Source organism: Rutilus rutilus (genome assembly GCF_951802725.1).
Source record: "Rutilus rutilus genome assembly, chromosome: 9".
NCBI lineage: Eukaryota > Metazoa > Chordata > Actinopteri > Cypriniformes > Leuciscidae > Rutilus > Rutilus rutilus.
Genome location: NC_140223.1, coordinates 21,042,485 through 21,186,663, shown reverse-complemented (window position 1 = coordinate 21,186,663; position 144,179 = coordinate 21,042,485). Strand labels below are relative to the sequence as shown.

Genomic DNA, 144,179 nt, shown 5'->3' with positions numbered 1-144,179 from the left:
TGTTAGTTAACTGTAGTTACTAGATTGTTAATATTGTGTTACTCATTTGTTCCTGTGTAGTTATTCATTAACGAAGGATCCGTATTTTAAAGTGTTACCCTGTGGTACCATGATGTGTAGTAAATAGTGCGCGAAAACTGACGGCGATGTCCAGGGGCCTGTTTCAGAAAGGAGGTTAAGTGAAAACTCTGAGTATGTTAACCCTGAAATGAGGGAAACTCTGGGTTTTCTGTTTCAGAATGGTTGGTATGTTAAACCTGAGAAAGCAGGGTAAGTCAAGCCCGTTTCTGAAAGAGAGGGAACTAAGACTCAGAGTCAGTTACCATGGTAACTTACTCTGTGAACCTAACCTGGTCGGGAGCCGGTTTTCTTCGGTAGACCCAGAGTTTCTTTCGGTCTCCTCCCCTTTTTTAAAGAGGTGTTTAAACACCTCATTCATTCTTTCAGTACATTTTTATTAATAAAATTAATCTTTTTTTTATTAATAAAGTATTGTTATTTTTACTGCTGTTTTTTAATAAGATGAAGTCTATATAACTCCTTAACTGGCAACTAAAAATACAGTAGATTAGAGTTACATAATGTAGTTCTAAACAAATTCTACAGAATTCAACTGTGGCATTTACTGGAAATCACTGAACTGTGTTCATCTGTGCACCAGAAGTTGATGGACCCTTATCCTGCTGTTCTTCCACACTCTGGGGGCGGGAGATAAGAATACCCGTTTATACTTAGATTTAAACTTAGATTCTATAGGCTACTCCACATAAAAATGTGAAAAAATCTGAATGTGCAGATTGTTTGATGTGTAGACACATAATATTAGCATTACCTCTGTAAGGCCTACAGAGGTAATGTTAATATAATGTGTCTACACATCAAACAATCTGCACATTCAGATTTTTTCACATTTCCAATCATATCCTAATAGCCAGTATAAAAGGGTGGTACTTACACATGTCTGAGTTCGCAGATGCTGTCGCAGTGTCGCTTTATCATCTCCATCCTCCCCATCCACCACCAAGACGGGACTTTTCCTTCATCTCCCTAACATTTCTATGCTGGGTCCTCCCCTCCATCCTCCCCATCACCTCCAGACGGGCTCTCCCCTCTACCCTGAAGACGCCAGGATGTCCTCTCCTCCTTCCACCCCACCACCACCAGATGGCCCCCTTCCTTACTTCGCAGGGGGTGAGCTGCGCCCCTGCCTTCGTCTTCAGGCAGGATATGCAGATTCCGTACCCTCGGAATGCGAGTTACGGACGGGGCCTACGCCAAAGAATTTGATTGTTTGCTGAGCTCTTAAATAAATGTTCATTGTCACAGTATTAATTCTCCCGAGTCTTTTTGGTAGAACTGTTGTGACCAACAAAAAACCCAACCGAAAGTAAAATAAATAAATATCAAAAATAGCCTATATAAAAAATAACACATAGCCTATGTAAACCTCTTACATTTTATGAAGGCCCTTGGATCTTCGGGAGTGACTGGCTCTGATGAAGTCCCTCCAGGAATTCCCTCAGCCGAAAATGCTGCTGGACTGCTAGACACTGGATGCTATTTAGTTATTTAATATGTCAAATGTTTGTAAGGTCGTAGCCTACCCATGATATGCTCAAGCCTTACCTGACTGAATTATGTTTTTATATTTAATTTTCAGCTGCTGCCATGTTCTTTTAATACCTGCAGGATTGCACCTACATGAACATTAGCCTACAATTAGGTTGAATAACATACTGTTCTTCCAGTTTCACCTCTGATATTATTACAGTTGGGTTTAAGTTACTTGTATTACTAACTACAAATGACATCTTCAACAGTGTAGCCTAATTAGATTAATGTAATAATGACTATCTTTAGAAATGATTGGTCTACTACGTACTTATTACTAAATACTAAATCCCATTTCAACCTTAACCACTTAAACAATACAAGGAGAGACAAGAAACTGCACTTTTAATGCTTTCAAATAAACAATATACAATTGCATGAATTATTCTTGAATTGACCAAAGTGTGTAGAGGGAGAAGGTTACATAAAAAAAATATACCTTTTAAAAATGTATGTTAAATATACAGAATTGTTCTATAGTCTAATGCAATTACATCAGATTTTACTTTAAATTTCAGAAGAATTAAGAGTAATCCCTTGAATTAAATTACAGTATTTAGATTACTTGGTCATGAATTACACCCAACACTGTATAAAGGCAGTTTCTTGGAGGAGCTTGATGTGCTAACTTACTCTCATCCTTTCCCGAGGACGGTATTCCTCTCATAGTTCTTGGAGACTTCAACATCCACCTAGAAAAACCTCAGGCTGCTTATTTCCACACTCTGCTTGCCTCATTCGACCTCAAACGAGTATCTACTGCGGCTACTCACAAATCAGGTAATAAATTGGACCTTATTTACACACGCTACTGCTCCACTGACCATACACTGGTCACTCCACTGCACACCTCATATCACTTCCTCCTCACTCTAAACCTCAACCTGCCTCGGAACACGCACTCCTCCACAGGTCACCTTTCGGCAAAACCTACGCTCACTCTCACCCTCTCACTTATCCTCGGTTGCTGATCCGACGGTTGCTGCTCGCATCTCAGCCTGCCTGACAGTAGGGGTGGAACGGTACACAGAAGTAGAGCCCGACCGATATGGATTTTTGGGCGCCGATACCGATTAAAAAAAAAGCCAGATACCGATATATCGGCCGATATTATTTATGTGTATATTATAATACAGTAGCAATATTATTTATGTGTACAGTAAGTTTGGACACACTTTCCAATTGGTGTGTACAAACTTTTGATGGGTACTGTAGCCTATATAGAATACACAGTATAAACAGAATAAATATATAAACATTTTGCAATGATCACTCAAATGTGGTGATCAAACACTTGTGTGACAAAGATATGTAATGGAGGCAGGGTGAATGATAGAAGGAGAATTTGAGCTGTAACCAAACTAGTTTGCATTGCATTTTATATTATATTATATTCTAAATACTGTTGCATAATCTTCACTAACGACTTTGTCTTTTAATTTAGTCACGTTATTTAAAACATAACTTGTATCAATAAATATATCAAAAGTGTCACTGACAAAACCTTATCTTCTATTTTTAATCTTAATTTCTCTAATATCTACCAGTGGAGGAAGAACTCATGTAATTATAAACGTTTTCATTATGATATTATTCATTTTACTTTACTAAAAAGATCTATGTACAGTAGTTTTATACTATTTTAAATAAGTAGTAAGCAAAATGTAGTAAACGTGAAACTAGGCTACTCTTAATGCAAAATGGCCCTATATAAAGTGTTATAATTACATAAATTATTGGAATATTGCTTGATGTTGTAACGTAGCAGAATGAGCTTTAAAGGGGGGGTGAAATGCTATTTCATGCATACTGAGTTTTTTACACTGTTAAAGAGTTGGATTCCCATGCTAAACATGGACAAAGTTTCAAAAATTAAATTGTACGTGTAGCCTGTGGATTTGGGGTGCTCTCTTTTCCCTCTCTTCTCCCTCTTTCTCCGCCTCTCGCTCACTTTCACTCTTTCCCGTATTGCTACGTCACCTAATGTGGGTGGGAGAGGTCGGCAATTAAGCGCAGGCAGGTGTATAGGCACCTGGGGTCCTCATGCCGGTAGCCATTCATTGTAGCTAGCTACTGACGCGTGGGAGTGCAGCAGTGTTCCTGGGTGCTGTTTGTTGTGCAAGGTGTTACCGAGCGATTGCCAACGGCGCTACTGTTTTGTGTGTGTGCATGCGTTTCCAAAATACGTTGGGAATGCCTAGAGTGACAAGCGTAGAGAAGCGTCCAGTGACCCTGGTGAATGCGTGAAGCACGGAACACTGTCTACTCACCCAATCGCTAGCTTGCAAAAAGAGGCTACAGCAATCAGATTGTCGGCTGCTGTTCTCTTGAATGTGTTTGAATGTGTATGTATGTGCAGGTGCTGCTTCTTAGACACTTGTCCGTTTGGTTTATTGATTTATTGTATTTTTCTTTTTTTTCTTTTCTTTTACCACTAGCCGGCGGGCTGTAAGAGATGTGTGTTAGTGAACTGATGGTGGCCACCGGCTAGCGGTTTCTTCTCTTTGTTTGTCTCCCCTCCCCTTCCCTATTAATAGCCTAATGTGGATTGGGCTTATAGGAGCGATTAGCCTACCGGGCCCTAGTCTGGTTTCCTTAGAGTGTTTCACCCATTTGGAACTGATGTGTGCAGTGTAATGCTGTGAAGTGTGCATCTGTTGTAATAGCTCAACCAGCAACGTTGCTGTGGTGTGTAAGCTGAGTTTGTAGTGTTTGTTCTACTCTAAAGTGGTGTGCCTTAGCTCACGTGTGGTATCGAAACCTAGGCCTGTTTAAGCTTACATTCTGGTGGCTCACTCTACTATGGCTTATCCCTGTTAAATGATGAATTTGTGTGTTATTTATTGACTATCTAAAGCGACTCATTTTTTTACTAAGATAAAATAAACATTGTATCTTTTTACTTTGCTAAACCAAGCCTGTGCGTGCTTCTTTATAAAGGGGTCCCCTTGCCCTTACCAGTCTTGTCCAAGGGGTGGCGTAGTCAGCACTGCCATCGCCCCACTAGGGGGCAACATACGTTTGAAGGAGTATTTCTGTGCCAAAAATTGTCCTTCCGGTTTGTCACAAGTTTCGAAAGTTTTTTTCGAGTATGGGTCTGTGTGACGTCAGCTGGGGCGTAATTTCCTTATATGGGTCAAAGGCGCGGGCGCGCGCGTGCATCCGTAGACCAGAGAGAGAAGAGAGCCAAAGCAGTACGCCATCAAAGCGCTCTGCTCGGCTTTAGGGAAGTCAATGTCACCAAAGAAGTGTGTTTTTGGTTGCCAGGGCAAGACAACCCTGCACAGATTCCCAAAGAACCCAGCGTTAAGGGACCAGTGGATGGAGTTTGTTTTTTCAGAGCATCAACAGAGTTGTGCAAGTGTTCTTGTTTGTTCCCTGCATTTCGACGATGATTGTTTTATAAACAAAGCCCAGATCGACGGATTTGCAGATCGTCTAATGCTTAAGGATCGAGCAGTCACAATGATAAAGGTTTGCGGTCGTGCGTTGGAACCGGGCGGTGAGTAAAACTGCTTCAAATGTCTGAGTGTTGTTAGCTCGGCGCGTTAGCACAGCTTTAGCTTCGCCCACACGGCACACCTCCAGCCGCTCGTTTTTTTTCCGGAAAGACTCGGTACAGCCTATCTTTCTTTTATAAATATAATAAGACTTTTTGAAGATTTGAAGGATGCAATACTACTCTATAGGTACTCAAGATTAACATGAGATTGACTGAAAATTAGTGTTTCACCCCCCCTTTAACACTGTGTCTACACCGGACGCGGCCGTTATTTTTTTTGCCACTTTTGCAAGTTCTTTGTGACAGCTTTTAGGTGCTTTATTGGCAGCGCCATCCTTACATAAATCACTGCACGCTGCATTTTTTTAAATATTAATTTATCGGCCATTATAAATGCCGATACCGATAGTTAGGAAAATGCCTAATATCGGCCGATAGTATCGGCCCGCCGATATATCGGTCGGGCTCTACACATAAGTCACGGTTTGGTTCATACCTCGGTACAGACATCACGGTTCGGTATGAGTTCGGTACAATAGTTTTATATAATTAGTTTATTAATTAAATTAATAAAAAGACAAAGACCTTGAGATATGTTTGGTAATTGTACCTGAATGAATTTAAAATTAATTTGCTATATTTCAGATCAATATATTTGTTTTCCTTAATTTAATTAACACTAACTTTATTCTCATCTGAATTATAAATAATTGATTTCTGAATAAAATAATGCTACCATTAAAAACACATTTGATTTAAAAATAAACAGATTAGTCCTCTGTTTGAGGACAAGAAATTAAAACCAATGCAATATGATGAATGTCCAAAAGATGGCACTGACAGAAATATTTCAGTTTGATAAACATTGTTTGCTTTTAAAGCAGGGCTATGCAGTTTCGGGAATTTCTTCGCTGTATTCTCGCTTTTTGCTCGCAGGTTTCTCTATAGAGCTCCCACTACAGCTTCGGAATAGATATTTGACAACACTGTCGAAAAACTCGTTGGCGACTCTCAGATACCAGAGGCTAGTAGATCAACGACATCAAAGCAGATGGGACATTCTTTAAAACATCTTCTTCATTCGAGTTCGAACAACGTGATGGAGCGCAATAATGACAGAATTCTAGCAGATTTTTTTGCCGTAAAGCAATTTGTTACATCGCAAGACCTGATATCACGCGATACTTCCTGACGCTGCGGCCAGCGGCCAGCGGCCCGCCGGCTCAAAGTTGCAAGGGTGGTTTTTCCGCTCACAGGCAATAGGGGGGTGAGAGACGACCACCATTCAACCCGAAAAAAGTAATATAACCATTCCAATGACTCCGAAGCTGTTCGGTTAAAGGGATACTCCACTTTTTTCGGAAATAAGCTCATTTTACAACTCCCCCAGAGTTAAACAGTTGAGTTTTACCGTTTTAGAATCCATTCAGCCGAACTCCGGGTCTGACGGTACCACTTTTAGCATAGCTTAGCACAGATCATTGATTCTGATGAGTCCAGTAGCATTTCTTTCAAAATGACCAAAGAGTTTAAATATTTTTCCTATTTAAAACTTGACTCTTCTGTAGTTAAACCGTGTACTAAGATCGACGGAAAATGAAAAGTTGCGATTTTCTAAGCCTATATGTCTAGGAACTACTCTCATTCCAGCGTAATAATCAAGGAACTGTGTGGCTGTACCATGGGTGCAGCAGGCGTAATGATATGACGCAGCGCCTGAAAATAGTCCCCAGCTCGGTAACTTCTTCCAACGTGACCGGGACTAAGTTTGTCTAACCTATTAGACCTATTTTCAGGCGCTGCGTCATATCATTACGCCTGCTGCACTCATGGTACAGCCGCACAGTTCCTTGATTATTACGCCGGAATGAGAGTAGTTCCTAGTCATATAGGCTTAGAAAATCGCAACTTTTCATTTTCCGTCGATCTTAGTACACGGTTTAACTACAGAAGAGTCAAGTTTTAAATAGGAAAAATATTGAAACTCTTTGGTCATTTTGAAAGAAATGCTACTGGACTCATCAGAATCAATGATCTGTGCTAAGCTATGCTAAAAGTGGTACCGTCAGACCCGGAGTTCGGCTGAATGGATTCTAAAACGGTAAAACTCAACTGTTTAACTCTGGGGGAGATGTAAAATGAGCATATTTCCGAAAAAAGTGGAGTATCCCTTTAAGGTAAAAAAGTTACTTATTTCACCTTTAAACAGTGTGTGTGATTTTGGTTGGGTAACAGTTGTAGGTTTGTTTGTACAGTTTGAAAAGAGTTTACAGTTTGACAAATGCACAATGTTGTGTTTTATTGCGATTGTACACAAAAGTAAACACTTTGAAGTTTGAATGATGTCCTGTATGAACAAAATGACGGAGTATGTTTTTATGTTTCCACTGTTTGATCGCGCCCGTGAAGAGTGGTCTTTAACAAGCCGAAGAGAGTACATGTCACTTCTCTCCTCACAAAATTGCACTGGTTGCCAGTTGCCGCTCGCATCAAATTCAAGTCACTGACGTTTGCCTACAGAACAACCACTGGTTCTGCTCCCTTTTACTTAAACGCATTACTTCGGACTTATGTGCCATCCAGAAACTTGCGCTCTGCAAGCAAACGATATCTTGTGGTGCCATCTCAAAGAGGCACAAAATCTCTTTCTTGGACCTTTACCATGACTGTTCCCTGCTGGTGGAATGATCTGCCTAACTCAATCAGAGCTGCTGAGTCCATAGCCACTTTCAAGAAACGGCTGAAGACGCTTCTTTTTCGACAGCACTTGATCCAGTAATACTAACACTTTCTCTATTATTCTATTCTATTCTGTTCTATCATTTAAAAAAAAAAAAAAAAAAAATATTTGATAAAATTGAGAAGGGTCATAGCACTTGCATATTGTTGTCCTACTGTTAGTTTAACTGCTTCTATTGTTCTCATTTGTAAGTCGCTTTGGATAAAAGCGTCTGCTAAATGTAAATGTAATGTAAAAGTAAATGTCACATTAAAACGGTGCACCGTGTTAAATCCGTCTACACTGCTACCAACTGGGGAAGATGGGGAACCTCATGACTGCACGCAGGTAGTAGAAATAATGACAAAACCGCGGCTTGATTTATTAGACACACCATTACCAAATCCTGAACTGATTTATTATGTGGACGGATCGTGTCTCTGAAATCCACATACAAGATTGCTTTCAACTGCATATGCCATTTGCACAAAATTTTAGATAGTTGAGACCGGATGTTTACCACACAATCATTCGGCTCAGGCAGCAGAACTTGCAGCACACGCATGTGAATTGGCCAGAGGTCACTCAGTCACTATATATACTGACTCATGATATGCATTCTGTGTATGTCATGACCATGGAGCTGTTTGGAAAAATCGAGGTTTCCTCACTGCTAACGGAAAACCGGTGGCACTTTCAAAATTGATTGATAAATTACTTGAAAATTTGTTAATGCCAAAAGAAATAGCAATTTGAAAATGTGCTGCACATATATGAACTGGTGACGAAGTATCAAAAGGTAATAATTTAGCTGACTCTGTAGCAAAAACCACAGCGTTGACAGGATGCAGAGAGACTGACTTTATAGGTTTTACATCCCTTTCTACCAAGTACCACCGTCATTGAGTGAAATATCGTCATTGAGTGAGACTGGGTACTAACCGAGAATTGAAAATTTGGTCAGAGAGGGGTGAAAAAAATGTCGAAGGTGTCTGGAAAGATATCAAAACAAACAAACCATTTCTACCTAAACAACTGTATCCTAATTTTGCAAATTGGGCTCATGGGTTAGACCGTGGGTCGGCAACCCGCGGCTCTAGAGCCGCATGCGGCTCTTAAGCGCCGCCCTAGTGGCTTCCTGGAGCTTTTTCAAAAATATGAAAATGGAAAAAATATTTTTTGTTTTCATATAATTTCTGTAGGAGGAAAAACATGACAAACATTCTTAAGTTTCGCACGTACGATCACATCGGTGTGATTAGAACGGTCAGTGCATGACATGATCATCTGCTAAATTCAAATGTGCTCTCGCGCGTTGGCTGGCGCTGAGCCAGAGACAGGCGCGCTCAGAGCTGTCATATATCACAACTTCTCAGTGTTTTCAACCACATAATGTTTATTTTAGGTTTTAGACATAAGTACTAAAAAAACTATACATTTAGAGTTTGTAAAATACACACTGATGTTAAAGGAAGAGGCAATAATCCTTTCCATTATAATTAGACACGTTTTATTCATATCAGATACACATTGTGTAAGTACCTTTAAAGTTTACTCTATTCTTCTCCCAGTTCACCAGCCACTTACTTTTATGTATTTCGGGAGAAGTGGATGAACTCACGTGTTGTAAATCCAACAGATCCGATTCTCTGAACTGCGTCTGCGGCACAAACTAAGATGGCGGCGCCCATCGTGCATATAGCTCAACTAACGCGATCGTTATAAAGGTGTTTAAACAACAAAAGGTAGGGGGGCAGTAGAGAGACACTTAACCAGACAGTAAAGAACAAATTGTGTAAGGTTATGGCCGAAACTGAAATGACGTGGGTTCAAGCCCTGCCCATTGTTCTAATGGTCATAAGAGCCCGAAAAGGGGCAAGAACAACCCTCAGCCCACATGAAATTCTTACAGGTCGGCCCATGCGAGTAGGAATCAAACCTCCCCCCCAGGGGGGTTTGGCGGGGGTAGATGAGCAAATGAGAAAATATATACTGTCACTGACCAGAACTATTAAAACAATTCATTCACAGGTAAAAGCTGCCTTGCCAGTTCCAGGTACAGAACCGCAGCACTCTTACGAACCAGGACAGTGGGTCTGGATCAAGGACCACAGACGCAAGGCGTGGAACAACCCAAGGTGGCTGGGTTCATACGAGATCATTCTAACAACAAATACAGCAATCAAGGTTGCTGAGCATGACACCTGGGTTCACGCGTCGCATTGCAAGCCCCACCAATCCCCAGCAAGTGGAAAGTAGGGGAAAAAAGGGTGTGCTAGTAACGTACCTCCTCTACCAGCGAGGGAAAGACCTTGCTACGGCTCGCAAAGAGTCATCAAGGTGAAGATGGAGCGTTTCAGACAGTCCATATGAGATCATTCTAACAACAAATACAGCAATCAAGGTTGCTGAGCGTGACACCTGGGTTCACGTGTCGCATTGCAAGCCCCACCAACTAGGCTTGGGCGGTATTACGGTAATATGGTATACCGCGGGATATAAAAATAGCAACGGTATCAGTTTCAATACCGTCATACCGTCATAAAAAAAATTATGCATAAAAATGCGTATGCGCGGTTGTCATCACGTGACAGCGTTGAGGCGAAAGAGAGCGAGAGAGGCGGAAAGATGGCGAGTAGCGCACCGAGTGACCTGGTCTCGAAAAAAAACACATCTTCTGAAGTTTGGCAGTATTTCGGGTTTCGACTGAACGAGAAGGGAGAGGCGATAAATACGGACGAGGCAATTTGCAGATTGTGCAACAAAAAGGTCACTGCGAGAGATGGAAATACTTCAAACCTAAGGTCGCATATACGAAACCACCATCCATTCACTGCTGCGAGGATGGGCCCGAGTTCACTCAGTGCAACAGTTTCAACGCCTCCCGAACCCGATGCAGGACCAACTACATCTAGGTCCACCGCCAGTACGCAGCCGACGATAATGGCGGACTTCGGGAAAACAACAAAGTACAAAAGGGACAGTGTCCGTTGGAAAACCTGTACTGATGCAGTGACAAAATACTTGGCGAAGGAAATGGTCTCTTTTCACACAGTGGAAAAAAAGTCCTTTAAGGACATGGTAAAGGTCCTAGATGCCCAGTACGAGCTGCCTGGACGGAAACATTTCTCACAAACAGCCGTCCCACATTTATATTGTAAAGTTAGAGACAATGTTCAAGTGCTGCTGTCAGCGGCAGACAGTTATTCCTTAACAACTGACATGTGGTCGTCAGTTAACATGACACCATATATGTCCCTGACTGTCCACACCATTACACCTGACTGGAAACTTGAATCAAAATGCCTCCAAACTACTTATTTTACTGAGAGTCATACGGCGGACAATCTTGCTGCTGCGCTCAAAGCTGCACTTCAGGAATGGCAACTTGACGAGAAAAAACTTTCAGCCATAACCACTGACAACGCTGCCAACATTTCTGCTGCAATCAGGTCCCTGCATTGGCCGTGGCTTAACTGCTTCGGCCACAATCTAAACTTGGCTGTCACAAATGCATTGCATGACCAGAGGCAAAAAACCGAACGCGCCCTCGGACTATGCCGTAATATTGTCGGGGCCTTTTCACACAGCTGGCAACGTAAGCATGAACTCCACAAGAAGCAAGTGGACTTGGGACTCCCAGAACATAGTCTCATAACGGTAAGCTTTATGCTTTATGCTTTTTTTGGTATTCGTTTTATACGTGCATGCAGAGAGTCGGGGGCAGGGGCTCAAATGTAAAAAAAGGGGGGGCATATATGCTTTGCATCACAGAAATAAATTATATTTAAAAGTAGGCTTTATTAAAATAGATTTTTTTTTTAAATTGTAAAATTGTACGAGCAGATAGTGGGTTGACTCTTCTAGCCGTACGGAAAGAAGCTATAAGGTGGGTGCAGGAGGGTCAGTCCAACCGAGACCGTAGCTACCGTGCTCCAGGTGCAAGCAGTGAAGTCAAGTCAAGTCAAGTCAAGTCATCTTCATTTATATAGCGCTTTTAACAATGTAGATTGTCTCAAAGCAGCTTCACAGAGATAAATGTATAATATAACGTAAGATTGTTTTGGCTTTATAGCGGTTCTTTAATAAAGTTATTTTCCAGCTAAAGTTAGTTTTGATTGATTCGCTTCCGTCGCAACGATCATTTGTTTTTAAATTAGGGCCGCCAAGACGACACCATTCTCTCTACACAGACTTTAAACGCGAACCTGTGAGAAACGCTGATGGCGTTCAGATGCACATTAAGAACGAGTTCTATAGTTATGTGCGTTTGAATATATGTGTGCAGGTTTGGAATTCCCTACAAACCAAACCTAAACAAATTACTGGTGTTTCCTTATAGTTTTGATTCAGAATTTTATTTTATTTTATCAATTCGGGGTAGATACGCAAATTGAGTTTTCCCGACGACGCGTTATCTGTAGAGTGGGAAAGGGATCCTCCATAGGGAGAGACTAGTTGGCCCTTCAGCACTGCATTGACATCGGGTCCAGGCGAAGGTCCTTCATCAGATCTGGAAACGGCCTGGATCCGGCAGGCTGCGGGAAAACCTTGGGATAAACAAAGACACTAAAATTAGCGTAGATGCCATTCTTCTCATGATGTAACAAGTACATCAGGATTTATGGGAAGTGTTCCCGGTTCCAGCTGACCTAATCTATGCAGCCTAATATTGAATTATAGAAGTCTATAATGTATTATGTGAACGCTATGTCAAAGAGATGTGTCTTTAATCTAGATTTGAACTGACAGAGTGTGTCTGCTTCCCGGACAATGGTAGGAAGGCTGTTCCAAAGTTTTGGTGCTAAATAGGAAAAGGATCTACCGCCAGCAGTTGATTTAGATATTCTAGGTATTATCAACTGGCCGGAATTTTGAGATCGCAATAGACGTGAAGGAGTATAATGCGTTAAGAGCTCGCTCAAGTACCGCGGAGCTAAACCATTTAGTGCTTTGTAAGTAATCAGCAATATTTTAAAATTGATGCGATGTTTAATAGGGAGCCAGTGCAGTTTTGACAGAACCGGGCTAATATGGTCATACTTCCTGGTTCTGGTAAGAACTCGAGCTGCTGCGTTTTGGACCAGCTGTAGTTTGTTTATTAAGCGTGCAGGGCAACCACCCAGTAGAGCATTACAATAATCTAGCCTTGAGGTCATGAACGCATGGACTAATTGTTCCGCATTTGTCAATGAGAGCATATGACGTAATTTAGATATATTTTTAAGATGGAAAAATGCGGTTTTACAGATACTAGACACGTGACTTTCAAATGAAAGATTGGTATCAAAGAGCACACCCAGGTTCCTAACCGACGACGAAGACTTAACAGAGCAGCCATCAAGTGTTAGACAGTATTCTAGGTTATTACGTGAGGAAGTTTTTTGTCCAATAATTAGAATCTCTGTTTTTTCAGAATTTAGAAGTAGGAAATTACGAGTCATCCAGTTTTTTATATCAGCTATGCATTCTGTTAATTTAGTGAATTGGTAAGTTTCGTTAGGTTTTGAAGAAATATAGAGCTGAGTATCGTCGGCATAACAGTGGAAGCTAATTCCATGTTTCCTAATAATATCTCCTAATGGCAGCATGTACAGAGTGAACAGCAGCGGTCCTAGTACTGAGCCCTGTGGTACGCCATACTGAACTTGTGATTGATAAGACATCTCTTCATTTACTGCTACAAACTGATAACGGTCAGATAAGTATGATTTAAACCATGCTAGTGCAATTCCACTAATGCCAACATAGTTTTCTAGTCTATTTAAAAGAATGTCGTGGTCAATGGTGTCAAACGCAGCACTAAGATCGAGTAACACTAATAGAGAGACACAACCACGATCGGATGATAAGAGCAAATCATTTGTTACTCTAACGAGAGCAGTCTCAGTACTATGGTATGGTCTAAATCCGGACTGAAAATCCTCGCAGATATCATTTCTTTCTAGAAAGGAACATAGTTGTGAAGATACTGCCTTTTCTAGTATCTTTGACAGAAAGGGTAGATTCGAGATCGGCCTGTAATTGACTAATTCTGAAGGATCAAGTTGCATTTTTTTAACAAGCGGTTTAATCATAGCCAGCTTAAAGTTTTTTGGTACGTATCCTAGAGACAAAGAGGAATTAATGATATTAAGAAGAGGATCTATGACCTCTGGAAGCATCTCTTTCAGTAGCTTAGTCGGTATAGGGTCTAACATACATGTTGTAGATTTAGATGATTTAACGAGTTTAGTAAATTCTTCCTCTCCTATAGCAATGAATGAATCAAATTTTTCCTCAGGGAGACTACAATGCACTGCCTGATGCGATACTGTAGTAGACGGTTGCATAGTTATAATTTTATCCCTGATATTATCAATCTTATAAGTGAAGAAGTTCATAAAGTCATTACTGCTGTGCTGCTTGGAACCTTCTGTGTTTGAAGCTTTCTTTTTCGTTAGTTTAGCCACTGTTTCAAATAAATACCTAGGATTATGTTTATTTTCTTCTAATAGGTTTGAAAAATAAGCAGATCTAGCAGCTTTTAAAGCCTCTCTGTAAGCAATCGAGCTCTCTTTCCATGAAATGCGAAATACCTCTAATTTTGTTTTCTTCCAGTTGCGCTCCATTTTTCTGGCTGCTCTCTTAAGGGCCCGAGTGTGCTCGTTGTACCACGGCGTTGGATTATTTTCTTTAATCTTCTTTAAGCGCAAAGGAGCAACTGTGTCTAAAGTGCTGGAAAAGAGAGAGTTAAAAGTTTCTGTTGCAATATCAAGTTTTTCTAAGCTATCCGGGATGCTAAAATGATGAAACTGATCAGGAAGATTATTAATAAAGCAATCTTTAGTAGCAGAAGTGATAGGTCTAACATATTTGTAACACGGAGTCGGCTTTGCAGCCTTGGCTAAATGTAATTTACACGAGACTAGATAATGATCTGAGATGTCATCGCTCTGCTGCAGAATTTCAACGGCATCAACATCTATTCCATGTGATATTATTAGATCTAGAGTATGATTACGACGATGAGTAGGTCCTGACACGTGTTGTCTAACTCCAATTGAGTTTACAATGTCTTTAAATGCCAATCCCAATGCATCTTTTTCATTATCGATGTGTATATTAAAATCACCAACAATTAGTACTTTATCTGCAGCCAATACTAACTCTGATAGAAAGTCCGCAAATTCTTTGATAAAGTCTGTATGGTGCCCTGGTGGCCTGTATACAGTAGCCAGCACAAATCTCAAACGTGATTTATCATTTTTACTATATATTTTTACATTAAGCACTAACACTTCAAAAGAATTATATTCGAAACTTGATTTCTTAGTGGTTTTGAAAATATTACTATAAATTACAGCAACACCACCCCCTTTGCGTTTCAGACGGGGTTCATGTTTATAACAGTAATCTTGCGGGGTGGACTCATTTAAAGTAATGTAATCGTTTGGTTTTAGCCAGGTTTCTGTCAAACACAGCACATCTAGGTTATTATCTGAAATCATATCATTAACAATGAGTGCTTTTGAAGTAAGCGATCGAATATTCAGCAACCCAAGCTTTATCATTTGCTCATCTGTATTATAGCTGTTTTTTATTTGTTGAACATCAATTAAATTTTTAACCTTAGATAGGTTTAAACATTTTTTGGATTTCCAAAATCGGGGAACAGACACAGTCTCTATATGATGATAGCTAGGTGAAAGAGGCTCTATGTGATGGGATTTATCTGACCTGGGTGACGCGAGGCCGCTAGCAGACGGTTGGTTTAGCCAGTCTGTCTGCTTCCTGACCTGGTGCCCAATTTGTCATGTTTGAGCTCTAAGACTATGAGCCATATTACTAGATAGAAGAGCAGCACCATCCCAGGAGGGATGAATACCATCTCTTTTCAACAGGTCAGGTTTGCCCCAAAAACTTTTCCAATTGTCTATGAATTCTATATTATTACACGGACACCACTCAGACAGCCAGCGATTCAGTGAACACAATCTACTAACTATCTCATCACTCCTGCGAACAGGAAGGGGGCCAGAGCAAATTACAGTGCCTGACATCGTACTTGCAAGTTCACACACCTCTTTAATATTAATTTTGGTGATCTCCGACTGGCGGAGTCGAACATCATTAGTGCCGACATGAATAATGATCTTAGAGAATTTACGATTAGCATTAGCCAGCACTTTTAAATTTGCTTTGATGTCAGGCGCTCTGGCTCCCGGCAAACATGTGACTATGTTCGCTGGTGTCTCTATTTTCACGTTCCGTGTGATCGAATCACCAATTACTAGGGCACAATCAACAGAATTCTCAGTGGGTGTTTCACTGAGCGGGGCAAATCGATTTGTTGTGGTAATCGGAACGGAAGAGTGGTTTTTTGATCCGCGACTAGAGCGATCCCTCACTGTCACCCATTTGCCCGGCTGCTCAGGCACTACTTCAGCTGGAACCGAATCATGTAAAGAGTTCACTATGCTAGGCGCATCCAAAATAGTATCTAAAGCTCTAGCACTCTTACTATCCTCAATTAAAGTTTGGATGCGTGTCTCTAATTCTGAAATCTTCTCTGTCAGCCTAACTGTCTCCTTACATTTATCACATATAAATCCTACATTGCCAACAGAGAAGTCTATGCTAAACATGTGACATGAAGTGCAGGTGACAATAACAGGACAAGACATTACTCACCGTGTTTGTTGACTGATTATTACTTACCTGAGCTTTTATGAACTCAAAGGCGCGAGCGCGCGAGAGAAAAAATAAATAAATAAAACAGCTGAGCGCACGGGTGGCGCGTTAACAGGCTAGCAGTAGCGAATTAGCGTGTTGTGTTAGTAGTAACGGATGCTAGCGATGTCAATCTGAGATGTTGGGTAAGCTGTATTTAGTATAAACAACTACAAATTGTAGTAAATGATGGTTCAAAACAAAGAAATACGAGGCTAAGACGGAGCTTACAGCACCGAGGCAAACACACTCACAGCAGGCAGCGAGGCAGCTCAGGTGGTGTCGCAATGTGTTACAGCCCCCCAGTCATCGGAATTCATTGAATTAAAAGACTTGGTCCTTAAGCAACAAGCTCAGTTAGACATGCTCGTGAGGCAGTTAGGACACCATAGTGGTAGATCACAGCCCCCTCCACCACACCGGGGTGGGCGATACAAACGTGCCCCCAATGGTCAGCCCATTTGTCTACGGTGCGATCAGCCAGGCCATATAGCCCGCTATTGCCAGGCAGTTCCCCCCACCCACAATAGTAGGTTAGCTTCACGTTTGCCCCCTGATATCCCCCCTAACCAAGCACCGGGCCCAGACAACCTCCCTAGTCAATCGGGAAACTAGCAATTCCCAGTGTGCAGAGCCACACGCTGGGAAGGGACGTGTCTGGCTCAATTTATTCTCAATCATATGATAAGTTAGTTAAAACTTGCCCTGTATTGTCTGTTTCTATGGGAGACGTAACAGTTCCCTGCTTGATTGACACTGGGTCAATGGTGACCACCATCACCGAGAGTTTCTTTCGAGAGCATTTTCATCATCTACAAAGGAAGGATTGTAGATGGCTTGGGCTTAAGGCCGCTAATGGTTTAGACATCCCCTATATTGGTTACCTAGAGTTGGATGTGGGGGTACTGGGGCAATGCATTCAGGGGAGGGGAATTTTGATTGTTAAAGACCCAGAGAATAGCACTCTTAAAGACCGTAAGCTTGTAACACCCGGGATACTGGGAATGAATGTAATTGGGGAATGCTATCAGGTCCTTTTTAAACAACATGGGTCACAGCTCTTTCATTCCCTTCCTGTGAAATCGGCGGCACCGGCAGCCCGACGTGCGTTGAGACACTGCGAACAGATCCAGGCCATTGTAAATGCACAGAAGCCGTTCAAAGTGAAAGTCCATGGGAAAAGGGCAGTCTGTCTGGAGGCAGGAGCCCTAACTATGGTCCCGGTTACATGCCCCCAGCTTGAGTCCGTAGAGTTTTTGCTGGAGCCCTTGGACTTTGACGAGGAGCAGTTGCCCGAAGGCCTACTAGTGTCCCCTACCCTGGTGCCGGCTAGAAAGGGTTTTTTATATGCACCTGTAGTGAATGTGGGTAACACAAAGGTATGGTTGCCCCCACGCCGCCCTATTGGCACTGTACAAGTTGTGGCAGCAGCTGTAACAGGAACAGCTGCCTCTATATCAGTCGACCCTTCATGGGAACAGTGTCAAGCTTATGTCTCCACCCAGGAGGTAGTTGAGTGCTGCAGTGTCCCTGAGTTCACGGTGCCAGACTTTCCGGGGTTGACCCAGCAACAAGCTGCTGAGGCCAGGGCCCTCCTTGTCCAGTATAGCAACATCTTTTCCCAAGGGGAGGGAGACCTAGGATGCACGTCCTTAATCAGCCATGAGATTCCCCTGTTGGACAATGCTCCTGTTCGACAGCCATATCGTAGAATTCCACCCTCCCAGTATGAAACTGTAAAAGCGCACATCCGACAGCTCTTAGATAGTAAAGTCATCAGAGAAAGTAGCAGTCCATATTCTTCTCCTATAGTCTTGGTGACTAAGAAGGATGGGAGTTTGCGCCTTTGTGTAGATTACAGGCAGCTAAATGCAAAAACCCGCCGTGACGCATATCCCCTTCCCCGTATCGAAGAATCGTTGGATGCACTTTCAGGAGCAAAATGGTTCTCCACCTTGGACCTTGCAAGTGGATACAATCAGGTGCCAATGGTGGAGCAGGATAAATCTAAGACCGCCTTCTGTACGCCTTTTGGCCTATTTGAGTTTAACAGAATGGCATTTGGACTGTGTAATGCGCCTGGAACGTTCCAGCGTTTAATGGAGCGCATGTTTGGCGATTGCAGATACCAGTCCGTTCTACTGTACCTGGACGATGTGATCGTCTTTTCCGCCACCATCCAGCAGCATTTGGAAAGACTGGGAGAGGTGTTTTCCCGTCTGCAAAAACAGGGACTAAAAGTAAAACTGTCAAAATGCCGTTTCTTCCAGCACCAGGTTAGTTACTTGGGGCATGTGGTCTCCGCTGAGGGAGTTGCCACGGATCCCGCCAAGATAGAGGTGGTTAAGGAGTGGAGGCGCCCTGGACATCTGGCTGAATTACGATCTTTCCTCGGTTTCGCGAGCTATTATCGGCGTTTCGTGGAGGGATTTTCAAAGCTGGCAGCCCCGCTCCACCATCTGGTAGGAAGACTCAGTGGACCTCGAAGGAAGGGAAAGACCCCCCCCGTTCCTTTGGCCTCGGCCTGGGATGAAGGATGTGAGCAAGCATTTCTGTCTCTGAAGGAGCGACTCACCTCGGCTCCAGTGCTGGCTTATGCCGACTTTAAGAAGCCCTTCATCTTGGAGGTAGATGCCAGCCACGGAGGTCTTGGTGCAGTCCTCTCCCAAGAACATGGAGGGAAAGTACGCCCAGTCGCATTTGCCAGTCGGGGACTCAGAGCTGCTGAAAGAAATATGGAGAACTATAGCTCCATGAAGCTCGAACTACTTGCGGTAAAATGGGCAGTTACGGAAAAGTTCCGTGAATATTTGCTGGGGAACCATTTCACAATCCTTACTGACAATAACCCCCTGAGCCATTTGCACACGGCAAAGCTGGGAGCAACCGAGCAGCGGTGGGCTTCTCAACTGGCATCATTAAATTTTACCCTCAGATATCGTCCGGGCAAGAGCAATCAGAATGCCGACGCCCTTTCTCGGCAGTATCTGGAACGCTTCACCTTCGGGACAGAGGTCCCCGCGTTGGGCGCATTGACCAGCCTTGGTCCGACGCCGGCCATAGAGGGCCAATGCGAGGAGGTGGTGGCCTTACCGGGGCGTACACCTCAGGATCTCAGCTCGCTTCAGGATGCTGACCCAGTCATCGGGCCCGTGAGGAAGTACTATCAAGAAGGGCGACGGCCAGGTGCAATGGAGCGTGAAGCGTTACCCAAGTCCAGCAGGGCCCTGCTCCGGCACTGGGACCGCCTAGTCAACGAGGAAGGAGTTCTGTACCGCCAGATTCATGCACCAGGGGGGGGTCCAGAGACTCTCCAGCTGTTGCTGCCTCAGTGCCTGCAAGCCGAAGTCCTACGGAGTGTCCACGATGAGCAAGGGCACCAAGGCATGGAAAGAACACTCCAGCTACTCCGAAGCCGATGTTTTTGGCCCAGTATGACTAAAGATGTTGAACAGTGGTGCCAGCAGTGCCAGCGATGCGTTCTGGGGAAGGCCGTCCAGCCCAAAGTCCGTACGTATTGGAGCACGATGCAAGCTACTCGACCGAATGAAATCCTGGCTCTTGATTTTACTCTGTTAGAGCCGGCCAGTGATGGACGAGAGAATGTCTTGATTCTCACAGACATATTTACAAAGTACTCGCAGGCTGTCCCTACTAAAGACCAAAGAGCTCCTACTGTGGCCAGGGCCTTGGTGCAGCAATGGTTCCATAGGTTTGGTCCCCCAGCTCGTATACACTCTGACCGAGGGCGAAACTTTGAGAGCCTCCTGATCCAGCAACTGTGTCAGATGTATGGTATACAAAAGAGCCGCACCACTCCGTACCATCCTCAAGGGAATGCCCAGTGTGAGCGGTTTAACCGCACACTCCATGACTTGCTGCGCACACTACCTGAGACAGAGAAGCGTCGCTGGCCACATCATCTGCCTCAGCTCACCTTTGCCTATAATATTACCCCACACCAGACCACAGGGCATACACCATATTATCTGATGTTTGGCCACCACCCAAGATTGCCAGTTGATTTCTTGCTTGGTATCAGGGAGGCTGCTCCAGACACCAACACCCTAGAAGAATGGGTTGAAAAGCACCAGCAAAGTGTCAGGATGACTCATGAACATGTCAAGCAGAGATCAGAAGAACTGGCCCTCAGGCGGAACCAGAACCATAATGATCAGGTGAACGATGCCGGCTTCCAAGAAGGAGATTTGATCTATCTGCGGAACCACCCACATGGGAGAAATAAAATCCAGGACTACTGGAACTCTGTGGCCTATCGAGTTGTACGCTGCCCTTCTGGAGCAGGAGCGGTATACACTGTGATCCCTGTAGATGCGGGTGGACCTGTTCGACAGGTGCATCGTTCTGAGATGCGCGCCATCCCCATGGGATTGAGGCCCGGGCAGGTGGTGTTCCTGGTCCAGCTTGGGAAGAGGAGACCCTCAAAGATCCTCCTGCCTGGAACGATAGTGATGCCCGAGATGTGATCATTTGGTATGGGGCAGAACAAGAACCTCAAGCTGTACCTGCGCCAACCGGCACCTCAGCGTCTGAAGAAATTGACAGCGAGGATATGGCTGAGGTGCCTGAGGACAATATTGTGGCTGTGCGCCGTTCAGCGAGGTCTACAGCAGGGCAGCACTCCAATCTCTACCATCTACCCCGGCCGACTTGTGGCAGAAATGATGGTCCATCAGGAATAGAGGGTGAAGACTCCTGGGCATGAGGTGTCATCGTCGGGCCGCCGATTCATTTGGAGGGGGTGGATTGTAGCCTGTGGATTTGGGGTGCTCTCTTTTCCCTCTCTTCTCCCTCTTTCTCCGCCTCTCGCTCACTTTCACTCTTTCCCGTATTGCTACGTCACCTAATGTGGGTGGGAGAGGTCGGCAATTAAGCGCAGGCAGGTGTATAGGCACCTGGGGTCCTCATGCCGGTAGCCATTCATTGTAGCTAGCTACTGACGCGTGGGAGTGCAGCAGTGTTCCTGGGTGCTGTTTGTTGTGCAAGGTGTTACCGAGCGATTGCCAACGGCGCTACTGTTTTGTGTGTGTGCATGCGTTTCCAAAATACGTTGGGAATGCCTAGAGTGACAAGCGTAGAGAAGCGTCCAGTGACCCTGGTGAATGCGTGAAGCACGGAACACTGTCTACTCACCCAATCGCTAGCTTGCAAAAAGAGGCTACAGCAATCAGATTGTCGGCTGCTGTTCTCTTGAATGTGTTTGAATGTGTATGTATGTGCAGGTGCTGCTTCTTAGACACTTGTCCGTTTGGTTTATTGATTTATTGTATTTTTCTTTTTTTTCTTTTCTTTTACCACTAGCCGGCGGGCTGTAAGAGATGTGTGTTAGTGAACTGATGGTGGCCACCGGCTAGCGGTTTCTTCTCTTTGTTTGTCTCCCCTCCCCTTCCCTATTAATAGCCTAATGTGGATTGGGCTTATAGGAGCGATTAGCCTACCGGGCCCTAGTCTGGTTTCCTTAGAGTGTTTCACCCATTTGGAACTGATGTGTGCAGTGTAATGCTGTGAAGTGTGCATCTGTTGTAATAGCTCAACCAGCAACGTTGCTGTGGTGTGTAAGCTGAGTTTGTAGTGTTTGTTCTACTCTAAAGTGGTGTGCCTTAGCTCACGTGTGGTATCGAAACCTAGGCCTGTTTAAGCTTACATTCTGGTGGCTCACTCTACTATGGCTTATCCCTGTTAAATGATGAATTTGTGTGTTATTTATTGACTATCTAAAGCGACTCATTTTTTTACTAAGATAAAATAAACATTGTATCTTTTTACTTTGCTAAACCAAGCCTGTGCGTGCTTCTTTATAAAGGGGTCCCCTTGCCCTTACCAGTCTTGTCCAAGGGGTGGCGTAGTCAGCACTGCCATCGCCCCACTAGGGGGCAACATACGTTTGAAGGAGTATTTCTGTGCCAAAAATTGTCCTTCCGGTTTGTCACAAGTTTCGAAAGTTTTTTTCGAGTATGGGTCTGTGTGACGTCAGCTGGGGCGTAATTTCCTTATATGGGTCAAAGGCGCGGGCGCGCGCGTGCATCCGTAGACCAGAGAGAGAAGAGAGCCAAAGCAGTACGCCATCAAAGCGCTCTGCTCGGCTTTAGGGAAGTCAATGTCACCAAAGAAGTGTGTTTTTGGTTGCCAGGGCAAGACAACCCTGCACAGATTCCCAAAGAACCCAGCGTTAAGGGACCAGTGGATGGAGTTTGTTTTTTCAGAGCATCAACAGAGTTGTGCAAGTGTTCTTGTTTGTTCCCTGCATTTCGACGATGATTGTTTTATAAACAAAGCCCAGATCGACGGATTTGCAGATCGTCTAATGCTTAAGGATCGAGCAGTCACAATGATAAAGGTTTGCGGTCGTGCGTTGGAACCGGGCGGTGAGTAAAACTGCTTCAAATGTCTGAGTGTTGTTAGCTCGGCGCGTTAGCACAGCTTTAGCTTCGCCCACACGGCACACCTCCAGCCGCTCGTTTTTTTTCCGGAAAGACTCGGTACAGCCTATCTTTCTTTTATAAATATAATAAGACTTTTTGAAGATTTGAAGGATGCAATACTACTCTATAGGTACTCAAGATTAACATGAGATTGACTGAAAATTAGTGTTTCACCCCCCCTTTAACACTGTGTCTACACCGGACGCGGCCGTTATTTTTTTTGCCACTTTTGCAAGTTCTTTGTGACAGCTTTTAGGTGCTTTATTGGCAGCGCCATCCTTACATAAATCACTGCACGCTGCATTTTTTTAAATATTAATTTATCGGCCATTATAAATGCCGATACCGATAGTTAGGAAAATGCCTAATATCGGCCGATAGTATCGGCCCGCCGATATATCGGTCGGGCTCTACACATAAGTCACGGTTTGGTTCATACCTCGGTACAGACATCACGGTTCGGTATGAGTTCGGTACAATAGTTTTATATAATTAGTTTATTAATTAAATTAATAAAAAGACAAAGACCTTGAGATATGTTTGGTAATTGTACCTGAATGAATTTAAAATTAATTTGCTATATTTCAGATCAATATATTTGTTTTCCTTAATTTAATTAACACTAACTTTATTCTCATCTGAATTATAAATAATTGATTTCTGAATAAAATAATGCTACCATTAAAAACACATTTGATTTAAAAATAAACAGATTAGTCCTCTGTTTGAGGACAAGAAATTAAAACCAATGCAATATGATGAATGTCCAAAAGATGGCACTGACAGAAATATTTCAGTTTGATAAACATTGTTTGCTTTTAAAGCAGGGCTATGCAGTTTCGGGAATTTCTTCGCTGTATTCTCGCTTTTTGCTCGCAGGTTTCTCTATAGAGCTCCCACTACAGCTTCGGAATAGATATTTGACAACACTGTCGAAAAACTCGTTGGCGACTCTCAGATACCAGAGGCTAGTAGATCAACGACATCAAAGCAGATGGGACATTCTTTAAAACATCTTCTTCATTCGAGTTCGAACAACGTGATGGAGCGCAATAATGACAGAATTCTAGCAGATTTTTTTGCCGTAAAGCAATTTGTTACATCGCAAGACCTGATATCACGCGATACTTCCTGACGCTGCGGCCAGCGGCCAGCGGCCCGCCGGCTCAAAGTTGCAAGGGTGGTTTTTCCGCTCACAGGCAATAGGGGGGTGAGAGACGACCACCATTCAACCCGAAAAAAGTAATATAACCATTCCAATGACTCCGAAGCTGTTCGGTTAAAGGGATACTCCACTTTTTTCGGAAATAAGCTCATTTTACAACTCCCCCAGAGTTAAACAGTTGAGTTTTACCGTTTTAGAATCCATTCAGCCGAACTCCGGGTCTGACTGTACCACTTTTAGCATAGCTTAGCACAGATCATTGATTCTGATGAGTCCAGTAGCATTTCTTTCAAAATGACCAAAGAGTTTAAATATTTTTCCTATTTAAAACTTGACTCTTCTGTAGTTAAACCGTGTACTAAGATCGACGGAAAATGAAAAGTTGCGATTTTCTAAGCCTATATGTCTAGGAACTACTCTCATTCCAGCGTAATAATCAAGGAACTGTGTGGCTGTACCATGGGTGCAGCAGGCGTAATGATATGACGCAGCGCCTGAAAATAGTCCCCAGCTCGGTAACTTCTTCCAACGTGACCGGGACTAAGTTTGTCTAACCTATTAGACCTATTTTCAGGCGCTGCGTCATATCATTACGCCTGCTGCACTCATGGTACAGCCGCACAGTTCCTTGATTATTACGCCGGAATGAGAGTAGTTCCTAGTCATATAGGCTTAGAAAATCGCAACTTTTCATTTTCCGTCGATCTTAGTACACGGTTTAACTACAGAAGAGTCAAGTTTTAAATAGGAAAAATATTGAAACTCTTTGGTCATTTTGAAAGAAATGCTACTGGACTCATCAGAATCAATGATCTGTGCTAAGCTATGCTAAAAGTGGTACCGTCAGACCCGGAGTTCGGCTGAATGGATTCTAAAACGGTAAAACTCAACTGTTTAACTCTGGGGGAGATGTAAAATGAGCATATTTCCGAAAAAAGTGGAGTATCCCTTTAAGGTAAAAAAGTTACTTATTTCACCTTTAAACAGTGTGTGTGATTTTGGTTGGGTAACAGTTGTAGGTTTGTTTGTACAGTTTGAAAAGAGTTTACAGTTTGACAAATGCACAATGTTGTGTTTTATTGCGATTGTACACAAAAGTAAACACTTTGAAGTTTGAATGATGTCCTGTATGAACAAAATGACGGAGTATGTTTTTATGTTTCCACTGTTTGATCGCGCCCGTGAAGAGTGGTCTTTAACAAGCCGAAGAGAGTACATGTCACTTCTCTCCTCACAAAATTGCACTGGTTGCCAGTTGCCGCTCGCATCAAATTCAAGTCACTGACGTTTGCCTACAGAACAACCACTGGTTCTGCTCCCTTTTACTTAAACTCATTACTTCGGACTTATGTGCCATCCAGAAACTTGCGCTCTGCAAGCAAACGATATCTTGTGGTGCCATCTCAAAGAGGCACAAAATCTCTTTCTTGGACCTTTACCATGACTGTTCCCTGCTGGTGGAATGATCTGCCTAACTCAATCAGAGCTGCTGAGTCCATAGCCACTTTCAAGAAACGGCTGAAGACGCTTCTTTTTCGACAGCACTTGATCCAGTAATACTAACACTTTCTCTATTATTCTATTCTATTCTGTTCTATCATTTAAAAAAAATAAAAAATAAAATATTTGATAAAATTGAGAAGGGTCATAGCACTTGCATATTGTTGTCCTACTGTTAGTTTAACTGCTTCTATTGTTCTCATTTGTAAGTCGCTTTGGATAAAAGCGTCTGCTAAATGTAAATGTAATGTAAAAGTAAATGTCACATTAAAACGGTGCACCGTGTTAAATCCGTCTACACTGCTACCAACTGGGGAAGATGGGGAACCTCATGACTGCACGCAGGTAGTAGAAATAATGACAAAACCGCGGCTTGATTTATTAGACACACCATTACCAAATCCTGAACTGATTTATTATGTGGACGGATCGTGTCTCTGAAATCCACATACAAGATTGCTTTCAACTGCATATGCCATTTGCACAAAATTTTAGATAGTTGAGACCGGATGTTTACCACACAATCATTCGGCTCAGGCAGCAGAACTTGCAGCACACGCATGTGAATTGGCCAGAGGTCACTCAGTCACTATATATACTGACTCATGATATGCATTCTGTGTATGTCATGACCATGGAGCTGTTTGGAAAAATCGAGGTTTCCTCACTGCTAACGGAAAACCGGTGGCACTTTCAAAATTGATTGATAAATTACTTGAAAATTTGTTAATGCCAAAAGAAATAGCAATTTGAAAATGTGCTGCACATATATGAACTGGTGACGAAGTATCAAAAGGTAATAATTTAGCTGACTCTGTAGCAAAAACCACAGCGTTGACAGGATGCAGAGAGACTGACTTTATAGGTTTTACATCCCTTTCTACCAAGTACCACCGTCATTGAGTGAAATATCGTCATTGAGTGAGACTGGGTACTAACCGAGAATTGAAAATTTGGTCAGAGAGGGGTGAAAAAAATGTCGAAGGTGTCTGGAAAGATATCAAAACAAACAAACCATTTCTACCTAAACAACTGTATCCTAATTTTGCAAATTGGGCTCATGGGTTAGACCGTGGGTCGGCAACCCGCGGCTCTAGAGCCGCATGCGGCTCTTAAGCGCCGCCCTAGTGGCTTCCTGGAGCTTTTTCAAAAATATGAAAATGGAAAAAATATTTTTTGTTTTCATATAATTTCTGTAGGAGGAAAAACATGACAAACATTCTTAAGTTTCGCACGTACGATCACATCGGTGTGATTAGAACGGTCAGTGCATGACATGATCATCTGCTAAATTCAAATGTGCTCTCGCGCGTTGGCTGGCGCTGAGCCAGAGACAGGCGCGCTCAGAGCTGTCATATATCACAACTTCTCAGTGTTTTCAACCACATAATGTTTATTTTAGGTTTTAGACATAAGTACTAAAAAAACTATACATTTAGAGTTTGTAAAATACACACTGATGTTAAAGGAAGAGGCAATAATCCTTTCCATTATAATTAGACACGTTTTATTCATATCAGATACACATTGTGTAAGTACCTTTAAAGTTTACTCTATTCTTCTCCCAGTTCACCAGCCACTTACTTTTATGTATTTCGGGAGAAGTGGATGAACTCACGTGTTGTAAATCCAACAGATCCGATTCTCTGAACTGCGTCTGCGGCACAAACTAAGATGGCGGCGCCCATCGTGCATATAGCTCAACTAACGCGATCGTTATAAAGGTGTTTAAACAACAAAAGGTAGGGGGGCAGTAGAGAGACACTTAACCAGACAGTAAAGAACAAATTGTGTAAGGTTATGGCCGAAACTGAAATGACGTGGGTTCAAGCCCTGCCCATTGTTCTAATGGTCATAAGAGCCCGAAAAGGGGCAAGAACAACCCTCAGCCCACATGAAATTCTTACAGGTCGGCCCATGCGAGTAGGAATCAAACCTCCCCCCCAGGGGGGTTTGGCGGGGGTAGACGAGCAAATGAGAAAATATATACTGTCACTGACCAGAACTATTAAAACAATTCATTCACAGGTAAAAGCTGCCTTGCCAGTTCCAGGTACAGAACCGCAGCACTCTTACGAACCAGGACAGTGGGTCTGGATCAAGGACCACAGACGCAAGGCGTGGAACAACCCAAGGTGGCTGGGTTCATACGAGATCATTCTAACAACAAATACAGCAATCAAGGTTGCTGAGCATGACACCTGGGTTCACGCGTCGCATTGCAAGCCCCACCAATCCCCAGCAAGTGGAAAGTAGGGGAAAAAAGGGCGTGCTAGTAACGTACCTCCTCTACCAGCGAGGGAAAGACCTTGCTACGGCTCGCAAAGAGTCATCAAGGTGAAGATGGAGCGTTTCAGACGGTCCATATGAGATCATTCTAACAACAAATACAGCAATCAAGGTTGCTGAGCGTGACACCTGGGTTCACGTGTCGCATTGCAAGCCCCACCAACTAGGCTTGGGCGGTATTACGGTAATATGGTATACCGCGGGATATAAAAATAGCAACGGTATCAGTTTCAATACCGTCATACCGTCATAAAAAAAATTATGCATAAAAATGCGTATGCGCGGTTGTCATCACGTGACAGCGTTGAGGCGAAAGAGAGCGAGAGAGGCGGAAAGATGGCGAGTAGCGCACCGAGTGACCTGGTCTCGAAAAAAAACACATCTTCTGAAGTTTGGCAGTATTTCGGGTTTCGACCGAACGAGAAGGGAGAGGCGATAAATACGGACGAGGCAATTTGCAGATTGTGCAACAAAAAGGTCACTGCGAGAGATGGAAATACTTCAAACCTAAGGTCGCATATACGAAACCACCATCCATTCACTGCTGCGAGGATGGGCCCGAGTTCACTCAGTGCAACAGTTTCAACGCCTCCCGAACCCGATGCAGGACCAACTACATCTAGGTCCACCGCCAGTACGCAGCCGACGATAATGGCGGACTTCGGGAAAACAACAAAGTACAAAAGGGACAGTGTCCGTTGGAAAACCTGTACTGATGCAGTGACAAAATACTTGGCGAAGGAAATGGTCTCTTTTCACACAGTGGAAAAAAAGTCCTTTAAGGACATGGTAAAGGTCCTAGATGCCCAGTACGAGCTGCCTGGACGGAAACATTTCTCACAAACAGCCGTCCCACATTTATATTGTAAAGTTAGAGACAATGTTCAAGTGCTGCTGTCAGCGGCAGACAGTTATTCCTTAACAACTGACATGTGGTCGTCAGTTAACATGACACCATATATGTCCCTGACTGTCCACACCATTACACCTGACTGGAAACTTGAATCAAAATGCCTCCAAACTACGTATTTTCCTGAGAGTCATACGGCGGACAATCTTGCTGCTGCGCTCAAAGCTGCACTTCAGGAATGGCAACTTGACGAGAAAAAACTTTCAGCCATAACCACTGACAACGCTGCCAACATTTCTGCTGCAATCAGGTCCCTGCATTGGCCGTGGCTTAACTGCTTCGGCCACAATCTAAACTTGGCTGTCACAAATGCATTGCATGACCAGAGGCAAAAAACCGAACGCGCCCTCGGACTATGCCGCAATATTGTCGGGGCCTTTTCACACAGCTGGCAACGTAAGCATGAACTCCACAAGAAGCAAGTGGACTTGGGACTCCCAGAACATAGTCTCATAACGGTAAGCTTTATGCTTTATGCTTTTTTTGGTATTCGTTTTATACGTGCATGCAGAGAGTCGGGGGCAGGGGCTCAAATGTAAAAAAAAGGGGGGGCATATATGCTTTGCATCACAGAAATAAATTATATTTAAAAGTAGGCTTTATTAAAATAGATTTTTTTTTTAAATTGTAAAAAAAAATTTTTTTGTATTTTTTTATCAAATAAATGCAGGCTTGATGCGCATAAGGGACTTATTTAAAAAAAAATTGCATGCAAATTTTAGTGGGCTACTATTATACTATTGCAGCAAAATTATTAAAAATGTTAAAATAATAAAGTTACCATTTCGCTTGTTGATGTCAGCCTACACTTCATAAGCCCATAAGCCCGGGCTTCATTTAACAAACTATAGTTTCATTAAATGGTAAACGATGTATCGCTCGCTACCTTTTATTATTGAACAAAAAAAGTTTAAAAATGGTTTGTTTTATTTTTCTCCTGCCGTCGAGTAATATACTCACTGAAAAGGATATGGCTCGAGAACATCGGTTCCCGAGCAGACTGTGTGATTACCTACGTTTACACTAGTGCATTTTCATTTATCAAGAGAAAGGAATAATATACATTAATTAACTTTTTTATTTGTGCATTCATTCGTTTATTTAGGCCTATTTATTCATTCATTCGTTTATTTAGGCCTATTTATTCATTCATTCGTTTATTTAGGCCTATTTATTCATTCATTCGTTTATTTAAGCCTATTCATTTATTCAATCGTTTATTAATCATTCATTAATTTATTCATCCATCCATCCATTGGCAGGACTGCGCAACTCGCTGGGGCTCCAAACTGGCAATGGTGGAGCGCATCCTCGAGCAGGCCCAAGCGATCAGACACGTCCTGTCTGATGACAGAAGGAGCAGCCTGTCCCTGACCTGGCAGGACATGGACGTCTTGAAAGCTGTCCACGAAGCACTGAAACCAGTCGGTGACTTCACTGATATTTTGTCAGGAGAAAATTATGTGACCAGTTCATGTATCCTCCCCATACTCCAGCTCTGCAGGGACAATGTGTTGGCTGCGTCAGAAAATGACCTCCAGCTAACAAAGTCAATAAAATCTGGAATTCTAACAAAGCTGGAGGCCAAGTATGAATCTCATTCAGTGCGCAAAATAATGCGAAAATGCACTTTCCTCGACCCTCGTTACCGTGGAGGATATGAGACGGATGAGGCATTGGCTGAGACAAAGGCTGAATTACAGGCTGAGATCGTGAGTTTAGAGGCAGCAGGTCCAGTGGCCATCAGAGTGGAAGAGGGAGAGGCGCAACCCAAACCCCCACGAAAAAAGATGACTCTGGGAAGTATGCTGCAAAAAAAAGCTGACGCAATGGCAGGTCCCGTCGGTATCGGCACCGTAGAGGACCGAGTCAGAGCTGAAATAACAGCCTACTGTTTGGAGCCAGTTACACAAGGAGACGCGGACCCACTTCTCTGGTGGAAAAATGCTGCCGAGCGTTTTCCCCAGATGTCGCGAGTGGCACGGAAGTACCTGTGCGTCTGTGCCACAAGCACACCCTCGGAGCGCGTTTTCAGCACTGCAGGTAAAGTTGTCGGTCCACAACGTGCCCTGTTAAAGCCGGACAAAGTTAACATGCTGGTTTTTCTAGCGAAAAATCTTGACGACTAGATTTGATGCCACTTGCCATTCGTTCGTTTTCGCACTGTGTTTATTTCTATTTATTTAATTGATTCAGGTAGCCTATTTTTATTTGGTTTTCGTTTAAAAAAAAACATTGGAAAGAAGACTGGAAATAATAAGTTTTTATTTAGGACTATTTCCTTGCAATAATTTTATAATATGAATATTTATGTTAATTTAACTCCGTTGAGTGTTGTGGGATTATTTGCACTTTTTTTTTTATAAGCTGCTCTTTGTTTTTAAAAGTTGTTCGGGCGGTGTGATTTCATTTAATTGATTTGTGTGCGCACTGCACCTTTGCACCTCGCGTCTTTGCGCGAAAACTGTTCTGGATGTTTATGTTAATTTAATTCTGGTTGACTATTGTATTTGCAATTTTTATAAGCTGCTATTTGTTGCTAATAAAAAATGTTATTGTTGTGCATGTTGTTTTGTTATTGTTTCAGTATTAGCGTTTGGTATTAAGTTTCTGAACGATTTAGGCACAAGCCAACCGTTTGGTGACGCTGTCTGAGCCTTACGTCATAATTTTTAATTATTCTCGGTAATACTGTATACCGAGGTAAAATAGGGAGGAGGTTTGACGGTATCAAAATTTGGATACCGCCCAAGCCTACCACCAACCCCCAGCAAGTGGAAAGTAGGGGAAAAAAGGGCGTGCTAGTAACGTACCTCCTCTACCAGCGAGAGAAAAACCTTGCTACGGCTCGCAAAGAGTCATCAAGGTGAAGATGGAGCGTTTCAGACGGTCCATACGAGATCATTCTAACAACAAATACAGCAATCAAGGTTGCTGAGCGTGACACCTGGGTTCACGTGTCGCATTGCAAGCCCCACCAACCCCCAGCAAGTGGAAAGTAGGGGGAAAAAGGGCGTGCTAGTAACGTACCTCCTCTACCAGCGAGGGAAAGACCTTGCTAGGGCTCGCAAAGAGTCATCAAGGTGAAGATGGAGCATTTCAGACGGTCCATATGAGATCATTCTAACAACAAATACAGCAATCAAGGTTGCTGAGCGTGACACCTGGGTTCACGTGTCGCATTGCAAGCCCCACCAACCCCCAGCAAGTGGAAAGTAAGGGGAAAAAGGGTGTGCTAGTAACGTACCTCCTCAACCAGCGAGGGAAAGACCTTGCTACGGCTCGCAAAGAGTCATCAAGGTGAAGATGGAGCGTTTCAGACGGTCCATACGAGATCATTCTAACAACAAATACAGCAATCAAGGTTGCTGAGCATGACACCTGGGTTCACGTGTCGCATTGCAAGCATCACCAACCCCCAGCAAGTGGAAAGTAGGGGAAAAAAGGGCGTGCTAGTAACGTACGACTTCTACCAGCGAGGGAAAGACCTTGCTACGGCTCGCAAAGAGTCATCAAGGTGAAGATGGAGCGATTCAGACGTCTGTGGGGCCAACGGGACGTCCAGCGCACCTGGGGAGCAAATGTGGTCTGACAGAATGTTTAACCCTCTGGGGGCCAAAAACGCGCCCGCGCGTTTTGCTCGTTTTTTTTTTTTAGCAATGAAAATAAACACTAAATGCTCTGTAATTTTGATCTTTCATTTTCGTGTAATACATCAATCGATCCTGTTCAGTTTATATTTTTTTTCTGTATACTCACAATAAAAATAAAGTGTTTTGCTTTTTGACAAATAAAGAAAAATTAACATGATGCGATTTCTGCCTTCTCTCTGTCAGTAAACTCCCATTTGAAACGCGTTCGAAAATGATCTATAACTCCGCGAAAACTCAGTCAAACAGGCAAACAGACCCACGGGCATAAAGCTTGAGATCGCATCTTTTAAATGAAGTAATTTATATAAAAAACAAATATTCTCAGCTTCTGTAATCTGTATAAAAAGAGAGCGACTCCAGTCGAGCTCATTACGAGCCATTCAAAAGTAATTTGACCACTCCCCGGAGAGCGCGTGCTATTCAAATGCAAATTCTGAGAACCATTTCAGTCTGTGAAACGCCCCCACATCAGCTGTAAACAAAGTGCGTCGCAATCGAGTGAGGCATAATATAGCCTACCTTATGGAGAAAAGTTTCCTCAGAACAGTGCTGATATGAGGAGCAATATCTCCTGATATGAGGAGCAGATCCCGCTGAGGAGTGAGGTAGGCTGTTTTCTTTTCTCAAGTGTTGATGTGGAATAACGTTATGGAATAATGTTAGTGTAGGTCTATGCAAACCGCAAAAAGATGAATCGCAGTTCTATAATATGACTCGCCTTTCTGTGAGATGAATGAAGGGTACATATTTGTAAAGACTGTTTAGCCTAAATATGAATCGCGCGTCTGTGTGTGAAAGAATAAACTGCTTTGCTATAGCCTACTGAGATGAGTAAAAATCGACTGGAATATGTTGAAATAAAATGTATTTGTATAAGCAACGTATTAAACTGCAAATTAGCATTTATATGCCCTAATATTTCATAAAAACAACGTTACAGTCAGTCACTTGTTGACTAGATTTGGGTACAGTTTTTAGGCTACTGTAGAATATACTGCCACATCAAATAAGCTTTTGTTTAGCAATTTCTGCTCATATCTAACGTTATATATATATATATATATATATTATGCTATATTCAAACTAATGAATACATATGATAAAATGTAGGCCTATAATCTTTTTTCTTTTTCTTTTTTACAAAGAAAGAGTACACTTGAAATATTGTTGAAATTGTAATTATTGTTGTAATTGTAACATTTTTAATAAAATAGCAAAACATATTTACAAGATAGATGTAAGCGAAATCTTAAATGGTCAATATAAGTCTTCTTCTAAATACATCTTTTGTCCTTGCATTGTGGCTCAGTCAGTGTCACACCTGAATGAATGGCTAATTATGCAGAGTCATTATGCAGAGTGGGTGGGACATTGTAATCTAAGGTGTAAACTACTCCTCCCCCTCGCATATTGGCTTTCCAAGCAAAACCTGTTTTACACCATTTAAATCAATGTATTTTTTTTTTTGTGAACGATAAAGCAAGACTATTTTCACATAATTTTGAAGCTAGAACTCAAAGGGACAACATCCATTAGTCAAAAGTCTTGTTTGTGTCTTGTGGACACATATTTAATATGTGTTTTGTGGTCTTAATTCAGCAACTTTCATTAAAAATTTTTCCAATAACCACGCATAAACATTATTCTCTTAAAAATACAAACATCTACATACACGTTGCTCGCATATTATGGTAGCCCTGTTTGTGCTATATAGAGTGAATTTACACCTTTGCCATTAACATGTTTATAAATAACTGAAAAAAGCACAAATGTCAGAGCATGTCAGAACATCTCAAGGACCCCAAAAACAGCTTGGTCCCCAGAGGGTTAAGTATAGTATATGTGTTGTATTCATAAGTGTGTTGCTTTTGATCATGTTACTGTTTCTGTTTGAATTTTCTCCGGGAAGTAATCAGGGTAGAAAGAAAAGGGAAGTGCCTGTTCATCATGACTACTCATCCGACACCGACCAAAACCAATATGGGTTAAATTTGAGACTTCCACCTGAATGTGATAATGTAACTATTCCGGCACCAATGCTCTCTCTTCACTGAAGGCAAAAAGAAGGTCTGGCCTTTGCCAAAGCAGAAATTTAAAGAGTGTTATAGGTTAAAAAGGGGAAACCAATTCTTAGGGAAACCATCCATGAAGTTAGCTGTTATGAGCCCGCAGGTAAAAGTGACCACCTTGCAGGAGGGGCTTACATCCTTTTTGACTACTACTGGTTGTGCGGTCATACTGCATATCCCAGTCTGCCTGTTTCATGGAATGGTCTCTGTGCTTTGGTTCAGCTCAGAGCAAGAATTAAGATTGGCTATGTGGGAAAATCCAGAGAGAGAAAAGGGCCTTAAAGAGAAGGGATGATGACACTTGGTGGAGACATGACATTTCTGACATCCCAGAAGAAAACCTTGTAGGCTAATTGCCAAAACTTCTCAGTTTTGGAAGGCTTTTCTGATCCATAATGCTGTAACTGACTCAATGAACTGGATTAATAGAATCCATTATGAACTATTCCGATTCGCAAACGACACCCAATTGGCTCTGGCACTCTTGAAAACCGAGGTGGGGGCTATCAGACAAGTGACTCATGCAATTCTTGCGGAGGAAGGGGGAGTTTGTGTTAAAATTGGCAAAGAATGCTGTACTTACATTCCAGCTTATGATGCAGATGGTAGTACCATTTCAAAGGTGCTAGACGATATGTCGAAGGTGCGGAATGATTTGTGGCAGGATGAACAGGCAAAGAACAAAGCAATAGGATGGGGGTTAGATTGGATTGCTGATGCCTTCCACAGTGCTTTTGGTAATATCTTCGGACCCATTCTTAAGCTCTTATTGCCAGTAATTGTTACCGTGCTCATTGTAGCAATCGTGATTGGATGTGTAATCAAATGTATTCGAGCTAGCATGGGGAGATTGGTCAGAAGCAAGAAGAAGAAGAGGACCACCAATATGAGCAGTTGCGCCCAATTGACCGTCCAGAGAGTCATTACTGTAATGTTCCAAATTAAACAAATCTGGGTATTAATTATGTTCGTTCCAAATACGACCAGAGAAGGGGGTGTGGCACTCGCGAAACGTGTTACGAAAGACAAATGGAAGGTGAGAAAGCTGCAGATTCTTTGATTGCTTTACAGACGAAAAAGAGGAAGCCGGAATTGCACGACATGCAGCCTCCTCCATACAGCTTGGATGCTGCTAAAGATGAAGATGGGGAAGTTGGACACGTGTCAGGAGCTGGAGGCTCTGCAGGCCTGCTCCAGGAGAAAGAGGAAGTGGAAACGGAGGGCGAAAGTTCGGATGGGGACGAAGGTGATTCGGGGGTCATCTACAAGGAAGTAAGAAAACTATTAGATGAGGCAATGACACCAGAACTCAAAACACCACTCAAACGTGTTTAAAAGTGTCAAAAGAAAAGCAGCTGAAAAACCATCTCTCCCACACCCAATGAAAACTTGGACAATCTCTGTAGTTGGGGGAAAACCCAAAGAAGCCTGTAACCTGCCTATGCTTCAGTTTCCAGGTGCAGATGGGCCTGTGTGGCTGGAACGGCCATGGGATCTGGAGGAACTACGAAATGTGACAGCTGCCCTTCCAAACCCAGAAAAGGTAGTGGAACGTTTCATAGTCGCAGTAACAAATGTTGATTGGGCTGCCATTTTCAGTGGCAAATTGGGGCTGAAGTGGGATGAAATTCGTCGTGGAGTTGTTCCAGCGGCTGTGTTCAACCCCGCCCTGCAGCGCCTGCAGATTTCAAACCCTCTCCTCATGGCAGCACATGAGGTTCAAAAAATGACTGATCCAGTTACCTGGACAGACGAGCGATAACTTGCATTTGAAAAACTAGCCTAGCCTAGGGTTGGCAGATTATGCAGAAGTGTTCGAATTATTTGTATCTGAGAAAAAGGGGTTCATGTCTGCCATCCTAACACAACCTCACAGGGACCGCCGCCGTCTAGTTGCCTACTTTTCAAAACAATTAGACACTGTCGCACAGGGGATGCCACAGTGCCTACGTTCCGTAGCCACTACAGTTGAAGCAGTATTGGCATGTTCAGATTTGGTGGCTTTCCATCAGTTAACGGTGTATGTTCCTCACGCAGTACATGCTTTGTTAATGCAGTCAAGGACAGCTCATCTCACTGCTGCACATTCACTGCATTGGCAAAATGTCCTGCTCACAATGTCAAATGTCAGAGAAGAAGCAGTCGAACAACAGGAGAGATCATCAGTCTGTGAGTGTTTACTTTTCCCAGTAGATTTTAGCGCGGCTCGAGATTGAGCTAGTCCCACTCTGTTACTTTCTAGAATGCTCATTAATGATGACTAGCTAAAGTTAAAGACAGATAGGCTGAGAGAGCTATGTTTCAAAGTCACGTTTGCCGTAAAATACCATGCTTTTTGCATGGTGAAAGTTGGGTTGACGTCAGAACCCAACGTCAGATTGACGTCAACATCTGACGTCGGACAGACCTGGGATTTTGGTTGGAAATGAAATTTGGGTTGACGACACTCTAGGTCAGTGTCAGTGCCCAGGGGCAACAAAGAGTCTTAATCCGCCAATATACATAATGATATGGGTAGCGCAACAATGACTGTTTAACCCCCGCCCAGGGTTCGAAATGAGGGGGGTCTGGGGGGGTCCTGGACCCTCCATAAGTCATTAGGGACCCCCCATAAGAATTTATTTTTGGATTTTGAGGGTTCCCCGACAAATATATTTTAACATTAAAAATTCTTGTGAAAATTATAGGTCTTTAGTGACGTTTTATATTTATAACAGTAATTAATTTATTTCCTAGCGCGAGGCAGCAATCAGGGCAGCTATTAGCCGAGTGAGTTCCTATACAGCGTCACAGATTGTTGTTGTGGTGCTCCCGCAGACACATACTGTAGCTGAACGCGGCAAAACGAAACCCCACAAAGAGTGAAATCCTGAATGAAAATCCTGTAAGTGCTTCGATTATGTTTATATTTCCATAATTGCTTATAGTAAAATATTAGGAGTTCGAGTTCCTATATCAAAAGTTGCATTAACTAGATACCCAGTGTAATGATTAGAAGAGTACGTTTGTCAACGTTTCTTGCTAGCTGTATGTGTATGAAGCCAAATGATCTGCCAGCTAACAGCAGACTGTGGAGGCTTGTTTCCGCCACAGAGTGAAAAATAAAAAAGTGAGACTTTATAATCTCACAATTCTGACTTTTTTTCAGAATTACGAATTGCGACTTTATTTCACGCAATTCTGACTTTATATCTCGCAATTCTGAGAAATAAAGTCAGAATTGGGAGATGTAAACTCGCAATTGTGAGATAAAAAGTCACAATTATCTTTTAAAATGTTTTATTCTGTGACGAAACCTACTGTACCTAATGTAACCTCTGTTCTCTCTAGAAGAGGGAACGAGTATTGCGTAAGTTGTTTACGCTACGGGTAAAGTAATCTTTTCTCGAGATATGAAGCCAAAAAATAATCCTTAATTTTTATAATCTTGTCAACGCAGTGCAACAGCACGCAGACCTAGAGCAGGCTATCTAGCATGCTCATTGGCTGCCCTGCGGCAACTGCAGCAGCCTACCACTGAGGCTGGCGTGACGTTAAGGGGCGTGGTTAAGCGTATATAAGGAAGGCTCGGAGCGAGCACGGCGGGTTACGCAATACTCGTTCCCTCTTCTAGAGAGAAAAGAGGTTACATTAGGTAACCGATTACGTTCTCTTACGAGAGGTTCTCTCGTATTGCGTAAGTTGCTTACGCTACGGTAACACCCTTGTCAACGTCGTGCGCGCCCAGCATCCACTGAATGAGTCCCAGGGAAAGCCCGGGGAACACGATGAGTGGGAGCCGGGCAGCCAACAGAATGGCTAGCGCATGTACATAAGCACACAGTAGGGAGTGCAGAGCGGCCCAGCCGCTCTGTACTGAAACTGACACAACCCTTTATAGTGCAGCTCAACCAGGAGAGCTAAATCGAACAGCAGTAGCCTGCGCACGAGATTGTGGGCCGGGCATATGCGCGACTTAGACTGATAAAAGTTTAGCCTGCAGGGCGGGAACTTCCAGGTTGTAAAACCTAACAAATGTAGAAGGGGAGGCCCAGCCCGCTGCCGTACAAATGTCATGAATAGAAATCCTGCTGGACCAAGCCCACGACGAGGCCATGCCTCTAGTGGAGTGAGCTCTGATGCCCAAGGGGCACTGCAGGTTTTTGGATGCGTAAGCAGCCGCAATAGCGTCCACTATCCATCTGGACAGACTGTGTTTCGAGGTGGCGAGACCCTTGGTGCGCCCACCAAACGAAACGAAAAGCTGCTCCGAGCGCCTGACAGAGGCGGAGCGCATGATGTAATTTCTCAGTGCTCTGACAGGGCAGAGGAGGTTATTATTGACCTCGCTGCCGGATGCCGGCAAGGCTGAGAGAGAAATGACTTGCGCTCTGAAGGGAGTGCCCATCACTTTGGGGACGTAACCGTGCCTCGGTTTGAGAATGACTTTCGAGTCATTAGGTCCGAACTCGAGGCACGCGGCGTTAACTGATAACACGTGTAGGTCACCCACACGTTTGACTGATGACAGAGCTATCAGAAAAACGGTTTTGAGCGTGAGGTATTTGAAATCCACAGTTTCTATCGGTTCAAAGGGATGCGCTTTCAAGGCCTCCAGGACCAGGGAAAGATCCCAAATAGGAACCGACGGGGGCCGCGGGGGATTCATCCTCCTGGCTCCTCTAAGGAAGCGGATGATGAACTCGTTCCTTCCTAATGCGCGGCCATGCGCCGAGTCGGCGAACGCTGAAATGCACGAAACGCTGAAATATACACTTTGAGCGTGGAGGGGGACCTGCCCATGTCCAGCAGCTCTTGAAGGAAGCAAAGCACCCGCGAGACCCCACACGTTTGTGGGTCCAAATCTTTGACGGTGCACCACTTATTAAACACAGACCATTTAGACGCGTAGCGCCGTCTCGTAGAGGGAGCTCTAGACTGTGTGATCGTGTTCACAACCCCTTTTGGCAGGTCAACGGGTATTCGTTGAGTATCCATGCATGCAGAGACCAGCGCTCTGGATGAGGATGCCAGATCGAGCCGCGGGCTTGAGAGAGGAGGTCTCTCCTTACCGGGATCGGCCATGGGGCTGTGTCTGCCAGCCGCATTAATTCCGGGAACCACGTTTGATTCTCCCAGTGCGGGGCTATGAGGAGCACCGAGTGGCGCGTTTCCCTGATTCTCCCGATGACCTGTGGCAACAGTGAGTCCGGGGGGAAAGCGTACAGCGGGCCGCTGGGCCAGATTTGGACCAGCGCATCCTCGTTCTTTGAAAAGAACCTTGGGCAGTGAGCGTTGTCTTTTGACACAAAAAGGTCGACTTTCGCTTTGCCGAAAAGGCGCCACAGTAACTGGACTGTCTGGGGATGCAAAGACCATTCCCCCAGGGAAACATTGTCTCTGGACTGTCTGTCTGGACCATCGTTTGGGTGACCGGGCACATGCGCGGCTCTCAGCGAGCGCAGTGAGTGCTGAGCCCAAACGAGGAGGCGTTCCGCTAGGGCGCAGATACTTTTGGATCTGACACCGCCCTGATGGTTCACGTAGGACACCACTGACGTATTGTCCGTGCGGACTAGTACATGGTGATCCCGCAGGTATGGGAGGAAGTGCTTCAGCGCATTCTCGACCGCCAGCATCTCTAGACAGTTTATGTGAAGGCGATTCTCCTGGTCTGACCAGAGGCCATAGACAGGTCTGCCCTCGAAAAGAGCCCCCCAACCTCGGTTGGAGGCATCTGTCGAGACAACTTTTCGGTGCGAGACAACTCCCATTGTCACCCCCGTGTGGTACCATTCGGCCGCCAGCCAGGGCTGCAGGGCTGAAACGCAGCCCTGGTTCACACTGATTCGCGAGCCGCCGGCAGTCCAGGCTCGGTGAGGCACTCGCGCTTTCAGCCAGCGTTGTAGCGGGCGCATGCGCAGTAAAGCCCAGCTGGAGCACAGCTGCAGCTGAGGCCATATGGCCCAACATTCTCTGAAATGTTCTCAGCGGAATCCGACTGCCCGTCTGGAAAGACGCGGCGAGATGACAATCTGGCCGTTATAGCCACCGAGTCCAGTTCTATTCCCAGAAAAGAAATTGACTGACGGGGCAGTAATGAGCTCTTTGTCCAGTTGACCGAGAGACCCAGGCTTTCCAGATGGCTGAGGAGCGCTGTTCTGTGAGACATGAGCTCTTTCTCTGACTGCGCCAGTATCAGCCAGTCGTCCAGATATCCGCATCCCCTGTCTTCTCAGGGGAGCGAGAGCCGCGTCCATGCACTTCGTGAATGTACGGGGTGCTAAAGACAGGCCGAACAGCAGGACGGTGTATTGATATACCTGACCGTCGAAGGCGAATCTCAAGAATGGCCTGTGACGGGGTATAATCTGGATCTGAAAATATGCATCTTTCAGATCGAGAGAGATAAACCAGTCCCTTGGGTGAATTTGCATGAGGATTTGTCTGGTTGTGATCATTTTGAACGGTCGTCTCATGAGAGCTTTGTTCAAATATCTCAGATCTAAAATAGGTCTTAGAGCTCCGTCCTTCTTGGGTACGAGGAAATAACGGCTGTAAAAATCCGTCTCGCTCAGTGAAGGATGCACCTGTTCTATAGCCCCCTTGCACAGCAGCTTTGCTATTTCTGCCTGAAGTAGGTGCGCTACTTCTGTATTCACTCTCGTCTCGGTCCGTGCTCGAAAGCGCGGGGGACGGCGAGCGAATTGTAGCGAATAGCCCTGCTTTATAGTATTCAGCACCCATTCTGACATGCCCGGGATCGCTTCCCATGCTTTCGCAAGCATAGCTAGGGGTCGAATGGTCTCTGGGTTCAGATCACCGCACTGCGCGGGATGGGGAACCTGTATCAGAGAGGATGGGGCGGTGCTCGACTACGGAGGCTCGCTGACAGCGGTGACTGGCTGGGCAGCACACAACGGCTCGGTCGCTGTGGATGGAGCACATTTTTGTGGCGAGAAACCCGTGGCGCGAGAGCAGCGTCAGGGGTAGCGTGTTTATTGGTAAGTGCGCGCGCTCGTGAGCGGGCACAGGGCTTACGTTCGCAACACGGCCAGTGTTTGGGAGCTTTAGAGGATCTGAACCCCGGGACGACTGTGTGACAGAGCGGGCAGTAGGTAGGTGTGGGCACGGGATCGTGGGCACATTTCCTATGCTTAACACTCGAGCGGCGCGTGCCCGCTTTATGAGAGTGAGCTCTGTGAGAGACACCGGGGAAATCGTGCTTGTGTGTAGGGGTGAACACTGGGACGTGGGCACATATTCTACACTCATAACACCATCGGCGTGAGCCAGATAACCAGACATTATTCTCTGCTTATGAGATTTCTCTGGGGTGCCGTAAAAACGGTGTTTGGGTGCAGGCGAGCGAGTTTGTATAACGCGCTCGTTGGCTGCAAAATGCACATCTGCAGTCGCCTTTTTTTTTTTTTTTTTTTTGAGGGGACTGACAGAGCGAAATGCTTTGAAGACTCATATGTTTAGACGCTCATAATACTCGAGCACCATCATGCTAGCGGGAGGGTGCGAGAGGCGGGTTGGCTTTCTGTATGTAAGAAAGCTGGCCGCGAGCTCGGAGAAGGAAACAGCATAATTGTATCTGCCGCCCAAGCCGGGATTCGAACACAGGTCTCTGGCGCGAAGGCCTAAGATTCCGCCACTGAACCACAGGGGGATACACATAGGCTTTCGGTTGGCGCGAGCATATAAGAGAGCGTCATCATGTTTTGTGTCGGCGTTTGTTTGCAGGCGTGCATGTATTATAACAGGCTCGTTTACTGCAATATTAATTTTTCCAGCCGCCTGACTTAAGAGGGGACTGAGAAATGTAAGATAGAGTGTTTCTAGAATAGAAACACTCTTTCTATTCCTTTCGCCGGTGAGTGAGGCACGCCTGGTGCTGAACATAGCTTGTGACCGTCCACTCTGAAATCCCTTGTGAGCGGGGCAGTTTGCGTGGCTCAAACAAAAGGAGCGAGAGAGCGGGAGATGGGTCGTAATAGGCAAATAGCCAGAGAGCGTCGTTATGTCTTGTGACGCCGTTTGTTTGCAGGCGCGCATGTATTGTAACAGGCTCGTTTACTGCAATATTGATATTTCCAGTCGCCTGAACTTAGGAGGGGACTGAGAAATGTGTGAGAAATGGAGGTTGGTCCGGCCTCAGCGGGACTAAAAAACACTCTCTTCCTTCTCGCCGGTGAGTGACGCACGCGAACAGGGCGTGGTAGCTTTCCTATAACGTAAAGAAAAAACTAGCCTTGTGACCGTCCACTTCTGACATCCCTTGTGGGCGGCGCAGCTTGCGCGGCTCGAACAGAGGGAGTGCGAGGAAGCTAGCCCGTGACGGTCCGCTTCTAACATCCCTTGTGAACGGCGCAGTTTGCGCGGCACAAGCAAAGGGAGAGAGAGCGGGAAGAGGGGCGAGTAGCCAGAGAGCGTCATCATGTTTGTATCAGCGTTAGTTTGCAGGCGTGCATGTATTGTAACAGGCTCGTTTACTGCCATATTGATATTCCCATGGGCGAGTAGCCAGAGAGCGTCATCATGTTTGCGTCGGCGTTTGTTTGCAGGCGTGCATGTACTGAAACAGGCTCGTTTACTGCAATATTGATATTTCCAGTCGCCTGAACTTAGGTGGGGACTGAGAAATGTGTGCAAAATGGAGGTTGGTCCAGCCTCAGCGGGACTAAAACACTTGTTTCCTTTCGCCGGTGAGTGACGCACGCGAACGGGGTGGGGTAGCTTTCTTATAACGTAAAGAAAAAACTAGCCTCGTGACTGTCCGCTTCTGACATCCCTTGTGAGTGGCGCAGTTTGTGCGGCTCGAACAGAGGGAGTGCGAGGAAGCTAGCCCGTGACCGTCCACTTCTAACATCCCTTGTGAGCGGCGCGGTTTGCGCAGCTCGAACAGAGTGAGAGAGCGCGAGGAAGCTAGCCCTGTGATCATCCGCTCTGACGTCCCTTGTGAACGGCGCAGTTGCGTGGCTCGAACAGAGGGAGAGAGAGCGGGAGTGGTGCGAGGCATTTGAAACAACGCCTCGTAGGAAATTTCTCTTTTAGAAGAAGTTCGCAGCGGCGAACACAGCAGAAAAAGGATATGACGCCGGATAGCGTAGCAGGCACGGATGGCTGAAGGCGGCGAAGACGACCGGCTTCCTCAGACGCTTTCCTCGGCCTGCTGGTCGCTTGCTTCAAACTGCGGCGGCTTCTCTCAGAGTCCAGCGATCCGAAGAGCTTCGCTGAAGAGACGAAAATCAGCGAACCAGCCTCTGAGCCTTCCTTATATATGCTTAACCACGCCCCTTCTGGCGGGCTGTGACGCGTGAGGGCGCGACGTCACTCCAGGCTCAGTAGTAGGCTGCTGCAGTTGCCGCAGGGCAGCCAATGAGCACACTAGATAGCCTGCTCTAGGTCTGCGTGCTGCTGCACTGCGTTGACAAGATTCTAAAAATTAAGGATAATTTTTTGGCTTCATATCTCGAGAAAAGATGACTTTACCTGTAGCGTAAGCAACTTACGCAATACGAGAGAACCTCTCGTAAGAGAACAGGTTCCATAGCAGACCTAGCAGCTAGACTAGTTATTCAATACTAGCTTAACAACCTACTTGTCCAGTCAGTGATTACGAAAGATAACCAGGACTTAATTCAAGTCTGTGAGTTGATTAAAGTGAATGTGATTTGAGCATGAATGAGTATATACATGAGAGCTTGGCAATCTATCTAGGAAGCTAATATTATTTTTCTTAATCTTGCATCATGGAGAGGAAAAAAAGGAAAAATAACTTGTAACTTTGTTGCTCCAGAGTTAGAGGTTTACCTGTTAGATTATAGCCACTTCTCCAGACACCACTACAATACTGGGCCTAGCCCAAACCATGAAAAACATCCCAAGACCATTATCCCACCTTCAACATTGGTCCATATAATTGTGCCTACAGTATATAGTGTAGCAAGGTAGTCTTCAGAATTTTTTATAATTTAATAATTACATTTTAGGGGACCCCCCAAGAGTCCTAAGTGATTTCGAACCCTGCCCCCACCCCTCCCTCCAGTTCTGTGACTGCGGTTTTTAAACTGTGGTTCTGAAACTGCTGGTGCTGCGGGTCTGCAGCTGCATACTATTGGAATAAACGGAGACTGCTCTATTTTGGGAGAGTCCACAAAGCAACTGCTTGCTGTACCTTTCATAACTAGTATAAGTACTGAAAAGCCCATGAAAATTTTGAACGTTATCCTCACAATGGCAAAACTGACATTTGATGTTTCTAATTGGTTGTTATGCTATGTTTAGTGAAACAGATTGTTTGTGTGCACTACTACTTGTGTCACCATTTGGTGGAGCTATTTGTCCTAAAATTATAATTGATTGAGTCTTGGATACACTTTTTATTACAATGAATATACGAGAAGAAAGCACAGAGACAGTCTAATGATTAATAATTGATATATATCTAATAATATAATATATTAATGTTTTAATTGAAGAGGATATTTAACCTACAAAACCTTTGCTAGAGAAAACTCTCCCCGCTCTCTCCCAAAGTAGCATATTTCTTTGTGTCAGTAATACAGGGTAATAGAAAATGAATTAGCCTTTTATCCAACATATTACTTACCAGGAAGTAAAGAGTTAACCGTATTCACTTAGTTCAACAAAAAGTCTTAGACAAGAATAACATCCAAGCAAAAATGAACTTAAGCTTACTGTTTTTTGGGGGGCTCTTATATGTATATACAGCCAAATTGGAGGCTGAGGCATATGCGCTTTTGGTTCAGATGGATAATGAGTGGGTGTTGGAGATGCCGAAAAGCAGAAAAGGGCACTGTAATTAAATCTGTTCCTTCCCTCAAAGATCTAGGATCATAGTGATCACAGTGTCACAGAACACCCAACCGCTTGTTAGCTGCTTACTTGTTAGCCCTATAACAATTTAATTTCTTAAATAGAAAAAAATGCATTCTGTGGTGAAAGGCAGACCTTTTTTGAGAATCACTTTCTGTAATTCAATTTCATCGCTTTGTTTTATGCCAAAGTTTTTTGTGTGTTATATGTGACTGCTATTTTTAAAAAGGATTTCTTTGTTTGGCACACTTCTTTCGTTCTGCTGCCCATTCGGCCGCATGCATGTGATCTAAACCTGACCAAAATTGCAACATTCCTCTGTAGTTATTGCAACAATTGCAAGAAATTATCATGAGGTTTCAACCTGGTCATACCTCAGCAATTGAGGATTATTATGCACTGTGGAGTTGCAGTGTGGCTGCTGGCTGCTGGCTGCATGGAGACTATAAACACATGGTTGTGAAGTCTAGTCTTTTGTCTCCACAAGACCATGAGCTATCATTAATCCAGTACTTCTAACCTTGGAAGGTTTGTGAAATCATCAGGTGGATTTGCAGTGGTGCAGCACTGTCTACCCTTAGGATTTAACTTGACCTTAGAGATTGTGATTGAGTCACAGTCACAACCAAACACTGACTTTTAAAGTTACACTGTTTTAACCGCTTTTCACTCTTTTTGTGTGGAACCCCCTGCTTTCTGTTTACATTAATTGTAAGCATACTTCATGTTCCTGCTTGAAACCAGAACTTTCCCACACTTTCTTCTCAAAGAAAGGCTGAGCCCAGCTAACAATTTTTAGATCTGTGAATGTAAAAATAACTATTAGAGAACGTTCTGTAACGTTCTCTTTAGGCTTTCAGTTAAAACTCAGTGTAACAAGGTATGTTTTTGGTTAAACCTACCGAAAAAGTTCTTAGAATTACTTATTGATTTATTAATTCATTCATTGTTTAAAGTAACCAACTGGGACCCATATGCTAACGTTCTGTTAGGAAATCTAAGTAGAACAAAATATATTGAATTGTCAGTGGCAGAGTTTAAAAAAAAAATACTTGTACTGATCCATCATATAGAAAACTGCCTTTTTTTGTGCAGAAAATCTGTTAGCTTTCTTTCTATATTACAGACTGACTCTTTATTTTGAAGTGAACCAAATCTGGTTGTGCTTGCATGAGAGAGTCAGCTGAGCTATTTTATAGGGCTCAATGTTTATATAACACTGTCATTGCTGTCATTGTTTCTGTGCCATGCCTTTTCCCCAAATAGTCCTCGCTTCACATTTAATTTGTACTGACGGGATCACTTTGAACTTAATGAAAGTCTTCCTTTTAGTGTCCTTGGTGTGCAAAGTTTAAGTTGCATAATTTTAGTTCTTTTAAACAGCAGCTGGTGTCAGTTTATTTTTATTTTTTTAAATACATCATCTTATGATATAAGAATATAGGCTAACAGAATATATCAACGCTAAACTTAACATTGGGCATGTTACCAGAAGCATATATAACATAACCACCATAGACACTGAGCAGAATGTGTAATTTAGGATCAAGCATATTGTTGTAGGGAAAGATATGGTTTTATTTAGTTTCATCTCTTTAACATAACAGAACAGCAGTTTGAGGGCATATTCCATTTACAGTCATGCCTTTTAAGTGCTTTATTTTCATAAACAGATTTATTCTAATAATTTCTCCAATATTCCAAAAGAAATATTCAGTAAGCATTGTAGTATTCATTCAAACAAAATGAGATACAGTGTATCAATGAACTCACACATCACACTGGAATATACAGTATAGGTGCATTAAACTCTGGAAGACCGTCTTTCATTCACACTAAGGTCATATGCTTTACAATTCTGCAGTACTTTAATTTTACAAATATTCAAGTCATTTTGATGCTATAGGTACAGTAATCACTGATTGGTGGATTTAGTGGAATTATAAAAACTTGAAACGTAGATGTACACGCAGTATTGAAGTTGCATATTTACATACTGTAAACTCTGTTAAAACACAACAACATAGATAGATTTTAATAATCTGATTGCCAAAATGTATAAATGTTCAAATGTTTCAGTACACCTGTTATGAACTATGAGGTATTTGTTTAATTTAATGTAGGAGTTGCCCGAGATTTAAGGCAGTTGTGGTCGTGGATGAAGCTTTCATATCTCAGTCATGAGAAATTCAAATGGGTAATTATAATTGGAGTTAATGTCAACAATTCTGCCTTATTATTTAGTTGACGAAAGGATTGCTCAACTAGTTGTGGTTCTGACAGATTAGCATGCCTTCTAAACAATATGTGAAAGATATGCTTGAAAATAATGTTTCTAACCTGCTGCTTAAATTGGTTCCATTCCTTGTTTGTTCTATGCTTTCTTATTTTGAGTCAACATATCATTTGTTAGATGAACTTATGTGATGATCCTGCATACTGTTCAAAGTTTGGGGTCAGTAAGAGTCAGTTTTTCATTTTTAAATAATGCTTTTATTCAATAAGGACACAAATACTGCAGTATTGCCTTCTAAAAAATCAGCTTTCCCATCTAAAAACAAAAACAAAAAAACATTTCAAATACTTTAAAATAGAAAACAGTTATTTTAATTTATAATAATATTTCTCAATTTTTTGTTCTCATTGTATTTTTGATCATATAAATGCAGTCTTGGTGAGCATAAGAGACTTCTTTCAAAAAATCTTACTGACCCCAAATATTTGAACATAGCATATATGGCTGCTTATTTAGTCAGACCCTTAAGTGAAAGAGGTTATCAATGTGCAAAATAGTCCTGCAAGACATGGCAGGTTTCAGTTTCTCTGTGCTACGGCTTGGATCCATGAAGTTTATGAGAATAATGGGAAGAAAACGAGCAGCTTGCTGGTTTGCATTCGGCCTCGTACTGTCCATCATATTACTGTTTGGTTGGCCCATGCAGGGAAAGAATCTAGGTTGAACATGGCCTTGCCCCAGGTGTTGATGGCTAAGGTGATGCAGAAAATCCCTATGACATTCATCATCATGCCAGTTTTTGCCTGAGAAAAACAAAAAGTTAAATGTCACTGAGTGAGTTTATTGGTCACTGGAGCAGCTGGGAAGGAACATCTTTTAGAAGTGGTCAAACAACTTATGGTTTGTCTATATATAGGGCCACATTTGTTTGAACAATTCTCTGTTTTAACATTCACGGACATAACTACATAAATCATTTGATGGTATTTGATCTTGTAAACCAGTTACTTTGTGTTATGATGAGCTTTTAAAGACGTTTTGAATATGAAAATGAGCTGAAATAATATATAATACTAGAATAAAACCAGTTTTGAAACTCACCATGTCTGCAACCTTGAGGTATCCATAGGAAAAGACTATAGCGTTTGGAGGAGTTGCCACAGGTAACATGAATGCGAAGGATGCGCTAAGTGTGCATGGCACCATGACGTACAGAGGGTTGATTCCAACAGATTGAGACTGTGAAACAATCAGAAATGTCTGACATATTTATAAAGCAGAAAACAAGATTTAATTGTGGATAGTGCTGACTCATGTGTCTCTGATCTAAGTGCGTGTTTTCTAAGCTGTCTGTAATTGGGCTGTAATTCTTAGAGATTAGAACAACCTGTGAGTCATGTCTGCACAGAGGCTGCTGTTTCATTGAAGCATTGCACAGCTGGTGAGCAATACAACTTCATGGCAGATGCTATTTCAAGAAGTTTAGCACCTGCGCTTTTTGGGCACATATACATATATGTACACGTACACACACGTACACACACACAATGTACAGTATGTATTTCATTTTCTCATGTTCTACTTGTATTGAAGGCTTTTCCAGCACCTATTCCCTGATAAGAATGAGAAAACCTTCCTAAGGCTTTCAATTTTGCTCCTGGGTTTACATTCAATTCTTACCATAGTAGCAAGAACAGGGAGGAAAAGGGTTGCTGTGGCCACATTGCTGGTGCATTCAGTGAAAACTGCAATCACGAGGCACAGGATGATAACAATGGCCCAGGGAGGGATACTGTGTAGGGGAGTCAACTGGTTTCCAATCCATCTGGATAGACCTGACTCCTAATATAAAAGAGATATATGAAGTCAAAAATATGGAACTTGTTCACTTTTTTAATCATAATGATGATTACGTTAATCCATCATTATGATCAAGTTAATTAGTTATGTTTTTATTATCAGAGTAAATTCTGAGGTTTTGGACATGTGATGCACGATATCAGTATGAGACCTAAAGGTCATATTTACCGTTGCTTGGTGAAATTTGTGTTCGAAATCATCTAGTAATTTCAATAAGAATTCGTGTTAGGGCAACATTTCCCTACATAGATTTTGCATTGCAGGGATCAAGTTGGTCAAGTGAATTGGCTGCGTTGACAAACAGAAAGCTCCTTTGTTGGAAAGTGACCTCTATGTGAGCCATGCTTCATGTATTGCTGTGCTATAGACCAGTGGTTCCCAATTCCAGTCCTCGTGACCCACTGCTCTGCACATTTTGTAGGTCTCTCTTATCTGACACACTCAGTTCAGTTCATGGAGTCTCTCCTAATGAGCTGATGATCTGGTTCAGGTGTGTTAAATAAGGGAGACATACAAAATGTACAGAGCAGTGGGTCACGAGGACTGGAATTGGGAACCACTGCTATAGACAACCAACCCTTTTTGTCTACAAAATTTGGCTGATGTTTATAGAGCATATTGCCACAATTCTAAATACATTGTTAAATATATGCTCTATATGCTATAAACACATTGTTTTTATTTATTCTGTTATTGATGTCTTAATTGTTGTATGTTTCAATAAATCTCTTATCAAAACAAATCTGAAAAATGTTTAGAGGCCAGTTTAATGACAGCCGCCATTTAAATGATTATATCTTGATAGCGGTTTGGAGAAACACAATAATTGTCAAATAACTTTTTCATTGAGTGCATAAAACTCTCACCTCACTACCTTTGGCCAGGGCAAATCCTCCACCTAGAAGCAAAACTATGTTCCAGGGCAACTTCTTTTGAGCTACTTTCCAGGACAGCAGGGCTGTACTGGGTGCAGAAGAGAGCTGAGGCTCTGTGAATGAATATATAGTGGGTCATAGCAAACAGTATCCAAACTCTCAGCCATGTGACATATAGCTCTAATAGGCTCCAGTGTTTTCAGTGTAGACCTTTTTGTTGTGTAAAATATGTCTTACCTGTTTCAGAGCCAGTCGGTGACCAGAAGCAAAGCCGAGGTGGTTTTGATGGAAGAATAAAGAGCAACATGGCAATGAAGACTGCAACTGTAGCATCTGTCACATATCTGAATGTATGGAATTTTAAACATCAAAAAGTTATATTATTATTCCAAAATGTCCTAAATATATTTTTAATACAGTATGACAAAAATAACTATTTTTGTATAAACATCAAATAATTTATTTTGAGTTTAGTCTATGAAAAATGGCTTAAATCAATTACATTTAGATGGATATCAAACATGGTTAGTGACTTGAATAAATGAAGAAGTGAATAAATTCAATGATTCAAGACTAAATCATACTCTGCTTCAATGTTGAAGGTGTGTGTTGCCCAGCCTGCCACAAATCCAGGATCTCGACTAAACCACAGCGCCACAAGCAAACTGAAGAGAGCCAGAACGCTGAGTTCACCAAAACACATCGGTCCCAGCAGAAGATGCTGCTCCCGGATCACATTATAGGCGGCTATATCTTTTTCGGACTTTACCACCCCACATCCCCATGTCTTCCTAATGCTGGAGACATGAACAAAGAGCTTCATGAAAGGAATGTTAAAAGCAAAGGTGAAATCTACCAAAGTGATTATATATCATACTTGAATCCCATGAAAACGAACTGAAGATAGAGCCAAGCTATCGTCAGCATGATGATCATGTTGGGAAACGCAAACCCAAACCATGAAGCGAAATTGATAACATCGCCATTCTCAGGAAATAATCTGAATGAAAATAAAGCAAAGGGTTCAGTTACTTGAAACACCAATGGTTGTAGTAAAGTGTTTGTTTTTTATCATAGGGTTAATACTCACTGGTTCATCTGACCCTTAAATACTAGGTTAGGTCCAGTGCCTGTGAGTGTGGCCGTTCCCCCAATGCTGGCAGCATAGCACACACACAGAGTCATGCCTTTAGCCATGAGCCGCTTTTCTGCTGACTCCTTTTGCTTGGCCTCTGCTGAGACATCCAACATGCGCAGCACCACTAAGAAATAGGGAATATACTTAAAAGCGATAGTAAAAATATACATTCTGTCTTGAATTCAAAAGTTTGGGATTGGTAAGACTTTGTAATGTTTTAAAAGTAGTCTCTTATGCTCAAGAAGTCTGCATTTATTTAATCAGAAATGCAGCAAAAGTTATATTGTGGAATGTTATTAGAATTTAAAATAACTGTTTTCTATTTTAATGTAGGCTACTTTAAAATGTCATTCATTCCTGTGTTGGAAAAGCAGATTGTTCAGCATCATTACTCCAGTCTTCCATGTCACATGATCCTTCAGAAATCATTCTAATATGCTTATTTGGTGCTCAAGAAACTTTATTATTATTATTATCAATGTTGAAAACAGTTGATTTTAGTGGAATTTTGTTTTTCCAGGATTCTTTGATGTATTAAACTCATTTATCTGAAATAGAAAACTTTTGAAACATTAAGCTATAAATGACTTTCCTGTCACTTTTGATCAGTTTAATGGATTCGTGCTGAATAAAAGTACGGTCACACTTTAGTTTAGAGTCCAGTTCTCTCTATTAACTTACTATTAACTACGACTTTTGACTCAACAAATCCTAATTATACTTATTAATAGTTAGTAAGGTAGATGTTGTTTCGCTATTGGGTAGGATTAAGGATGTAGAACATGGTCATACATATAAGGCATTAATATATGCTTTATAAGTACTAATAAACAGCCAATATCTAGTCATATGCATGCTAATAGTGAGAATTGGACCCTAAACTGAAGTGTTACCAAAAGTGCTAATTTCTTTCAAAAGTCATTAACCCAAACTTTTGAACTGTAGTGTGTGCACTACATCTTATTCTTCGCCCGACCTTCTTTGTCTCTGTCTTTTGCCGTCTGTTTGTACTCCGCCTCAGGGGCCTGGGGCCGCTCCTCGCCGCCGGTCATCTGTGAAGGCTCTGTCTCCTGTTTGTTCAGCTGTTCCAGCACAGCCTGCACTATAGGGACCATCATGGCCGTGGTAGCCGTGTTACTGATCCACATGGAGAGGAAAGCTGTCACCCCCATGAAACCCAGCATCAGGCTGTATTAATACAGAGGAAGCAGTCAGAATGCGAATACAAGCGTGAAATCTACATGAATAAAGATTGGATTTAACAATCTACCAACGACTGTGCCTGGTACAGGGTTTAACCTACAGCGCTGGGCGCACACCAACAATGAGCAGCACTCTCAGGGCGATACGTTTGTGCAGGTTCCAGTGTTCAACTGCCACAGCGACCATCAGTCCACCCACAAACAGCATGTTAGTGTCCTTCAGGTACTGCATACACACCTAGAGAACGACATAAAAGCTTTAGCTTTTGGCTATTCTTCTCTTCCTTCATACCTTTAACTGGAACAACTTACCATTTTGGACTGCATGAGACCAAGCATGGGAAAGAGAACAGCAGGTAGCAGTGATGTGACAGCTAAAGGAAGAGCCTCAGTACACCAGTATACTGCCATCAGAATGATTACATAGGCACAGCTGGCCTCCTGGAAGATAGAAACATGCTCTTTGAAAACTACAAGCTATATTAGATAGGCATATATTGGGCATATTTTACTAAATGAATGTAGTTAATGCTAATTTATTGTATTATTTTATTTTATTTTATAATGTACAATTTTATTATTTTACAAATCAATCTGATTGAAAAGTTTAATTGTTTTTTTTCCCCTAATTAAAATAAATTTAAAATGCCTTAGCATTTGGTATGTCCGTCTATCGCTTTAACGACAGCAGCAACTTGTGACATAAGATCATCTGTAAAAAGAAGTTCTAATGATGAAGATCACACGCTTACTTATTTGATTAGTAACAAATAGTGATGTGATCTTTTTGTTGATTTTATATCGTAATGTTTCTTTGTTACAAAATCCAAACCTTTGGGGGTTTTTTTTCAAGTGATGAATCCCAGATTTTGAATGTGATCTCAGACTTTTGGACCCCACTGTAATAGTATTGCCTTTTAAAATATGTTAAATATCTTGTTAAAAATCTTTAAAATAGCTTCAGTGGGCCTGGCAATGCAGAGGACGAGGCAAAAATACACATTTCATTTACTATCAGTGGGAGCAATTGATATGAACTTTCTCTCGTGCACATGACAGTCATGACCGCAAAACACATTGACTCGGAGTCAGGAATTTAGACTATACTATGTGTTCCCACGCTTGAACATACACAATGACAAAGGGTTAAAAAAACAATTTTGAGGCACAATGAATTATTGTACATGGAGGCCTCAGGGTACGAATGTAGTCCCTATGTACTAAACAGAATACATTTACATTTACGTTACTAAAGCATTTGACAGGTGCATAAACGCTAACAAGCGTAACCTCAGACAAAAGCATGCAAAATCTACACTATAGAAGTAATTCTATAAGCTTAAGCTCTCGGCACTGAAGTAAAAAGTTGCCAAAATTTTGTTCAATTCAGATAAAAGCTTTAATTTACATACCCTTGTGTTGATGACTACTGGAAGTGGGAGAAGAATCAAAGGAGTGAAGAAAAGAACTATCCCATTCTTCAAGTTCCATATGGATTTTAGTTTTGGGAACATCTCAAAATAAAGACAGTTTTTGCATATAAAGTAAGTTTAACACTGTTGTACTCGTCCTTTTAACCTGCTCAATGGGGTGGAGTGAGAGAGAGTGAGTGAGTGTGTGAGTGAGGGACAGGGAGAGTGAGAGAGAAAAAGCAATTATTATTACAGACTCCACACAGACAGATTTGAAATCATATATTTTTTATCTTTAGAACTTGATGATACTCTAGGGAATCAGCTGCTATTTCTGGGCTGATGAGATTTAGAAGAAAAGTGGATGCTATTTAACACAGTTACAGACTGTTTAGAAGCTATATTAACAGCATTGCCAAATGGGCAAAAAAAAAAATATATATATATATATTGTGCTGCATTGTTTTAGATGGAATGAACTCACGTAGTCAAGTGTTTACTTGGATGTACATTGATGAATTTTTGTTATAATCGAAGTAAGGGACACCATGTTCTGAGACCCTGACTTAACTTAAAAAAGTGAGGAAAACCGTTGCTATTAAATAAACTTAATGCATAATTGAAAAAAAATAAGTTATGTGGAATTGTCAAATTCTCACAACTTAACTTTATAATGCATGAAGTTTATTCCTTAATAATTTTAAGGCAACGGGTTTCCTCACTTTTTTAAGTTAAGTGAACTGATCACTTTTTACAGTGAGTGAATATTTCTCAGTGTGTAGGTGTATTATTGAATGTAAATTTCTGGTGAATGTAAATTTCTGGTGTATATGCATGTCACAATTCAATCTGCCATTAAGCCTTATGGGGGTACAGCGCTTGTAAAGTATGAAAATATGAAAGCGCTAAATAAATGCCTCATTCATTCATTATATTTGTAGATGAATTAAAAACATCACATAATTGAAATAAAAAAATTGAAAGGCAACACAAAATATCCATCAGCTATTGCAACATTAAATTGTAGGCCTATAATGTTTAAATAACATGTGACATCTTGCTCCTGACAGCTATGAATATGACAGCTATAAAATATGACACTGAGATTGTGGATTGGGAGGACAGGATTCTTATAAAAAAATGTTTGTGACAAATTTCCCATGTGACAACTAGGCCCGACATCCCATAATTTCCATAAAGAGTTTTAAGTAGTTTAGCCTAAGCAAATCTGAAGTTATGAGAAATTGGTTGTTGAATAAATGTTTGTGCGTCATTTATTGATTGCCAAACTGAAAATTAAGATTGCAGAGGCTACAGACATTTTAATTTGTCCTTTTATTATTATTTATTTATTTATTTTTGTCTTTGAACATTAGAACAGCTCACTGTCAGTTATAAGTCTTGATCATAGGTCTTCTGGATCCACACCAGAAACAATAGCATGACGCCCTCTAGTGGATTTCTATAGGCAGCAGGTTTATCCGGGAAGGTTGAGCATACGATCGCCTTATAATCATTAGAGGCATACATGGTGTATCTATCATTAGCTGCTCAGCCTTATAATCATTAGAGACATACAAGGTGTATCTATCATTAGCTGCACAGTAAATGAAAAAAAAAAAAAAAAAAAATTGAAAAAAAAAACCACACATACAGCTTCTAATTCTTACTCATGCTGTTTGTGGATACAACTAACAATTATGACTTTCAATTTTCTCGATCCCAGTGTTTTTCCTGCTCTTGTGCGCCCAACACTGCACGTTTTGAACGCTTCACCTCAGACTTGACACTGGGGCCTGGTTTCACAGACAGGATTTGGCCTTAGTTCAATTAGGGCATTTAAGTAGCTTTTATCCATATGCCTTAGAAAAACACATTAGGCCTACTGGTGTGCATCATGAGACAAAACAATGGCACTGACATATTTTAATATGTCAAGTTGCTTTCAGGTAAAACAGTTAAAAAACATTGGTTTCCTTGTCTGTGAAACCGCGGGGAAATGCCAAGTCAAATTAGTACGACACCAAACATGTGTAACGTTAGGGGGCGCCCATGAGCAGGAATGACAAACACTGTCAGATAAAGATCACAAACAATGATTTCGATGGTGTTGTTGTTGTTGTTGTTTTTTAGAAGGGGGTGGTATGAATTGCACATTTAAATCACTGCATGAAAATATTTCTCAAAATAGAAAAAATGTGACTGTGTGTCTCATTAACACTATGTTTGTCTCACATATTACATCAGTGTCAAAAAGAGCTTGTTTTTACATTATAGTTGACTGTTTTCTACTTCACTGAACTACTTCAATTGGCCTAATTTATGAAACAGAAGCAGAATTATTTGCAGAGCCAACTGCAGTGAGAAAGATGTGTTCATCTCTGAAGTTGAAACTTTAACAGCTCTGCAAAAAATCAAGATGATCTAAATGGAAATTGAATGAGGTAAATATTTAGTCTCTTTTGGAGATTTTACAGGGTACAGTTCACATACTAAGAGAAAATGACAGCAGCAACAACGAACTTAGGGACATAAGGAGCATGCAGACTCTAATGTATAATAATAAGATTTATAATAAGGAATGATAAATCATATATACTAGAGAGATTTTAATTGTATTATTGTATTATAATTGCATTCTTTTTTATTTTTATTATTCCAGAGTATTATTTTATTTGGATTGTTATTATGGGTTTTCCCAATCGATTGGTTAAAATCGATTGGTTAATTAACCAAAAGGTTTCTTCTCATTAACAAGTTAAACATCTGGAATGAAATTATTATTATTATTAAAATTCATAAGCTATTCACATGGCCATAGAGCAATGCTTCTCAATCTATGGGTCATGGACCAGGGTTCCTTAGCCAAGATGACTCAAAATTATTTAAATATATGATTAACAATTCTTATTTTGTATTAATCTCCTTAATAACTGTTTTTTATATACAAATTATGTTCCCACTGCACCAAGTAGGCTACACTAAAAGATTATTTAGCTACAAGCAGATCAGTTGAGTTGAGAATTTCTCTCTAAAACTTTGACCTCTCTTCGAATTTTTTTTTATTGCTATAATATATATATATATATATATATATATATATATATATATATATATATATATAATACTAAACCATATGGTCATTTAATTTTTTTGCAATTTTTTTTTTTTTTCTGTAATGTTAGGGGGACTTGTATTATGACACTGTTCTAAGGGTTGAGAATCACACGGTCTGGGAGCGCACGCACGCACATGAGAGTCACGTGAGGCTCTGAACTCAACACTATGGCTTCTGAGGACAACAACATATTCTCGACTTCTTAGGAAATTATTGTGCGGTTATGGTGGTTCTTAAAGTACTGGAAATACAATTTATACATCCAGCGAACATGGGACTTGGCATCGTAACGGCAGCTGTTCCAGAGCTCAGTTGCTGACAAGCAGCAAACAGTGCAGAGGTGAGCAACAACAACAGCTAGATGCACTGGTCTCCTTTCCCAAATGTTTGCTTAACGGTAGTACTTGTGTATTTACATCAGCCAAACAGGTTGCCTTTTGATTTAATGTATAGAGTAGTGCTCCTCTGAATATTTAACTTTACAGGCGAGAACTGACAGAAGTGCACTATTTCCGTGTCCTCTGGGCAGTTAAGAGGAACTGAAAATGTTACAGAATTTATGTAATGCATTTTATCGCTCGATCTTTCCAGTTGATTATGTTATGGATTATTATGTTGTGATTATAATTGTAGTTATTCTGCTGAAGTATTTGTAGAACAGTCACGGGGTAATGCATGACATTTAGTGTGATGACATCAGTACTGCCCTCGACAAATCATTAGTTGTTGCTAGAGTGAAGATGGTTTGATCTGCAAGCGTCTACAGTGCAAACATATGGACACCCACATTTATTAAATATCACATTTTAAATTGTTATATGCATAACATTATTTGTATAATAAAATAATTATAAAATGATTCAAGTTTGTAAAATATTTTAAATGAAGGCACAATATTTTACAGTTTTATTTTACAATAATTTACATCTGTACGTCATAAGCGTTACATTTAAATGTTTTAATATTTTTTGTTTATTTGAGTATTATGCATTATTGTCATACGGTGTTGAGTGGATTACTTCTGAAATATAAAATGGCTCTATAGAAATTATTCCACTTAAAATATTATTTTCAAGATCACCTAGAGTGGTCTACAGTAACTTATTTACTATGTGTCACCGGACTTGCACATCGTGCATTACGTAAGTAAGTTTACCATAGTATATTACTCAAGTTTGCAGTCTTTTGCAGTGGGTATAATACACATTTCTACGTGTCTTCTATAAGTTATTTTTGTTATTATTTTATGCCATGGGATTGAGCATATGTGGTATACAGTGAGTGCATGTCTACAAAAAATAGTACCTTTAATGCTTTTTATTTTACTTTCCGTCATTCCTGACATTTTCTTAGCTTCTTATAGGGGCTTACAAAGGCCACAGTCTGGTTTACTGAAAGAGATCATGGAGTGGATAGCACCAGCCTTGGAGAGGGACCTGGGTATTGATCAGCGGCAGACTGGACCCAGTCAACGACCCAATGAACTGGTGGTCCTGGTCCCAACTCGCTGGGTAATGGCCCTGAGAAACAGGAGAGTTACTCGCTGTGCAAGATATGAGTGCTTTAGTGAGGGGGAAATATGCACTCTTCTCCAGCGCTCTCAGATGAAATTGCCATCTGGTTGGACACGTGTTTGTATCCAAGGCCTTAGAAAGCGTAAACTAGGATACCGATTAGCCAGGGAGCCAGGCTGCCATGGGGAGGGACTCTCTCAGGACTCTTTCATGACTCTGATGCAGGGGGTATCCCAGTCTAATTTAAGGTACAGTACTCTGTCTTTCCTATGTTTTTTTATACGAATAATATGCTTGCATAATTGTTGTATTTAATTCTGTTTATTAAATCAGTCTGTTAAAAATCATCTTCAATTGTGATGTATATCAAACTATATGTCTTTTTTTTGTTGTTGCTGATATTAGAATTGGATATTTAATTTTGCTTGCTCATTTGTACTATTTTTACATTTAGATTGCCTTTGCCATATCTAATGCTCAATTCAAGTTATTTTTTAAAAGCAGTAATAATTTAATAACACTGTTCAATGTAATCTTAAGCAAATATCCATATTTCATGCTGTATATTATGATGTCGTGAGATATATTGTGGTGTTAATTTTTATACTATTTGCCAAGCAATAAGCACATTTGGTGAATTGGTGTTTACTTGTCATATCCTATGTTGAGTTTTTTTCTCTGCATTTCTTTTCTTCAGAAATCTGTGGCGTGAAGCTTACATGAATCATGTGCAACCATATGCAGATTTGATTGAGCAGACACCTGTTTTGGCCATAGATGCTGTTCGCCAAGCCTTGCAGAAACTGTTTTGCTCCGCCTTTATCTCTACCGATCGAGTGTCACCGTCCCTCTCTCCAGCCAAAGAGAAGGAGAAAGACTGCCCATTCCCATCCAGCAGCTCATCCCCCAAACAAAGTACTGACAGTGTGTGTCCAAATGTGCTTCCTGTAGAATGCTTGTTGGAGTCAGAGGAGGTTCTTTATGTAGTTTTCCCATACACACAGTACACTGTTCATGATATTGTCACCTACAGTCCAGCTAAGCTGGCTAACAGCCACGCTAAGATATTGTTCATTTTGTACCAACTACTCATAGCAATGCGCGAATGTCATGCCTCAGGACTATTGTGTGGTGAACTCTCCTTACTTGACATTGCAGTCGATGAGCAGCTCTGCAGTCGCCTAAAGATCTCACTGGCACATTATGAAAAGTTTGGAGAATACAGGGGTGATGTGCCGTATGCATTAGGAAGTAGAGTGCCAACAAGTGTTACAGCAAAAGACAATCGGAGTCATAACAGTGGTGTGAGTGAACAGCTTTGTCAAAATTGCCTGGATGAGCTCAAATCTCTGGTCCTAGACTGGGTCAACGGTCGAGTCAGCAACTTCCAATATTTGATGGAATTAAATCGACTGGCTGGGAGGCGTGAGGGAGACCCAAACTATCACCCGGTTTTACCTTGGGTGGTCGATTTTACTGTGCCATATGGAAGGTTTCGGGATCTCAGGAAGTCGAAATTTCGTCTGAATAAGGGCGATAAACAACTAGACTTCACATATGAAATGACCAAAGAAGCACTAGCAGCAGCTAATGGAAGTGGTGGAAGCAATTTTGCCTCAGATATTGGTGGACTTGTTGTACCTGGTGGCTCAGGACAGTCGGATCACCTCCATGTTCCCCATCATATCTCAGATGTTCTGTCAGACATCACTTATTATGTCTACAAAGCTAGACAGACGCCCAAATCTGTACTGTGTAGCCATGTTCGTTCCCAGTGGGAGCCCAATGAATATCCAGCTAGTATGGAACGTATTCAGAGTTGGACCCCAGATGAATGCATCCCAGAATTTTACACCGATCCTTCTATATTCCACTCCATTCACCCAGACATGCCAGACCTTGATGTACCTCCATGGTGTAACTCCTACGAAGAGTTTATTGCTGTGCATAGACAACTGTTAGAGAGTCGAGAAGTGTCTCAACAGTTGCATCACTGGATCGACCTAACATTTGGCTATAAGCTATCAGGTAAAGAAGCAGTCAAAGCTAAGAACGTGTGCTTGCACTTGGTGGATAACCACACCCATCTCACCAGCTACGGAGTTGTGCAACTGTTTGAACACCCTCACCCACCTCGTCTTGCACCTTACCAGTATTCAACTCCAGAACCTCCTCATTTTGGTCCTGTGAACGTAACAACATGGCAGATTCCACCACTTGAAACCACGCTGGATGGTGTGGATGGATTGGTCCCAGAGGCAACAGGATGTGAATCCAGTGGCTGGTCAGTGGTAGGCAGGGATGAGGAGCTTGAACAAGCAATGGAAGCCCTTGATTTAAGTGGCTCATCATCTTCTTCTTCTGTTCCAATCCCTTTGGTTGGTTCTGGTGGTGGAAAGACCAGTGGGGAGAGTGTTTCTTTGGTTGTGTCTCCTTCTCATGGTTCTCTCCCTGGTGAAACACCTGGAAATGTCACGAATACCCTAGGATCAGGAATTAGAGCAACTATGCTTCACAGAGGAGCCTCTATTAGTAAAAAGCCAGAAGTTTCTAATTTTGAGAATTTCAAGATAAGCCTGCCAGAAGGATTCAAACCTCTGCAGCCTTTGGAAGAGTTAGAAAAGCTCAACAACTTCTTGGTGAAAGGTCTACATTCCCAAGTCCATCATACAATAGGTCTTGACATGAACAAGAAAGACCTGAGACCTGTACTGAAAGTTCCTCTGTCATTCACAGATCTTTTTCAGAGAGATATGCAAGCTTTGGGTGTTCTCATCGCTGAGATCTTTTATTCCTCCAAACTGCGAGGACTGAGTCCTGGAACACATCTGAGTGATCGGTTTCAAGCAGTATTGAAGCTATGCTTTACAAACCTTCGAGATATTCCACTACCACTCCATCATGCACTGGAGACTCTTCTGCAGGTCCACAAGCATTGTTCCAAGACAGAAATGTTTACAATACACCAACAAGGCCTGCCGTTTCTGTTCAAATATGACCCTATTTGTGAGGGTCTTCCACCACCAAACCCTTGGCAACTGCTTAGTCCTGTTCTGTCCCCTCTACCTTTTCCAGCATATTTCCCAACACTGCATAGATTCATATTCTCCTACCACTCCAAGATGGAGTCCATTAACAGTGCTCAGGGCCGTGACATTGTCTTCAACTTATGGCAGCAGTTGGAGACACTTCTAAAGGGTGGCATAACTGCAGAGGGGCTTGAAATTCTTCTACCCTTTGTGCTTTCTTTGATGTTAGAGGAGTCCACTGCTGTTTATGCAGCCTGGTACTTATTTGAGCCTGTGTCCAGGGTTCTTGGGCCTCGCAATGCCTCCAAGTACCTACTAAAGCCTCTGGTAGAGGTGTACGAGAATCCCCGATGCCTTCGAGGCCGCTTCTACCTCTATACAGATTGCTTTGTGTTGCAGCTTATCGTAAGGCTTGGTTTGCAGGCCTTTCTTTCCAGCCTTCTTCCACATGTTCTGCAGGTCATCACTGGCTTCGAAAGCTGCAATACAGCTGGAGGGACTGAATGGGGGGGCTTAAAAGTTTTAAGGGGAGCTGCTGGTGCCTTAGATGAAGAAGAGGAGGACTATGAGTGTGAGGATGGGAGGTCGTCTACTGCCACATCTTCTGGCAAAGTAGGAGGCGGCAGTGGAGGTGGTAGTGGAGGCGTTGGGGTTGTTGGAGACCAAGGACTTGTGGATTACTCCTCAGGCATCAGTCTCAATGACCAGGTATTTCTGACTGAAGGTGAGGACTTTCAGAATGGCTTTTATGTGAATAATAATGCATCTGGAGCAACAATGATGCTTGCCGCCAAACAGCAGAACCAAAGCCCATCAAATAAAGACCAAGACCAGGAATCTCTCAGTGTGGGGAAACTAAGCGACAAGAGCAGCGCTAGTGAGGTGTCCATTGGAGACCGGGCAAGTTTAAAATCAGCTGATAGCTGTCAGGACCTGAAGCAAGCTAGTGATGGTGAGGATGGTGGAGAGCTTGAGGATGAGGAGGAGACAGTGGAAGATCGAGAGATTACAGTGCAAAGGGTGCCCAGTCTAGAGATGTCTCTTTCAGTCTGCACAGAGGAGTCTGAGGCAACCGTGGCCACACTTGAGGGAGACATCATGAATGGAATTGTGCAAGAAGATGCAGAGAAAAACATGGAGGAAGAAGAGACTGAACATGACACTTTAGAGGACTCTGAGGAAAAAGAACACAAAATATTGTTAGGTCAGTTAAAACAGATGTATCTTTTTGGTCATTTGTATGCATTTGATTTATTTGTACATCTTCAATATTCAGACAATATTTTACAATATTCAACAGTACACCTGAATTATGCAATAAAAATTCATTATCTTTTCCAGACACTGTTTGCAAAACTGTCAGATGGCTGTCTGCAAAACTTGGTCCGACACTGACATCTCGATTCATTGCAAGGAACCTGCTGCGATTACTTACTTCATGCTACATAGGTACATCTACAATTTCTTAACTGACATTTATCTCTGTATTCTAAGATTCTTGGTGGTTTTGGCTTTGAACATTTGTCATAATGGTCTCTGTTAAAAATAATCTTTTTGTGTTTTAAGGTCTTGACAAACACCAGTTCATTCTCTCTACGAATGAAGAAAATAGCCTTGAAAGCATAGGAAGTGTTTATGAAAAGAAACCGGTTGTTGGTGACCAGACTGCACGACCAGTTCTTGAGTGTCTTATTTACATAGCGCATCTCTACGGAGAACCAGTGTTGACATACCAATATCTACCTTACATTGGTTACCTGGTAACTGAAGTTTTTGAATCTAAATTTCTATGAAAAAAAAAATAGTTTTGGAAAAAGTAGCCTGGCAACCTCTATTGATGTCTTGAAGAAGTCATTGTAATTGAGAAATTATTTTTCAATAATTTGCTTGACCTAATTAATTGTAAAGAGTTTGCTGGTAGTTTTTTTCTTCAGAGTTTTTATTTAAATTTCTGCTTCCTTAAATTTGCAGGTCTCTCCACCTTCTTCTTGCCGTTTGAACACTCGAAAGGAGGCTGGGCTTTTGGGTGCTGCAGTACTCACTCAGAAGATTATAGTGTTCCTGTCAGACACCACTCTAATGGATATGCTGATGAAGATTAACCAGGAAGTTCTGCTGCCTCTGCTGGATTTGTTAATATCAACTAAGATGGGGTAAAAGCTTACTTGTAGTGCATCAGTCAGGGTCAGGAAGTTAAAACTTCCCATGAGAATCAGAGCTGCCCTCTGCTATGTGCTCCACATGGGCTAAAATGGCTTATTCTCTGTGTTCAGCTTTCCTAGTGGAGTGCAGACTCGTTCCGCATTGTGTCTAAAGACTCTGAGCCTTATGGCACTGATCTGCCTGCGTATTGGCCGAGAGATGGTACAGCAGCACATGGCAGAAACTCTCCGTAGGTTCTTCCAAGTTTTCTCCTTCCTGAACTGTCTGCAAAATCAGGTAACCAAAGACAATTTACAATTTTTATTTTATTTAACCTTTATTTAACCAAGCAAGTCACAACGAATTGTTATTTTCAACAATATATATTTGTTGGGGCCAGCGTGAATGACACTCAGGACAGGTGACGGAACTGGAATATATATATATATATATATCAGTAGCGGGCGGTGCATTTCACACCTAGGCCTTCAGTGGTGTCCTACCTGAATTAATAACTTTTAATATTGTAGCGCACAGACTCTTTATAATTGTTGTGAAATTGCTGCTTTATTTTTCACCGGCAGTTATAGGGCGGTGAGTTCGGAAAAGGCCGGGTAGAGAGAAACGAGCGAGTGAGTTAGGCTGATGCGTTTGTGTACAGTTGGTCTTGCGTTCCAGTTAAAAAGTTCAGAAACGGAGCCTCCCCTGTCTGTCGTTCCTCAGACGTTACAATAGTATGAATGTTTAAAAAAATATTAAGAAGAAAATCATATTCAGCACAGAAAAAACGGGGACAAAAAAAGCATTATACTTTTTTACACAAAATCCATCCTAATTTCTTTCCTCAAGAAGACTTCAATTACTCTGTTGTACAGGTTATCTGTGCGTTTCAGTCCTAACAACCTTTTCTATCGCCATGGAGGCTAATGCTGAAAGTCGAGTCTGTCCAGACATATTTCTGGCATAAGGTTTAATTCGCTTTAGGGCTGAGAATGTCACAGGGCAAGACAGTCTCCGCCAAACATGACGATATGTACAGCTGCACCATGCTCTCACCCAGATTTTTTAACTTTTGCCTTCAAAATCAGTCATGGCATACATTACAGTAAGTTCTGTTTTTACCCGAGACAGATCGAATAGAGTTCCGTGACTCTGCATTAAGCTGGAGAAGGCTAAATAAAGGATTTTTTTCCCGGTAGGTTTGAAACTGCTGGGGGTCGAGGAGGGTGAGAAAAACTATTAAATCTACAGGAATACATTTTATTTTATGCAGTTCGCAACAGATGTGGTTTGCTCACTCTGACTACTAGTTATGACTCTGACTACGCGCTCTGACCATCCAATCAAAGGACATGAAAATGCCAACGTTATTGTATGCCTGCTAGATGGCCCCGTTGTAGTCTAATCGAAATCTGATTGGCTGATTAAATCTGATTGATTATCTGATTGTTTAAATAAAGCAACAGTTTCATTGCCTTTCATTTTAACAAAGCTACAGGCACCCGCACTTTGATTCTGAAGGCCTCAAGGCAGATTTGTTAGACCCTGGCAGCACATGATGGCTGAAATATGATTGGATAAAAGCTCTAACATAACCATATACTACTGGAAGCAGCGCAACCAAGAGAAAAGCTGTGAAATTAAGATAATGGACTATCGGGAATAATTCAATACTCGTTCATGGAAAAAAATATATTAAAGCACAAGTCAGTGATTCTGATAGTGTTTAAGCCAGCAGAGAAGGCCTCTTTCTTTCTTCTGCTGAACACAAAAGATATTTTGAAGAATGTCAGAAATTAAACAGTTGATGGACTTCATTAACTTCCATAGTGTGTATATATATATATATATATATATATTTTTTTTTTTCATATTATGGACGGCAATTGGGTCCATCAAGTGTTTGGTTAACCATATTTTTCTAAATGAAAGAAAATTCATAAATGTTTGGAACAACTTGAGGGTGAGTAAATGATGACAGAATTGTCATTTTTGGGTGAACTATCCCTTAATACTTGGCCATTGCAATTTGTGGTCTGATTCATAAACAACTAAAAATATATATGGTGATATAAATGAATATTCTTTATGTGCAGATGGGAAGTGCCCCACGTAGGGAGGTTGGAGACTGCACATACCTAGACGTGTGCATTCCAGATGGAACAGAGGTTACTTGTGAGCTTGGGGTTTTGGAGGAACTTCAGGCTGTGTTTAATCCTGAAATGGCTTATGCATCTTACATTCCTTTCTACTGTCTCATTGGTAAAACACGTTTATACTGGTTAACTTGACAAGCACATCTTGTAAGCATTGATAAAGGTGTTCTATTCACTTTTTTTTTAAGGTGATGCAGCGATTCGCAAACTGGTTCTTAATCATGAGCTAGTTTGGAGTCTTGCCCAATCATACCATGAACGAGCAAGTCCAGGTAGCCCAGAAGCCAACTTAGGACAAAGAACATCTGCTACAGGCCTCTCTCCTAGTATGAGCCGCCATATGGGTCGTAGTCCCTTCCCTGCTCCCTCGTCCACTTCCACACCACTAGGTGGAGACATCCTGCCTGAGTCAGGAACCTTTGGCAGTCATCTGGTGGGAAACCGTATCCAGGTACTCCGGGACACCGAAGCCTGTGGGAGTCCAAACTTGTCCTCTTTGGAAACATGGACACGACCTTACGGTAGCAGTGCTCCCCAGACGAGTCTAGCCAGCAATGCACTTTCCTCAGCTGGACCTTCTTTCTCACACTCCTCATACTCTTGGGTCCTGGGAACCACTCCTGAGGACAGCGCACTGAAACAGGACCTCCCTCGCAGCAGCCGCTCCCTGCAGGGTAACTGGCTTGCATACTGGCAGTATGAGATCGGCCTTAACCAGCAGGACAAGCACTTCCACTTCCACCAGATCCGTCTTCAGAGTTTCTTGGGTCACTCCGGCACTGCAAAATGTCTGGCTCCACTAGCAGGGGAGGACTACTTCCTGTCTGGGAGTAAAGACAAAACTGTAAGGCTGTGGCCGCTTTATAACCACGGTGATGGCACACGAGAGGTTGAACCCCGACTCACGTATGCAGAGCACCGCAAATCTGTATTCTATGTTGGCCAGCTAGAGGCCTTACAGGAAGTGGTGAGCTGTGATGGTACTGTGCATCTGTGGGATCAATTCACAGGTGAGGAAGTAATAATACTGTTAATTTGAGCATCTGTAGTATTACTAACCTTTTGTGGCATACTGTATGTTAATAGTTCATTTTTGCTTGATTAACCTTTTTTCTTTTTCATATGAGCGTAACATGTTGTGTTTCTCATGCCTTCAGTAATTAGTTTTTGCTACTTTTGAGGTACTTTTGAAAATCCATCATTAAAATATGAATGATTAATTTAACAATAAAAAAATCAACAAACATTTAATTTACAATACATCTATTAATATTTAAATATTTTTTTTCATTAATTATTTCAAATATTTACTGTGTGAAATAGTTTTATACCAATTTTGTTTTAATTACAACTGTTCTAGTGTTACCAGTGAAATATGAGATGTGATATGTTTTGCAAAATTTCCATTTAAGCTGTAATTTTGTATGAACATTTTTTTTGCGCATGTCGCATACATAAAATGATAATGATAGCTGTTAAATTAGCCATAGGAAGACAAAGGAGTATGCCATTTTATTACAGACAACTGTCATTTCCATCACAGAATGCTATTATTAATATAATCATTACATATACAAAACGTATACATTACAACTTCCATTACAGAGAAGTTTACATTTCTTGTACAGATTGTGTGTTTTGACTGTGTCTGTCAGACCAACAGATTTAACATGATTCCTTGTTTGGCTCGCTCTCTTTCATATGACTAGGAACGAATATACGCTGTAATGAACCTCTGGATGGGAAGAACCCTATCACAGCTGTCACTACTATGCCTGCTCCTCACTGCAGCGTAGTGTTTGCTAGCGCTGATTCTGTGCTGCGTTTCATAGACCCGCGCAAACCTGGCTTGCAGGTACTGCTCAGTCCTCTGTCATTCAGTCATTTTAGATTATTATTATCAGTCATTATAGTGGCCAGGCTGTTGTTTTTTTCCTTCCTGCAATGCTCATGATTGCCAGTTAGGACTCTGTTATTTCTCTGTTGACAGCACGAGTTCCGTCTAGCCTACAGTAACATGAGTGCTGGGCTGATCCGCTGCCTGGCTGTCAGTCCGGGGGGACGCACTGTGGCGGCAGGTTTCTCCACTGGATTCATAGTGCTGCTGGATGCAAGAACAGGTCTGGTGCTAAGAGGCTGGACTGGTCATGAGGGAGATATACTGCAAATGAAAGTGAGTATGCATGTCCTTGGTTAATGTGTAATGTAAGATGTGCATACGACTGCATGGTCTAATGTTCTTTGATGTTTTTGCAGTTCACATGCTTGTAAACAATTATTGCGCCTGTATTGATATTAGGGAATTTAATGTATTAAGGATACAGACTGTTCATAAAAACTGTGAATCATATTGTGTACATCTCTAGCACACATCATGAGTTATTAGTCCAAATGTACAGGATTACATCTACTGTATGAACCAGAAATCATGAGGGTCGAGTGGATTATGGGAAATGTACTACAGTACATTCCTTTTTTTTCGTTGGTTTCAGTGTCTTGATTCACATCAATATTTAGAATTTCAGTATGATGAGTAAAACGTGTACTGTGTTGGTTTGTTCAGATGCAGTCAACAAGCGACTAGAACTAGGCAAACTTTATTTAACCCTGATTTGTGGGGTCAAAGGTCTGTCTCTGCCACCAGAGGCCCATGTTTGGGCAAATATAGACATGAGTTACTCATTAGGACAAAATCTATGAGCCTTGCAGATTGCCGCACAATTACTTTATTATTCTTGACTCTATTAGGAAATGGATGAACCTTAGCAGAGTTCAACAATATTTAGAAGGGTTCCTGCTGCCCCAGGGCAAGTGTGAGGGAGTTTTGGGCTGATGCTGTTTTGCTACTGATAATTTCACATTTATGGATCTGGTACATCCATTTTTTTTTTTTCTGACACTCTTATAATTCTTATCATTTTCAGACTCTGTTATATTTCTGCTGATTAGTCAACAAGATAATGTTGTCTGGCTGGATACCAGATTTTTGCAAAAAAAATGACTTGGGATGGTGTTTGGAAAGTTTGGGGTCAGTAAGATTGTAATTAATAATATTAAATAATCTGCAAGGATACATTAAATTGATCAAAAGTGTCAGTAAAGACATTTATAATGTTACAAAAGATTTCAATTTCAAATAAATGCTGTTCTTTTAAACTTACAAAGAATACTGAAAAAAGGGTATATTTTAGATCAAATAAATGCAGCCTTGGTAAGAGACTTCTTTCAAAAACATTTACAAATCTAATTGACCCCAAACTTTTGATCATTCTTTTATAGTTGGGCCAGTGAAAATGTTGACAGGGCAAGTAAAAATCAAGTACTGGGTCGTTTAATAAATGCTGACACTTCCCCACCTGTTTGTTACTTGACAGTGATTTCTTTATTTTGTAGGCAACAGATGGAAATTTGCTCATTACTTCTTCATCTGACCACACATTGACAGTTTGGAAAGATGTGGAGCACAAGCCACTACACCAGTACAGGACTCCCTCCGACCCCATACATGCATTTGATCTTTACGGTGCTGAGATTGTGGCAGGAACTGTTGCCAACAAGATTGGGGTGTACTCCATTCTGGACAGCACAGCCAACCTGGGGGGATCCACCAAGCTCAGCTCAGAGAACTTCCGTGGGACTCTCACAAGTCTGTCTGTGCTGCCCACCAAGAGGCTTCTGCTGCTCGGCTCTGACAACGGTGCCATCAGGCTGCTGGCTTAAACTAACTAGTGTTGTGTTGCTTTTTTAATATATTCCTTGAGCCACTTTTGGCTCCTTCCCCAGAATGAAACATTCTTGCCAACCATGCACAAAGAAATCGGTTTTTAGTCGTAGAAGGAGCAAGCCTGATTTTTCCATATTAACCTCGCTGAAAAATAACTTTGCTCTTTAGTAAGTGACCAAAACTGAATATTGCCTCTGATTCATACAATCATAAGAATTGTCTTTTTTATGATTTTTAGGGTTCATGTGATATAACTGCACTAGCTGCTTTGTATGTAAGAATCGACTCTGTAAATTCTCTTCAATAAGTCAAATGAATGGACTCTTAGATGCATGCATGAGATGAGCTGCTCAGGAAAGTTCAAGTGTGGTTCTAGTGTAGCATTTACACTTTCCATTAGACGAGTGAAATCACCAAAAACAACACTGTGAGAATCACAGGTTAGAGACTATGTTGATCATATCATGATTCGATTCACCAGACTTGCTCAGCAACTATGCAGTATTCATGGTAGACGTTTATAGTGCACCATGTTTGGCACTCTTTTCTATACTACGCAGTACGTTTGTACATCCACGTCATTGGAGCATAATTAAGAAAACAAATGTGATCAAAATGTGACCTTGGTCGAGTTTAATATAACTCTTCGTTCTGTTACTCTACACTGACTAAGAGTGTAAACACCTAATATGCAACGGGGTGGTCCTAAATCCTGAATTTGGGCCCTCTGACATTTAAAATGTATCTCTACTATTTAGATCAATTTGATGCTTTATTAACCTTGATGATGTAATCATTCATTTGTTTGTCACATCAAACCCAGGTCAAGTGACATGTTACATTTTACACACAACATACTGTGTGTATGCTTGTAGATACATACACATTTATATATTAATGATATATAAGATATATATCTTTGTTGAGCCTAATGCTTATTATCTAAAAGAATACTTTTTTGCAGCATCCTTGAATAGATATGAACTAGAATCGAACCTATTTAATTTATTACTGGAATGCTTTATATAAAACATGATTGTCTCTTGACATTCCATATATAACGTTAGAATATGTAGTGAGAATTTATTCAGATTTCTAAAACAAGCGTTACTGACTCTAAATCACCACTCTATATTTTCTGAAACCCGCTAGCTGCCAAGTTTGGAGATTTGGCTTGAGAATTATGTGTTCTGATAGAAGTTCAGGCCTTTATTATAATGTGTTGAAATAGACTGATTAGTGTTCAAGGTTTCATTTTGTAAAGCACATTATTTTATGTTACTAAGTAGAGGTTTTCAGTGAATCCTGTACAGTCAGACAATTTGGAAAAGTGGATATTGCTTTATATCTGACTCCTTATAAATATTTAAAAATACAATTGGTTGTATTTTACACAAACAGCTTGATGCTCCTATAATTCATGCTAAATATCATGTCCGTTTGAGATTTGACAAACATCTGCCTGATATAACACAAGCAACACATTGTCTGAAACCACATTGGCCATTGCTCTTTTGTATTCCATTGTGAGTAAATTTCTTTTTTCTTTTTTAAAATGTGACCTTTTTCTATATTCTCACTAAAATGAACCTTTTCAATGATTTAAAGTAAAAGGAATAGATAATAAACTTGTCTTGTATTTTCTTTTGTCAACTGAAAAACAATTCGGATGGGGCGATTGAATGTCCGAATCAGTTGTCCGGTTCGCTCTGTAGATTTTCGTGCTTAGAACCAGAGCACCCTCCGGAGAGGTTATTCTGATAGGACAAAGTCCATCTGATTGTTTGCAACGCACTGCTTTTCAACTCCTCTCAATTTGGAGATCTTGGCAGATGCCACTGGTTTGTTTGTGTGGCATATAAGAAAGCAATATAAAAGCTCTCTCTATCCAATAACAGTCTATATTAATATCAGCATTAGCAGAGCTGACTTGTCATCTCCTCCTCATTTATGTGCAGTTTTTCTTATGCAGCATGTTTACTCAAACTCAGTGTCTGACATTCACAGTCAGCAGCTCAGCAAACTATACAGTACCAGTTTATACCCTACTCCATACTTCACAGATCCACAAATCTACACACTCGAGTTTGATGTTTGACCCCAAGGTCTCTCAAAATTTACATCTATGAAGAGGTATGTACTAAGACTACATGAGGTAAAGATCAATGAAAGTTGAAATGTAACTGCCTGCTCTGAGATTGCCAACCCCCAAGCCAAGAATTTTCCCATTGCCTATTTTGTGCGTTTCTTTCCTAAAGCAGGGCTGGATCCCACAACTGGAGATATTGCACGGTAAGCACACAGTTTTGTTTGTTGTCTTGTATTAAATAGTTGTTCGCAATATATTAGCAAGATATTGTGTTGGAATATAGAAGTTGATTCTATTGCCAGCTGTTTGGGTTAGTAAATATGTACATTTCATCTTTGTGTATATTTGAAGTATAGTAAATTAATAATTTAATTCCCATAAGAATGTTTTGATAAAAAATGTTTTTGAAAATACAAATTTTGTGTGCAAGAAGAGTATCAGTAGTAAAATGCTGTAACATTTCCATATCTATTTTTATTTGATTTTATTTCACACACACACACACACACACACACACACACACATATATATATATATATATATATATATATAAATGTCCTGTGATTTCAATTTATTTTAACCTGTAGCTTTAAACAAATTTAAAAGGCTTAACCCTGGAATTATGCAACAGCTGACAGACCTTTAGCCATGTTAAGCATTTATTGATTATTCGACAATCTGTGAATTTAAAAATAATCCACCTGAAATGTCCGGATTTCTGTGGAAGTGAGGGAGACCTACAGGAATAATTTTGAAAATATTTTCGGTCATCAATAAATTATATGTGTGAGGGTGCTTCTTGTGTTAACATCTTAACAATAGATCTCAAAATGTGTATTTAAGGATGTAATGTGTATTTTATCCATAATAATATATAAAATGGAAGAGTACCTTTGAACAAATTACAACCAAATAATTCCAAATACTTTATAAGTTGTTCTGTTCTTTGGTTTTTAGACACTCTTTTAGAACATGAACTTGTGTTTTCTGGCATTCCTCCTCCTCTGTTATGCCAAGCAAGGCTGGACGGTAAAGCACTCAACAGATCTTATATTGTTTTTTTTTTATTTTCAAATGATTTTATTCCATTGAAATTCCATGAATTGCTCTTTTTCACTGCAGGAAGATGCGATTGAACCAGAAGATGGAAGGGATCCTGTAGTTCCTCTCATCCCACTGATGCCAAGTAAACCCATATCAGTAAGAACCCACAATGCTCAGTGCTCATGTCCCTCTCAGGATTTGAAGGGCACTCTTGACCCCACCGTAACAGAAGCACACACGGGTGCTCCAGATGGCCTGGAAGCAGATCCTTCAGCCACGGTTCCCTCTCCTGGGCAGAAAGAGGGCTCCTCTGAGGAGGACCTTGATTCGCTCTGTGATGGGGAAATGTCTAGCCAACAGATTAAACGGACCATAGGCGATGGCATTATGAAGCTTGGCCTTTGGTTCCTGGAAAACTTGAAGCCTAGTCGTGAGCAGCCCAATCTCATCATTTCCCCTCTTAGCTTGTCCGTTGCACTCTCACAGCTAGCGCTGGGTAAGTCTGGAATCTACAATAAAAACAAAAGACTCAGAGAATAGCAAATGTTTTGGTTTCTGTTCTGTTTTTGCATGCATACATATTAAAAATTACTGAGAGAATCTTGTTGTTTATCTGAATCTCAGGAGCAACAAATGAGACGGAAGAGCTGCTTCTACACCACCTGCATGCAGACGCACTGCCCTGCTACCAGACTGCCCTCAGCAGCCTCCTGCGCAACTTTCGCAAAAGGAGCCTGTCATTCGCCAGCCGCATCTATCTGCAAACTGGTGAGAGACACTCACATTAAGCTTACATCAAACATATACACTGTCAGCAATTGCATGCAGGTCTATACAGTAGCCCCCCCCCCCAAAGTTTTTTTGTGTGTATATTTAGGTCACTTAAAATCACGTGTATTATGCATTAGTGCATTTATGAAGTAATTTCCCCTGAAGTTCACACATGAACATATTTAATATGTACATTCAAGATATATTCATTTATTTTAAACTAGATTAAAAAGTTTGTAGTAGCTTGTCAAATCTTAGCAAATAGGTTATTTGATGTTTTTTTTTTTTTTTTTTTTTTTTTTTTTTAAATAGGATTGGGCATTTTTTGGGGGACTAAATCTTAGTTGATATTTGAGGAACAGTGAATTACCGTACTATGCAAAGCTATGAATGGTTTTCTTTTTTCCCCTCAGAATTTAAAGCAAAACAGGAGTTCATGGAAGATTCTCAGAAACTGTATGACTCAGAGCCGGCCACTTTGACTGATGTTAATGAGATCAATGAATGGGTTAAGAAAGCTACAAATGGGCACATCTCAGAGTTTCTGTCCAGTCTCCCTTCCAGCACTGTTATGATGCTGATCAATGCTATGCACTACAAAGGTCAGAACAAACACCTGTTACCAGCAAGTATTTAGCAATTTCCTCTTGAGCTTCAGTGAGTCACATCAGAGATTTCGCATTACTCAGATCCGTTGCATTATTGTTCCCTTTGTTATTTCACAAGTGTAAATAAAAAAAAGGACCATAGAATCCAAGTCTTATTTTCTCTCTGACAGGAGAGTGGCTCACCCGCTTTGACCCTCATTTCACCTCAACTGAGCTCTTCTACATAGATGAAAACAAGATTGTTAATGTGGACATGATGCTTGGGCCAAAGTATCCTCTCAGCGTTTTCACCCACCATGAGCTGGATGCCCAGGTTACTGCCTTTAAGATGCTACTTCATAAATAGCACTGATTAAATCTCCATACCTCACCTTTTCTTCCACTTTGACCTCTACAGGTTGCTCGATTCCCCTTTAAAGGCGACAGGAGTCTACTAGTGGTAATGCCAACATCTGGACATGTGAATGTGTCAGACATTTCAGCTAAGCTCAATATCTCAGATCTGTATATTCGATTACCACGAGAAAGAAACATGCAAGTCAAACTCCCAAAATTCAAACTTGATTTCAACCAGGAACTCCAAGAGGCCATGACAAGCATGGGTAAGATGTCTTACATCCAGTGCATGCACATTATGACTCGTTAGTGGCAAATATAGTTTAATATGTGCATCTATACTATCTACTGTATTTCCAGTTGCCCCATGATAATCCAAGGAGATCACTTTGGATTCACAGTCATTTGACTATTTCTTCTATTTATGTATGCTAACAAATATATAATTCTACTGTAATCCAGGTCTAGGAATGCTATTTAGTCACCCGAAGCTGGACCGCATCTCAGAGGGCCCCTTGTATGTGTCCAGAGTGCAGCACATGTCCAGTATTGAGATAAACGAAGAAGGGGCAGAGGCAGCGGCTGCAACAAGTGTGGTCATCTCACGTTCCAACCCTTCATTTACTGTCAATCAGCCTTTTTTCTTTGCCCTAATGGATGACTTGAGTCAAACGCCATTTTTTCTGGGAGTAATTTCCAACCCAAACCCTGGAGCATCCACTGTGGTCACAACCTCTGGAAATTCAGATAAAACTGATGACAAGCCACTATTTTTTGAAGTTCATCCAAAGTAGTTTTCATACTTTTAGAGTCCGTAAGTGATTGTCGACTGCATAGTTGATCCCCACTTGGAGGCAAATTAAGGACATATTTTGTAAACGTACATTGAGGTCTATAAGATAATTTGAAATTACTCCCCCTATGTGAATTAATGTTTTTCTAAATGTCCTTGCTAATCTTGTTAAAAATCTTTTAATTAAAGAAATTTGAACAGAAATTCCTAAGTGTATTTATTTAAAGGGTTAATAGTTCTCCCAAAAATGAAAATCGCTTGCTCACTCTTATGTTATTGAAAACCTTATCGTTTTGACTTATCGTTTATTTTAGTGAAATATTGCCTTGTTTCAGGTACGATAACATAACAAGCTGCAGTTCTACTAACAGAGAAATCAATTGTGCAGCAGTTTATGCGATTTTACAAACGTGCTTCAGATTATTACTATTTTTCATAAATACTGGTAAAAATGTACAGCACACAATTCAATAATCAACTGTTTTTGATCAATTAAATTGTATTTGTCGCATGACTGAACACAAAGTAGGTTTGTTGAGTGTCAATTTTTCTTATAGTATGCTGCAGGGGAAACAACTTTGTTTTAAATTCAAATGAAAAAAATATTTTATTATAATACATCATATGATTTATTAGTTATCCATTTTAAACAGAACACATTTTGGACCGGAAAAAAAAAAGAAACAATTGTGCATTTGTTATTTAATTATTTTAATTTAGAAACCTATTTTAACATAAAACGGGTGTATGAAATGTATGTATTTGATATGCTTTTTTATTTTCAGAAAGACATTTTGGAATGTAAAAAACCCTGCAATTATTTAGTTTATTAAGAAAATACCATATACTGTACATGGCTCTTATTTTTTAATTAAATTATACATAAATATTTTGAAACAACAAAAAGAGGGAGCCTCTGGCAGCTAATTTTGTGACTGTGAATTGCTCTTGTGGCATTGAATGCAACTGTTTGTTACAACATTTGTTTTAAATAAAACACACATTAGACACATTAAATAGTTTACAACCTATTTTTCAGACTCGCAAAACTTACTGAATAAAAAAAAAAGAATAAAAACTAGTCCGCTTCAAAAAGGCTCGTCTGTTATATTTATGTTTGACGTTCAGCGGAAGTAGATCCAAACGGGAAACGCGTCATCGCGAGTCGCACTTTCGCGCGTTTGGTGTGAGTTGGCGCGAGGATACAGGAAAGTGCTGAGGACCAGAGACGGTTGTGATCTTTTGTCCATACAACATTTAATCTTTCGTTCGCCATATTTTTGTGAAAACATGACTGTTAGACTGTCAGAAGGGGCAATTGAGGTAAGAATAAGACCGCAGCATTATTTCAACCGTTGCAGACCAAAGCTTGCTAAGTGAGTTAGCCAGCAAGATTTTGACAGTGAGATAAAAACAAACTTTTACCATTGCCTTTTGTTTATTGCACTTACCCTTTTCCATAATTACACGTGTGTGAACTGTAACAAGGTTAAAATCGAGGATGAAACGTGTTAACGCAATGCAGAGACGCAATAGTTTTTATATGGTCCGCTCAATGCAATTGCAGGAGCGGATAACGTTACCGAGCAGAACATATAAAAAGTCATTGTCATTGTCTCAGTCAATCTCAGTCATTGTAGATGGAAAATGGTGTGTGTGGAATAAGGCAGATATCTGAATTCACTAATAATGTTGATCTGATTTATATTAGTGAAAGTGTTGGATTGTGTATTTTTTTTTTTTTTTTTCAGTCCCTGACTAAAGGAGTTGAAGTCAGCAACCCTGTTCTTCAATGTGTGGTAACTATCATTGCACACTGTTTGCAAGTTATTAAAGTTATTTTGTTACATCACCTTATGTTCTAGGGATGGTGATGTGAAGACCAATATTGTAGACAATGACAATTATCAGATTATGTGATTTATGAGGGGAATAAAATGTTAATGTATAAAATTAAGTAAATTAATGCATAAAATAATGTATTTTATTAAGGTCTCATTTTTTAACATTAGTTAATGCATGTAACAATGAGCAATATATTCTAACAGCATTTAGTAACCGTTGTTAATTTTAGTTAATATAAATGTTCATGTTAGTTCAGTGCATTAACAAATGTTAACAGACACAACTTTTAATCTTAAAAATGTTTTAGTAAATGTTGAGATTAACATTAACTAAGATTAATAAATGCTGTAGAATAAAAAAAAAATTCACCAGACCATTTATTTCCATTCTAGTTATCTTAGACTGTAAAATGTTGAATATTCTCTCCAGAACATCCGCAAGATTGATGGGGGAAATGGCCTATCCCGTTTCCGTCTCATGATGAGTGATGGGCTGCACACTATGTCCTGTAAGTTTGATCAATTTTCAGATGCCTTTGTGTATTTAATTTGGTGTCTGTCCTTAAAATACATTGTAGTTTTCATTTGCAGAAGGATGTTTTTTTGGATGTTGTTCTGAAACAGCTTTTTGCTTATTGATCATCAGCACCAAAGCCATATATTTCTCTAATACTTTTGTTGCATAAGCATTTAAATGTCCATGTTCGGTAGGGGTGGGTGATGTAGCCTCAAAATTATATCACGATATTTCAAGAATATTTGCGATAATGATATTTATGACGATATAGAAAAAATTGAGACAATTTTTTTTTTGTTACATTTATCTCACCTAAATGTTTGCTCACTCATTGTGTTTTTACAATTGGGTAATTTTGTTTTTAAGAGTTTACACAACACAAGGAAGCTTGATTTCAATCTTTGAATTAAATTGAAAAAAGTAGCAAAAAACATATATATACAAAATAATAAAGATACAAATAAAGAGAAAAGTTTTTGGGTAGGTCTAACACTAGTATTCAGAAATGCTACAGAAACTGAATAAGGCAATCAAATGTAAAATAACACTGATAGTCCTGAGTCCTGACTAAATTAAATACATAGGCTATTAATTCTGATTCCTTACAATGAAAACTATCTTTTGTTGTTTTGACGACAACATTAATGACAGACACATATGGCTGCTGTCACATCTAGAGCTAGTGCCCGGATACATTACTGTTTTCATTATACTGTCTGTCACACGTGTTTTATGCTTATTTCAGACATAACTGACTGTTTATGAATATACCAACCATGACCAGAATTTTTACACAATTTTGCGTGTTCTTCCCCGTTAAAGCGATATAAGCCGCGAAAAAGAGCTTTTGTTACTCTAGAGCTGTTTGTGAGACTGCTTTACTGTATGTATGCATGCACGCAGAGTAAACATCTCTCAGAGATCTCGCTCTCATCTCTCGCGAGAGTACTGAATAGTTTAAAATCGCAAATGTTTAAACTGATAAGACTTAAAAAGAAGTGAAAATGATAAACTTTAGTTACGATGCATGTGACAAAAGACAATTCCGTCATGTCCTGACTGCTAAACACAAGAGGTGGTATCGACGCTTGACTTGTGCAACCCATTTTGAGAGCGAGAGAGAGAAGACGCGGCACCGCCGAACACTCACGCGGTTGGTAAAATTGCGTCTTGGAGAAAGTTTTAAAATGATTGATTTGATTTTATAATCTGTGTGGATTCATTTAGGCTACTCATACAATGTACATGCTAAAGTGAATCAATGTTTGCGGGGGAATTTCCCGCATTATAAGTGGTAGACCTGCGGGAATTATTAAAATACTATTGAAGTAGCTCCTTTTTAGGTACTAAATTGTCATTGGAGGCTGACTTGCTGCTCTCACGCTCAGACAGGTGTTGTTGTGCGTGCTAGGGAACGTAATGTGCCATACGTCATTGCGTCGCTATAGAGCTGGTAAGTCCCGCCCCTTCCGTAAAACCCCGCTGGACCTCTAGGTTAAAAAATCGTCAATGCAAGTGAATGGGAGAAAATAATTATTTTCTGGTCCCGTTTGAATTGTGCCATGAATGTGAACATATGTTGTCTGTGAATTTTTTATATAATCTTTCATGTTACGAGTTTGACAGTATATGGTATGATTCTTCGGCTAGCAGTTGTGGAAAAGACATAACGAGAAAGACTACATGTCGCCTATGTGACGTCACCCCATAAAGTTGACTTACCCGTGGTTTTCACCATCCTCAACGATTTTGTCCTCTCCCTGAAAAAAGGCGGTCAAGTGCACCAAAGACACAGCCATGTTTAGCGGGATCCGTGAGCTAGTGTCCGTGTGCGAATGGTGGTGACGTTTCAAACGCGTCGAAAGCAGCGAAGAGTTGTAGTCCACAAAGTGCTCTCACACAAAGTCTAACCGTATCAAACTTCTACCCGCTAAATTGTAGCATTCTTCACACGAAAGATTATATAAAAAATTCACAGACAACATATGTTCACATTCATGGCACAATTCAAACGGGACCAGAAAATAATTATTTTCTCCCATTCATTTGCATTGACGATTTTTCAACCTAGAGGTCCAGCGGGGTTAGCGAAGGGGGCGGGACTTACCAGCTCTATATCAGTGATATGACACTTTTTTTTTATCATGTAAAAATTTATACCGGTATTATCGTGGACGGTATGATATGGCACACCCCTAATGTTTGGTGCTTATGTGTTTGAAAGTTGAATGGTCTATTTAAGATATTTGGATAAGCAGCGTGACTTTAAAGTTACGAGTGAGTGATATTTGTTGAAAGTAGTCTTTTGCTCATGTCATTGGGATGTAAACCCCAGGCTTTCTAAAACCATGTCTTTTTTAATATTGTTTGTCCCCTGCATGCAGCATTCATGCTCTCCACACAGCTCAATCCCATGGCTGAGCAAAACCAGTTGGCCTCTAACTGTGTGTGTATGCTGAAAAGGAGCGTCACTAATGTTCTCAAGGATGGACGGTAAGCATTCGTCTCCAGGTCTTGATCTGATTATTATAAAAAAAAATTCTTACAGTTATTATTATTAGCAAATTTCTCTGTGGCTCTGCTTTGTTTATACTACTATTTAAAAGTTTTGGGGCAGTTTGATTTGTTTAATGTTTTTGTAAGAAGTCTCTTATGCTCACCAAGGCAGCATTTATTTGATCAAAAATACAGAAAAACAATATTATGAAATATAGTAATAACTGTTTACTATTTTAAAATATTTAAAAAATAAATTGTATTTCTGATAGCAAAGCTGAATTTTCAGCATCATTACTCCAGTCTTCAGTGTCACATGATCCTTCAGAAATCATTCTAAAATGATGATTTGCTGCTCAAGAAACATTTTTTTATTACTATCAATGTTGAAAACAGTTTTTCTGCATAATATTTTGTGGAAATTTGGATGCATTTTTTTCAGGATATTTTGAAGAATAGAAAGAAACAGTATTGATGTGAAATGGAAATCTTTTGTAGCATTATGAATACCTTTGGGAAATTTAATGCATTCTTGCTGAATAAAAGTATTAATTTCTATCAAAAAAATATTACTAACCTCAAACATTTGAACAGTAGTATATTTTCATTGATGCATATTATTGAGCTTTTGTGTTTGTTCTACACAGACGTGTGGTGGTTATACTGGACATGGAAATACTCAAGTCTGCCGACCAGATGCCAGGAAAAATTGGAGACCCAACTCCTTATGTAGAGGGTGAGAGAGTACATTTGACCCATGTCAAATTGAATGGAAACCTTTTTCTTTCTTTTTTTGTTGCTCATATAAAGCAGACATCCCGGAGTCTCCCGCAAATTGATAGCGGCTCCCTGATGCTCTCAAATTATGCACAATATCCCAGAAATTGAGTGAGGTGGTTTCAACCTGGTATTAATGTGCTTTTTCAGTAATCCAATCACAGGGCTCCCTGATGCTCTCAAATTATGTACAATATCCCAGAAATTGAGTGAGGTGGTTTCAACCTGGTATTAATGTGCTTTTTCAGTAATCTAATCACACGTGGTCAGTCAAGAAGCATTACCGTTTACACCTGGTATATTATCATGCATATCATTTGCGTCTCGTGTGTCTAGGGCTATACCGGTTAACTTCACAACTGCCCCACCATGGTGGTAGAACGCCAAAATGTTTTTATTTTTTATTTTAAATGCTCTTTTACTTCGTGAAATTAAATGTTACATCCCAACCATGGAAACATCTGGATTTGTGCTTAGTGAGAGAGGTACATGAGCCCATAAATTTAAGCCATTTGTCGGCTTTGTATTGTTTTGCAATCTGGTCACCTGATTTTCCACAAATTTATTTAATTCATTAGTTAATCCACTGGACATCTCTTGTTTCTTTTCTCAAATCCTCACTCTCAAAATCTCCCATTTCCGCAGTGGATTATAACAGTTTCTTCCTTTCATTTACATTTAATAACTATATTCACATCCTTTACTGTAGAAAAAGGCTGTAGGACAGATACCCTTTTTCTTGGATGTCAAATCTATATAGCACTGATTGTGCTTGTTAGACTTGATAACAAGCTCAAGTTTATTTGTATAACGCATTTTATACGGTGATGATTTGGTTTTGCTTTCTCTGACAGTGCTGCATCGAATATAGCCTAAATGTCTTGCACATGCGGAAAATGACATTTTCTTTTCAGACCTTGTACAGCAAGTGTCAGTTGCTTTGGAACATCTGGTTCCAAAGACATGACGATATTAGACAAGAGATGATCTCTGTCCTGCTCATGTCCCACATCCTTCTCAAAGCGCAGAGTGCTATATATGATTTACGACGCAGTTATCTTTGTGGGGAAATAAAAAACAAATGTTAACTTTTATTTGATTATTTATGTTACCATTAGTTTAGTGTCTGTAGTGTGTTGTTTCACTGACAGAAGTGCTAAAATAAACAAGTACGTTTGTAATGAAATGGATGTTTGAGACTATTTTATACATTTCATTTTGGTCTGTATATATCTCCCTTAAAGTTTTGCAGGGTGGGATGTCTGGTAAACAGTTTCATTTGAGCATTGATGCATGTCTGTCACCTTGTCAAGAGGGATTTAATTTGATCAAATGTTTAATGTTGTTTTTTTTTTTTTTTTTTGTAGGTCAGTCAAAGGCACAACAGAGTACAGCTCCAGCTCCAACTGTACGTCCATTACAGTCTAAGAATGGAAGTGATGGTAAAGAAATGAACACAAATATATATTTAATTTATTTAGTGTAGGTGTTTAAAAACCCTCAAATGTTTACATTAACATACAGTGCTACTGAGCTGTAATGCATTAGCTGACTGCTGTGTTATGAAGTTCTGAGTAAAGTAGATACCATATTAAACCTTTGAATCACCTGTAGTTCAAGCCAGGGTTGCCAAGTTTTTTCCCTACACCAAATATTTCTTCCCCTTTAATACAAATTATAACACAAAAAAACATGTTTGAACATCAGAAGGTATATTAAAAGATACAGTATAACTTACCAAAATCTGTATCATGTAATTCTTCACTCTGTGTTTCAACTGTGGAAAGATCTCAATAAAACAGCTTGTGAACAATGTCACTTGATGTTGCATTTACCGCAGGAACGTTTTTCCAATGTTCAGTTAGCTATAAAGAGCATTATTAGTGGAGCTTATTTACTGCTAATTATGCATGTTAAATATGTATGTTTGTTTGGAAATTGTCATTAAGACAAGTGTTTATAAAAACTACATGTGCAACTGAGTTGTATACAAACATTTTGGTTTTTATTTGAGTATGATTATATCTGAAAATAAATTATTAAAGCAGTTAGCAGAATATAAAAGTTTGGGTTCTGTTGTTAATTTTAACCTTTTATAAAGTAATGTTTCAAGTGAGAGGGTTCCCTGTATAGTTTACACTACAAAATTAGTTAGGAGAGATTTTTTTTTTTTCTCCTTGAGAAAATCAAACTGTCGGTATCGGCTGAGAAATTTAGCATTGTTGCATCTCTAGTAGAAAGTCATTATTTCATTCCCTTTAACGTGTATATACCCTTTTTTTTATTTAAGCATTTGAAGGCTTCTTAATTTCATGTATTTTCAGCACAGAGTTTAATCTTCTTGGTGAGATTTTTAACTTCATTGAGGATTTTCAAGCTGTGTTAAACTGCCATTTTAATTCACACTTAAAAGATTGTCACCAAAGATTGTTTTAGAGGTGTTTTTCACGACAACGTCATAAATGCAAAATTGGTGTCTATTTTATCTTGATTATCTGGTGATCTGTTATTTTCTCCTCTTCGCTCATTAGGTTCAATGAACAGACCTCCCGCTCAGAGCTTCGGGAAAAAGCCCATGGCTGCCCCCAACACTCCTGGAGGCAGCTCTAAAGTTGTGCCTATTGCCAGCCTCAATCCATACCAGTCAAAGTCAGTCTAAATTTCACATCCACACTCCTGAACTTCCCTCTTTCCAGTCCAATTGACCTTTGCACATCACATTGTGTTGTGCATAGATCATAAGAGTGTGTTTTCTTTAGGTGGACTGTTAGAGCTCGAGTCACAAACAAGAGTGCCATCCGCACATGGAGTAACTCCAGGGGCGATGGGAAGCTTTTCTCCATGGAGATAGTGGATGAAAGCGTAAGCATTTATCAGCAGATCAGAAACTTGTAAGAGTATTAATTTGCAATGACATCTCGCTTTGTTTATTATAGGGGGAGATCAGAGCAACTGGGTTTAATAACGAGGTGGATAAATTCTTCTCACTCATCGAGCAGGGAAAAGTAAGGCCTACTTCCTTCTCAATTGTTAGCTGTTATCAAATAATGTAGGGCTAAGCAATGTAAGGTAGCAACAGCTGTTGATCACGTGACCAGATTTTTTTCTCTCTTGTTGTCCTCAGGTCTACTACATCTCCAAAGGCACCCTGAAGATCGCTAACAAACAGTTTTCTTCACTTAAGAATGACTATGAGATGACTCTCAACGGAGAGACAAGCATCATCCCTTGTGAGGACAGCCATGATGTCCCCATGTTGCAGTGTGAGTTTGTTTCCATTGCTGACCTGGAGTCCCGGGAGAAAGACACCATCGTAGGTGAGCATCTCCCCTTGGCCTGTCCGATTGGCATCATCAATAACCAGCATTTTAATAATTAACTGCTGTGGAGACAGTAGCATGGCTCTGCGTAACAAATGTGTTGAGGCCCAGGAGGTTGTGGTAATTATAACGTTGATGATGAACGCAATATTAATAATGCTTATGACAGTAATGGCCTGTGGCACAGATTGACTTTGTGTCCCTGTCGGGTTCTAGCAGAACCGGAGGAGAAAGATGCTGTCTCTGGTAGACTGAAGAGTCAATAAGCATGCCTCTAATTATGGTAATAGCAGTCTGAGCATGTTGAGGTGCGGCAGGCATATTTCTTATCCGAGATTTGAGTCAGGTGCTGGCAGTGATTTGTGAAACGCTCCTAATGGCAGCTAAATGATTCATAACGGCGTCTGATATGAGAGGATTAAGATGGCGCGCTGCAATGGAGCATTGACGGGTTTTGTGGAATTACATTCTGGATGAGTGTTATAGTCATCCCATACCTATTTGCTGTTGGTAAATTTGTGGGTGTAGCAGTGTTGTAAACCTGTGTGGCGCATGTGTTTACAGATGTGATCGGAGTATGTAAAAACACAGAAGATGTGATGCGCATCACGACCAAGAACAGTCGTGAGGTTTCCAAGAGAAACATCCAATTGATGGACATGTCCGGCAGAGTCATCCAGCTCACCATGTGGGGCAATGATGTACGTACTTAATTAATTAATCTTTAATAATTGTACATTATTATTCAGTGCCTTATAGTACAGTAAAATATTCTCAATATAAATTAGAATTTTGTAATAATCAATATTGTAATAAAAAAAATTTCATTACCTTTTGTTTTTTGGACCATAAAGTTTCATACGACTTTTCATACGAATACTTGTGTAAAAGTGTAAAACCGTATTTTACAATAGATTTTTAATGTTTAATTTTTAAAAGCTAGATTAATTGCCAAGCTCTACAGTATGTATGTATATGGATGACAGATTGCATTGCCTGAATGATGTACACTACTGCACAAAAGTTTGGGGTCGTTTTTGAAAGAAATCTCTTGTTCACCAAAGCTGCATTTGATCAAAAACAGTAATAAAAAAAGAAAAGTAATGCTGTGAAATGTGAGCACAGTTCAAATGTTTTCTATTTTAAATGGTATTTATTTCTGTGATTGCAAAGCTAAATTTTCAGCAGTTTTCAGTGTCACATGATCCTCAGAAATCATTATAATATGCTGATTTGGTGCCCAAAAACTTATTTTTTTTATTTTATTTTTATTTTTTTTATCAATGCTGATAAAAAATGCTTTTTTTGGAAACTGTGATATATTTTTGTGATTTGAGTAGCAAGTTCAAAACATCAGCATTTAGTTCAAGTAAAAATAAATATTTTGTAACATTATAAATGTCTTTACTGAAACTATTGATCAATTTAATTCATCCTTGCTGAATAAAAGTATTAATTTCTTTTTAAAAAAGACATTTGAACGGTAGTGTAACGGTAGCTGACTGGAATCCTCATGCAAACACTAACAGTGATATTCAGCCTTAAACACTGTGATCTTGTACCAGATGAGCTTCTTGAGCATTTCAGCTGTTCTCATCTCATCAGGATTTGCCATGAAAGACCAAATTGCATAAAACCACAATTAGATGGCAAATCCTTATGGATCTTTTGATGCACTGCTGCTAGCAAGTAAAATATGTTTACACTGTAGAATATATGCACTTTTTCAGTACTTAACTATTCGCCTTTTCTTTCCTCACTCTGCAGGCAGAGACATTTGATGGCAGTGGGCAGCCAATCTTGGCCATTAAGGGGGCGAGATTATCTGACTTCGGTGGGCGTTCTCTCTCGACTCTCTACAGCAGCACAGTCATGATCAACCCCGATATTCCTGAGGCATACAAACTACGGGGCTGGTGAGTGATATTATTATTTAAAAAATTTTCTCGGTTTCTCTCAAATCGTACAATACAGAATATACGCTGCATCTGTTGTTGAGTGTTTGTCCAAGATGAAACAGATGTGTTCCGATGCGCCCCTGTTTTTATTTCTCCACTTGTGAGAATTGGGACGAGCATAGAGCAGACACTAAAATGCACACTCCAGAACTCAGAGAGGGTGAGCATGCTCATGCCTTTGATATCAAGATTAGCTCTATCAGCGGCACTCTGGTGGGCTTTGCATTCAGGCTGATATAGGAATGCAAATTATGGCTAATCCCCTGCCAAGATGTTCAATTTCCTTGGTGAACTCGTGTGACTCGGGTCCTTTGAGAACAGGAATGTTTATTTCTGCTCTGGGGATGTGAAACAAGGAAGATGGGGAAACGACGGCGCCGAACGCCTTGTTGAGAGATGATGTTATAAATACGTGCATACAAGGAAGCAGCAATGAGTATATGATGGCTTCCTGTGTTTTTAGAGCACAGGGCTGTCCTAATCCTCATGGATTCTTATTGGTTATTGAAGGAATTAAAAAACTGTTATGACTCAATTATTCTTATGTTTTCTTCTGCTTTCTCATGCCAATTTAGGTTTGTGTTGGGGCTGCCAAATTTATAATTATGCGTCTTAAAATATCTTGAAAAGACCTGTCACAGTTATTACATAATCACTGGATGGTGATGATTTGAGTAAGCCACAATCATTGTGCACTTTCAGTGGCAAACATAAATTGTCATCTAAATATTGAAATCCATGTAATAATGTGCTTTTCCCTTTGTAGTAGTTTTATGTGAATTCAGCAGATGAACTGGGATCAAATAGGTATAAAACTATATATATATATATATATATAAATAAAACAAATAGGTTTATAATACATATAAACTAGGTAGAAGTGTAATATTTAATTTGAACTATTTGTATAATAATTTATTACCTGCAAATAGTAATTCAATGTTGTTTTAACCTTAACGTTCATCAAAATAGAATAAAATCGTACAGGTTTTTTGAAACAAAATGAGGGTGAGTAAATGAAAATGAAAATTTTTGGGTGAGCTATCCATTTAAGTGGTCTGTATGCAGTCACTAAAAATATTACATGTTTGTTTACTGGAAATTTGACCGTAAAACACAGAGCTTGAATTGAGATGCAGATTAAAAAAAAAAGTTTATTAACTACAGTAAAGTGCAAAAAAAAATTCTACTCTTATTAAATGTACCATTCGGAATCACTGACAGCTTCAGTGATTATAAAAGAAACGCTCTTGCTTTCTGTCTAATTCAGTCGCAATTTGAAAAAGTTTTTGTTTTTCATGAGACTGTGACATTTCCTACTTAGCCATTTCCACTCCCTAATATATGGAAAAGACAATAAGTGCTCCATCTACTGGTTATAGTGGTAATTTCATGTCTTTTTTTTCTTAAGTGTTTGATGGCCACTGTGTTAGTTTTCCTACATCTTTAAACTTAAGTTTTACAAATCATCACAATAAAAATAACATTAAAATGGGATAATATTTAGAGCCTTGAAGTGCTGGAAAAAGTGTAAAGCTCTTCAAAAAGTCCTTAAAGTGCTTTAATTTCACTCTTAAAAGTTTGCATGAACCCTGAAATATGAATATTGTATTGAATATGGTACGCTTGGAACCTCAACAGAGGTGATACCATTTAAAGCGAACCGAAGCGAGTCGTACAATGCAGTGGAAAAGCGCCACAAAGTGAGCCGAGCCGTACCGTACCATGCAGTGAAAAAGCGCCATAATAAACCTACTGACGGTTGCACCATTAATGTGATTGTGAATCAAACAAAGAGAAAATTACTCAGTTCTTGAATGAATAACTTGAGCTTTAATAAGCATTAATATATCCATTTATACAGTGAGAATTATGCATTATTTAACATTTGATTACTTTATTAGATTTCTTTTGTAGGCCATATTACTTACATGAACAGTAATGTTAGTAGACCTTTTCTGAAATTAAAGCACTGCATTTCATTTGTATCTTTGTTTTATTGTATATTTATTATATTGACCATTTGTTTGTACTTTGTTTTTTTGTTCTTGTTCTTATTGTATCTTATGCATATAAAACACAAATGCCTGCACTGGTCCATTTACAAATAGATATTTTGGATTTGTTTTGTTCAAACAATGCTGTTTCTTTTGCTATAGATATTTTACATTATGTTCTTAATTAGTTTTTTGTTTTTATTTGTGTATATATAACAAATAGAACCGATAAGAATACTGTTAAAGTACCGGATCGATAAGCAGTATCGGTAAGAGCAGTAATACCACCTTAATGATACCCATTCCTAGTGATTTGTGGATTGAAAAGCCTTCTATAACTTGTTCGTTCATGGCATAATGTTTCTCCTGGTTTCCACGTCAGCGCTGTTTGATCTAATATCTGGTCTGTGACAGAGAATTCTGTATCTATGCTGAATTGAAATGCCTTTCAATAGATCACCCAGCACTATGTAGTATTGTCACATGATCGAGATTTGGTCGCAGTCTGGATCCCTGGTATGCTACCTATGAAGTATTACTCAGCCTCGAACCTCACTTATCCCTGTTTTTTTTTATAGGGCCACACTGACTAATTACTTCCCACCTGTGTTTATGATCCATACTCGCCACCTGACAGCCCACCTGGCTGAAGCTGTCCACGAGTGTCTCTCTTCATTTTCCCTGCAGGTTTCAATCAATTTCTCTCTGTGTCCTCCATTTATTTACCTACCAGTAACACAGACCCCCTGCCTTGAAGGGAAATAAGATGAAAGTGGTGCATAAGAGGCACTGCAGAATTGAAATTCACTTTTTCTACCATCCATTTTTGGACTTTTTGACAAGCGATTAAAACTTGTTTCGCCAGCCTCTAGTCTACCATTCTACCATTTTGAGAGGGTAATTATTTTGGGGGGGATCTGAAGGCTTCATTTACATAATGTGTGTAGTGAAATGTGACTGAACACAGGGTGAGGTAGAGCAGCTTTCCTTACAGTTTTGGAGTGTCAGCTCAAAGCGTCTGGTTCCTCTGCATGGCATTGCGTAGGACTTGGACTGCGTATTTCCTTGCATTGTTTGTAGGACTAAAAATGCTCTTTGTCAGCAACGTTTCAGAACTTAAGTTTTGCTGATTCAGTCGTAGGTAAGTTCAACCGCTTAGTCTCCAGGCTCACGTCTGTCCTTTTCTCACTTGGAAAGCCAGTGATAATGAGCTTTCAAATCATGGGCCAATGTGCAGTGCACCGCCTCTTGGCCATATTTCTGAAGGTCCAGCGGGCCACCGTGGAATCAATAGATGTCCTTCAATTAGCAGAGCTGCAGTAAGTTGTGTTTTGAACCTGGAGGTGTTGAGTTCTCCTGAAAGGACTCATTCAGCCACTTGACGCACTGTGCCAGTTCTCTACTTCTGAGACCTCTCGAAGTTGTAACTTTAATTTGCAGCTGTTGTAGCGATCCATTTTACTGCTACCAGTGGTTAAAATAATGCGCTAAGAAGATAAATACTGTTGTTGTTTTTAAGTCCATAAATAATATTCATCTGTTAAGGTCACTTGCTGGATAACCAAACTATTACTGTGCCTGAATATGTCTTTTACAGTATTTACTGTTAATGCTTCTGTAATTGTTCAGCTTATGATGCAAATTCTGTTTTCCTTATACACATTCCCAGTCTTATTGTGAACGGTAGTCCAAAGGAAAGTTTGTCTAATACTTTGCTTTGAATTTTTTATTTCCTGTGACTGAGCATCACCAAGTACTTTTGTTTTTTAGCCCCTCCCCTCCAATCATCTGTCACACATGACACATCCTGGGTTTTCTTTGTTCTTTTTTTCTTTTCCTCTTGAATTTTATTCAGTTGCGTCTCCTGTTTTACTTGGAAATGCATCACATCTTGTAAGTGAAATGTGTTACTAACACTTTCATTTTGATTCTAAATGACGTGTCCATCTTTGATCTGTTAAGAGTCCCAGTGGGATTTACCCTTGAAGTCTGTTCCTCGTGGAGTTGAACATGTTGGGGCACTCAGATGTTGCCTGCCATTTAAAGTCAATCCAATTAATCACATTGATTGAGGATCCTTCGTTCTCACGCTCCGGAGCTCAGTGTAGGGGGAGTTGTCGTCGCTGTGCTGCTTTACTGTCAGAATTTCTGTCATTGTGTAATTTGACACTCAAGACAATGTGTTTTATTTCTTCAAAAGTTATAGTGCAGAAATTGAAGGAATATGTAGTTTAATGCATGTCACTGTCTACTTCTGTTTTTGTTTGTTTTTTATGTTAAAAATCCATTAATGATACATGTGTGTAAATATGGTTTTGAGTAAATAAATGTCAGTTTTGTGTAATTCTCTTTTGGACACCCCCAAATATATCAAGAAATTTTACATTTGTGGTTTCCAAGCCTCGGAAAGTCATAGTCATTTCTTTAGTAAATATAATTTTTTTTCTTTTTATGCTCAGCTCTAAAATATTTCATTGTCAAACAATTGCTCTTTGTCATCGGTAATGACAGAAAAATGCATGGAACTTCATAGGTCAAATGGTGTCTGTCTTAATATACACATTGCACCTGGACCCAGTTCTTTAGATATGGGTAATTGGGAAAAACCCATGTTGGCCACTACTGCTTGCCTCGGTTGGTTTTAGTCTAGCAGTCAGTTTACACATTTGGTCAAAGCTTCCATAAGCATGTAAACTAACCCTTAATGCTGCTAGTAATGGATATCTCAGCATATGATGCAAGCATTCTTTTGTCCAATAGATGGCGTCAGAGATTAGAAACACTGTCAATCTGCTCCTCTTGCAGAGTGGACTTCACACTCCACCATCGGTCATGCCTCCCGTCGTTCCTCACCCTGTCACTCTCGCCCTGTTCATTATCATTCTTTCTCGTTCACTGATGCACTCTTACTCATAGGTTGCCAATTACTCTGACTGGCTCATTTTCGACAGTCTTCTCAGAGGCAGTGAAACCTCTCCTGCCTCCACCCCACCTGTCAGAGCCTTCAAACCAGCATGCGGAATAAAGCAACGCACAGCCGGGAAGTCTGTCTGTGCTTGCACTCGCCGTACCTGCACTAGATATCTCCATCAAACTCAATGTGAAATATTAAGCGAGGGTCATGAGTCTCAGTGAGTCCGTTTTTAAAGGAATTTTGGATGGTGTTTAAGAGAACGTTGGCTGCCGTGCTGTTTCCAGGTCAAAGGAATAGTTTACCATAAAATGAAAACGTTATTGTTTACTCACCCCCATGTTGTTCCAACCTAGTGTTGTTTTCTTCTGTGAAACACAAAAGGAGATCTTAGGCAGAATGTTTATGCTTTTCCATACAGCAGAAGAGGATTTATACTGCCAAGATCCATGAAAGCAGTCCATATGTCTGGTGTGTTAACCCTCTGGGGTCTGAGCTGTTTTCTGGCCCTGGAGGTGTTCTGACATGCTCTGACATTTGTCCTTATTTCTGTTACTTGTGACATTTTCATGGCTAAAGTCTGATTACACTGTATTCAGCACAAACTCTGCTACAATAATATATCAGCAGTAGAGATGCACCGATTGATCGGCTGGTGACCATAGGGGTGGTGTGGCGCAATGGATAAGACAAATGCCTTTGGTGTGAGAGACCCGGGTTCGAATCCACTGTGAGACACCAATGTGTCCCTGAGCAAGACACTTAACCCCTAGTTGCTCCAGAGGCGTGCGACCTCTGACATATATATAGCAATTGTAAGTCGCTTTGGATAAAAGCGTCAGCTAAATGAATAAATGTAAATGTAAATGTGGTGACCGGAATTGGCCGATTTTCACGTGATCGGCCGTGACCGGCGACCGGCCGGTCAGTCTGACAAATGCTGATTTTATGCCGGTCAAATGCACTCGGGCGCCATGATTAACATCGCGCAACATCAGCATCACACGTGCACACGGAACACACATGTAGGAAACCTCGTGAATTACGTCCGTTCAGACCGCAAGCTCGTATTTTTTTTCGGAGTGCATGTTCATCAATGAGTGCATTCACAACGGAGCAGGAGCAGCGTGTGAGCGTCAAGTAGGAGCGTCGCGAGCAGTGAAGCGCATGTTTCGGCGCCGAGTCTATTTGCTGCACTGCTCACACTCAATTAAAGGGAAAGCACACTTTTGATGGACAAAATAGCCTAAATAGGGTGTCACAAAAAAGTGCCCAAAATGCACAGAATTTGCGTGTTTAACAAGAACTGGAGTAGGCTATGTCAGAAAAGACGACTAATATTTATAGAAAATGTACCCATTTAAACTTGTTTTATTATTCAGTTTGTACAAGTGATTGCAATAGGCCTGTGTGTGTGTGCTTTGAGAAATATCTTTATACTCCAAGGCTATATTTATTTTATCTTTTATTTATATATTATTTATATATTATTTTATTGCCATTCCCTGTTTTCATACAGACGTTTAGTTTGCTAAATACATATATAAAAAAAGGATTGGATATTGAATGTGGAAAGGAAATGCTTCTTCCATAACACTGCACTTTAGATGTGTGTGAATTACCCACACCTGGAGTAATTTACACTCACCTAAAGGATTATTAGGAACACCTGTTCAATTTCTCATTAATGCAATTATCTAATCAACCAATCACATGGCAGTTGCTTCAATGCATTTAGGGGTGTGGTCCTGGTCAAGACAATCTCCTGAACTCCAAACTGAATGTCAGAATGAGAAAGAAAGGTGATTTAAGCAATTTTGAACGTGGCATGGTTGTTGGTGCCAGACGGGCCGGTCTGAGTATTTCACAATCTGCTCAGTTACTGGGATTTTCACGCACAACCATTTCTAGGGTTTACAAAGAATGGTGTGAAAAGGGAAAAACATCCAGTATGCGGCAGTCCTGTGGGCGAAAATGCCTTGATGCTAGAGGTCAGAGGAGAATGGGCCGACTGATTTAAGCTGATAGAAGAGCAACTTTGACTGAAATAACCATTCGTTACAAAAGAGGTATGCAGCAAAGCATTTGTGAAGCCACAACACGCACAACCTTGAGGCGGATGGGCTACAACAGCAGAAGACCTCACCGGGTACCACTCATCTCCACTACAAATAGGAAAACGAGGCTACAATTTGCACGAGCTCACCAAAATTGGACAGTTGAAGACTGGAAAAATGTTGCCTGGTCTGATGAGTCTCGATTTCTGTTGAGACATTCAGATGGTAGAGTCAGAATTTGGCGTAAACAGAATGAGAACATGGATCCATCATGCCTTGTTACCACTGTGCAGGCTGGTGGTGGTGGTGTAATGGTGTGGGGGATGTTTCCTTGGCACACTCTAGGCCCCTTAGGCCGTGTGTCCACCAAAGCGTTTTTACTCGCGGCTGGCGTGTTTTTTCAATTGTTTTCAATGGGAGCGCCGCGTTTTTAAAACGCCATGAGCGTAACGAGGCGCTGAGCGTCTTTTTTACGCTGAAGCGCTGAGCGTTCGGCGTTTTTTACTGGTCGCCGAGAGTTGAAGAATGTTCAACTTTTGGTAAAACGCAGCGCTCATCACTGTCACTTTTTACCCAACCGTCCAATCACAGTGGAGGAGGGGCGGGACTAATACCACACCGACCAACCGCGTCCGCCACATGATTCTGCTTGTACAACGTCAACAGATGGCAACAACAATCATAATAACGGAACAAAATCAAGAGCCAGAGAAAATACATTACATTGTATTGACATTTTAATATAGAATCAACACAGAAACAAAATATGTGTGAAATGAGATACTAGTAAGACTTTCGCGGATATTTCCGTATCATAACAAGCAAAGTGGATCGGTCTCAACCGTCTCAACTGAAAAAACGCTGCGCTGCCAAAACGCTCTCAAGCGCCCACAGCTGAGCATTTTTAGCAGAGCGCCTAGCGTTTTCAGCTGGCTAATAACGCTTTGGTGGACACACGGCCTTAGTGCCAATTGGGCATCGTTTAAATGCCACGGCCTACCTGAGCATTGTTTCTGACCATGTGCATCCCTTTATGACCAGCATGTACCCATCCTCTGATGGCTACTTCCAGCAGGATAATGCACCATGTAACAAAGCTCGAATCATTTCAAATTGGTTTCTTGAACATGACAATGAGTTCACTGTACTAAAATGGCCCCCACAGTCACCAGATCTCAACCCAATAGAGCATCTTTGGGATGTGGTGGAACGGGAGCTTCGTGCCCTGGATGTGCATCCCACAAATCTCCATCAACTGCAAGATGCTATCCTATCAATATGGGCCAACATTTCTAAAGAATGCTTTCAGCACCTTGTTGAATCAATGCCACGTAGAATTAAGGCAGTTCTGAAGGCGAAAGGGGGTCAAACACAGTATTAGTATGGTGTTCCTAATAATCCTTTAGGTGAGTGTGTATATAGTTCTATTTTATAGCGTTTATCTGTTCAAAAAAAGATGTAGGCCTACTATGCAAATTGTAAAATGTTCTATAACAGGAAAGATATAAAATAAATATTTGTGTGTGCTGTAAAGTGGTTAGAAAAAATGGAATCGGCTAAAATCGGTATCGGCCCAGAAAATTGTAATCGGTGCATCTCTAATCAGCAGCATGTATGTAAAAGTTTGTAGTTTTGAGATAATGACATTTATGCGTGGTTTGTGAAAATACAAAAAAAAATTGTCACTGAAATAAGGTCATGAAACCCCTACTGATTATTTCTTCACAAGACTTTTGAAAATTGTATCACGTAGCCTCGAATATTTGCTCCAAAACTATGTGAAAATCACCCTGACTGCTCATTCAGAGAAGACAATATATTGATTTAAAATTTCTAAGACGTGTTTTGTGTGAAAAAGCTTTATGCGAAAGGGGCGTGATCACCTCATTAATATGTAAGCTTTTCACACCTGAGAAAGACAAAGACACTCCCTAATGGCCCTATTTAGGAGCTATCAGGCCCTATCATTCTGAGCAACCTTGCACAAAGAATGAGGAGATTTAAAAAAGAATGGCTTTTTGATTGTTTGGATTTATTTACAACACAACATAATCCAAATATGCACAACAAATGACAAAAAAGCACACTAGTGAAAACAATGATCCAAAGACAGAGATCTTTGTGCCATTTCTAAAAACATTGTACATACCTTTCATTTCCAAGGTGTTTGATTTTCACTTTACCATGTTCATATACATAGACTCATGTGAATGTTGAAGTCAGCAGGCATCTGGTCCCTGAAAAAAAAAAGTGAACATACTGATATCAAGAGAAACTATAGGGAATATAGTTCTAAAATGTATTGGGAATAAATTTTAGATTTTTCTGGTTAAAATTGCTTTTTAAAATTCACAGAACACACACACACACACACACGCACACACACACACACACACACACACACACACACAAATAAATGTTTCCAACAATATATAATATAATGAACACCAGGTTTGTTGTGCCTTGTAAGCATAGGCTATGCACAGTGCTGCATAAAATAATAACAATAACCTATAGCAGCATATAAATCTTCCAAAAGATTTCAGTAACAACTACGCTCGAGAAAAATATATTGATTATCATATGTTACTTCAAATGTTTCCATTCGTTATCATGATATGAAATGAGATAATAGTAAAAACATGAAGCCTTTGTTTGGTGCGTTTTGCTTTTCAAACGTGATCGTTTCAAACGCAATCGCGATACATTCAAAACCAGAGCTCGCTCCAAAATATTAAACATTATGGTTACCATATTATACATATCTACGTTTGAGCAGATATCCACAAACACAGTAACAGTAAACACGGGTCCAAATATTATAATATTCACCATATATCTAGCAACAGTTCAACTGCAATGTGAAGTTTATGCAGCAATAACATGAACTAATAAGGAATTTATTACCTTACATCTTGTCTTCAAATCGCATTCTTCTTCTGAGGTAAATCCAGTGTAAGCTCACGGCGCGTCTTTCAAACTCGACGAAAAGCAGAGACATGAACTTTGTTGGTGCTTTGTTTTTGAGGTAATGAGCGCGTTCGCGTTCCATGTGGAGATTTGCATGTGAATCTCTTTTGCGCGCGTGGGCGTGGTCAAATTAAAAATAATTAGCAAGCTTGTGAGAAGCTGGACATCTTGTTGGTTTTATACAAATTACTTAAACAGAGAATATTTGTTTCCAGTTTGAATCCGATCATTTAAAAGTACACACTTAAATGTTTATAAAGGTATATGGCTCATAAATGTGTGACAAGTATTCGCTGAGTTTTGTTTCAGTTTATAGACGTGCTCAAGGAAAAAAAAAGTTCACCGCGACGGAGAGGCAGAACGCACACCCTGTTTATTTTCTTTATTTTACAAAAGCACAATGTTTTGATTCGATAGTAAGTGGACACATACAAAAGTAGAAATATCACAGATTCTTTTTTCATATTTCTTTTTTCTGTATGACCATAAATGATGGAGAAATTTAAGTTTATTGTACTACTATGTGAAGAAAATCCAGCAAAAGGCGCAGGCGCGTTTGTCGACCTCAGAGGGTTAATATTCTCTTCTGAAGCCTTTGTGTGAGAGTAGGGCTGGGCGATAAAACGATAACGATAATTATCGCGATATAATTTTTCTCGATAAAACGATATCAAGAGTTCGATAAACATTCGATAATGTTTATGCGGCAAAAGCGGAACGAAACTCATTTGAACCACGCGCCACATGGACCATTTATCCGCTCGGCCCAAAGTCCAAACGGCAGCGCAGCGCGAGCTCACTAGAGCGTTTACTCTGATCGGTCTCGGTCACGAGATCCAGTGAGAAGCGCTTGAATTCAGCGAAGAACACAAACGCCTCAGTGATTTAAACCAGTTTAAAGGCAGATGAAACAGCGCCGACAAACAGGAGAAACACTGTGCACAACGATACTGTCAGAAGGCTTTTCAGTCAACAAATTCCCATCATTTACTGTAATTTACGTTACATTACTGTAACGTTAGCCTAGTAATATTAACTGCACCATGAAATGTGAGATATACATATTGAATTGTATTATATTATTAATGTAGACAATGTATTAAAGGACTAATGGAATATAATAATACAGTATTTAATAATGTATTTAGGCTACTGTTTTTCATACAAATACCATAGAAACCATAAAGTTACATTTTGCCATGATAGTGAGGTGCTACAGGCTATGCCTGGTTTTATCTGTTGTTATCATGATCTAAATGCATGATACTGGATGACCAATGGTTAAGTTTAATAAAACTCAAACAGTCAGAATATTACATTTTACCAAATAAAAATTAGCACATGCAGAAACTAAGAAATTAATTGTCCAGTAAAGATATTTATTTTAAGGAAAAATGACAAATGTTTGAATGTTCTACCTCAGATTTGTGAAATGTTCACCTGTTTGGTAAGTGTTTGTCATGATATGTTCTGACAATAAAGAGTTTAAAACCACAATTAACGCTCTTGTTTCTACAACTTTCACTTAGGAGCAAAAATCTGCCTTTAAACTTGAAAGAAATAAAGATTTGACTTTTATCGTGATTATCGATATCGACTGATATAAAAAAAATTATCGTGATATTTTTATTTTTTTGGCCATATTGCCCAGTTTTTTTTTTTTTTTTTTTTTTTACTGTTATCTTATTTAAATATCTAAAACGGCACTAATGTTCAATTGAAACATTGGCTTTGGACTGTAATGTCAGGTTTGACTCAATTGAAGGAAAACAAAATTGTCTCATGCAGAGGTGTCATGCCCATTCCGACCGAGGGGGTTCACGCTTTGGCTGAGCCAGAGACGGGCACGCTCAAGTCTCGTTATGTATCACAACTGTTCAGTGTTTTCAACCATGTAATGTTTATTTTTTTGTTTTTGACATTTAAATACAGATAAGTAACTAGCAAAAAGCATTTATAGTTTGTAAAATATACACTGATATCCAATATACACATTGGAAACTTTACTTTAAACTTAATATTGTAGGTAGTACAAAATGAATAGTACCCCAAAGTGTTTGAATTTCGTAGTTTTGAGGCCGTATGTCACACAGCCTAGATAATTCATGCAAAACCATAATTTGCCTTGCGGTGTTCAGTGCTTATGCTTTAAATTTGTTTTTCTATAAGCTACAAAATATATGCAAGACTGAATCGATGCAGGATTTATAGTCCTAATATTCTTAATATTCTGGAATAGCGACAGTAAATGCATCAATAGGCCTAATGTATGTTCTCGCTTTGATAATTCAAAAGTATAATCGGATATTATTACAATGAAAGCTAAAGTAAAGTTTTATTCTAAAATAACCCTTTTTTATTTGTTTTTTTTCCCCCACATGAAACCCCCTTCCTTTCCAAGTGTTGCCCCCTCAAAAATACTATAGGCATGATGCCCCTGGTCTCATGCATCCTGTGACCTATTTCAATGTGTTAAATACAGCCATACATTTTTAGTAAAGGTGCAGCCACATGCACCATTATTCTGTGAATTTGTTATTCCTTTCATTGTCTTGCTTTTAATTAGTACGTTAATTATCTACTTCTTTTAGGTGAAGGACCTAGTTATGCCATATCGAAATAAATGTTTTTTTACACTTACATTTTTTTTAAAGCAGCAAAAAATGTTTTTAAACCATTGTTTAAAGAGCGCTCAGCCAAGACTTTATCAATGGCAGACCCTGATAGATGCATGCTTTATTATTATTATTATTATTATTATTTATTATTATTATTATTATTATTATTTGCCTCTTACTATTCCAGTCACAAGTATTTCATGTCCTCTGACATGTGACACTCCGTTCAGTGCTCAATCTCGCTGCTTTCCTCTTGTTGTCTGCTCGGCTCAGTTCAGACACGCTGCACTGAGTGCCAGCCTGTCACTCCACTGCTCTAAAGCACATGCCATTTCCAATTTGCTCCTCTGGTGTTCATTCTGCCTTCCTCGATGGCACTGCCCGTCATACATACATTCGAGCACAGTCAGCCAATTACCACACACCATCAGGTCTTGTCTATGTGAAGCGTTTGTTTTATTTTGCTGTATTGTTTATTTTTATGACTCACAATTAGTTTTTCTTTATTACAGCATAGTATCACTTCACACTGTATGAATACACTTGACAACAGGCCTGAGTTTTCTGAATATCTGCCATTCATTGAATTGTGCTGGAAATGGTGGGGACAAATTATTATTTTTTTAATCCTAAGTAGGCTGGTTCTTTTTGCAACGCACAACTAGCGCTATATTTAAGGGAATTATTTTTGGCATTTCGAAAGTGTGGCGATATAACAAAGAAACTGAAAGCGTAGGTTAGAGACCGCGCTTTAGAATTAAGCCCATTTTTCAGTTGGAAAAAATACACAGCCCATTCATCCAGGGCCACACGCTTGTCTATTAATGTGGATATTTTCAATTAGTCGTGCATCCCAGAACAAGCCCTGAACCCTTGTATTTACCGATCCACCCCGTCCTACCCCTCTGGTACCCAGTCCTACGGTCTCTAGATTATAATGCTATATCGATTCCTCAGACACACGGCTTCATCCTGAGAGAGCTTTGTTTTTTGTTTTGTTTTATTCTCTCTCTTCCTTCCCAGACACTGTGGAGCGTCAGTGAAAATGGGTTTCTGATTTCACCATTTCAGCCCTGACCCCATCTCCCTGAACCATTCCTACACTTGATTCGTTTCACAAGTAGCCCCCAGCACCTCTGCATCCACAGCTGCTGTTTTTTGCTTGTATCTCCCTAGCTAGTCAATGCCTCTTTCAGTCTCTGTAGATCTAGTTAAGATATCAGCTACTTATCTGCCTGAACAGATGAGGTATTGCCTTGTATGTAGAGACGAACAGATGTCTGACTGATTTATTTTTTTGATGATTGACAGCATTAAAAGCTATTTTTATTTTTTAACAGGTATGATAAGGAAGGACATGCTTTGGATGGACAGTCGATGACTGAATTGAGAGGACCTGGTGGTGGTGGTAACACAAACTGGAAGACCCTGGCGGAAGTTAAGAATGAGCACTTAGGCCATGGAGACAAAGTATGTTGCCCAAACATTTAGTTGACTCTCAAAGAGATTTATTTTGTCGTCTGTGTAGAGAATACATTGGAATACATTTCCAAAAAATTACTTTTATTACATTTTTATTTATTTATCGACATAACTTTTAAGATTATATATTTTATTTATTTAAAATGTATATTTAATTTATTTAATTTTTTTTTTTATAATTTAAAACCGGCTCATTCTGAAATCATCAGATTTCTATTATCAGAAACCCCAAACACTTGGTTGCACACATTTATACATAACCAAAGCTTACTGTAAAATGTATTAAAGGGTTAGTTCACCCAAAAATGAAAATTCTGTCAGTAATTACTCACCCTCATGTTGTTCCAACCCCGTAAGACCGTCGTTCATCTTCAGAACACAAATTAAGATATTTTTGTATCACACACATGACCAGCATCGCCCAATAGTGAGCCTGCGTGGTGACGTGCAACACAGACGTGCTACGCTTAAACACTACGTGAAAAGACTCGAGGCCCAGAGAGAAGGAAATGAAAAGTGGAATAAAGTCGTTATTTTTGTTTGTTTTTTCGCACAAAAAGTATTCTCGTCGCTTTATAAACTTAAGATTGAGCCACTGGAGTCACTTGGACTATATTAACGATGTCTTTAATACATTTTCTGGGCCAGCAAGTTATAGTGTCTTAGAAGCCTATGGAGAAGTGATCCAGCTCTCAGATTTAATCAAAAATATCTTAATTTGTGTTCCGAAGATGAACGAAGGTCTTACGGGGTTGGAACAACATGAGGGTGAGTAATTACTGACAGAATTTTCATTTTTGGGTGAACTAACCCTTTAAAGGTCATTATGTAGCACATAACAAACTTGTATATGTGCACTACTGGTCAGAAGTTTAGAATAATTACGATTTTTTTTTTTTGTTAAATATTGAAGTTTTTAATGCTTACCAAGGCTGCATCAAAAATACAGTAAAACAGTAATGATGTGAAATATTATAATAATAATAATAAAAAAAACCTCTTTTCTATTTTAAGATGTAATTTATTCCTATTCCAGCAGCCATTAATCCAGTCTTCAGTGTCACATGAACCTTCAGTATTCATTCTAATATGCTGATTTGGTGCTCAAAAAACATTTCTTATTATTAATGTTGAAAGCAGTTTTTAATATTATTTGTGGAATTTAAATTATTAAATTATAATTTCCCAGTATTCCTTTTTCCTTTTTTTTTTTTTATTATTATTATTTTTTAATCAAATAAATTAGGGCTGCAACAGCTTATTTTGATAATTGATTAATCTAACAGTTATTAGAATGATTAATCGACTTATCGACCCTTTGCAAAGATCCGCCCTTCCTTAGTTACTGTTGCTACGTCCTACAAGCCATGGCAACTCTCAAGCCACATGTTCTCACACCATGAAAAATACCTAGCAGAGCAAAGAGGACACTGACAACGCGTCGACAGACAAGACAGAGCAGGTTACCTTTGGTATGAAACAGTCTCTGCTTTAAAATTTTCCTCTAATTTCCTAAGAAATTCAGACAATAAATGCAGTTTAATGGCTCTTTAATGTGTCCTGACAGATCACTGTAGCGCCTCAGTTCAAGCAGCACTTGAACAATCATCTCTTCCTACTTGCTATAACATGAAATAAACCTAAATGAATATCAGAAGGTACACGTATGTTGTTTCATATAAGTACAAGACATTTAATTTTTGGATAAACTATTCATTTTTTAATTCACAACATTTCCTCTCTTATAATACCTTATTTTGTCACAATATGATACAATCTGTATTGTAAAAAGCGCTATATAAATAAAGGTGACTTGACTTGACTTGACAATATTCAAAACAGTGCTGAGCTAGATAAAGCCTTCAGGGCTGGGTATACACATTTTACGATTCGATTTCGATTCACAAGCTTGTGATTTAATTCAATTCCGATTTCGATTCAATGAGTATATATCGGTTACAGTGCATGACAAATTTTCTAACTAATGCTGTAAACTATACCTGGAGCCCCAGTTGGTACATTACTATAATATTAAAGGTTCAAATTGTATAGGCTACAAACATTTAAATGACACAACGAAGGTTTAATAATGATAACATAATTAACTTTTAAATTATATTAACTATAAAACTGCACAGCAGGTTTAATTGTAGGGTTCAGTTAGAGCAGTGGTTCTCAAACTTTTTTCGTCGCGCCCCTCTTTAAACCTTTAAAAAAAATTGCCGTTTCACTTTGTAATGTTTTTATTTCATATAACAGTAAGAGAATAATAATACAGAACTTATCTGAAAACAAACATTTCAGTGATGCTTTGGATGAAATATGATTTTTTTTTTTTGCTGATCTCCCACGCCCCCCCCCCCCCTGCAGCATCCGCACCACACATTTTGAGAACTACTGAGTTAGAGGGTGCAAAATGGCCATATTAAAACACAATTATTATTTTTTGGTGCCAAAAACAAAATAGTTAAGACACAAATATGACCCTATTTAGGAATTCCTCTAAAGTGTCTTGTAGAGCATCACCTTAAAGGGCCCCTATTATGCTATTTTAAAGTTTCCTAATGTTGTTTTGGAGTCTCCTTCAACATGTTTACATGCATCAAAGGTAAAAAAAACTGTTTAATTTCCTCATAATATACATTTGCACATCATTCACTTTCATCATTTTCAATGACTCTCAAACGACTCGTCAAATGAATCAATCTCTCTAAATCCCTCCTTTCCGTGATATACTCTGCTCTGATTGGCCAGACAGCTCAGTCTGTTGTGATTGGCCTACCGTGTACAGCGTGTCGAAAACAAAACCGCCCATTGCCATAACGTCAGCTCTGCTTGTCCTGAGGCGTCCTACACCGTAAACTTAACACAGTAACGAACAATGACGTTGATTTTACCCTATCAATGCTAGCGCGAGTCCGATGATGAAACATTAGAAGAACTGTTATTCAACCCGAACCTCCATCGCAAGGACGATTTGAGCAGGACTCAGTGTTTCTCAGTGATGCACTACTCAGTTTGAGGTACTTTATATGAGATGTTGCAACTGTAATTCCTCACCATCAGCATTAACAAGTGCATGTCCATCAACAAACCAATTATTTTTCTAATATATTGCGGTGAATACGTGGAAACTGTATCAATAACAGTGCATACATTAGCCGAACTCTAGAGTGAATGATCTGATGTAGCATAAACGTTGGTAAAACAAATATTTCCTCAAAGTAGTGAGAACGACAGACAATCTGCATTTATAGACACAGTTTTAGGTAATCGTGGCCCACAGCTGATTAGCAGAAGTATTTAAGTAAGACAGTGATAACATGAGTTAGCCAGTTAGCGGGAGACCTACACAATATACAACTCAAAACTAAATTTTTTGAACACCATCTTTCAAGAGCAAGCTGTTTGTGAATCCTGCATTAAACTCTGAGATTTGAGAAGCAGTCGTCAGTAAAATAAAGGGAACACAGCAAAAGTTTAGGATTATACTGCTGTGATATCATGGTAAAGATTAACTTTAACCACTGATTCTTTACATGCTCGTCCTTGGGCAGTGAAAAAAGAACTGGCTTTACCTTCACATTATAGAGCACAGCGCCGTCGTCTTAACATGATGCTCTCCAGTATCCACAGGAATCAGCTGCTGGTTTGAGGTTCAAGTTTTCCCTGATGTCTGCGCATGCAATAAGTGGGCGGGCAATATTCTAATGTTTCGTCTTGACGTCACAACGAAACGGCTTATGACTCGTTTGAAAAACGATTAATTTAATTGACTCAGTCGACTCTTACATTTGAAAGACAATAACTTTATATACGGTGCACTTTCAGATTTAAAACTTTGCAGGATGTTTTCATTCACTTAGAGCTATGTTACACACTACATGAAAGGTCATTTTCAAAAATCCATAATAGGGACCCTTTAATTGTCTGTTCATCTTATTAGTTAGTAATCAGTCTGTCCTGCGTGGTGCATATTCTGAAACAAAAGACACAGGGATGCAGTCATTTAGTTACACTGTTACTTTTTTCTTTGCTCATTAATCACACATTGTAATGCCCTTCACATTTTCCCAAGGTGTGTGCTTAAGCATTACTCTCATTCAGCGCTGGAGATAGAGAATGGAGATTAGTAGGACTCCATTTACTGAGCCTAATAATTAAGAGATTATACTAGATAAGCTGCATAATAAGTCTGACCTTGTCTGCTGCCTGTTTAAAAAAAATTGGCATAAGTGGGAGTATGGTTGTCACGATACCAACGTTTTGGATGAGACCAGTACCAGAGAAATTTCACAATTGTAAATGCCAATTTGAATGTCGCAGGAAAATAATTTTAATTTAGAAATAATTGAACTTTATTTTTCTAAATTAAATTATTAAAACTAAATAAATATTAATTTGTGTATTACCTAACTTGGTCTTGTTTGGTTGGAGAGTTTATTAGTAATGTTAAGTTAATATCTATGACTTTTTTTTTTTGTAAGAGATGGCAATTGCCATATTGTTTTGTTTTCAAGGATCTATTTCTTTTATACCTGAGACAAGAGTTGAACATAGCAGGTTGTTTTTTATTTAGTCAAGGATGATGTGAGATTCTAATCTGTGTTTGAGTGGCAATATTAAAGAGGGGATGTCCAGAAAAGGAGAAATTACTATCTTATAGAGAGAGAGAGTACATCAATGAAAAGGGGAGGGGGGTGTCATACGCAGAAAGTCTCAAAATCAGATGAGAGTGAAAAATGGGAGGACTGTGTTCTCATCATTGTAAATCTCTGATGTATGCTTTCTGTACTGTGAAAAAGTATTTGATTTAGCACAGAGACACTGGATGTTTTTTAAAAGTCTATACATACTTAAATACCTGGCTGTGATGGACCACTGGCCCGTGCGTTAACCTCATAAAAGTTTCTTCTCGGAGATAAGATGCACTCATGTTTTCACCCTGATCTCATCCTTTCTGCTCTGTTGGGACACAAGGTCAGGTCGCTAAAAGCTCACAGCCAGTTCTTTGTAATTAACTACATTCCTCGAAAAAAGTTTGTCCTAGTTTTCTGTCCCATGCTGCCATAATGCAACTCCTTGTCAAAGTTATTTGAAAATAATTTGAAAATAGATTTCCAGTCCTGGAGAAGTCATGGTTATTTCGTATTCATTTTTTAAATATTTCATATATCAGCAAGGAATTGTACTTTGACAAATCTTTATGAAGACATTGTCCTTTTCGTTCTTTTCTAGTATCAACTAAAATCAGGAAAAATCGTGGAAATAAAATGTTTAAAAGGTATGGAAATCACATTGGGAATTTAAAGCTGCAGTCCGTAACTTTTGTTGCTCTAGCGGTAAATAAACAGAACTCCATGCGTCTTGCGGAAAAACATTGTAGCTGCTTCGCTCTGTTTATGTCTATGCCGAGTCATGCAGGTATTGGGCTACTCCGCTGTGGTACTACCCGTACCAGTCTAAAACATAAAGTCCGAATATAAACACTTATTATTAGTGTACCGTACTGACTCAGGATAAGACAAAAAACACGGTTTGGAAAATGGATTCATGATGTACTCGCTTTTATAAATTTTGTACATTTTGAACACAAAAGTTGTGGACTGCAGCTTTAAAACAGGTTCTTACTGAAAATAGTGTATTTAAAAAAAAAATATATATATATACACTGCTCAAAAAAATTAAGGGAACACTTAAACAACACAATGTAACTCCAAGTCAATCACACTTCTGTGAAATCAAACTGTCCACTTAGGAAGCAACACTGATTGACAATCAATTTCACATGCTGTTGTGCGAATGGAATAGACGACCGGTGGAAATTATAGGCAATTAGCAAGACACCCCCAATAAAGGAGTGGTTCTGCAGGTGGTGACCACAGACCACTTCTCAGTTCCTATGCTTTCTGGCTGATGTTTTGGTCACTTTTGAATGCTGGCGGTGCTTTCACTCTAGTGGTAGCATGAGATGGAGTCTACAACCCACACAAGTGGCTCAGGTAGTGCAGCTCATCCAGAATGGCACATCAATGCGAGCTGTGGCAAGAAGGTTTGCGGTGTCTGTCAGGATAGTGTCCAGAGCATGGAGGCGCTACCAGGAGACAGGCCAGTACATCAGGAGATGTGGAGGAAGCCGTAGGAGGGCAACAACCCAGCAGCAGGACCGCTACCTCCGCCTTTTTGCAAGGAGGAGCAGGAGGAACACTGCCAGAGCCCTGCAAAATGACCTCCAGTAGGCCACAAATGTGCATGTGTCTGCTCAGACGGTCAGAAACAGACTCCATGAGGGTGGTATGAGGGCCCGACGTCCACAGGTGGGGGTTGTGCTTACAGCCCAACACCGTGCAGGACGTTTGGCATTTGCCAGAGAACACCAAGATTGGCAAATTCGCCACTGGCGCCCTGTGCTCTTCACAGATGAAAGCAGGTTCACACTGAGCACATGTGACAGACGTGACAGAGTCTGGAGACGCCATGGACAACGTTCTGCTGCCTGCTTTCATCTGTGAAGAGCACAGGGCGCCAGTGGCGAATTTGCCAATTCTTGGTGTTCTCTGGCAAATGCCAAACGTCCTGCACGGTGTTGGGCTGTAAGCACAACCCCCACCTGTGGACGTCGGGCCCTCATACCACCCTCATGGAGTCTGTTTCTGACCGTCTGAGCAGACACATGCATATTTGTGGCCTACTGGAGGTCATTTTGCAGGGCTCTGGCAGTGTTCCTCCTGCTCCTCCTTGCAAAAAGGCGGAGGTAGTGGTCCTGCTGCTGGGTTGTTGCCCTCCTACGGCCTCCTCCACGTCTCCTGATGTACTGGCCTGTCTCCTGGTAGCGCCTCCATGCTCTGGACACTATCCTGACAGACACAGCAAACCTTCTTGCCACAGCTCGCATTGATGTGCCATTCTGGATGAGCTGCATTACCTGAGCCACTTGTGTGGGTTGTAGACTCCATCTCATGCTACCACTAGAGTGAAAGCACCGCCAGCATTCAAAAGTGACCAAAACATCAGCCAGAAAGCATAGGAACTGAGAAGTGGTCTGTGGTCACCACCTGCAGAACCACTCCTTTATTGGGGGTGTCTTGCTAATTGCCTATAATTTCCACCGGTCGTCTATTCCATTCGCACAACAGCATGTGAAATTGATTGTCAATCAGTGTTGCTTCCTAAGTGGACAGTTTGATTTCACAGAAGTGTGATTGACTTGGAGTTACATTGTGTTGTTTAAGTGTTCCCTTAATTTTTTTGAGCAGTGTATATATAGGAAGCAAAAGGTTTTCATGATGTTTGATTCAGTTAATGGTACATATGCATTTTTCCTTCTGTGCTGATAGATTAAACAAATTTCTTTTTGCTCTGACTTCACAAACAGCAACTCTATCTCGTATAAAATAAGTGAAATTGTCAGCCACATTGACAGCAAACTAGAAATAATGTTCTTCTCTGTGAGGACCCATTCATCTACCAAACAAATGTGACAATAATTACATAGGAATTTACTGGATTAATTATTGTATTTCAGAGAGGCAGAAATGTTTGAGGTATTTTTTTTTGTCACTAAGTGACATGACAGTAATTTACAATGATATTTCACTTATTGAATTTCAAGCCTTTTTTTCTCTATGCTTTCTGCCTTTGTCGTTCACATTTTCTGAGAGGCTTTTTATTTATTTGACGTGACATGGAATATCAATTCTAGCCCTTTGAGAAGTTAATTGGGGTTGAATTCTCAAAGCGAAACAACTGGGTGGTCAGCTTTAAACCTGTTAGAAGAGAAATCAATTACAGTAGTAACACGTTTTTGCCATTTGTTGTTGCTTTTGTATCCCATTTCCTTAGAAAATATGGGGTTAAGACTTTGCCAGAGGCTCTGTATAGATTATGGTCTAAAGAGAGATGATAAATCCACTGCGAGCTGAATTCTCAGTCCGCGGAAAGGCAAAGTGCCCTTTTTTTTGCATTTCATTAAAGAGTCAGTTTTACTGCAGAAATATGAATCAAGACCTGAGTTTCTGAGCAATGTTTCTTGAGCTCTTTGTAGGTCATTGCAGTGGGATTTTATCTTAATGCTCTCATCAGCACCGTTGTCACCAGGGTAAACATGGGTGCTGTGTGTGTAGGAAAATTGATTTAATGTGTTTCTCCAGAGCCTTGTGACGAGCAGAGTCATGCTCAGGTCCAGACGCTGACCCCTTTTTCACCTTGTAATCTGCAGTCTCCTGTGCCTGTCCTCCATCTTTTTTTCTTAATGTGCGATGTGTATAAAATAGTAAGGTGCCCTTAGCTGATTCTTTAAGACTTTGTTTCACCTCCTTTTTCTTCTCACCCTCCATCTACTTTGCTAGATGAGGTACTTTCCATGAAAAGGCTACAGAATAGGGCCTAAAATGGCGATTTTATTTTCGGTGTTCACATTTTCTAACCTTTTTACCCGTTAAGCTATCAGTAGGGGGGTTATCATGTTTAGGACCAAATGTTGGTTTGTAGTTGTTGATAAACATATTTCCCAAATATTAAAGAGAGCAAGTATTTGATTTTTTTTTTTTCTTACAATGACTAAATGTTTGAAAACATTACAAATCGTCTCATGCTAAACTTTTATGCTGTTATTTTTGTTAGATAAGGGCTCATCTAATAGTTGTCACAACAAAAACATGGTGTTTTTTGCCTCTAAGGCTTTCAGAAAAGTCATTGGGACACCAAAGTGTACCGTATTCAGTGAAAGTGCCAACTGCACAAAATAATTCCTAGTATTGCTTTCTCCAATTTCATCTTCAGCCCCAATGGCTCTGAACTTCCTGTCCTCCTATTGTCTCTTCTGCATACATTTAGCGCAGAGCCTTTGACCTTCCCTCCAGGTGCTCTACGGCTGTTCTTTTCTTTCTGCCTCCAGTCCTGTTCAGAAGCCCTTTTTATGTTTATACATTATGGTCTGCTTTACATATCCCACTTTTAAAAGTCTATATATTAATGTAACTAGTGTTTTTATATGCCTTTCTACTTGGCCCATTTTGCAACTAGGTTGCATTTTATTTTTATTTTGTAAACTCTATCATGTTATGTCCTTAATGTATATTATTAAGTCCTGCATATATCACTAAAACTTTAAAGATTTAATACATTACCAGTCAAACGTTTAGACATACCTTCTGTCTTTTACTATTCGTTATGTGCAAAATAGTAATAAATTGCTACTGTGTTTAATAGAATCAGCTTTGTTGTAGAAACAGTACTAATGTCTCCTTTTACGCTTCTATAAAAAAAAAATCCTATAAACTTCAGGGTTCCCGTGGGGTCTTAAAGTCTTAAAGTCTAAAATTCTGAACTTTAAATTTAAGGCCTTAAAACGTCTTAAAAAACGGCCAGATTTTCATCCGCGGTCTTAAATTTCATTTAGTCAGGTCTAAAAAAGGTTTACCCTCGTTCTTTTCCAGAAACGCTGGCCGCAGAAAGTTATTACAAAGTAGCAAAAAAGTATTGAGTCGTAGCCTACAAAGCAGAGCTCTAGAGCAGGGGTCTCCAACACGTCGCTCGCGAGCTACCAGTAGCTCGTGGCCTGATTTGAGGTAGCTCGCCAACAGGCCGTTCACATATCGCGTCTTTTGCGCGCTCAAGTTCGTTCAAATGTAGGCGCGTGGTAAGCGCGCTCATAATTGAAGCGACGCGCTCGTTTTTTCCAGGCACAGCGAGATAAAAAATCTCAATTCTTCAGAATGCCGCAAACGCACCGCAGGTCATGTGACAAGAACCAACCAATCAGCTTTGCCCTTTCCGTAACAACATTGAAAGCTCAGTTAACAGGAAGGATGGGGGTGCACCCAAACACTACGGGTGTTTTCTCTTCTCCGTAAATAAATCTTGTAGCAGAGCTACAACAAGCGTTTTTCGGTGGTGGAAATCCATTAGCCACTAAAACTTCTGTCATTGTGGCATGGTTGCATAGCAACGACAGACGCCACGGGAAAATTGGACTGAATTTGACTATTTATAATAAAAGATAAGCTAAAGTGCATTGTAAATGTCAGTAATTTATCTTTTTTGACTCATTCTTTTTTATAAAAAATGATTTAAAGTCAGAAATCTCTGAGGTTTGTCTTTTTATAAAAACCTTTTTTGTCAAAACTTTATTTGAACTTGTACATGTTCATATATAACATGTTGCAAGACACTTTTAAAATCTGGCTATCATTTTTAATAGTATTAATTATTTGAATGTTTATGTAAACAAAAAGTGCATATTGATGCTAATTTTATTTGTTATTTGCTGGTTTTCGACATAAAATTGGTGAATTGATTTCATTGTGTAGTATTAGTACTTTTTGAACAGGATTCTGTGATAACCGTGATAATTTTTGTCACTATAATCATGAAATGAAATGTTCATGCCATTTCATCTCTAGTTATGATCAACTATGATCAACTAAAATCAACTAATTATGTGTTTTTTACAGTATAATATGCAAAGTACAATTTTCTATCATTTTTTTTATATCTGATTCAGTTTTTTTCTGACACACATTGTTGGGTGTGGAAGGTCACTAATGTGATTGCTTTATCTGTAAATTAAATTAATGCTTTTTCAATTACTGAATTCATTTAAATAAAATTTATTATTTGATTTGAATATTTTTTTGGCAATGTTTTTTTTTTTTAAGATGTAGGTCTTAAATTTCAATCTTTATGGTCTTAAAATGTCTTAAAAAGGTCTTAAATTTGACTTACTGAAACCTGCAAGAACCCTGAACTTAAATTGTGATGTCTACTCTCTTTTCCCAGGCTGATTATTTCTCTTGCATCGCCACCATAGTCTACATCCGAAAAGAGAACTGCTTGTATCAGGCCTGTCCCAGTAAAGACTGCAACAAGAAGGTGGTGGACCAGCAGAATGGCATGTACCGCTGTGAGAAATGCGACAAAGAGTTTCCAGACTTCAAATATCGCCTCATGCTCTCGGTAAGGGACTTGCCCTTGGCTCTTTTGCCCCTTCTGAAAAAATACATAGAGCTCCTCCAGTCAGTATTCTCTGGTTTTCCTATAAAATAAATATCTCTGCCATCCTCTTTATGCTCTCTGAAAATAGTCATTTCTGAAATGAATGGTAGCAGAGTTTGCTATTTTCCTGATCTAAATGCATCGCTCATTTGAGCCCACTTTATTTCTGGTTTGCTGTTAATCAGCTCAGTGTTTTGTTAATTGCTCCTTTTTGTATTTAAAGCTGCATCTTGGACAGGGCAGGAATGGGCAAATAAATAAATCCTTACTACTGGTCTGCAGCCAAAAATGTTTTAAAAATAGAATTTTAATGTCATAACTCCATTTAAGCTCTATTTGGTTCCAGCATCCAGACATGTTGAAAAGTCAATTTTCTGTTGTTGTTGCCCTTATCTGATGTTAAGGGCCTGTCTCACTTCTCTGAATCTCACTGCCAAATCTACTGATTTGTTGTTGAATGTTGAATGACTTTCTAAGGAATTAGGCGTGAATTCATTCTTTTGTGCTTTTTATTAATTGTGCTCTCATTCTTTGTCAGGCCAATGTCGCTGATTTTGGAGACAACCAATGGGTGACTTGCTTTCAGGAAAGTGCTGAGACCCTTCTGGGCCAAAACTCAAGTTATCTCGGCCAACTCAAGGACTCGGTGAGTTTCTTCTTTCTGCCTGCTTCTCACTCTTATTTTATTTTTTTTTTTTATGTTTTCCATCCGTGTGGTACATGAAAGTGTGGCCTTGAGGATTGGCCTTGAGACACTGAAGAGCACCACATTCTGTATCAATTTGGAGTTCTTTTTGTGGTGCGTTTAGGATAGGCATTCAAGCCCAAGGATTTTTAACGAGATCTTACTCTGAGAGGTTTATCCAATCTCTCATAGAGTGCTCTATATTAAAAGACAAAAATTGTTCTTTTAAAATGTTTTGTTTATAAGCCTCTTGTAATATTGTCTTGCCTTGCTTTTACAGAACGAAGCTGCATTTGACGAGGTCTTTCAGCATGCAAACTTCAATACTTTTGTCTTCCGGAACCGAGTGAAGCTGGAGACCTACAATGTAAGTTTAACTGATAAAAACATCTCAGGGGCCTTCAGCAAGTTGTCTATATAGGTACAGCTGGGTGTTGGCCAATTACAGTTTGACCTAATACTAATATTTTAAGGAAAAAAATAACCAAAAAAGTTGTCACATGTTTCAGTGTCCCTCAAACTTTAAAATGTATTAAGTAAAAATAAATATAACTATTTCAATATGAAGTCATCATTGTATATAGAAAAGACGCATTCAGTGACAGTAGTACCGTACTTTCATAATGTTTTAGAAAAGATTTCTATTTTTTAGCCCGTTTCTTTTTTTTTGAAAAACAAAGTCTAGTTTTTTTTTAAGAAAAACTTTCTATTCAGAGAATCCTGCAAAACCATTGATAATAAGAATTGTTTCTATTACACCAAATCTACATATTAAAATGATTTCTGAAGGACTTACATTAAAATATAAATATACAGTTTTATTTGACAAAATACTACTATATTTCTAATCAAATGAATGCCTTGGTGAGCATAAGAGACTTCTTTTAAAACTTTCGAAAAGTAATGCACGTAAATATATGCATGTTATTTAGGGATGCACAATAGATCGGCCACCATATGGGTATTGGCCGATACATGTTCATTTTTAATGTTAGCAACCCTATAAGAAAACTGGGACGATATATTAAACCGATAAATAATGGATTATTTTCTTCAGCTGAATCACTTCAGATATGCACTGTTCTGGTTTTGAATTGCTTAAAATATTATTGGAATCACTCTGAAAAGGATAATACAGTTAAGTTCAACACCTGCAGCACAAGCCTACCATATAAGTTACATAACGTCGCTGTCGGGTGGAAACCTCCTATGTCAAAATTTTGTCCATTTCATATTTTTTCACAAATCGATGCTATTGGTCAGTCCCCACGTGGGTCTGTTATTTTTACTAATTATTAACCAATCTAAAGTGTTGAAAATAGCTTGAGAGCAAATCTCTTAACTCCATTGGACACTTCAACTGTCTGAGAAGTCTCGTAACTCCACCTCTTCTTCACCTCTGCGGCATTTTGTCTCCTCGAGATTAAAAGTCGCAACGATTAAGAAATCCTCATCGAGCAACACGTAAAGCAAGCCGTAACTATGATTTTATCTGTGTTAAACTATGATATCAGTTATTGATGCATTTTAAATATCTACTTATTACTAGGCTCATTATTACTAGGCTTATTATACATGTGCATTGAAGTTTTAAAATGTATATAATATTAATACTTGAATTGAATTAAATGTTTTGGATACCACCATTAAATTATTGTTTTTATTATTATTTTACTGACTCGAAGTTGGCACTGTGCATGTAAAATACCCCAAGTAGCAAGGTTTTTATTTATGGGAGAAAAAAGGGCTGTCTACTGGCGCCAAGTAAGCCTATCTTTGGATAACTCTGTCTGTTTTTTAGACAGTAACAAGTGAAAATAGTTACATACATTTGAGTAGGCCTGTTTTGTTAAAAATCGATAGTTGTAATGCTTCGGTGCAGAATGAAGCCCGTGAGCCACGAAGGTAAGTTTGCGTGCAGATTAGGCTAATTTCCGCCTATTAGACAGCCTAGTCAGCTCATCGTTTTTTGTTTTGCATCACTTATAGCTCTTAAACCTTTAAAATGGAGTTTAGGAAGATGTATGTAACCACAATCGTTAGCTTTGGTTAACTATTGAAGCCTTTTCTGTTGTCAAAAGGCTCAACGCGACCGCCGACTTTGTTTGCGTGCAGATTAATTTCCGCCTATTAGACAGCCTAGTCGGTTTATCGTTTTATTGCATCACTCATAGCTCTTAAACGTTTAAAATAGAGTTTAGGAAGATGTATGTAACCACAATCATTAGCTTTGATTAACTCTTAAAGCCTTGTCTCTTGTCAAAAGACTCAACGCGACCGCAGACTTTGATGAACACTGCTGGCAGCAACGACGTCTGTGTCCGTACCATTCTTATCAATGACAGCGTAACCTCGTATCTCCCTGCTCCCAAGTCATAAATCTTGTATCTCAGATTAAACATAATTTTGGGGAAATGTTGTATTAATGTTGGTACACAACAGTATATGATAGCAATATAAGGTAAAAATCCAACTTTAACGATACAATGTTTAATAACTAAAAAAAATGCCGTTTTTTAATTTCCTGAAAAATAACGGTTTTGGAGATGCAAGGATTCCTCCCGACAGCGACGATAAATTATATCTGATCTCATATAGGATGTGTTTGGTAAGGTTAATTCATGCGGTAGTAAAGCATGACCATCTTTAGCTTCAGCGAATGCAGCTTAAACATCACCACGTAAATTATTTGGGTTAAGTTTGCATACAGTGGGTTGTTACGGGAAGAGTGCATCCACATCAAGAATTACACATTCTGACTAGCATGTATCTTAAGATTTTATGTTTGTTTTATAAATATCTGATGCGTTTTGAGTTAATTAACCCTCTAACAGCACTTCAGTACTTCAGCGCAGCTCAAACAGCAATGCTGTTATTTAAAACGGTAATATTAATTTTAGATGTTTCTTTTTCAAAAAATATTGATGTATTAACTAACACTTTTTTTCTCATATTTTTTTCATCATCAATATGGTTTAATTAAAATAATGTCATTATTGTCCGTGCCTAGGCTATTCCATTTTATTTATCCATGGCAAATGCATTTGTATTCTTTATACGTGTTTTCCTATCATGTGTTTGCATTGTTTAATTTTTTTATAAGGCAATAGATTTTTTTTTATTATTATTATATATATTTTTTTCAACTTTTAAGTTAAGGAATCTTACACTAGTTCAATCTAGGCAACTGTATTGTATATGTTTGGTTTATTGAAGTGCTTGCGACATGGCTTTTAATGGTAAGCCTTTTGTTTTCGTTATCAGACTCTCAAAAAATGATATCAAAATTTAGATTTATCAGCCAATATATCGGATATCGGCTTTCAAATATAAAGAATTTTTGGTATCGGCCAAAATGTTCATATTGGTGCATACTGTTACAAACTGCTCCATCTCTCTTCACCAATGGGGTCCTTGGCCTGAAAAATGTTGAAGACTCATGCTGTATCTCTTTCTATTTTCATTGTTATTTTCAAGCCAAAAATATTTGCAAAAATTGCAGAGTGATCAGGGTGGAAGGAATCTTTTTGAAGTTCAACTAAATGTGTATATCACCATGTTTTTCGCACCTTTGATGTGATTGAGATTTATGGAAATTGACACAGCATCTCTGCCACCCCGTCCATCACAGCGCTGCTGATGAAAATTGCTCTGTGCCTTGTTCTTTCTCCGCATGACGTACTACACGAGATTTGTGTAAGAACTCCATCGACAGATTAGCTGTGAATATTAAGGATGTTTGTGTTGTTTCTGTGAACCTGAAGCCAAAACCCCCACCTACTTCATTTGCCTTCCTCAAACACACCTGGTCACAAAACCCAATGCAAAGAACATCTCAGGGCTATTTTCTTTTCCATCACCTTTTTTTCCTTCTGATTAATCTGAGTTGATATTCATGTTACTTTTCAAATTTCAAATCAACTTAATTTTAACATTCCATATTCGCTACATATAATGTATAGTCTTAAATTGGCTAGCTTATTTCTTTAATCGAGTTAGACATATAGCGGAACTGCAGTCAGTCTTTGTGTAATGCGATTTATTATTCTGCAGGGAAATTAGTATGCGTCTGAAATGCTGTATCAGTATCCAAATTTCCAGCCATCACATTGCTGGAGATCGTAAAATTGCGTGTTCAGGTAATAAAATCAGAATACAAGGCCAAAGTCAGCACTTGTGAAGGTCACCTTTAACTTGGGTGTATAAAAAATATGGATTTTATCCGATTTAGGAGTTTCTCCAGATACAGACATGAGTTTGTTTGGAGTATTACAAACCTGGATTGAACTATCAAACCTGGAAAATTTGTGGAAATTATTAATCAATATCAATGTATAATTAAAAAATTGGTAACACTACAATAAGGTTCGTTTGTTAACATTAGTTAACTTCATTAGTTAACTGCACATATACAGCCTTTATTAATCTTTGTTAATTTCATTTACTACTATATTAAAATCTTGTTAACATTAGTTAATGCACTGTGAACTAACAATGAACAGCTGTATTTTTATTAACTAATGTTAACAAAGATTAACAAATACAGTAACAAATGTATTGCTCATGGTTAGTTCATGTTACGCAATTCATTAACTAATGTTAACTAATGACCCTTATTGTAAAGTGTTACCAAAAAATTATATAAAAATGACTCTTGTGTGGGGTGGATGGTGATGATGATGACAATTCTTGTTGTTGTTATTATTATGGAATTAGTAAATGAAACCAGTGAACCCACATGACCCCAAAATAGTATTTAGTATTTTCCTGCCTCTGGATCCAGTCTTCATCGTGTGGATTTGCATAGGAATGTCTGTCTGGTAAGGTTTCTGGGAAGATATGACCAGAGTTCATCTCTTAAAAATATTCAGTCAGTGGCTTGAGGCAGGAGTGTATATGGTTTAGAGCTGAGCAATAATATGGATACAGCTTACTTTTGCAATATTTTTTTTCACCATAGTGTATCGATATTCCAACCTATAGTATCGATACTTTTAATAACAAAGTCCTGTTTTAAATGGATTTAAAATGCCGTTAACATTTAATGAAATCTCTCTGTGTCAAACAACCTCCTCAGTTCCTGTAGATCGCTGACTCACTGTCTACAACGCTAACAGTTGCCCGTCATATACATTCATACGGCCAATGTCTCAGAAGTAAGCAGGAGCGAGCATGGTGATATAAGAGCGCCTCCAGCTTGCAGAAAATAATGAAACATTTGTTTAGGCTTTACAGTAACGTTAGCTCTTGAAGTACTTGATTCATTTAGGTTGTAAAAATCATTCGTTATTAATTTCGTTAATTTATCTATACAGCAGCTCTGGAGAAAACAGTGATGTCATCGATCAGCTCAGTTCTCATAAAATGGTGTCAATGCAGGCATATCAATAATGTTGAATATTAAGCATACTGACTATTTCAGTTTTATGAATGTTTACTTAATGCACTTAATTTATTTACAACATACTACTTCAGTTTTACAAATACTGTGGCATCCACATTTTTAGTTAAGTGTTCAGTGACACATTATGCACTTCATACATTTCAGTGTGTTCACTGTGCAGTGACACTGTGCAATGCAAATAGCTTTGCTAATAAATTGGAATGGAAGTTTTTATTTTCCTGCTGAGTTATAAATATAATGTGATACACATACCAGAATACCTCAGGTGGTACACAGTAAGTTGTATTTTCAGCTTTTTTTTTTTTTTTTTTTAAGTATTCATAATATGTATCGTATCGCAATATATCATGACAGATGTATTGCGATATGTATCGAATCGTGAGGCCCTTGCAAATACCCAGCCCTAATATCGTTGGTTGGGTTTCGTGTAATCAAGGACTCAAGAAGGAAGTTTAAATCTACGAATGACTACTTTTAGATTGCTAAAATACAGGCAGTGGATTGTATTTTTGCCCATCATCTGCTTTCAGCAATAAAGATTGTGCTAACCCTAGTTCTGCAATGCCAAAACAACAAAATTCTTATTCATGTTCATATAATTTGATTATTTTTGTATCCTATGGGTTTTAATGAGAATGAGTTTATTAAAGCTTATTAATGTATGGCAGATTTGCTTTTAGTCTGCCCTCTCTGTCTCTGAGCCAATATCACATTTAAAGATGTTTAATGCCTGCAGTTGCGGCTAAATAGGTTTTTAGGTTAAACAAATGGTGATAGGAATTTCCACAGGGGTTGTTAGGAGATGCTCATCATTCTTGCAAAAGTGTAGTCTATTTACAGGTAAATCTCAGCTTTTTCTACTTGCTTCATAAATCATATTCAGACTGAAAACATTTGCTCCCTTGAGAGAGCTTACAACTAGGTATGTTCCGAGCCAATCTCAAGGATTGGTATCGGGGCAGATTAAGCATTTATTTAAGTGAGCCGTTTCGGCTATATTAAGCCAGATAATTTATTTTACGCCAGCTGTCATGCAGGTGTCGTGCAGCCATTGGCTGACAGACTGGCATTCTGGCAACGTGAGCTTCATGCTTTCTAACTTTAAATTCACTTTTTTTTAATTTTTTTATATTAGCAATTTTGCTTATTGCTCGAAGAAATTACTATAAGTTTATATCAGTGGTCTCATATTATTCACAATTGTGACCACACGGTGTTTACAATGTCTACATCGTAAAATGTTTACCATCTACCAATTACAGTGTATATATATATATATATATATATATATATATACTACTGTTCAAAAGATTGGGGTCAGTGAGATTTTTTTAAAATGTTTTTAAAAGAAGTATCTTCTGCTCACCAAGGCTGCATTTGTTTAATAAAAAAACAATAAAAAAAACCCCTGTAATATTGTGAAATATTATGACAATTTAAAATGACTTTTCTATTTTAATATATTTTAAACTGTAATTTATTCCTGTGATCAAAGCTGAATCTTCAGCATCATTACTCCAGTCTTCAGTGTCACATGATCCTTCAGAAATCATTCTAATATGATGATTTGATGTAGGTTTTGAATAGAAAGTTCAAAAGAACAGCATTTATTTAAAATAGAATATTTTCTAACATTATAAATGTCTTTACTGTAACTTTTGATCAGTTTAACTCATCCTCGATGAATAAAAGTATTGATTTATTTTATTTCTTTCCCCCAAAAATAAAACTAAAATTCTTATTGACCCCAAACTTTTGAAGGGTAGTGTTTAATGTTACAAAAGCTTTAGATTTCAGATAAATGCTGTTCTTTTGAACTTTCTATTCATCATAGCATCATGAAATAAAAATGTAAATAACTGTTTTCAACATTGATAATAATCATAAATGTTTCTTGAGCATCAAATCATCATTAGAATGATTTCTGAAGGATCATGTGACACTGAAGACTGGAGTAATGATGCTGAAATTTCAGCTTTGATCACAGGAATAAATTACACTTTACTGTAGAAAACAGCTGTTTTAAATTGGAATAATATTTCACAATATTACTGTTTTTGTTTTGTATTTTTAATCAAATAAATACAGCCTTGGTGAGCAGAAGATACTTCTTTTTAAAACATTAAAAATCTTACTGACCCCAAACCTTTGGATGGATGGATGGATGGATGGATGGATGGAGTAGTATCTTATTATTAGAATAATATAGACCTTTAAATATAATTACTGTAGTAATAATTGTTATATTGAAATGACTCCATAGTGATAGATGGCCCTTTTTTACATTTGAGCCCCTACCCCTGAGAAACTCTCTGCACATCCCTGTGTATTATTGAAGTGTACACCAAGCACTGAGAAAATACAAGTATCGGATCAGGACTCTGTATTTGCAGATACTCAATATTAGGGATGCAGGATATATCGGTATCGGCCGATATATGTTCAATTTTAATGTTATTGTTATCAGCCGATAAGAAATTTTGGCCTATATGTGATGTGATCTAGGAAAACCCGTCGGATGTCGCGCTGGGCCGTTTTCAGTAAATTCAAAAATAGTTTGAATGTCAGTTTTTTTGTCAATTTTTTTTTTCATTAAATTATTATTCTATAACATCTTTTCTCTTATCTCTGAAAATATCTTGGCAAAATCCCCTTGTTTAGTGCAGGAAAACAGCGATTTATAGTGTCAAGCTGAAAATACTCTTTCTCTAATGCATTCTATGCGACCATTTTCTCTAACGCCCGGCAGAGGTGAAAAAAAAAAAAAAACCAATCGCCGTATATCCACCTGTCCGTCTCTTAACACTACAAAGATAGTTTACCTATAAAATAAACCAGATAACATGTACAGCGAATGTGTATTAGTGCGCATTTCGCACCAAGCCTGTTTAAACTATAACGTCACGCAGTTTTATAACAATCGCGTCCCGACGGTGACAGTTATTTAAACCTGTTTTTCTCAAAATTCCGTTCCAGAAAATCATAGCGATCGGCCGAATTCAGATAAACATAACTTTTGCTACCAACAAGCTATGATAAAAATAAAACCAGATTTGGAAAGGGTTTGATACCAGCTTCCATATGATGTCAAAACCTGTAATAGGTAAAATTTCACCATGTGGTGGGTTTTCCCAGATCGCATCACATATATTAAAACTGATAAATAATGGATTATTTCCTTCAGCTGAGACACTTCAGATGCACACTGTTCAACATGATGGTTTTAAATTGCTTGAAAAACTCGAAAAACTTACAACTACTCTTGGATGGGATTGAGTTGGAAAATTTGGGGACATGGATTGTAATCCCTTTTGTTTTGTCTTCATAGGATGAATCTCGCATTAAAGTGACAGTGGTGGATGCCAAGCCTGTGGACCACCGAGAATACAGCAAACGGCTGATCATCAACATAAGGAAGATGGCTCCACAGTAGAAGAGCTGCCATAGTTACATATAACAAATTCCACAGCCATTGTGTGGCTTTTTTGAGTTTCTTACAGTATCGTGTGTACTAATATTTTTCTTTTTCTTTTCTGCTGCTGTTTTTCCCCATTTTGTATTTCTGCCATTAATTTCACAAAAAAAAACTTATTTCATTTTATTTTAAATGCTGCAGGACCAGATTAGTTTGTGCAGTTGTCCCCCAGAATTGACTGATTGAAAAGGCTCTAAAGTTTAAATGCTGATGCGGTTTGTGATAAAGTAGAGGCGGGACTCTAGGGGACTTGGAGTTTGGAGAATTATAGATCAGTGTACATTCAGAGGTCAGCTGCTGTGATCTTAGGTTGGCTAGAGAAAAGTACAAACCCTGTTTTGTGTAAGAATGCCTGGACCAAACCTGCAGAACCTTGATAAGCCTATTCATACTCGTGTGCTTACAATGCACACACTGTATTTATATAGAGACACTATGTCTCTGCTAATTCTGTTGTACAAGTAATAAAGCTGTTTGTGGTCTCGAGTCTATTTTTGTGGCTTTATTTTACGTTCTGAATTTTCTGCTTCATAAAATGGGTTGGGAGCTTAAATGTGCAGTCACATTTACCGTTTGTGAATTTTCAGGGTATCCACGCTATTGTGAATTTTGCGCACAGGCTAACTATCTTCCCATGCATTTGCCAACAGAAAGCCACTTGTTTTGAAAGTGACTTCTATATGAGCTGCGCTTTACAACCCCCCCCCCCCCCCCCCAACATCTCCAAAAAGGCCCCTTAAAACTGTTTCTGTCTATAGCTGTCTGGTGAAATCCCCCAGCAGCAAACAACACAACATAAACATCGTTCTGGCACACTGTTAACATCAGAGATACTGTGTTGTATCCTACGTGAAGGCCAAACAGCCTGTTTTCCTTTTATCCTTTTTTTTTTTTCGTCACCTCACCTTGGCACATCCTTCACCAGCCTGCTGTGATTTGTGGTTTTTAGTGGTATTATTCCTGTTCTTAAGGTCTAGTTGACAAATCTGTTTGTGAATACTAAGGCCCGCTCATATTCATTCCTGTTATTCACGTGTAACAATCTGCGCAAGGAGAGTAGCAAGTGTCACGGCGACTTGCGCACTTTTTAAAGACATTTGAGTGAAAACTACATCCATAGCATCACTTAATGCTTCGTATTAATGCAACTAAGTTTTCGTGAGGCATAGAGACATAATGAGTGATATGTATTTTGTTTAAGCCTCAGGGCAAGTCCAGGCTTGGGATGGAGGCGGGCGCACACGGTGCAAGTCTGCGCCTCTAAGTTTGCCCCTGGCTATTAAGAACAGCATTAAAATATGGCTTAATTTCTCTTTTTTTTTTATGTGATATTGAACTCACTTTAGTCAATATTATGAATATTTCCATCTGAAGTCTGTATATTCCATTCAAATCCAATAACTTTGTACTGGTAAAGTGGTACTGAGCTTGTGTTTCTTCACATTACAATTTAAGGATTCAATTCCCAGTTGATATTCCTATGGTTCACACAAACTGTTTTAACCCTTAAACGCTTACCCTCAGGTCTTTAGTGACCCTGGATGTCATTCACTACCCCCCCAAATTTTTTTTTTTTTTTTTTTTAGTATTCCTCAATCAATTAATTATAAACAATATCACAAGATTTTTTTTTTTTTTTATATATATACAATTCTAAATGCCCCCCATTCCATTCATTTTACATTTACATTTATTCATTTAGCTGACGCTTTTATCCAAAGCGACTTACAATTGCTATATATGTCAGAGGTCGCACGCCTCTGGAGCAACTAGGGGTTAAGTGTCTTGCTCAGGGACACATTGGTGTCTCACAGTGGATTCGAACCCGGGTCTCTCACACCAAAGGCATGTGTCTTATCCATTGCGCTACACCACATTCCATTTTTTGTAAAAATTGTAAACTGAACATATTAGAGTTGATTAAACTGATTCTTAGCTGTTCAAGAACTGAAATGCTTGTTTTGGTATACAGTAAAGCAAGCTGCAATCTGCATTAGTGCCAGGATACTGATAATGTATTGCAAGAAACCATATTGCAATGTATTGTTTTATCAATTATCTGTCCCACCTCAACTAAAGTGTGGAGCAAGCACTAATATATCCTTTTGGAATTGGGCTTTATTTCTTTATTTCTTTTTTCTTTTTTTTATAATCTAACAAATAAATTAATAATAACTTTTGATGTCTTATTGCATGCCTGATTTGCTGATGATTAAACATTTTGACTGATATCAACAGCACGAATGAACAGCTAAATGCACCAATGACAAACAAATCTTATGATACTTTTGAGACAAATGAACAACAAGCACACCCATAACACAATCTTTTAATTGAAAGGCAACACAATGAGGGTTAAAGGACAAATGAGAAATTGTAACTCAAAAGCACCACAGCTGCACAAAAAAAAGAGGAAACAGTTGTAAACTGGTATAGAAAACTAAATTTGGCAACTTCTATGCATTTACATCTATTAGGTGACATCTTATAAGGTGAATAAGTGCAGTTCACCTTTATTCCACAAGGTGGCAATGTCATACACAATGATGAAGTGACGTTTCACTCATAGTTACGAAGGCAGAAAACAAAAGAAGAGGAATCATCAGCAAAACTTGAAATGGCTTAGCGATTTACTGCAGAGCAAGTACTGAACGCAATCAGATATTAGTGTCACTGTCACTTGATGGTGGATCTGGTGAAGATGTTGAAAATAAGTTTTGAGAATATGTTTGAGATGGAGAATATGAGCCAGATGCTGAATGAACTGTGAAATAACCTCTGACGAGGAAAGTGATGATGGTATAAAACATCTGCTCAATCTGAACCCTTCCAAACTCCAAAAGGTAACAAAATATTCTTTATTTTGTTCTTCTGTAATTGTTACTCTAATATCAGAATTAAATTATTGCGACAGGTAGAGATTCATCCATCCGTGTTAGATATAGATCCGGTTCGCGTAAGACCAGGGCTGCGTTTCCCAAAAGCATCGTAAGCCTAAGTTGATCGTAAAAACGATCGTACGACTGATCTTAATATTATGGTCTGTTTCCCAAAAGCATCGTAGCTTAAGTAGCACTTGAAAATCTTCGTAGATCTACGAGTGCTCTGGAGTAATCGTACATCCCTAAGTGCATCGTAAGAAGACAGATTTATGAGGACACCTGCAGGACAACCGGCAGATTACACCTTTAACTTTATTCAAATGCAATGTGATTATAATAAGGTTTTGATTGTACTTTATTGTACACTTTATTACTCTTTTTTTTGTTGTTGGTTAAATTAATGTATAAATTAAATAATTAAAAAGGTCAGAAAACAAAACAAAAAAATAGAAATAATTTAATCTAATAATTTTAATCAAAATTAAATGAATGAACAAAATATAAATTAAAAAAATCCTTTAAATCTGTTAAAAATTACATCTTTGTTTCGATCTATCTCCTCTAAAAGGACATTAATTTCATCTTTTTGAAAGGTATCTTTTCTTTCTTTCTTTTTTCAGACATTTTGTCAGTGCCTATAGACTTGTCTTGATTGCTAATCCACAACATATGACAATTATTAGGTTAAACGTTCAGAATACGATTCCATATAAAGGTTATATTTCAGCACTTCGTGAATGGACAGCGACTCTTAAGTAGCACGTAAAGCGCGTTCTCGCGCGTTCATGTTAAGTGCATTTTTGGGAAACGCTCGTGGAATCGTGGAAACCCGGCCCAGAATGTGTAATAATAATTGGCGAAACATTCATGCATTTAAGGGTTATTGTCAAAATAATTCACTGCCTTCATGATCTAGGGCTAGGCTAATGTTAATCACTAGATAGTGCAATTGTGGAAACAATTAAGGCAAGACACCCCAGGTGAATAGGGTAAAACAAAGAAATAAACTAATAGATATATCACCATACTTCCCCAGTTGACTGATTACATTAATAATTGCAAAAAAAAAAAAAAAAAATTGCATTACAAGTTTTCTGAAATGTTCTGTTTAAATATGCAAATTAGGCATTATCTAATTAAATATACACTAATTTGCATACATTTCTTGAACAAATATTTGAACATTGGATAAAGCCAGGTTAAACATTCTTATTTCATTGTGTTGACATTAGAGTCAAAGATTTTACTGAGGGGATTTTTGGACATTTTCACATTTTCTTTTAGGAATAAAATGTATAAAACCAGACAAATATATGAACAAACCCCTCTGTAAAAACCTTCAGAATATAGACATGCATACAACTGTAAAGTTTGGTGTATGTAAATGCTACTGGAGTGGAGATTTCTGACTCAGTGCAGGAGAAAAAACTCATTTTGAGAAAACAGCCTTTAAAGATATGTACTGTAAATGAAATCTGCAGACGCAAATAGATAAAGATAGATTTAAAAGTGTATTTTGGATGTTTTCTTTCCACTAGTCTAAAAAAAAACTTTATGAAAAGCCCAAAATCTCATAATATCCAGATGCTTGAAAACAAAACAGTGTTTTTCCCTGTAGTGTCTTGCCTTAAGACCATTATGCTTTCGGAGTATTTTATTTAATTGACTCATTAGGCTATGAACTTAACATGCATAAACATTATAAACATCAAACAATAATTTAAAATGGAAAATTGGCATTGTTTGTATTTCTCTGGGTCTAATTTGTATTCAAGCACGGTGTAGATAAAAACATTTATTTTTTAATTGTGCACAGTAAATTAAATTAAAATATAATGACAATTGAAATACCTCATTATGAAAATATAAAACACTAATAAAGCAAAAAACAATAAATAAAATGAATAAATAGAACAACTTCTACATCAATCTACCTTTCTCTACATGCATATTTGAAAATTTCTGATTGTGTAACAGTAGTTCATATATAATGACAATTCAATTGCAAAGGGGAAAAATAGTAAAGAAAGGCACATTACCTCAGTATAAACAAATAAAACGTAAAAATAATTATTCATTACTTGATATAATTAATAAATAAAATGAAATAATAAACTGAAATAAAAACATTTTTATTCTTCTATATCAGTCTACATTTCTTTACATTATATGTGAACATTTTTGGCAGAATCTCTAACCATTTTGCACTCTATATTGCGTCATTATATTGTTCTTTCATGTTCGTATTCTTCGGTGACATCTCCTGATGAAGCCAAACAGATAAACGGTTCGTCAGCTGCACTTCACAAAATCTAAACACCATGAAAAGTCTTATAAATCCACTGAAGTGATAACAGCTGAGAAGAGAGTAGTGAAGAAGTTTCTGCAGGAGGATTATCGTAGACTCCTTGGAGGGAGATGCGCTCTGCTATTACCCAGACTACGAAAGTGCTCTTGGCAGGTCTCAGAACGGCAGATAAAGGAAAATGAGTGTGGTAATGAAGATGCCCGTTGCCTGGTTGCTTTTTTGCATTGCGCTGAGGCCTTCCGCCCTGATTAAGACAGTAAACAGTGATTTGGCTCAGGGGAGCGATGAAGATTATCTTTTAGGCTTGCACTGGTCTAGCCCTGCTTATTGTGACAAGGCTGAGAAGCACAGATAGTAAATTCATAAATTCATACAGGTTTGGAACAATTTGAGGGCGAGTAAATGATGACAGAATTTTCATTTTTGGGTGAACTATTCCTTTAACTGTGAAGGGTGTTGTGGGAATTCAGCTAATGGCATCTTTTCCACTTGTCTTCCCTTAAAGGTGAATTTTGTGTTTTTGTACCGTTAAAATATGTTCTCCCATCCCAGTTTAATGTGCGGACCAGAAAGTAATCCTATAAACCAGGTTTATAAGATTAAAAAAATAAATAAAGGTAATTGCAACTTTGTATATCATAACTGCAACTTTTTTAAAAGTGACTTTACATCTCACAAATTACAAATTTATTTCTCATAATTACTTTTCACAATGTGGCTATTTCTTGAAAATAAATTTATATCTCACCGAGTATTTTTATTAATTAATGTTATAATTTATTTACTTGTAGTAATTTATTAATTTACTTTAAATTTATTTATTTACTTTTTCATTTATTTTTGTTTTTATTTTATTTTATTTATTTATTTATTTTACTATTTTTTATTCTTGAGTTGAAACTGGCAAAACTTTGTTTTGTTGTTGTTGTTGTTTTAATTTATTTATTATTTTATTTAACCTTCCTCTTTTATTTTTTAAAGACAAAACTGAAATTTTATTTTATTTTTTTACTTTGTTTTGTTGTTGTTGTTGTTTTAATTAATTAATTATTTTATTTAACCTTCCTCTTTTATTTTTAAAGGCAAAACTGAAATTTTATTTTATTTTATTTTATTTTATTTTATTTTATTTTATTTTATTTTATTTTATTTTATTTTATTTTATTTCATTAACTTTCCTCTTCTATTTTTTACCCTGAGGTGGAAACTGCCTTCCATAGTTTGGTGTCACTAGTGGCATAAAAATGATGCAAATAGCATCACACAGGTGTTTTGGAAGTGATTGTCTCTGTTTGTACGTTCATGTGATTTGACTCTTAAACAGACTGTAAAGCAGCAGTACTGATGATGGCAGCATGCCCGAGACAAATGCAGAGATAGCCTTCAGATGGGAGACCATAATTGTAATGAATGGAGAGGGGAGAACAGTATGTGGGCGTCTCACTTAAGATTCATGGGCCCGCTGCAGATGCGGAGGCTTGGAGAAGAGGAATCAGAGAGAGAGAGAGAAAGCGGGTGTCAGTAAGACTTAACCAAGGCCTTATAGTCTGAGCAGGGTTTGAGATGCACGCATCAACATTGCAGACAAAACATTTTGTTGTTAGAGTAAGTTAGTTATATTGTCCTGTCCTTTCAATTAGATTTAGAAAATTCCACAGTTACATGGTTGGCAGGTGCAGGGCAGATACTTTTTATAATTGTTGAGATAAAAAGAAAACCGGCTGCGTATCCTGCGGAAAAGTGGCTGAGATTGAATTTGTAGATACAAATGACATTGTGACTCCTCTCCTGTTCTCTTCTGTAATTGGATTAGGCTCTAGATAGTGTTTTTGTTTTCTATTGTCAGACACCGGATTACTCAGACGTCTTCTTTCATGCCAATAAATAATACATTTTGGCAGCAATAGGGGTGAGCGTTGTTATTTCTCTGTGCAGCATCTATATCTGCCACACAGGAGCTTTTTTACTCCAAATGTGGATCATTCCTTTTTATTCAGCTTTAGTCTGTAAATCCTTGTGTAAGTGTCAGTCTGTGAAAATAAATACAATTTCGCAGAGCATCCTTCCCATCCCCACAACCCTTGTGACAATAATTTGAACGTGGATGGAATTTTGTAGCAACAGAGACACGAAATTTTCAAAACCGTGTATTTGAAGACACTGAAAATCATTCACCATTTTAAAATGTAATTTATTCATGTGATGGCAAAGCTGAATTTTCAGCTTTAAATAATGTTCATTACATATTTTACAGACTCAATTTTTAATTCAGTCATACAGTTGAATTTAAATAGTGCTACAATTTCCCCTAAACACACAGGCAAGATACACTCACCTAAAGGATTATTAGGAACACCATACTAATATTGTGTTTGACCCCCTTTCGCCTTCAGAACTGCCTTAATTCTACGTGGCATTGGTTAAACAAGGTGCTGAAAGCATTCTTTAGAAATGTTGGCCCATATTGATAGGATAGCATCTTGCAGTTGATGGAGATTTGTGGGATGCACATCCAGGGCACGAAGCTCCCGTTCCACCACATCCCAAAGATGCTCTATTGGGTTGAGATCTGGTGACTGTGGGGGCCATTTTAGTACAGTGAACTCATTGTCATGTTCAAGAAACCCATTTGAAATGATTCGAGCTTTGTGACATGGTGCATTATCCTGGGGGATGGGTACATGGTGGTCATAAAGGGATGGACATGGTCAGAAACAATGCTCAGGTAGGCCGTGGCATTTAAACGATGCCCAATTGGCACTAAGGGGCCTAAAGTGTGCCAAGAAAACATCCCCCACACCATTACACCACCACCACCAGCCTGCACAGTGGTAACAAGGCATGATGGATCCATGTTCTCATTCTGTTTACGCCAAATTCTGACTCTACCATCTGAATGTCTCAACAGAAATCGAGACTCATCAGACCAGGCAACATTTTTCCAGTCTTCAACTGTCCAATTTTGGTGAGCTCGTGCAAATTGTAGCCTCTTTTTCCTATTTGTAGTGGAGATGAGTGGTACCCGGTGGGGTCTTCTGCTGTTGTAGCCCATCCGCCTCAAGGTTGTGCGTGTTGTGGCTTCACAAATGCTTTGCTGCATACCTCGGTTGTAATGAGTGGTTATTTCAGTTAAAGTTGCTCTTCTATCAGCTTGAATCAGTCGGCCCATTCTCCTCTGACCTCTAGCATCAAGGCATTTTCGCCCACAGGACTGCCGCATACTGGATGTTTTTCCCTTTTCACACCATTCTTTGTAAACCCTAGAAATGGTTGTGCATGAAAATCCCAGTAACCGAGCAGATTGTGAAATACTCAGACCGGCACCAACAACCATGCCACGCTCAAAATTGCTTAAATCACCTTTCTTTCCCATTCTGACATTCAGTTTGGAGTTCAGGAGATTGTCTTGACCAGGACCACACCCCCAGAGCCATATAGAGAGAGAGTTGCGACAACTCCATTGACTACAATGGAACGCTTTTTTTACAGCAATGGCGGCTCGTAGAGCCTTTCAATAGTTCCCGGAAGTAACAGCAGCGCGGTAGAACAGACCGTTTGTGATGCAGTTTTAAAAGATAAGACGTTTAAAGAATAAGATTGTATATTATCAGATTATCTGAATCAAATAAACTTGTGTTTTAAAGCATGCTAGTTGATTCTGAAGCACTTCCTGGAACTATCTGAGGTCTACGCGAATCACGTGACAACTAAGAATTTTGAACTTCCGTTGTCGCAACTCTCTCTCTATATGGCTCTGCACACCCCTAAATGCATTGAAGCAACTGCCATGTGATTGGTTGATTAGATAATTGCATTAATGAGAAATTGAACAGGTGTTCCTAATAATCCTTTAGGTGAGTGTAGATGCAATGCTGTGCATTGCTTAAAACTGTAATACAAATATGGGATGCTAAAATTACTATTTAAATTTAGCTGTTTATATTTTGTCACAAAATGTTGTAAAAGTCTGTATGCATTATCATACAATAGGCTTTGAGGACTTAACATATGTTCAGCTGTCTTAAACCCTTGCAGGACTATTAGCATGCATATATCACTGTAATGTATGGATGAGGAGACTGCAGTGAGCAATTTAAAGTGTGCCGCTGTAATGAATGAATATTTAATATCCGCTAAATGGTTACAAAATTATCTGACAGGCCACAGTATGAGTTATGAGATCAGTCCAAGACTGATCATTTTTGTTCTGGTCCTCCAGCACTAGACCATGTGACTCAAATTGCAATTCAGTTAACCGAGCTAAACTGCCTTGTCCTGAACAGAGATAAATTGACACAGGGTGCAGTTTATGAGATGGAGACTAATAGAGACATTATGATAAAACACCATATTCTGGTGTTATTTATTGTGTCTGGAGAATGTAGACTGATTTGTGTTTGTCAAAAATGTGTTCGTCTAGAGGTTTTGTTTCTTGGCACTGAGCAGGTGAAGGGTTTGGAAAGTGAGATAAATCATAAAAGAAACATAATACAAAGGCAGAACATCAAAGGTGTGTCACATCACCGGTGCGTCTACATTCTCCTTTAAACCTAACTTTGAAGTCGTATAGTCCAACTTTTGATAATCTCAAAAAATATTTTGATATTTTTAGATGTATGCAGATGTTGTAGATGATGTGTGTTTAACTTTTATTTGAGGTGTTTTTTCATGAATGTTGAATGAAAGGTAATATCATTGTACAAGATCAACAGTATACTTTTGAAATAAAAAAAATATAAGAGTTTTGTTCAGACATAATCTTGCTGGTGGAATAAGAAGAAACAATATTATCAAAGGACAAGGGTTTTCAAACTGGGACGCAAGGGGAAGCTGGAATATTTGAGAGTAAAACAAAGGTTTTAAATGTATTTTTAACAATACATTTTAACATATTTATCAACTTTGATCTAAGAAATAAAAAGGTTAACACAACTAACATATATTGAAACAATGACAAGATTAAAGCTTTAAAAATAATAAAATTGATAATATATATAAAAAATATAATATATAAAATATTTGCAGTATATTTATTTTTTTTAAAGTTCTTTTTACAAGAAAATACATAGTGGCCTTTTCATATTGACAATAACTGGCAGAATGGCTCAATGGAAGAAATGTTTTCACTTCATTTAATTTCTCTCTTCTTGTTTTTTCTTTGCTCCATTTTCATGACTGCCTGCTGCACCATCCAGAAAACACCATCCAGAAAAGCTCTTAACATCAATGGACTTCAGTAAACACTGCTTTAAAACAGCTCTGCAGGCTTCTCTACAGACATGATTATGTAACAGTCCCCTGCATTCATACAGTTTAATTGTACATCAGAACCGCTAAGGCCTAAAGTTCACCCAAAAATAGTTGAAGATTGTTTGAACCGGAACTATTCCTCAACTTGAGTCCGAGTGGGGGACTAGTCAACTGTGAGTGTGCTGCACAGTGACAAGCAGAGACGCCTCAGTCTGTGCAGATCAATGCAGTCACATTGGTTTGGCTAGTCTTGAGGACTTGAGAGAGAGAGAGAGAGGAGAGAGAGAGTTCAAGCAAAAAAAGAAGAGCACTTGCTGGGCACTTTGGTTTGAGGTTGCAGTTTTCTTTCGCATTCGTTTGATACTGATGATTTCTGCGTTATTCGCCTGGAGTCATATAGTTCTGTATTAATTCCTCTGGCTCCATGATCGTTTTTTCCCCTTCAAAAAATCATAAAGATGCATCTCTCAGGTACAGTCACAAAAGAACATGTCTGAAGTGAAATTAATTCTCACTTTCTGTACTTTTGCCTAATCTTAGTATGATATATTTTGTTTGATCAGTGCAATTTTTCTTCACTCTATCCCCCCGCCATTAGTTCAAACCACTTCATACACTTGAAAGAAGTGGGCTCATTTACTCACTGTCAGTTAAACCTTCTCAAGATGAGTGGGAAAATCTGTCTCTGTCTATATGAATGTTGTATCTCACTTAAAGCACACTCAGATATCTCTACTCCAGGTCAGTGGGAGAGAATCTGACATCTGATTTTAGATTTTAAAAGCAAAGGCAGATTTGAGAGGATCCCTCCAGTCACTCATGAGTATGGTTGAGAGTGGGCCGGGGAGAAGACAGACAGATGATGACTGAGTTGAAACGTGGAGTACTACAATGACAGAATCATCTGCAGTGCTGTCAGACATTACTCTTATCTCCTCTGTTTCCACTCCATCTGTCAGTGAATATATGACACAATTCACAATCCTCCTTGGGTCCCACCGAACATATGTGGAAAAGAAAACATGACATCAAAATGCACTTTCTAAATAAATGTCAATTTATACTATTGTTTTATTGTGTGTGCATGCTTTTCTAACGAAAAAAGTTTGATTTAATTACCTTTAATCAACAATCTCTCTACTGCTATTTTAGCTAACGTAACCAAGTTGGTTTTATATTGACGTATTTAAGACGAACAGCACAATTGTGAGTATGATGTTGCTTTTTAACAGATAATCAAGAGGTAAATATTAATTAACTGACATTTTAGACAGTATTGCCAGATAGCCTATACTTTTGCTCTGCTAAAGAACATACACAGTAAAATCCCTTTTTCTGTCTAGCTTTTGCATAGTTTACTTGCTGTTTAAAAATCATTTGAAACTTAGCTAACTGGGAACTCCAGTAGTAATAAAAAGATTTATCGCGAGTTCTGTCATGGAAACTATATATAAACCTTAATTAAAAATGTAATTATCACTTTTATAAAATTTGAATTTACACCTGTATGATATTACGCTGTACCCACATTGGACCAGAAACGCAGCACCAGTAGTTTCAGACCAGCAGCCACAGGACAACCTGTCACTCACATGAGATCACCACAATGATCCTACCATCCAATCAATAGAATGGTGCAGGTATGATGTCAGAACCCAGAAGTCTATTTCGCCGCTGGTTACTTCGAGATTTTCCTTGGGGTTTTATAATATTTTTTGGGGGGGATTTATGTGTAAAATAAAGCCTGCCCTGTGGTGAACATAACTTGACTATACTTTGACATTTTGTTCTACAATGTAAACTGCACACACTCACACTCCAAGGTGCCTTTTCTAATTACTTTAGTTTAGACACCCATGCTAAAGTTGACTAAAAAGAGGAATAAAAAAATCATCTTTTGGAAATTGAACTTAATGCCTTAATTAAAAACATTAGGAAAAATCCAAGTTTAAGGACACCTATTTTCTTTGTGAATGAATAATGTATCGTAAATAAATAAATGTTCTTCCTTAAAATACAGGGTGCATAAGTCTGGACACCCCTATGTTAAATTCCCATAGAGGCAGGCAGATTTTTTTTTTTAAAGGCCAGTTACTTCATGGGTCCAGGATACTATGCATCCTGATAAAGTTCCCTTGGCCTTTGGAATTAAAATAGCCCCACATCATCACATAGCCTTCACCATACCTAGAGATTGGCATGGTTTTATTTCAGTTAGCTATTAGCTGGTTTGATTTGCATTGAGAGATGATCTTATGGAAAGTACTCCATGCCAATCTCTTGGTATATGTGATGATGTGGGGCTATTTTAATTCCAAAGGCCAAGGGAACTTTATCAGGATGCATAGTATCCTGGACCCATGAAGTAACTGGCCTTTAAAAAAAAAATCTGCCTGCCTCTATGGGAATTTAAAGGAGTCATAATGTTGTGTTACCTTGGATACCCAAATGCTCTATTATAGTATTTTAGGCACTTCTAAAAAAGAAAAGTGGAAAAAAAAATCAACACAGAGCCCCTCAGACCCTTATTTCTAAAGGCATTATTGTCTCGCGAGATCTGATGCGATGTTTTGGCTGTCGTGGACGGTCATTATAATAATGCACATGAGGGGCGCGTTGATTGGTTGCAGGAATGTATTTTACTACTTCCAAGCGGTACAAAAACATAGACAAAATACTGCAATAGCTCAATAAATGTGACGGTACTTATTGTTAGTGAAATTGTAATCACAACCAAAGAAAAAAGAAAAAATACACCATTGCCAGATACATTCTTACAGAAGCCCCACTAACTGAAAGCTATTTTCAAACTGCATGTTTTGCATGAGTTTGGCTAATAATGTTTAGTGGTATATTGTTTTCATACTTGCATTTAAACAGTTTTAGCCACTGAGCATGGACTCCTGTACCGTCACTACTGTAGCTGCTAGTGTAAAACAAAGTCGAAAGATGTGGCTAGCATTCGTAGAGTCCATTCCCCGTGTTTACCTCGAAGGTAACGTTACATACAATAGCCGCATTAGCTGTTAGCTGCTATTTGTTAACCACAGTAGAGCAATAAAAACACAGTCTTACCTTTTCAATTTCTGGCAAGTCCCTGATGGTTGGGATGGCACCTTTTCCCAAACGGAGCTTCGAGGCCAAGTTCGCCTGATACTGCCCCAAATTTGTAAAAGATTCCGGTGTAAAATGTTTAGCACACACACCTAACGATACGCCACTTGAAAGAGTTGTTGGGACAGCGTCATTAAAAATGAATTTCATCCACTGTTCCCTGATAGTTTCGTCCGTTTTTGGTAGATAAAACACATTTGCATGTTGTTTGTGGCAGTCACCCACAGAGCATCTCAGGTGTGCACTCGATTTCTCCATCTTTCTCGAGTCAACTAAACTGAATCTGAGGGGGAGAGGGGGAGAGGGGCGGGCTTCCCGCGGCATAGGTTTGCGGTGTCCATATTTGGTATATCCTCCCCCGTCTTGACGTCAAGAAGGGGAAGAAATCAAAATCTCGTTTTTTCGTGCGCGTGCACGTGGCCTATTTTACAAACCCCGAGGTAAACAAACGCTTCACTTTTAAATATCGGCTTCCCGGCCAGTGTATAATCATTATGCAATCATAACATACATTGATTCTCGTGGAAAAGTGAAATTTCTACATTATGACTCCTTTAACATAGGGGTGTCCAGACTTATGCACCCTGTATTTTAAGGAAGAACATTTATTTATTTACGATACATTATTCATTCACAAAGAAAATTGGTGTCCTTAAAGGTTGGATTTTTCCTAATTTTTTTAATTAAGGCATTAAGTTCAATTTCCAAAAGATGATTTTTTTATTCCTCTTTTTAGTCAACTTTTGCATAGGTGTCTAAACTTATGCATAGCACTGTATAGTGTAATTTACGGCGTAGAACAAAACGTCAAAGTATAGTCAAGTTAAGGTTACCACAGGCTTTATTTTACGCAAACATTTTAAAACCTCATTATAAAACCCCATAGGAAAACTTTGAAGGAACCAGTGGCGAATTAGTCTTCCAGGTTCTGACATCATACCTGCATCACTCTATTCCCACTGGACAAAATCAAGTCCTGCCCTGATTTCTCTTTCCGAGAAGCCGTTTCACTCAGATATGTGTCACAACAGGGAAGAAAAACTATTGTAACATTCCTGCCGACTTTATGAGTTTGACGTAATTCTGAATTAATGTTAAATTGGCGATGGCGAGTGCTCCATTTTCCCCCATTTAGGACTACTGGGCACCACCTAATTCATATATGTATTTATTTGCTACTGCATTTCATTTAACACTCAGAAGTGTGCCAAGTTCATAAGGTTCAATTGGTTGTAAATGCCATTTCATGATGTTTGTTTTTTTTGCCATTGCTTTCTCTGCACAGAGACAAAAGGCAGTGGCCCAACAAATCCAGAAATCTTTTTAATTATCAATGTAAATGCAGTTGGGCAAATTAGTTTTGGTTTGGCAGATACTTTGTTTGTTTTGGAGCATTATTTACAGACCGGCTTGGCTAAGTAAGCTTACTGCCAAATGAGCTAACAGACCAAAGCTGTGGTGTTGAGAGCAATGGTGTGTTTATTGTGCGACAAGCATCAATGAAGAAAAACCAAGGTTATGCCACTGCATAACTTTGAGTAGATATAATCACTGGAAAGCAACCAATACCAGAAATAGAGGCCTGTAAAATGAAAGATAAGACACTGAGTAGGCAAGATCTAACCATCACAGCCAAAGGCGCCACATCTGTAGTAATACTCTCCCATCCTATGCTGAAACACTGTGTCCGAAACTGGCCCACTGGTGACCCTCTGTTTCCTAGTGGGCAATTGATGTAGTTGGAAGACCGCTGTAAGATCATAAGCACAGCCTGTCCTGCAGTCTGCTCTGGAACGTGATAGGACTGCACAGACCTGTCAAGAAAGAGATATGTCTGTTTGGAAGCCGCGGCAATGTCTTGTTAGCAAAGGTTTACTGTGAGCTCTGCCACGGAAAGTAACGCTGTGGGCAGTGTGACGAAGGGCCGACTCGAGGCTTCAAAGCTGTTCTGAGCAGCAGGCGAGCCCTGAACTAAATCCAGCCTTTCAAGCCCACTGTGTTGGTTTTCTTTCCAGGTCTTGTCCCCAGATTCTCCTGTGGCTCCGGGTGGGAGGTCTGGCAGAACATAATGTGAAAAACAAACAGCAGCTATCATTGAAACCTGAATTAGCATCATTTCTTTTTCTCCCTGTACATAAATATATACAATTGTAGAATGCCTATAATAAAGTTTCTAGTCAAATGCAACAGGCTTGAGAATCAAAAGAGCATTTAAGTTATTAAGAATGGTTATAATAAAAAATGCAGATTGTTCTAAAATAATATATACCTTACAGTCATTCACTTTCATCTTAAGCTACTATTATGGTGAGTGGAAATAATCATGTCTAACACATTTGCTTTGCTCCAAAACAGCAGCATTTTTAGGCAGCATAGTCCCCACACAAAGGCCTTTCCTAAATTATCTCAATTATGTCTCTAAAGACTTATATCAATTTTTTTTTATTACATTATATTAATTATAAATTATATTTACAAACAAAATCTAAAAATATATAAATAATATTTATAAACAAAAATATGAAGAACCTTTTACACCCATGGAACATTTCCAATACACAAACAGTTTTTATTTATTTTTTATTTTTAGTGGTTTAGATTATTAAAATGTTCTTCACACTAAGTTAAAGTACTAAGTCGTTTTTTTTTGTTAAATGTGTTAATAAAAAAATAAAATAAAATAAAAAGTCAATACTTCATCACTCCTTCTTCCAAAACTTGTTTTTGTCTTACCTTGATCCACTATGGTAAGCCTATAATAAGTTTTTATATTTTAGATGGAGCGTGATGGATTTCGCCATGTCACTTGCCCATGTGTGTCTCAGACTCTCATCATATCCACAAATAGAGAAAAGTTGCTCCGGCTACTTTGACAAGTGTGTGGTGTGGGATTAGCATAGGTTAGATATTACAACGAGCGAGAAAGGTTGACATGGAGCACACTAAATCTCCAATCTCCGGGGGATCACCTGTTTTAAAAAAAAATGCCGAACAGGAGAGTCTGCTGGCAAAAAGATAATGCGACAGAGCTCGTAATAAAACAAGAATCAACATTGGCTTGGCTTTTCAGAGATGGCGAGAACAGAAGGATTTGTAAAAGCAACGTGGAGATGCCGTTTTTATTAACTGGTGAGTAGGGTATTTAGTGAACAGATAAAGCAGTTTTGGTTTCCTAAAGAACCTTTCAGTTAACAGTTCTGAAAGTAAAAATTTTCTTTGTGTGAAGAACATTTTTAATAATTTAAAGAACCCTTTTCCACTATAAAGAACCTTTTGTGCAACAAAAAGGTTCTATGGAGGTTTAAGGTTCTTCAAGGAACCACAGATGCCATTAAAGAATTTTTGAGAATGAAGGGTCATTTTATTATAATAATAATAATAATACATTTGATTTATTTGGCGCCTTTCTGGACACTCAAGGTCGCCTTACAAGAAGGTGCATTAGCTATCTAGGGTAAAAACTAGCATAAAAACAGGTTAAAATACATCAGTTAAAAGCAGTACAGGAGGATAATGCAGTAGTGGTCAGAGTAAGTAGGCTTGTCTAAACAGATGAGTTTTGAGTGTGGATTTGAAGTGTGGGAGTGAGTCAGAGTTGCGGAGGTCAGGGGGGAGAGTGTTCCACCTATTATTGGTGTTGTAGTGCTGTGCTGGAATTATTTTCAAGGAAGTACATAGTCAAGTTGTAGCAACAGTAATGTCTTCTGCTAATCATCTTGAGATCCTTTCCATCTAAACTGGTTATATCCCTTAATCCTAGTAGTGTATGTTTTATGAGCAGTATAGGGACACCATATTCACCTGCACAATCAAGCAGAGACGAAGCACAACCAAAAACAGGTGAACAGTTCTTCTATGACACCCTTTTGAACCCTTATGTTTTAATAGTGTAGTTCAGATCAGATTCATTACTGTGGTGATCATAAAAACTTCACTTCCTTTACCCACAGAACTCTATGTGGAAAACCGTATTGAATATTCCTCACCAAAACATGGTGTTTTTATGTTTTTGTGTCAGATTTCATATGAAGAGACTGCCTCATCTCAAGTGACATAAACATTAGATGTGAATATCCACAGGCTTCAGATTTCACTGAATAAAAAGATTTATGACCGATTTTCTGACTCTGTGGTTGGTCCTTTAGCAGCCTTTTTTGGAAAAAGAACCAAGGCTAGCAGTCTGTTAAGAACAACATAATTTAGTCATCAGTGTGTGTGTGTGTGTGTGTGTGTGTGGACCTTAGAAAAAGTGAGCTTTATATTCCCACCAGACACATTGTTCTGTCTAGTGAAGAAAAAAAAGTACCAATTCAGGTGAACAAATGCATTGTTGGCACTCTTTGTTCTGTTCTCCCTGTTTTAAGATTTTTTTTCTTCCAGAAAGGCTTAGTACCAGAAACTTTGCTCTGGCTAGTAGTAGTAACCTTAAAAACACCAAGCAATTATCTTACTGACAACAGGCATGTTTCACAAAAACACTCTATCACAACGCTTTCCATCAAATTGCTTCAAATCCCACGTTGATAAACATATACAAGGAGTAATAAAGATTACACTCCAACAGAACGGTTTTCGATTACTCTGCATTTGATGGCATGAATTGAAGTGTTATCGTTACTCGCCTGGAATTTCAAACATTGCGCTAAGAAGCTCTGCAGGTTTTTCTTCATTCGGCATCCACCCTGCCCAGGGCTGTGGATGCTGTGGACTTTGAGATTGGAGTAGGTATTTGATTGACAGCTCAATGAGCACTCTGTCACCTCCTGCTCCTCCTAGCCAAGTGTTAAGCGATTCAGTTAAGTGATTCAGCTGGAATTGATTATGGCTTCAGATGGCTTTTCAATGGACTGTGGCCTGAGTAAGACAGTAAGACTGGGAGGTGGTGTGGAATGAAAGTGCTTCTAGATGAAGCAGAGATGGGAGATGAGAGCCAGATAAAAGGACTGTGAGGGGAAGATAGGATTAGGTCAGAAACTGAGAGTAACAGGTTGTTCGTGGATAATCACATGGCCAGTGGTAGCTTAGAGATTCTGCCCCGTGATCAAAGAATTCGCACACAGAGTCTGACACGGAATCAAATGATTCCCCGGACACCGCAACCCTTGTTGTCGGTGAAATCGTTTTTTCTAAATGACCTCATGGGCGCCTAGGAAAAAACACGGTTAAAATTCCCTCAGCAGTGAGTAAGACAAGGCCAGGTTACGCTGCAATTACAGTCATTCATTCCCCGGCGCTCTTTGTATATTTAACCCGGTGTCTGGTGGTCATCGTGAAGTGAATGCTGTGCGGCGGTTCAGCTGATTAGTGTGTTGATGTGGCGCTGGCTGTTTATTGGCCTCAGACTCTGTCACTTAGGCCGCATTTAAATTACATGTTCAAGTGACCCAAGTCTGTTTTAGTTTTTTCTCCCATGTTGAACAGATCAGATATGTCCCACAAACGCAGGAAAAAAGCACATGGATTTCGATATTCTCAGATCGGTTTTAACCATCATTCATATGTGGAAATAAATCTGATATGAATCAGATATGTGCAGTTGCATCTGCCATGCAAGCGGACAGATTGGATATTCCGCTGTCAAATCTAGCAACGGTGGCGAATGTCAACTTTGGTGGACACAAACAGAGATCACGTGACTCTTTTCAATGCTGCAATGGAGGACGAAGGCTTAAAGTAACCAATGTTTTGTTGACCTTTAAAGATGGTGCAGAAAGCAAAAGATTGTGTTATCATTTTGTCTGAGTCCATTTCAAATTGCGCTGTTTTTACTTTCTTTTCAGCTTAAGCTTTTCCGGGTCAGTAAGTCTACCTTGGGTTGTTTTGCCAAATATATAGAGTAAATGCAGATATCTGATATGGGTCACTTGTAAAAGAAGATGTAAACTGGCTGTCAAAAAAAAATGGATATAGGCCTAGTCAACAAATTGGAATTGGGCATCAAGACCTGCAGTGTAAATGGGGCTTTAGTGATGTGCGGTGTCCAGACTAGCGCTATAAATGCCCCCTCATTAAGCACAGTATTTATGGCCTGCAGAAGAAACAGCTTACAAGGGCCTGTGTATTTATGTTTAGTGCAAATATCGATCGGTTGATTTGCTTTTTAGTGTGGACGTTATCAAAAATATGAGTGTGTGTTTTCTGGGCTTTTCTTGAGTATTAAAGGGATAGTTCACCCAAAAATGAAAATTCTATGATCATTTACTCACCCTAATGTCGTACCAAACCAGTATGTATCTGTGGAACATAAAAAAAAAGATATTTTGAAAAATTCCTCAGTGTTTTTTTGTCCAAACTATGGAAGCCAATGGTTTCTTTCTAACAAATTTTAGGTTAGGCATTAAACTCAGGGCCACAAAGTGCTTTAGTTGTTTACTGTACAAAATCATGGTGATCTTCTTGACATAAAATAAGCGTGACAGAGGGGAAGAGATAGATTTGAGAGTATCCATTGGAGACTTGATGATATGAAAAAGGTATAAAAAATGAGTGCTGGATACTGTAACTTCAGATGTCCGGATGGCCAGCCGGCTTCTCCTTTATTGTTTGTACAATAAAGTTAATTCTTCTGACCTGGAACCTCGACTCTGAGAAACTTTTTTGAGACCTGAACCAAAAATAGCTATGAATTTGCCACAACAACATAAAATAAGATAAAGTGAACAAAAAAGAGGGGAGACTTGAACTGGTCCTTAAATAGAAAACTATTTTACATGTTTTGTCAGTTATGGAATAAATCATTACTTTACAAGAGAAAAAATATGATGATAATAAGGTTGGGGACATACCATGGCGAAACAACTACAGTATATTTGAGAGAATATATTGGCAAAATGCTACAGGTAGCTTTTCTTATGCTCACCAATGCTGCATTTATTTGATCAAAAATACATTAAAACAGTATTAATGCGAAATATCATTATAATTTAATATATCTCTTTTCTATTTTAATATATTTTAAAATGTAATTTATTCTTGTGATGGCAAAGCTGAATTTTCTGCGGCCATTACTCCAGTCCTCGAGTACAAGATCCTTCAGAAATCATTCTAATATGCTGTTTTGCTGCAAAAAAAAAACCCATTTAATATTATCAATGTTGAGAACAATTGTGCTGCTTGATTTTTTTGTGTGCAAACCATAAATTCATTCTTTGATGAATAAAGAGTGAAAAAGAACAGCATTTATTTGAAATAGACTTTGCTTGTAACAATGTAAAAATCAGTAAAATTCAGTCAAACGTTCAATGGGGTGAAAGTTTAGGGAAAGTAAGCTTGACTTTTTAAAAGAAATTAATAGGCTACTTTTGTTCAGAATAAAATCTAATTTGAATTACAATTCTGCAATATTTTGACTAGCTTATTTCAAGTTCATGGTCCCCATTTTCGTAGAATTGCTCACTGATCTAATAATATAGCCAGTGTGAAGCAGAATAGTGAATTTCTTCCTCACCGTTGTTAATTCTCTCCCCTGCTGCTGCATGGCAGGTTAATCCTTCTTCTTGTGAAGTGCATGAACCCACCCCCCCACCTTTCAGGAGGTCAAATGAGAAACATCCTCTAGATTCTGATGTAGGACATCTGACTGCCCTCACAGGCTCTTTGCACATCCTGTCTGACAGCTGGTGGTATTGTTAAGCTCTCCCACCGAGTGACATTAAACCCTCTCACACGTATCATCTTAAACTAGTCTTTGGCTCTGTCAGGGTGAAGATGATAATGCTCTTACTGTTTAATGTCAGAATCTGCTCCCCTCTGACACCTTTCTGAGCTCAACGCTGCTCTCGTTCAGGCTGGATGGCAGTTATGGGATATGGCAGTTCATCAGATTACGTTTAGTCTTTATCCCGTTACAAGGTCTGCGCGACCTTCTTGCGTCTGCGCTGATGGGCCCGTTAGAGAATCATTGGTTTAGTGAGTGACGTCGTCGTGGCCTCTCTTCTCGGGGTTCAGCGGGGTCATCAGGGTGTCTTGTAAATGTCGACCTTCTGTCATGTCCAAAGTGCGCCTTGTTGGCAACCTGACAAAATGCTAAGCTAAGTAAAAAGTGGGGAGACCGGCAGACGTTTGACCTGATCTCTGCCAAAGCACTGGTGATTATTTCTCCAAAATGAGGTGTCTTGAATGTGTCATTGCGTCAAGGCTCTCTTGTCCTGGGGGACAAGGTCAGACAAGACAACATCTCAGCAAATAGAAAACTCTCACAGTCCCAACAACATGAAGATATCACTCACTTATTCAAAGTATTTCTGTGAATTTTTGAAAGTAAATTCAGTCATTGTTGATGCTGTATATTCCTCTGTGTGTTCCTTCGTGTGATTCAGAGGTAACTGTACAGGTCAGCATCATCATCATGTTATCATTGTAATCATGGCTGCTCGAGTCTCGAAATAAAGGAGGTGCTGAAAGGAACCTGAATTATCCTGTCATATCAGTATAATGAGAGTCATTATGCACGCCTTTATCACTTATAATGCAAATTAGGCTATTGTGGAAAAAATGTTGTGACAGCATTAGGAGAACTTCAAATATTAAAGTTATAAAATTCCTAATGAGATTTTGCAGTGGAGCTCTGTTAAACAAGTTAAAAGCATTTGTAACATGAGATCTGGATTCATAGAGAATTTGTCTCTTTGCTGCTCTAGAAATCGAAGAACAATATTAGACAAGTCTGGAAGTGCATTGTGGTAGTATGCACATTGTGGGATCAGAAATGCCTCAAAAATTGGTGAAAAAAAGCCCCAGAAATGGTGGAAGGCTGGCAGTGAAAAACTTTAATGAATTAATAAAAAAAAATATTCATAACATTTTAAATAGGCATTAATATTCAGTTCTGTGCCTGGTTATACATATATACTCTATATACGTTTAAATTGATTTAATTTATGGATAAGAGTTTATAATTCTCAAGACTGAGAATTTATTTTAAGGAACTGATTTAATTGAAGTATTTGACAAGAGGGTGACACATGTATTTTAGGGTTAGAAAGAAAATTGCTATCAGAAATATAAATATGCCCCTGGAAATCAAATATTTCGCTGTAAGAGAAAAGTTGATTTCTGATTCCAAAAAAAGCAACGGTAGCAGAAAAGTTCACTCCCTTTTAAACTTTTTTTTTTGGCAGAGGGAAAATCTATATAGAAATATTACAAATCTAAAATCCAAAAAAAAAAAAACATTTTTTGCCTCAGTAAACTGGGAGTTAGACCAAAGGCCTTTGTCAGCAGTTTGCACTAGAGCCATATTTGTACACATGGAGTCATTTCACTGTTTTCATTCTACTGGAAACTGAGTGTTTTAGCATTATTGAATTGCATTGTAGCACAATTTCATTACCTATAGTGGCATGCTAGATGTTCATTGAAGCATTTCTAATCTCAGTGCTGTCTGATGTCTTTCATTCCAGTGTCAGCGGTCTAATATAACAAGACCTTGTCCTCTTGCTGTTGTTGTTGTTGTATGACTATGTTAGGTATGACTTTCGGTTAGTTATGCAATATTTGTGTGATGTTGCTTAATTAGCATATCATCTAGCCACAAAAATTAAATAATAGTATTTTTAAAATAATTGTAACTATTAAACTATATATGTAACTATTTAAATTATGAAATGTATGCAAATAGAAGGTGAGAAGGACCCTCCTTTATGTGTGTGTGTGTGTGTGTGTGTATGTGAATCA

At 39.3% G+C, this 144,179-nt stretch overlaps 5 protein-coding genes across 7 annotated transcripts; 4 read left to right on the top strand and 1 right to left on the bottom strand.

Moving 5' to 3' along the window:
- Positions 1 to 28,111: 28,111 nt before the first annotated feature.
- LOC311297537 (E3 SUMO-protein ligase ZBED1-like) lies at positions 28,112 to 31,414 on the top strand. Its single transcript, XM_084419866.1, has 2 exons — positions 28,112 to 29,309; positions 30,114 to 31,414. Exons 1-2 carry the CDS (start codon positions 28,203 to 28,205, stop codon positions 30,978 to 30,980), a joined length of 1,974 nt encoding a protein of 657 aa, XP_084275992.1. The 5' UTR covers positions 28,112 to 28,202; the 3' UTR covers positions 30,981 to 31,414.
- A 15,582-nt stretch (positions 31,415 to 46,996) lies between these two features.
- slc13a5b (solute carrier family 13 member 5b) lies at positions 46,997 to 54,226 on the bottom strand. The gene is made up of 12 exons (XM_084420029.1): positions 54,121 to 54,226; positions 53,021 to 53,149; positions 52,810 to 52,946; positions 52,483 to 52,694; positions 51,459 to 51,630; positions 51,246 to 51,368; positions 50,953 to 51,165; positions 50,606 to 50,712; positions 50,360 to 50,481; positions 49,314 to 49,475; positions 48,735 to 48,872; positions 46,997 to 48,436 (listed from the first exon to the last, which is right to left on the bottom strand). Exons 1-12 carry the CDS (start codon positions 54,220 to 54,222, stop codon positions 48,311 to 48,313), a joined length of 1,743 nt encoding a protein of 580 aa, XP_084276155.1. The 5' UTR covers positions 54,223 to 54,226; the 3' UTR covers positions 46,997 to 48,310.
- A 3,119-nt stretch (positions 54,227 to 57,345) lies between these two features.
- On the top strand, positions 57,346 to 70,458 carry wdr81 (WD repeat domain 81). Of its 2 annotated transcripts, none has more exons than XM_084419043.1 (12): positions 57,346 to 57,578; positions 58,592 to 59,000; positions 59,450 to 62,985; positions 63,123 to 63,230; positions 63,348 to 63,541; positions 63,753 to 63,934; positions 64,055 to 64,220; positions 66,020 to 66,185; positions 66,268 to 67,089; positions 67,789 to 67,934; positions 68,070 to 68,252; positions 69,473 to 70,458. In XM_084419043.1, the coding sequence occupies exons 2-12, from the start codon at positions 58,642 to 58,644 to the stop codon at positions 69,797 to 69,799; spliced, it is 6,189 nt and encodes a 2,062-aa protein (XP_084275169.1). In that variant the 5' UTR covers positions 57,346 to 57,578; positions 58,592 to 58,641; the 3' UTR covers positions 69,800 to 70,458. The 2 variants fall into 2 exon arrangements, with proteins under 2 accessions (XP_084275169.1, XP_084275170.1); XM_084419044.1 differs by having other exon boundaries at positions 57,440 to 57,578; positions 58,602 to 59,000.
- Positions 70,459 to 71,990: 1,532 nt separating this feature from the next.
- serpinf2b (serpin peptidase inhibitor, clade F (alpha-2 antiplasmin, pigment epithelium derived factor), member 2b) lies at positions 71,991 to 75,648 on the top strand. Of its 2 annotated transcripts, XM_084419047.1 has the most exons (9): positions 71,991 to 72,095; positions 72,850 to 72,921; positions 73,015 to 73,092; positions 73,132 to 73,432; positions 73,561 to 73,704; positions 74,121 to 74,309; positions 74,486 to 74,628; positions 74,713 to 74,917; positions 75,114 to 75,648. In XM_084419047.1, the coding sequence occupies exons 2-9, from the start codon at positions 72,865 to 72,867 to the stop codon at positions 75,443 to 75,445; spliced, it is 1,449 nt and encodes a 482-aa protein (XP_084275173.1). In that variant the 5' UTR covers positions 71,991 to 72,095; positions 72,850 to 72,864; the 3' UTR covers positions 75,446 to 75,648. The 2 variants fall into 2 exon arrangements, with proteins under 2 accessions (XP_084275173.1, XP_084275172.1); XM_084419046.1 differs by having other exon boundaries at positions 73,015 to 73,432.
- Positions 75,649 to 76,585: 937 nt separating this feature from the next.
- Positions 76,586 to 121,436, top strand: rpa1 (replication protein A1). Its single transcript, XM_084419045.1, has 17 exons — positions 76,586 to 76,767; positions 77,196 to 77,243; positions 77,719 to 77,797; positions 80,190 to 80,298; positions 80,949 to 81,037; positions 82,446 to 82,520; positions 83,610 to 83,727; positions 83,838 to 83,940; positions 84,015 to 84,083; positions 84,203 to 84,395; positions 84,963 to 85,099; positions 86,166 to 86,314; positions 100,250 to 100,379; positions 111,171 to 111,347; positions 111,925 to 112,032; positions 112,352 to 112,438; positions 120,804 to 121,436. The coding sequence occupies exons 1-17, from the start codon at positions 76,735 to 76,737 to the stop codon at positions 120,906 to 120,908; spliced, it is 1,809 nt and encodes a 602-aa protein (XP_084275171.1). The 5' UTR covers positions 76,586 to 76,734; the 3' UTR covers positions 120,909 to 121,436.
- Positions 121,437 to 144,179: the final 22,743 nt, after the last annotated feature.

Excerpts from the sequence above, each read along its gene's own strand:
- slc13a5b (XM_084420029.1), bottom strand. The coding sequence starts at position 54,222 with ATGTTCCCAAAACTAAAATCCATATGGAACTTGAAGAATGGGATAGTT. Across the intron at positions 52,947-53,020 it reads GTCTCATGCAGTCCAAAATG|GTGTGTATGCAGTACCTGAA; the intron begins GTAAGTTGTTCC and ends GTCGTTCTCTAG. Across the intron at positions 52,695-52,809 it reads GTTGGTGTGCGCCCAGCGCT|CCTGATGCTGGGTTTCATGG; the intron begins GTAGGTTAAACC and ends GTATTAATACAG.
- serpinf2b (XM_084419046.1), top strand. The coding sequence starts at position 72,865 with ATGAACTTGTGTTTTCTGGCATTCCTCCTCCTCTGTTATGCCAAGCAA. Across the intron at positions 73,705-74,120 it reads CCGCATCTATCTGCAAACTG|AATTTAAAGCAAAACAGGAG; the intron begins GTGAGAGACACT and ends TTTTCCCCTCAG. Across the intron at positions 74,310-74,485 it reads CAATGCTATGCACTACAAAG|GAGAGTGGCTCACCCGCTTT; the intron begins GTCAGAACAAAC and ends TCTCTCTGACAG.
- LOC311297537 (XM_084419866.1), top strand. The coding sequence starts at position 28,203 with ATGCATAAAAATGCGTATGCGCGGTTGTCATCACGTGACAGCGTTGAG. Across the intron at positions 29,310-30,113 it reads CAGAACATAGTCTCATAACG|GACTGCGCAACTCGCTGGGG; the intron begins GTAAGCTTTATG and ends ATCCATTGGCAG.
- wdr81 (XM_084419043.1), top strand. The coding sequence starts at position 58,642 with ATGGAGTGGATAGCACCAGCCTTGGAGAGGGACCTGGGTATTGATCAG. Across the intron at positions 63,542-63,752 it reads TACCTTACATTGGTTACCTG|GTCTCTCCACCTTCTTCTTG; the intron begins GTAACTGAAGTT and ends TTAAATTTGCAG. Across the intron at positions 68,253-69,472 it reads GAGATATACTGCAAATGAAA|GCAACAGATGGAAATTTGCT; the intron begins GTGAGTATGCAT and ends TTTATTTTGTAG.
- rpa1 (XM_084419045.1), top strand. The coding sequence starts at position 76,735 with ATGACTGTTAGACTGTCAGAAGGGGCAATTGAG. Across the intron at positions 86,315-100,249 it reads GCATACAAACTACGGGGCTG|GTATGATAAGGAAGGACATG; the intron begins GTGAGTGATATT and ends ATTTTTTAACAG. Across the intron at positions 112,439-120,803 it reads TGAAGCTGGAGACCTACAAT|GATGAATCTCGCATTAAAGT; the intron begins GTAAGTTTAACT and ends TTGTCTTCATAG.